This window comes from Myotis yumanensis, unplaced genomic scaffold (genome assembly GCF_028538775.1).
Source record: "Myotis yumanensis isolate MYYU_CA2020_CCGP unplaced genomic scaffold, mMyoYum1.0.hap1 SCAF_5, whole genome shotgun sequence".
Lineage (NCBI taxonomy): Eukaryota > Metazoa > Chordata > Mammalia > Chiroptera > Vespertilionidae > Myotis > Myotis yumanensis.
This window is the reverse complement of record NW_027223756.1, coordinates 91,999,213-92,142,759: the sequence shown is the minus strand read 5'-3', so window position 1 is coordinate 92,142,759 and position 143,547 is coordinate 91,999,213. Positions and strand designations below refer to the sequence as shown.

Below are 143,547 nucleotides of genomic sequence, written 5' to 3'. Positions count from 1 at the left end.
TTTATTCTACATTATTTACTTGGCTGCCATTTTAAGTGATTTATTAATTTTTAATAACCTCTTTTTTAAATTTAATCTAATTATCAAAGTAATGCATACTGACATATTACATACAGAATAATACACACACCAGAGGTTGGCTCAACCACACTTTCTGGACATTCTCCCTGTAATTATGAGGCTGGAAAAGCTAAGATACTCCACTTACCATTATTCCTTGGAGTTGAGGAGGGCAGAGGGCACATATTTGAATTTTGGCCAATAGGACTGAAGTGGTGGCCTGTTGTGTGGCCACTTCTCCCTTATTTGTCCTTTCTGCCTGGGATGCAGGCATGACTGCTAGAACTTCAACAGCCAGCTTGTGGCCAAAGGGACAAATGTGAGGAAGAAGACAAAAGTCTCAAAGATGCTGGTCTTCCCAAGATGCTGAACCAGGACTAGAATCCATCCATTTTGAGATTTCTAGTTAGTGGAGGGGAAATCAATTTAATTGATCCACTAAAGTCGGGTTTTTGTAATTTATAGGCAACCAACAGCTTTCCTAACTAACTCATATACATGTACACTGTCAAAAAACAGAGAAAAGCACAAAGATAAAAAATCATGTCACCTGACCACTATGGCTGCAGATGACTCCATTTTTTCCTAAATATGGATAAACTACATTTTTCAATAAAAATGAGATCTTTTAATTATATGGTTTTCTATAATTATTGAACTACATATTTTGGACATTTTAAAACTTTGCTATTAAGAAGTACTTTATAACATTATTTTAGGTTGTATATACCATAATTTATTTTATTAACTTCTTTCCACTGGTTGGATATCAGATTCTTCAGAATACATCACTTTTTGTAATCATTGTTGTAGAAATATCCTTATTTTTGCATAACTTCATAATGATTTTATTAAGATTTTTTTCTTAGAAATAAAATTTGTAAAAGTTTGCATATCTTTAAGGTATATGATAAACTATGCTAATTTGCTAATTTTTCTTCTACAAATTTTATATTTTTCTCATAAGCACAAATTATAAAACATATATTTTTAACAAAATATTTATGAGTTCAAGAATATTTAGAGGAAAATACATGCCTAAAATAACACCAAGCTAAATAACCAAGCTTCACAAATATGTCATAATTAAAAGTGTTTGTTTGGGGATTCGAAAATTTATCCCACCATCACACCACCACCATAGCCTCCATCTTCATCTCTATTTTAAGAGACAGACATGGACAAAATCCAAACAAATGAATTCCAGAAATAAAAAAACAGTCAAAATGAAGATGAAATATACTCCCTAGGGAATTTTGCATGGGAGGATAGAGGGGTCAAGTATTTGAAGCACATTTTTCTAAAGGACATGGCCAGATTAAGGGAGATAGTGGAGGGAGCAATGTTGTGAAAACAGAAAAACATAAAGAGTAAGATTACTTTCTAGAGTAGATGAGTTAGAGGTTTCGAGGAGTTGCTGAGCCCTAGAGAATAGGTGGGGAGAGGAGATGTTAATAGGAGACTCTGTGAACTATACTTACATCCCCCTGAGGGATGAGGGGAGAGAGCAGTAACAATCTGGCCTCTGCTTAAATCGTTGTTCTTTAGATGTGACATAACTCCATGAGTCTTCTGAGTTAATATTTTTACAAGGGTTACACAAGATATAGTTTACTCATCTTTAGCTTGTTGACCACTACTGCTGCCCATTCTTTCTACTCTCAACCTCCTTCCTCATGATGGCAGAGACCATCTGAAGACTCACTCTACAAAGACCTCTAGTATCTTCAATGTCTTTACCGTAGCCTCAGCCCATGCATCAAACAGGAACATGGGTCAGTTTTGCCAGTGTCTGATATCTCTCTTGCATTCCTGATATTATTAATTTATGACTTCTCTTTTTATTTGTTGAGATCAGCCTAGCTAGAGTTTTATACATTTTATTTATCTTTTTAAAGAATAAGTTTTTGTTCTTTTTTTTTTCATTTTCTCTATTTTTGCCAATTATCTGTTTTATTGATTTCTGCTCTTTATTTTCCCTTCTAGGTACTTTAGGCTTAATTCACTCATTTTTTTCTAGCTCTTCAAAGTGAAAACGCACCTTATTGCGTTTCTATTATTATGTCTTCAAGTTCACTAATCTTTTTTTTTCCAGTCTCCAAACTTTTATTAATCCCATCCAGTGGATTTCATATATATATATATATATATATATATATATATATATATATATTCCTAGAAGTTTCATTTGTTTTTTTAATATATTTTTTTCTTTACTCATATGTTTCTTTGAATTCTTGAGCATATTTATGTTAGTTGTTTTAAAAGTCCTGGTCAACTAATTTCATTATTTCTGTCATTTTTGTGGCTATTTCTATTGGTTGATGCTTTTCTTAATTATGGATCTCATATTTCTGCTTCTTCGTAGTCTAGTAATTTTTCATGAAATGCTAGAAATCATGCTTTACATTTTGTGTGCTGAATATTTTTAATATATTAGAAGTATTACACTTTATTCTGGCAGACAGTTAAGTTTCTTACGGATCTGCCTAATCCTTCCAGAGCTTCTTTTTTTTTTTTTTAAGCTTTATTATAGTGGCTTTAGAGTCCCCTCTGGAGTTTCCATTGTAAGCCCTGTAAGTGCTCAGTGAGGGCCCTAAACTCCTGCTGGTCAGAAGTCAAACATCTTCCAGACTATGTTCAGTTCTGTGTTCCCCTGAATTCTCCTTAGACTGGCCTGGTAGAGTTTCTCCCTAGGCATGTGTAGTTGATTACTGAGAGACAGATTTAAGGGGACTACCTTGTAGATTTCTGGAGCTCTTTTCCCATGCAGCTCCCTCTTCTCTGGCACGCTGTTACAGAAATTCTGACTACCTTGGCCTTCCCAAACTCTCTTCTCTGAAAGGCTGCTGTTCTATTTGGGGTAACTGTGCTGACATCCAGAAAGTGCCTCCAGGCAGAAAGCTGAAGCAATCTTAGAGCTCCCCTTATCCTTTTTCTTTCCCTTGGGACCACCGTCTTAACTACTTATCGCCCAATGTACCAAATAAAACTGGGACACACTAATGCCTGATACATTTTCCCAGCTTTCTAGGTGTTTACAGCAGGAAGGTAAGTGTAGTCACGGTTGTTCCAACATGAACTGATGTGGAAGTCTTGTATCTGTATTGGAAACTAAGCTACAAAACCATCCTAGGTTTGAGCAATCGAGAGCTACAGAACAAACACCCAGAGATGTGGTGTGGCTCTGGCAACAGGGCTAAAGGCAAGAGATCTCCAAGAAGATAAAGTACAAGGAATAAAATTCAGAACTTCTTTTACTGTCACCCTTTTCACCTGGCGAGATTTTCTTGGGTAAAACTCTAGAATTCCTGTTGTAATATTTAGCTATCCTAGATCTGAGAAGCGCTGAATTCCAACTGCCCAGGGGCAATCGAGGACGTTATTTGAGGCCTCACGGGGTAGAACTGAGCTCACAATTTATATTCTTATAAATACAAGTTCTACGTTTATATTTAAATGAGTATTTCTAGTTCTAATAAGATGAGTTCAAAATGTATACTTTTCCTTGTTTGACACAAGTCCTTCTGACTGACTCTTTACTTCAAGTTAATGTAAGTTACCTGTTGGAGACAAGTCGTTTCAATTCCCTTCTCTAAGGACCTCACAGGATAAAGGTGATACGTTCAATCTTCATTTCTAAAGTATCAAAGAGAATTAACTGTTCGTGTGGTCCCCTGGCCTAATTAGACTAGACTAAACCTCAAGAGCATATGTCACTGCTATCACGCTTGTTCCTCTCCATCACCTTGCTCCTAGACTATTACCATCAGTCATCCCCATTCCAATTCAGCCTCCTCGTGCTGGCTACTAATAATTTCTATAATGCAACCCTAATTGCATCATTCCCTGGTGATAAAACCTTTATAATTCCACATTGCTACAAAGCTTTCCATAATTTGGCCACAACTTTCTCTTTTGATGTTTTGTTCCAGGATTTTCCTTCATACTGCATTCTAGCAAGACATTAATTTCTGGTTCCTGTGCATTAAAAGTAATTTTCCAGCTTCCTCTCTCTCTCTCTCTCTCTCTCTCTCTCTCTCTCTCTTCCCACACTTTCTTTCCTCTCTCTGGAATAATTTTCTTATCCAAAATATTTCAATATAAAACATTACTTCTCTTTGAAAGCCCCACTCTAAAACAATCACATTCATGAAAACTAATATTCTTAGAAAAAATCTCTTTCTCATAGAACTTAATCACAACCTCATTTATCATGTGTCACTGTCTACTTTATAACCACTACTGTAACCCCCTTAGCCTCATTCTATTTTGTGGTTCTTTAATGGACTGAGTTGCACATGAGGGTGCTCAGTGAATGGTTATTAAGAGGTTGAACAATTATATGTCTGTATATATTCCTTGTTATTCTTGCCAAGTAATTTAAGATGTATTTGTTTGAAACATATGAATTTGCTATAGGCCAAAAATAGTCAGTCAAATCAGCAATTTAAGATTGAATTTAATTCAGCCTTTGCCCAGCCCCATTATAATATGCACTACCTGTAGCAAACTATATTATATTATTAAAATCATAGGTGAGTGAGTAAAAAAGCTGTGGTATATTTATACAATGGAGTACTATGCAACTGTAAAAAGGAAGGATCTTTTACCCTTTGTGGCAGCATGGATGGCTCTGGAGAGTATTATGCTAAGTGAAGTAAGCCAGTTAGGGAAAGACGAATATCACATGATTTCACTTATAAGTGGAATCTAAAGAACAAAATAAACTGATGAGCAAAATAGGGCCAGAAGTATGGATGCATGGAACAGAGTAACAGACCTCAGTGAGGGGAGGTGCAATGGGAAGGGGACAGGAAGAGATTAACCAAAGAACATATATGCATATATGCATAACCCATGGACACAGATAATAGCATGGGGAAGGCCTGGAGTGGGGGTTGGGTGGAGGGGGCAAGACGGGAGAAAATGGGAGACATCTGTAATACTGTCAACAGTAAAATTAAATTAAATTAATTTTTTTATTATTTTATTAAATCTTTATTGTTCAGATTATTACATTTGTTCCTCTTTTTTCCCCCCCATAACTCCCTTTCTTCCAGTTCCCACACCACCCTCTGCCCTCACTCCCCATCCACTGTCCTCATCCATAGGTGCACGATTTTTGTCCAGTCTCTTCCCACATCTCCCACACCCTTTTCCCCCCCAAGAATAGTCAGTCCATTTCCTTTCTATGTCCCTGATTCTATTATAATCAACAGTTCATTCTGTTCATCAGATTATTTATTCACTTGATTCTTAGGTTCACTTGTTGATAGATGCATATTTGTTGTTCATAATTTGTATCTTTACCTTTTTCTTCTTCTTCCTCTTCTTAAAGGATACCTTTCAGCATTTCATATAATACTGGTTTGGTGGTGATGAACTCCTTTAGCTTTTCCTTATCTGTGAAGCTCTTTATCTGACCTTCAATTCTGAATGATAGCTTTGCTGGATAAAGTAATCTTGGTTGTAGGTTCTTGGCATTCATCACTTTGAATATTTCTTGCCACTCTCTTCTGGCCTGCATGGTTTCTGTTGAGAAATCAGCTGACAGTCGTATGGGTACTCCCTTGTAGGTAACTGACTTTTTTTCTCTTGCTGCTTTTAAGATTCTCTCTTTGTCTTTTGCTCTTGGCATTTTAATGATGATGTGTCTTGGTGTGGTCCTCTTTGGATTCCTTTTGTTTGGGGTTCTCTGTGCTTCCTGGAGTTGTAAGTCCATTTCTTTCACCAGGTGGGGGAAGTTTTCTGTCATTATTTCTTCAAATAGGTTTTCAATATCTTGCTCTCTCTCATCTTCTGGCACCCCTATAATTCTGATGTTGGTACGCTTGAAGCTGTCCCAGAGGCTCCTTACACTATCTTTGTATTTTCGGATTCTTTTTTTATTTTGTTTTTCCGGTTGGGTGATTTTTGCTTCTTCGCATTTCAAATCTTTGACTTGATTCTTGCGATCCTCTGGTCTGCTGTTGGGAGTCTGTATAATATTCTTTATTTCAGTCCGTGTATGCTTAATTTCTAGTTGGTTCTTTATCACAACATCGAGGGTCTCATTAGATTTCTTGTAGATCTCAATAAGTTTATCGGCAGCTTCTAGACAGTTCTTGAGGGACCTTAAAAGTGTGGTTCTGAACTCAATATCCTCCATTGACAATTTTGTCCTGTTTCTTTGTCTCCGCATTTTTTATGCTTTCTTGTTGCACCCCCTTGTGGTCTTTGTGCGCAGTCTTGTTGTAGTTAAGCCTTAATTGTTGTAGTTAATACTAGGGGGATTTGACCTCCAGGCCAACTGGCTATGAGAGTCAGCTGTGTCTGCAGTGGGTGAGCTTCTGTGCTGGATCTCTAGGGCAGTGCTATGCTAGCCTTTGCCTGAGGCTATCTGGTAAATGGTTCAGCGGGGGGGGGGGGGGGGGGGGCTTGGGCGGGGTGGGTCGCACGGGATCAACAGGGTGAGCAGAGTGAGCAGTTATGGCTGCTCTCAGTCCCGTCCCCAGAGGCTCTGCCTCTCAGAGTCCAAGCATCCGCTGCAAACCTTGAAGAGAAAGCTGCCTTCGCGTTCCGACCGATGCCAGACAGTGCCGCTTCTCCCGTTTGAGTCTGGGTCCCTAGAGACTCGCCCAGAACTGGAGCTCAGAGTCTGAGACTCCCTCCCGATTGAAAACGACAACCGCACCCTCAGCCACCAGCCCGTTCCGCGTGTACCTCCGCACTTTTGTATTTTCCACACTGTGCCTCCTCTGAGTCTCGGCACACTGTTCTCCTTCCTTCTAGTTGAAGAATTTCCCCTCAGCCAGCCTTCCTGTGGTTCTGGGTGACGTCTGTTCCGTCTTTTAGTTGTATTTTTGAAGTGGTTGTGCAAGGCAGCAAACTCCGGTGTTTACCTATGCTGCCATCTTGGTTTCTCCTAAATTAAATTTTAAAAAATCATAAGATTCTAATTATTCAGGAGCAATGGTTTTCACTAATTAAATAAAAAATTGTCAAAAATAATTGTTGAACTTTCAGTCAAGATGGCAACATAGATTAATGTGGTATTTGCATCCTCTCACAATCACATCAAAAATACAACAGCCCTGCCCTGACCAGTGTGGCTCAGTTGACTGGGCATGGTCCTGTGCACTGAAGGGTTGCCTGTTCAATTCCCAGTTAGGGCACATGCCAGGGTTTCAGGCTCAATCCCTGGTGGGGGTATGCAGGAGACAGCAATTGATGTTGCTCTTACATCAGTGTTTCTCTCTCTCCTCTCTTCTCTCTTCTCTCTTCTCTTTCTCTCTCTCTCTCTCTCTTTCTTTCTCTCTCTCTCTCCTTTTTCTAAAAATCAATAAAAAACACATACTTAGGTAAGGATTCTAAAGAAATAAATAATAAAAGTATCATCAAATACTTAAAAAAATACAGCTAAACTACAGGACAATCATCATTCAGAACCACCTGAAATATAGCTGAATGGAAGTTATACAACTAGAGATATATAGAAGAAGCCACATCAAGACTGGTAGGAGGAGCAGAGACAAAGAACAGGCTGATCCCACACCCACCTGTGGCAGATAAAAATCAGGAGGGCTATCTCAGTTGCAGAGGTCCCCCCTGAGGAGCTGAAGGGGTCAAAGCCCAACACCAGGTCCCCCAGCCCAGGGTTCCAGTGCCCAGAAGAGAAGTCCCCTGGCCAGTGTGGCTCAGTTGGTTGGAATGTCATCCTGTACACTGAAAGGTTGTGGGTTCGATTCACAGTCGGCACATACCTAGGTTATGGGTTTGATTCCCAGTTGAGGCGTTCATGGGAAGGCAGCCAATGGATGTTTCTCACTTCTCTCTCTCTCTCTCTCTCTCTCTCTCTCTCTTTCTCTCTCTCTCTCTCTTTTCCCCTTTCTCTAAATTCAATAAGCATGTCCTCAGTTGAGGATTTAAAAATAAAATAAAAACAGCTGAGATTGTGGCTGAGTGAAATGGAGAGCTTCTGGAGTCCCAGGCAGTTCCTTTTAAAGGGCCGGTGCTGTTTCTCTTAAAGGGCCAGAGCATGGACTTACTCAGACTCACTCCCTCTGAGTTCCAGGCCTGGGGCAGCAGCTCAAAAGGCACCAGGGCAATATGGGGAGGAACTGAATAGCCTGGTATCAGGTCAAGAGCTGGAGGGGCAGCTTTCTCCCAGACAGAAGTGCTGGCAGAAGCCATTGTTTCTTTTCTGAGTCCTTCCTCCACAGAACTGACAGGCGAGTGTCATATCTGAGTTTCTATCAACCTGGCTATCACTGTTAACACCACCCTGGTGATTCCCTAAGACCCCACCCCACCAACTTTCAGACTCACTCAAGCTGTTTCCAGTGGCATTTTCATATGAATGGCCTGTCTTGGCTCATGCCCTAGACCAGTGGTCGGCAAACTGCGGCTCACGAGCCACGTGCAGCTCTTTGGCCCCTTGAGTGTGGCTCTTCCACAAAATACCAACTTCTGCCCATGGGCCACGAAGTTTCAATCGCACTGTACATGCGCACCCACACATGGTATTTTGTAACTGTCCACAGGGTATATTGGCACTGTGGCCTCCCAGAAGGTGCAGGCCAAGGTCAGCTGCCACTGGTGTTCTGCCTGGGGACACCCAGCATTAGCTACAAAGTGATCTTCAAATGGCTGTTACTTGAGCTGGGCTTGGAAGTGCCCAGGAAAGACCAATCTTGAGCTGGCTGCCATTAGTACTGGGCTTGGGGATAGTTAGTGAGGCACACAATCAAGGGCCAGATTCAGCAAGCACCAGAACCCCACTGAAGTAAGTCCTACTCTGTGAGGTGGGCCTCTACACAGCTGGTCCTCCACAATGGTCACAGCCAGTTCTTGCAGACTACTGGCCTGGGTGTAAATCCCTCCCATTGACAAGCCAACAGCAATCAAGACTCAACTACAACATGAGGGTGTACACAGACCACACGAGAGGGAACATCTGAGGTGCACAGCTTGGGTGAATAGGGAGGCTGTGCCACTGGACTCTGTAGGACACCTACTACATTAGGCCACTCCACCAAGCCTGGGAGACATGGCAGCTCTACCTAATACATAGAAATAAACACATGGAGGCTGTCAAGATGAGGAAACAAAGAAACATGCCCCAAATGGAAGAATAGAATAAAATGCCAGAAAAAGAACTAAACAAAATGGAGACAAGCAATCTACTAGATGCAGAGTTCAAACACTGGTTATAAGGATGCTCAATGAACTTAGAGCAGTGATGGCAAACCTTTCGAGCTCGGCGTATCAGCATTTTGAAAAACCCTAACTTAACTCTGGTGTCGTGTCACATATAAAAATTTTTTGATATTTGCAACCATGGTAAAACAAAGACTTATATTTTTGATATTTATTTTATATATTTAAATGCCATTTAACAAAGAAAAATCAACCAAAAAAATGAGTTCGCGTGTGTCATAGGTTCGCCATCACCAACTTAGAGGAAGAATAGATGAACTTAAAAAGAACTTGAACAGCATAAAAAAGGACACATAAACTATAAAAAAGAACCAGTCAGAAATAGCCCTAGCCAGTTTTCTCACTAATCAGAGCATTGGCCCACAGACTGAAGGGTCACAGGTTTGATTCCAGTCAAGGGCATGTACCTCAGTTCCAGGCTTGACCCCTGGCCCTAGACAGGGAGTATACGGGAGGCAACCAATTGCTGTGTCTCTCACATTGATGTTTCTTTCTCTCTGTCTCTCCCCCTCCCTTCCACTCTCTCTAAAAGTCAATGGGAGAAAATATCCTCAGGTGAGGATTAACCAAAAAACAAACAAAAAAAAGAAATGAAGGATACACTAACTGAAATGAAGAACAATTTACAGGGGATCAATAGTAGAGTAGATAAGCTGAGAATCAAATCAACAATCTGGAATATGAGGAAGTAAAAAACACCCAAGCAGAAGAGCAAAAAGAAAAAAGAATTTAAAAATATGAAAATAGTGTAAGGAACCTCTGGGACAACTTCAAGCATAATAACATTTGCATTATGAGGGTGCGAGAAGGAGAAGAGAAAGAGCAAGTAATTGAAAACCTATTTGAAAAAATGACAGAAAACTTCCCTAACCTAGTGAAGGAAATAGACATACAAGTCCAGGAAGCACAGAGTCTCAAACAAGATGAACCCAAAGAGGCCCACACCCAAATACATCATAATTAAACTGCCAAAGGTTAAAGACAAAGAGAGAATTTTAAAAGCAGTAAGAGAAATGCAGTAGTTTCCTACATGGAGCTCCCATAAAACTGTCAACTGATTTCTCAACAGAAATGTTGTAGGCCAGAAGAGAGTGGCAAGAAATGTTCAATAGAACCAGAGACATAGAAGCATCAAACAGACTGTCCAACCTATGAAGGAAGGTGAGGGGTGAGGGGGTAAGATATCAACCAAAGGACTTGTGTGGATGCATATGAGCATAACCAATGGACACAGACAGTAGGGGAGTGAGGGCATGTGCTGGGGGATGGGAGCGGCCAGGGAGAGGTCAATGGGGGGAAAAGGAGACTCATGTAATATTTTATACAATAAAGAATTTAAATTTAAAATAATAATAATAATAAATTAAATTAAATTTTTAAAAAAAGAAATATTCAAACTGATGAAAAGCAAGGACCTATGACCAAGATTACTCTACCCAGCAAAGCTGTCATTTAGAATTGAAGGTGAGATGAAGAGCTTCACAGATAAGAAAAAGCTAAAGGAGTTCATCACCACCAACCCAGTGTTACATGAAGAGTGAAAGTGTCTTCTTTAAAAAGAGGAAGAAAAATAAATAAAAATATAGCAATAAACAGGCAATAAATACTTATCTATCAGCAATTGAATCTAAAAAACAAAATAAATTAACAAACAGAACATAGATACAGAGAACATTTTGATGATTTCTAGATCGAAGGGAGGTTGGGAAGTTGGGTGAACAAGGTGAAAGGATTAAGAAGTCCAAATTTGTAGTAACAGAATAGTCATGAGATGGAAAGTACAGCATAAGGAATATAGTCAATAATCCTATCTAATAAAAGAGAAACATGGTAATTAACTGTAACTTCACTACCCTTCCCATTGCTAATCAGGGCGATATGCAAATTAACTGCCAACCAAGATGGCAGGCGGCTGCCAGGCAGTTGAAGTGAACAGGGAGGCTTGCTTGCTCCAGTGATGGAGGAAGCCAAGGTTCCCTGCCTGCCTTGCCGGCCTCTGAGCTTGCTCTCTAAGAAACATTGTTGCAAATATAGAAGCTAAACAAAACTCCAGAAACCTGCTTTCAGCCGTCAGAGCTGGAGCGAGCAGGACCGAAACAGTGTTACAATTATAGAACCCAAACAAACCCAGTACCTGCTTTCAGCAGCCGAGGCCTCAAGCTGGAGCTGGCCTCAGAGCTAAACCCGGCTCTCAGCTCCAGTGACAGCTATAGAAGGTAAATAAATCCCAGAATAAAAATAAAAGAAAAAAGGAGAGGTTGGGAGCTTCAGTTGCCCACCAGCCTGAAAACGGCCCTCAGTCCCTCACCCAGGCTGGCCAGGCACCCAAGGGGGACCCCCATCCTGATCCGGGACACCCTTCAGGGCAAACCAGCCGGCCCCCACCCATGCACCAGGCCTCTATCTTATATAGTAAAAGGGTAATATGCCTCCCAGCCCCGGGATCAGCAGAGCCGCGAGGCCTCCCAAACCCGGGATCAGTGGAGCCGTGAGGCCTCCCTAACCCAGGATCAGTGGAGCCTCGAGGCCTCACTGCCCTGGTGTCAAGCGGAGCCGCGAGACCTCCCGGCCTGGGATCAGAGGAGCAGTGAGGCCTCCTGGCCCCTGGAGCAGCGTGACGGGGGCAGCGCCCAAACCCCCTGATTGCCCTGCGGCTCTATGTGTGACAGGGGGCGGGGCCACAACCTCCCTATCTGCCCTGCTCTGTTCCTGACAGGGGAAGGCACCCCAACCCCCTGATCGGCCCTGCTCTGTGCCTGATAGGGGGGAGCTCCCCAACCCCCTGATTGGCCCTGCTCTGTGTGTGACAGGGGAAGGCACCCCAACCCCCCCATGGGCCCTGCTCTGTGTGTGACGGGGTAGAGCCGCAACCTCCCCATTGGCCCTGCCCTGAGTGTGACAGGGGTCGGTGCCCCAAATCCCCTATCGGCCCTACTCTGTGCGTGACAGGGGGGAGCTCCCCAACCCCCTGATCAGCCCTGCTCTGTGCATGACAGGGGGCAGCGCCCCAACCCCCTGATTGGCCCTGCTCTGTGTGTGACAGGGGGTGGCACTGCCACCTCCCCATGGACCCTGCCTTGAGTGTGACGGGGGGCGGTACCCCACCCCCCAATCGGCCCTACCTTGAGCGTGACTGGGGGTGGCATTGCAACCTCCCGATCCGCCCTGCTCTGTGCATGACAGGGGGCGGTGCCCCAACTCCCCAATCTGACCTGCTCTGAGCCCGACCAGGGGCTACACCTAGGGATTGGGCCTGCCCTCTGCCACCTGGGAGCAGGCCTAAGCCAGCAGGTCGTTATCTCCCGAGGGGTCCCAGACTGTGAGAGGGCACAAGTGGGGCTGAGGGACACCCCCACCACCACCAGTGTGCAAATTTTTGTGCACCAGGCCTCTAGTCTATATATATATAAGGCTAATACGCAAAGTGTCCCCTTAGGAGTTTGACTAGGAGACTGGGAGTTCGATCATTCACTATGACATGCACTGACCACCAAGGTGTGGCACAGAATGAAGGGAGGCCCAGGCTGGCAGCCAGAAGGCCCCCATCAGCCCTGATCGCTGGCCAGGCCTAGGGACCCTACCCATGCATGAATTTTGTGCACTGGACCTCTAGTATTCTAATAACAATGTATGGTGTCATATGGATAAAAGATTTATCAAGATGATCATTTAGTAAGTTACATAATGTCTAATAACTGGGGTGTACACCTGAAACTAATATAATATTGTATTTCAGTTGTAATTGAAAAATAAAATAAGATTTTTTTCAATCTATTAAATTAAGAATGTTATAAAAATATTTTCTGTGGCACTTTCCTTCTTTTTCTAAATATAGCCCTAGCTGTTTTGGAATAATATTGAACTCATTATATGTGATTGCAAGCTCCTTATATGCCTTGGAATTCAGAATTTCATGCTTTCATAGTCATGATTGATTTCATTTAACTTTATGACATTTGTGCTAAATATATGAATGCTTGTAGATATGTTCCAGTAATTAAAATGCTAAATTAAAGTGATTTGAACTAGTTTTTTTTTAACATATTTTTATTGATTTTTTACAGAGAGGAAGGGAGAGTGATAGAGAGTTAGAAACATCGATGATAGAGAAACATTGACCAGATGCCACCTGCACACCCTCTACTGGGATGTGCCCACAACCAAGGTACATGCCCTTGACCAGAATCCTGGGACCCTTCAGTCCTCAGGCTGACGCTCTATCCACTGAGCCAAATCGGTTAGAGCTGAACTAGTTTTTTATTTTATCAAATAATAATAATCATCATCTGTATATATATAAAAGGCTAATATGCAAAGTGTCTCCTCAGGAGTTCAACCAGGAGATTGGGAGTTCAATTGCTCACTATGACATGCGCTGACCACCAGGGGGCGGTGGGGAACGAAGGAAGACCCTGGCCGGCAGCTGGTAGCCAGGGAAGGAAGGCCCCAGCTCACAGCCAGAAGGAAGGCCCCAGCTGGCAGTCGGAAGGCCCCAATTGGCCCTGATCACCGGCCAGGCCTAGGGACCCTAGCCGTGCACGAATTTTGTGCACCGAGCCTCTAGTAATAATAATAATTGTTTATGAGAGCAGAAGTGAGTATGAAACAGACACACATCTGTTAAAGAGATTATACATGCAAAAGAAGAGATATCCATTCCTATTGAGCTAGCCTAAGTCCAAAAGGGAATTACTGGCACAATACTGGCGAATCTCAGTTAGAACAAGGTGGCATTGGTGAGGGGAGGAGCCAGGGCAACTCTGAAGGCCTCAGCAGTAGGAGTTCCTGGTCTTTTCCTCCTAGAACTCTAACTTTGAGTCTGTTTTGGTTTAAACTTCAAATTCCCAATAGATAGCATCTAAATGACTTGACCAGTTCTTTAGTTAAGGTGACAAAGTTGCTTAGAGGCTGGCCGTATGGACCAATAGGTGGAGAGGGGCACCAGATATAGACATGATTTTTACAATAAAAAACACAAGTTCAAAAGAAATGCAAATGCCATTCCTGGGGAGATGTTTACTCTGCTTTGCTTTCAGGAGAAAAGTTTGAGAGGCTTCAAGCTAATGATCTCTATGGTGTCTTCAAACTCTTAATACTTTCTCAGTCGATAGGCCTCCATGGGTAGCCTTTGAAGGAAAAGTGAGGCACCGACGCGGGAAGAAACAACCTGATGAGTCGAAAAGAGCCATGAACTGGAAACCAGACAACCTTGGTCCTGGTCTTAGCACTGAGCCTAACAGATCACGTGCTTTGAGCAACTCACTTCACCTTTCTACATTCTATTTCTGGGGCATCTGTAAACAGAGAGGGGTAGGAAAGGGTTTAACTCAACATTTATTATGAGCCCTGAGAAAACGCCCTTAAATGACTCCATCAAATGCCTGTGGACAAAATTGAAAATCTAACTTTGAATCACAGGCCCCAGCCTATCTAATAACGGACAGTTCCTGGTGAAACATCTCCCCTTTTCCGTACCCTGGCCACCTATCTAACTAGACAGACCATGTGCCTTCCTCCTCTGATGCAATGAAAGTCTTTTAAAATGAGCTAATGGAGAAGATCATTTGGAGAACTTCATCATGGCTTTGACTGCCTTTTAACTCACAAAAAACCATCCTTCATAAAGGCATTATGAGGGTTTAACATATTCTGTACACAGACACTCACAACTAGTTGGGCTCTAACGCGTTTCTACCAGAAGTGTATTGCTGAGAGCTGTGGGTTTGACAGAGCATTACCCAGAGACTAGTCCCTCAGTACGGGAACCCTCCCCGCCTTCTGCCTCTGTTTATGCTCTCAGTTCCGAGCCTGGGGAGAAGACAAAGGAGGGTCAGCTCTGACTCACCGGGTGCTGTGAATGTCTTGACCCCGGTGGGCTGCGGGGCCTGAGATGTTTACTTCATTTCCCTTTCATTCCAAACTCAGCTGGACTTCCAGAGAAGGAAAGGAGCCCACGTGACTCATCGGTCCAGAAATACTAACTGGGCGCTATTGAGTACTGTGCACCCGGAGGGAACATGAAGAAACATCTCCAGGGCTTCGGAGCTGCTCAGGGACTCTGAGGACCAGCCTGTTCTGACTGCCTGAAACAACACCAGCCCCGAGAAAGAACACTGTGGCCCTTGGAGTGTGTGGGGTGGGGAGGGGCTGGGATGGGATGGGAGGCGGCTGGAAAGTGCTCACGGCCTAGGGCAGTGATGGCGAACCTATGACACGCGTGTCAGAGGTGACACGCGAACTCATTTTTTTGTTGATTTTTCTTTGTTAAATGGCATTTAAATATATAAAATAAATATCAAAAAATATGTCTTTGTTTTACTATGGTTGCAAATATCAAAAAATTTCTATGTGACATGGCACCAGAGTTAAGTTAGGGTTTTTCAAAATGCTGACACGCCGAGCTCAAAAGGTCTGCCATCACTGGCCTAGGGGCTTCCATGCAGAAATGCATTTAAACTTTGAAGGGAGCGCTGATTTTCTCCGCATTTGAATGGCTGGAAGGGCATAGATGAGTGTCCTGAGGCAGGGCCGCAGAAATATGTGTGGAGGCTGCCATGTAACCCTTCCACTCCTCCAGCCCCAACCCCAGTAACAAACCTAAAAGCCTCAAACTTGGGAGGACTAGAGGCAAGTCACGGTGTTAGACATTTTGGGAACTGGGCTGCTGCCTCCCCCTGTCAGAGTTCGTTGGCAGAGCTAATTCACCAAGAAATGGAGGGTAGGGAACAGCACAGGCCAAGGCTGGGGGCCGTAGCTGGCTAGGGCGCCTCTGCACCCCACTGGAGTGAGCTTCTGGCCCAGCCCAAGGCAGAAATAATAACAGCTGCTACCAATTTCAGACCACGTTCCAGGGGCCAGACACCGCTAAATGCCTTAGTTGCATGATCTCATTTAATCTTCACACCCCCACCACCACCCACCTTCTCAGGGAGCTATAATTATCTCCACCTAATGATGAGAGGGTAAGTAACTTCTCTTAGTTTACACGGGTAACAAGAGGAGGGCAGGTGCTGATGTGGGCTTGCCTGACTTCAGAGTCTGTGTTCCTCTCTTCCCGGTACTGCTTGCCAGAAAAGAAACTGGGAAGTCTAGGAAGAGCATGGAGGTGGAGCAAGGGTGATGACAGAAGCAGGGAGAAAGAGGAGGGCTGATGGTCCAGGGCTCAACATGGCAAGAGCCCAGGTTTGGTTTCCTGGAGGCGGCATCAGGGACAGTGCTAAGCACACAGTGACGGAAGAATGTCTGTGGAAGAAAGTCTTGGACAGAGACTGACCAGGGAGGGATGATTGACAGCAGGCCCCGTGAGAGCCATGCTTCAGAGCTGCATGGAGGGTCTCTGACGGTCTAGGAGAACAGTCGATGGAAGCATTGTACCATGTGAGCGATGGTGACAATAAGGACCATCAGGGACACGGCGAGGTCTGTGGTGCAATTCAGTAGTGATGGACTGGACCATAGCCATGGGCACAGAGGCAGGGCTGGCTTCCAGTGCCTGTTGTTTTTGGTATAACTGGACCCAGTCTTCTCCAGGTGCCTTAACACACCTAACTGCAAAGGAAGAAGATGCATGCACAGGGAGGTGCATGCTACCTTCACCCTGTGCAGTCTTCAGAAATATCATCTATATACATTAAAAGCCAAGTGACTGGAATGCCGGAACAACTGGAATGACCGGAACGACCAGTCGCTACGACACTCACTGTGGCGGCCAACCAGCCTGATCGGGGCCTCTATCCCTCCCCCCCACAATCCAGGGAAGGGCCAGCTGGCCAACCTCCTGCAGCCCCCCCCCACCAGCCCCTCCCCCCTGCTGGCCCAGCCCCAATCTGCCCCCATCAGGGCGGGTCAGCCGGAAACCACCCTTGCATGAATTCATGCACTGGGCCTCTAGTTAAGAAATAAAACCTCTTCATTATTTTCAATGCTATCAAGCCTTATTAGGTGAGATTCAACCAAGGGCAAAGTCAGTGACGCCCACTACTTTCCTCATATTTGCTGCACTAAGAAGCATGAAATGTGGTCCCTGCCTTCAAGGGGCACACAAAGTTGATTGTTTTATTTGTTTTCAACAGCTTTAGTGGGGTACAAGTCACATGCCATATAATTCACCAAATTAAAGTGTACTATTCAGTCCTGGTCAGTGTGCTCAGTGGTTAGAACACCATTCTGTGCACTGAAGGGTGTTGGGTTTGATTCCTGGTCAGGGCACATACCCAGGTTGCAGGTTCAATCCCTAATGGGGCCTGTGCATGAGGCAACAGATAGATGTTTTCTCTCTCTCTTCAATGAGCATATCCTCAGATGAGGATTTTTTAAAAAGTGTACCATTCAGTGGTTTTTAGTATAGTCACAGAGTTGTGAGGCCATCATCACAATCAATTTTAGAACATTTCATCACCCCAAAAAGAAACCCTGTATCCATTAGCAGACACTCCTTATTTCCCTTTACCCTCTCCCCAGCCCCAGCCCTAGGTAACTACTAATCTTTCTGTCTCTATAGATTCACCCATTCAGTACTTTATTCCTTTTTATAGTGAATAATAGCCCATGGCATGGATATACCACATTTTATTTATCCATTCATCAGTTGATAGACAATTGGGTTGTTTCTACTTTTGGGCTATGAATATTCATGTACAAGCTTTTGGTCAGATATAAGTTTTAATTTCTTTTGGGTACATAACTAGAAGTGAAATTGCTGGGTTATAAGGTAACTCTATGGATAACTTTTTGAGGAACTTCCAGACTGGTCAAAGCAGCAGAACCATTTTACATTCCCATCAGCAATGCACAAGATTCCAACTTCTCCAACATGCTCACCAACATGTATTATTATCTCTTTTTTTTATTATAGGCATCCTAATGGGTGTGGTATCTCTTTGTATTTTGATCATATTTTCCTAATGACTAATGATATTGAGCATCTTTTCATGTGTTTATGGGGCATTTCTATGTCTTCTTTGGGAAAATGTCTATTCAGATCTTTTTTTTATTTTTTATTTTTGGCCCACTATAAAATTAGGTTGTCTTTTATTATGTAGTTACTAGAGGCCTGGTGCACAGATTCGTGCACCGGTGGGGTCCCTCAGCCTGGCCTGCACCCTCTCACAATCCGGGACCCCTCAGGGGATAGAGTAGTGCATGAAGTGGCAGGTGGCCAGGGAGGAGCCTGGGCCAGGCGCCATACTGCTCCCACTTATCCTGGCCTCACTGTGCCTACTGCCACCACCACTCGGTAGTGCACAGCTTAGTGGCACTCCCACTGTGGAAGCACACTGACCACCAAGAGGCAACTCCTGCGTTGAGCATCTGCCCCCTGGTGGTCAGTGTGCATCATAGTGACCAGTCAACCAGTCATCCGGTCGTTCAGTTGCTCAGTCGCTTCAGCTTTTATATATATAGATAAGATTCCTTTCTTTCTTTTTTTTTTAATATTTTATTGATTTTCTACAGAGAGGAAGGGAGAAAGATAGAGAGTTAGAAACATCGATGAGAGAGAAACATCGATCGGCTGCCTCCTGCACATCTCCTGATGTGCCCGCAACCCAGGTACATACCCTTGACCGGAATTGAACCTGGGACCTTTCAGTCCGCAGGCCGATGCTCTATCCACTGAGCCAAACCGGTTTCGGCAAGATTTCTTAATATATTCTGGATATTCTGATGTTCTTAATCATATATATGAGTCACAAATACTTTTCCCCATTCTGTGAGTTGTTTTCACTTTCTTGATGGTATCATTTGCAACACACAAACAAAACAAATTTTAAAAATGTGTTTTTATTGATTTTTTAGAGCAAGAGGAAGGGAGTGGGAGAGATAACGATTGATCTGCTGCCTCCTGCACACCCCCTATAGATTTACGCCTATTTATCTTTTAAGAGTTTTATAGTTTTAGCTCATCCATTTAAATCTACTACCTTCTTTGAGTTCCTTTTTTTTTTAGTATAGTGTGAGGTAGGGTCTAAATTCATTCTTTCAAATGTGGATAACCATTTGTCCCAGCAACTTTTGTGGAAACATTACGCTTCCCCTCATTTACTGCCTTGGCACCCATGTGAAAAATCAATTGACAAGTGTTCCATCTTGTTTGAGAAGCAGGTCACATAATTGGAAAGGACAAGGTACTCTATGATGCTTGAGGTTGCATGGGTATCACTTATGTTAGATTTAAAGGAAAACATTCAGATGACTACATTTTTCAGAGACAAATTAATCAGTGCTAAGAATGGCAGAAGGTTTAGCCCTGGATGGTGTGGCTCAGTTGGTTGGAGTGTTGTCCCATACACCGAAAGGTGGCAGGTTCCATTTCTTGTCAGGGCACATACCCAGTTTTCAGATTGGATCCCTAGTTGGGGTGTGTGCAGGAGGCAACCAAATGATGTCTCTCTCTCTCTCTCTCTCTCTCTCTCTCTCTCTCTCTTCAACTTTTTGATTTTTAAAGAATGGTAGAAGGTTTAGAAGCATAAAATGCAACATAATAATGTCAAGGGTCTTATTGTTTTGTTTTGGGTTTGTTTGTTTTTTTAGCAGATCTTTAGAGCAAAATCAATGATGCGAGCTCTGTCACATGGGTGGGGTGAGCACTTCCTTCTCACTCTAGATGTTTCTTCCATACGGAGTGTGACACTCCCGGTCTTGCTCTACTTCTCACTTCTGGGGGGAGGGGAGGGATAATTTAATTGTATTAGTGAATTTAAAAAAGAATAAACTAGGTCTTGTCAACATAACTCACTTCTTCACTTTTTCCTCTTGGGAGTGAGCTACCTACAGGGAATTACAAGGCTCCTCTGCTCCATGATGGATCGTAGGTCATGGGGGAAAGAAGGAGAATGGTGAGAGTCTTCATGCAAACTGGCATTCTCTGTGAATGGATGATTTGTGCATATAATTCAGGGAATTATGCAATGCACTTGCCCACAGATATGAGCCATGTCTTATGACTTTGCCTTTATCTGCATCAGAGCTGAGATGGGAAAAACAGGTGTCATGAACTGAGCCACTCAGAGACCCCATCATTTGTTGTATGGGCCAGGAAATTGAGTTTTCAGACCAAAATAACATGGGGGAAGGCTTTTGGTGGGGCCATGGTGCATGGGCATTGGCCCATGCAAGATGTTTGTAGAGGTTCACACTGAGCCAGTGGGTTCTTACATTGTGGGTTTTTACCAGTTGTCTTTAACACTGTACCCTGAGCAGAAGCTTATGATGGTTTTGTTCACAGGAGAGTGGCTGTACCCACAGAGTCAAGATTGAATGACAGGCAGCTTCAAGCAAACAATGCCCAGGTCATAACTGCCTTAAGCAAAGGTGCTTGGGTCCCATGGTTGACCAGGGCACACGCCAGTCTAGCCAGCCCCATGTGGCCATCTTGGCCTCAGCAGAGAAGCAGTAGTCTCCATGTAGGCTGCTGCAATGCACTAGGAAGAAGCAGTTTGGACTTGTGTCACAGGCCAGGCTGAGGTGGGGTGAGAACTTTGCAGGCCTTGGTAGGCAGAACAATGTCAGTTCCTCTGAAGCTGCTAGGCAGAGCAATTTCCTGTGTGGTGTAGACATTGACTGGGTTCTAGCTTCTTATCCTTAATGTCAGCTCAGATCGGCAGGGCCACCTTTTCCCCAAATTCCATTTGGGGTCAGATTTGTTTAAGAGAAAAGCACAGGCCCAAAATGGTATCACTTGTGCTAAATGCCCATGGCCTGGTTGCAGTTTCAACCTTAACCAGAAATGTAATCTTAATCAGTCTGGAATTTTCTGGTCAACACCTCTGAGGTAACCTATCAGGCGGGCCCTCTTGGTCCCTATAGGAAGACGAGGAAATCTGCATGATAAGATTCTTGCCTTTTTCTTCCCCCAAAGGACTTTCTGGATTAAAAATAATCCTTTCTTTTTCTTTTTTTGCTAATAGCTCCCTTGCCCCACCCTTTTAGTTGCTAGATGGGATGCTTCCCAATTCATTTGAATTGCTTAAAAAAGCAAATTAGATCTTCAAATCTACTGGGTTGAATTTTGTTCTTTAACAGGGTCGTAGAGGTGTGTCTGGAAGAACTGACTTTGTATTCATGAGGCTTATCCATCGGTACAAGAGAAGAAAATAGTGGAAGTATTAACCGGTATGTTTCAAGGTATTATACAGTTATGTCAGTGGGCATTGGGTCCTGTGAGGGAACAGGGCCAAGAAATTTACGGAATTCACAAGTCAAGAAAATACAATGTCTTGAGAAGTCAAAACAAAGGCTTGATGCTTTCTAGGCCATAGGGGCAAAGGTTTAGAAGTCCAGTAGCTCCTGGCCAGAATCAGCAGAGTGTTAATTTCCTACTGAAACTAATGTTCAGAAGGTCCTTGGTCCTAAAAATTCCAAAATAAGGGACAGTAATATCCTCCTGTGTGACCCAGAACTAAAAATGTCTGCTCAGGAGATAGAGCAGAAGCTGTGCTACCAGCTGGGGCTCACCCTCAATGCAACACTGAAAGTCCAGGACTTCAGGGCTGGAGGAACAATGCTATGCAAATTTGCAAGCTCTGCAAGAAGGCAACAGTGTCTCAGTGCCCTTCTCAGAGAGTGCAGGCAGTATGCACAAGTGGACTCTTGCCTCGTTTAGGTAAACACAGTGCCAAAATCAATGCACTTTGCCAAAATTAATCTCTTACTACGAGCTTTCCTTCAGTTGAAGTTAAGTTCATCAGCTGTGGATTCCAAACAACTGATGTCACCGAGAGACAGAATGATGAGGTAGAAGCCAAGATTCTGTTTGTCTTTCCCCCTCCCCTCAGGTAGAATAGTCCTTGGGCAGCACTAAATATTGGAGTTTGAGAACACAACTTTGCTTAGGATAACGGCTGGAGGTTGAATGGTTCTGTGAACTGGAGCTGTTAAAGAAAAAATTATTCCTCCCAGCACTTATTAAAGGAAGGTAAGGCAGACCTTATTCAGGGGAAATATCATGAGAAATATAGAGACCACCGCAATGGGGTTTTGCAGTAGGGGAGAGAGATTGGGTTCAACTCAGAATACAAGGAAAAGCGAGGATATATAGAGCCAAGAAGCCGGTGGGAGTCAGTGTGTAATAGAATAAAATCATCATCTCTCTAACTGCATCTTGTTCGAGCCTGCCCAGTTCCCATAACATGCCTAGTTGTGCACATAGATATGCTAATCATTAAAAGAATCTAACCTGTAGCCTAGGAATTATTGAAACAACCTCCCTGGCTCAAAAGTACCTCCCCAAGGAGATAAGGAAGGTATGTATAAAAATAATGATTGTTTAGCAAAAGATTTACAGGTATCTCATGACTGGGACCATCACAACTAGAATTTGAAGTTTCACCATTCCCCTTGGACCCTTGCTCATGTCCAGATGTCTGCAGTCATCAATCACCTCCTGACCTCAAACCCCTCCCATTCCCCCTTCCCCTGACATAAAAGAAGCCTGAATTCTATACTTTCTCAAGATGGTCAAGCTTTTACTTGATCACAAGTGGATGGAAAATTACCAAGAGGAAACATCAGGAATAAGGGGAAATTTTGGTTAACTTGTCCTAACAGGAGTATTGCTGAAGACTGGCCAGAATAATCAGATATCACCTGGGGATGATGGAGCATGAGGAACCTGATTAGAAATCACAGGTGATCAGATATCAAGAATAGGGAATTCTGGCTGAACTGACCTAGCGGGATTCTTGCTAAAATTGAGCTCTTGCCCTACCTGGTTTGGCTCAGCGGATAGAGCATCAGACTGCGGATTGAAGGGTCCCGGGTTCGATTCCAGTCAAGGGCACATGCCTAGGTTGTGTGCTTAATCCTCAGTAGGGGGCATGCAGGAGGCAGCCGATCAATGATTCTCTCTCATCATTGATGTTTCTCTCTCTCTCTTTCCCTCTCCATTCCTTTCTGAAATCAATAAAAATATATATTTAAAAAATCTTTAAAATTGAGCTCTTGAAAACATGACCAAGAGCTGGGCCTGGTTGAAAAAGTGCTTAGAGGGGCCTGCTTAGAGTTTGGTCCAGGAGAGAATCTTTGTCAGGGGTATGGGGATCTACAAGGTCTGCACTTGATAAGCTATGTGTTCTATTAATTGATCAAGCTCTTTAAAAGTGAGGCAGTTGAGGCTTGGCATTGGATTAATAAAACTCCTGAGGCCCTGAAGGAATTCACCATCCATCGAGAATCCAGAGTACAGCTTCTGAAGGAACCCCAGTTCAACCCAACCATCAGGAAGTTCTCTGGCTGAGTCTCAACACAGTAAGAAATGGAAGAGGATGAATTTCAGACTTTAATTTCCTTAACTTCAACCTATAAAAGCAAGTGAATTTGATTATGAATATTAGCTTCTTTGAACTTAGACTTGCCAAGGAAATTGACTCTTTGAACTTCAAATTCTCCCTGGGAATTTAATATAATGAGGGGCACTTATAGTAAAATCTGGGGCATTCCTAAATTGTTGACAATTCCCATTTTATTATGGAATTGTCTTTATACATTTATAATTGGAAGATCTCAGTGAGTCATTTAATCTCAATGAAGAACCTGCTATGCTATGTTGGAAAATGTGGTTCGACATAATTTGGGATAGGAAAGTGAGTCAGTTTTCAACCATGAGTACAGAGAAGTCTTGGTTTTATTTAACTAGTGGACTGTTCAAACCCATTTCAGAGCCTTCCGGGTCATCAGAGGTCCCAGGCAGATACTCAAAGGTCACAGCTGGTTCTGGGAAGTGGGCACTTGGGGGAAGCACCGCTGTTCTGATTCAGTGCTGATCTCCTGCCTGGGGAGGGTGAGCTGGAGGCCATATTCTTGGTTGACTCTTGGCTTAAGGGCTAAACCCCATGGGTTAAACATCCAGGGTTGTTAGAGAGAAATACTTTGCCCCCATTCTTGATATGAAGTGTGGCATTCCTGACTTTTCTCTGTCTCCCCACAGGAGCATTTCTCGGTATATTAAGAAGCACATTTGCCCACTGACTCCATCCACACTCTCCACACTCTCCAATCTGGGCTTTGTTAGTAATAAAGGTGTTGTGATGAGTTTTTAACTCCATCCACTTTTTTTTGTCTTATTGACAATTGGTTGTGAATGCAAAGTAGAAAAGAATGGTCCTATTTAAACCCCCAAAATAACATCATCTTCAAGTTGTATAGTAGTTGACAAGGCTTACTTTAAATACTTATACACACACCTGTGTGTAATATATAAAATACTAGAGGCCTGGTTCACAAAATTCATGCACTCGGTGGGGAGGGGGTCCTTCAGCCCAGCCTGCACCCTCTCACAGTCCGGGAGCCCTCAGGGGAAGTCCAACTGACAGCTTAGGCCCACTCATTTGGTGGCCTGCCTGCTCCCTGGTGGTCAGTGTGCGTCATAGTGACTGGTCATTCCACAGTTTGGTCAATTTGCATATTAGCCTTTTATTATATAGGATAATTTTATAAACATCATAAATAAAATATTTATATATTTTATAATATTTCCCATATATTATAAAAATAATTTCATAAAATATAAATATATATATTGGTATATATGTGAAATATATAAATGTAAGATGTAGATTAAATATCTATATATATACATGCAATATGCACATACACACAGTTTTATTTACAATTATAAATCTCTATATAATGCACATCTATTTTTTTATAATTCACATCTATTTTGACCTTTACCTTGCTTAGTAATATTTATAAAAATGTCCCTCATTCTCAGACTGAAAGCAGTGATTCTCCAACTTGAGTGTGCATTAAAACCACCCTTTAAAACACAGATTGGTGGTCTCTGGCCCCAAAGTTTCTGATCCAGTAGGTGGGGGTGGTGCCTGAGAATTTGCATTTCTAATCAATTTCCAAACTTTGAAAATTACAAGAAAACAATAGGAGTATATTGATGTCAGGACACAATTATCCTTGAATAATAATTTAATGTCATACTTAAAGGACCTAGCTCTCTTTGTTGATCTTAATTATGCTGTTATGTCTATCCTATATAATAAAAGGCTAATATGCAATCAACCGAATGGCAGAACAACCAGTCACTATGACATTCACTGACCACCAGGGGGCAGACACTCAATGCAGGAGCTGCCCCCTGGTGGTCAGTGTGCTCCCACAGGGGGGGTGCTGCTCAGCCAGAAGCAGGCTCACAGCTGGCGAGCACAGTGGCAGTGGTGGGAGCCTCTCCCACCTCCGCAGCAGAGCTAAGGATGTCTGACTGCCAGGCTAAGCCATCAGTCGAACATCCTCCAAGGGCTCCTGGACTGCAAAAGGGCGCAGGCCGGGCTGAGGGACAGCCCGCCACCACCACCACCACCCCCCTCCCCAAGTGCACAAATTTTGTGTACTGGGCCGCTAGTAGATATACTATAAGCTCAGAAATATTGAAGGCCAGCCACTAGTTGGCCACCTTCATTTTTCGCTCACTAGCAACTGGAGGAGTAATTGCATTTACTCCATGGTTGAAGTAGGCAGTAGCTAATGAACACTTGGTCAGATACTATTTTGAATGGCAGCCTTCAAGTTCTGCAGAAACTATGACACTCTCCCAAACAACAAGTATTGGAATGGCTGACCACAGAGGCGTATGACTCCACCCTCAGAGAACCAGCCCAAGTCTCCTTTCCCTGATGTCCTTCAAAGACTCGATGTAGTAACAAGAAGAGAAATTAAATAACCGGAAGTTTGAGTACTATCTTCTTTGATGCATAAGACATTCCTCTTATCCCGGGCATCATTTGGATTAAATGTGACAAGTATTTGGGATCATGATCTTTGCTTTCCGCACATCCGTGAAGAGGGAAGGTGAAACTGCTCATTTTGAAAGGGCAGGTATCAGGTCTGAAACGGAAACACAAATGGATAAAACCCAGAAAACAAAAACATATCTTAAGAGAGAATGAAATCCCAGAATAGGTAAGGAGATAATGGTGAAGCACTCAGACACTTTTAGAGTTTAAGAGGCTCTGCTCTGGGGCTGCACATCCACGTGTCTCTCTTGAGAGATTCCTGTGTGTAGGGATGCCACACAGCCCTGCCCATCACTGATTAGTTTGGGGACAGAGTTTGACTATGATAGCGAGGGCTGTCAGGGTTCTTGATTCTTGAGAGGGATGGCTGTCTGAAATCGATCAAAAGCAGCTGACAGAACAATGTAGAAATGGAAACACAGAAAGAGCAACAGGAAACCAAGAATTAAAAAAAACAAACAAAAAAAACAGGCAGAAGGAGGGAGGAAAAAATAGACAGAGGAGCAGAAAGGAGAGGTGAAGGAGACTGCTTGAGTGTCATACGGGTCCCCAGGCTGGTTCCCCTTTTGCAGCTGCTGTGGTCACCTTTTCTACATCCTCTGAGAGCCCTCACTGGGGGTCTGCAGAAGTTTTCCTTGTCCTTACAATAAGCGCCCATGAACTGCGATAACATGAGTGTGTTTCCAGTTCCTGCAAACATATCTTTGTAATAGGAAGAGAGACAAGAAGAACTTGTTACAGAATATAATCTTGGGCCCAAACCAAACAGATGAGATGTAATATGAGTAAATTGTGAGTTGCTTCATTTCAATTTAAGAAATTAATCAGGTCTGGTCCGGACAGTAGATTGTAAAGATTTGAGAGGAGCTTAACCTATTAAAAATCCAGCATCTGAGGGCGGGGGGCGGGGGGGAGAAAAAGCAAACTCAGTCTTAGCTTGCCTTACCAGAATTTTAGTGTGGAGAATGAGAGAGGGGGGGGAGAGGAGAGGGACAGGGAGGGAGAATGTCCCTAACTAGACAGATGTGGGCACACAGCAACAAGAGTGGTTAGTGGCAGCCCTGACTGCTGTGGCTCAGTTGGCTGAGCGTCCTCCTGTGCACTGAAAGGTTGCTGGTCAAGGCACATATCCAAGTTGCAGGTTCAAGCCCTGGTCGGGTGCCTATGGGAGACAACCAATGATTGTTTCTTTCTCAGATCCATGTTTCCCTCTCCCTCTCCCTTCCTCTCTCTAAAATCAATAAAAACATTTTTTTTAAAGAGTGGTCAATGGCAGCACAGTTTAGGTGGCCTCCCAACATAGATCCTAGACGTCCTGTCCCTCCCATACAGCACCTCGCCTCCCATAGCATTGCAGTCACCACATCTTACTTAATTTGCTCAGTGACCATATTCCATGCCAGACTATAAGCTTCGTGAACACAAGGACATATCTATCTTGTTCTTGCTCTGTTCCTAGCACCTGGCACAGTGATGAGTATGGTTGGTTCTCTTGAAATATGTATTGAATAAATGAGAAAAATCACATCATATGAATAATGGCAAAGTAAAATGGCAACAATTAAATTTGGAAAGAAAGAAACCCAAGTGGACTGGGTTGTGGTTTTTGAGCATGTGCAAGATTTCCCGGTGGAAGAGGAGAAAGCTTGTCTGGGTTGCTCATGGAGCAGGGAGCGTGGTGTGGTAGGCACAAGAGGCCCTGACTGGTACTCACGGCCCTGAGCTCACTTCCCAACTCACAGCAGTCTCATCACTTAGACCTGAGCCATCATTTTATCCTTTCTAAGTTCTGTTCAGGATACAACATTTAGTGGCCTATTAAATGATGGTCAGACATTAGGGAGAGAGAGGTGGGTTTTATTTTTCTTTCACCAAACTCCCCAACATGTATGGATGTCAAACATAGAATGGTTTGTCTCATAAAATAGTGGGTTCTCTGTTAACATAAATCTCCAAGCAGAGTTGGAGAGCCACCTGCTATGTGTGCTGTTGGGTGAGGTTGGACAAGGATGACATTTAGCTCCATCAGTTCTACGGAATTTGGAATTTTATGGGAATTCTAACTGCAGGCTGAGTATTTCAGCTTGGACATGAAGAAGGTGAATCAAAGAAAGAGGTGGCTTCTGCCTTAATCTGTGGCCTGTGAAGTATGTGACTTAATCTCCCTAAGACTCAGTTTTCTCAGCTGCTAAGTGGGATAATAAGACCTGTCCTTCCTCCATTAAAAGGTTGGCCAAGATCAAATGAGACAATGTTAGGATTTCAAAAGTGTAAAGTGCTCTACAAATATTGCTCTGGAGGGAGAAATGGAAATTCTGAAGAACCACGCCTCCTGAAGTCCAGGCCAAGACGCTGTCAGGCTAAAACAAGTGTTTTTCCTCGGTTCCCTCTGGACATCTTAGAGAAATTTTGTACCTCTCTCTCTCTTTCCTGCCTGGTGATAATAGGGCTGTTAACTTGTTCTTTTTAGTTGTAGTGATTTCACTTGGTACATAAATGTCAAGTTCCACCTGACTCAAAGGTAACATATAATGTCTCTTCCCTTTCCTCATGAGTACAATTCTGTTAAATTATCCCTTATGCTCACATTGATTTTTTTTTTCAGTTTTAAGCCCTAAAATAGCATATTCTGCCCAACTGCTTTCCTGCTTTCAAGGCAATGAGAATGGCGCCTGGCATTGTGGGAGTTTCATGCAAATCATAGTGAGGCTGGCTGTGCTTCAAGACAGGGAGAGCACCGCCAAATAGGCGTTTATCGAGGATAGCCTGACAGTCACCGGGGTCTAAATGACCTTACTTCGAAGCCTTTCATTCCCAACCCCCTGTCACCCTTGAGCAAGCCAGATGGGCTTTATTATCCCCATTTTACTGAGAGGAAAAACTAAGATACAAAACAATTAAGTGCCTTTACATAGGTCACTTGGTCCCACCAGTGCTGGACCTGAGCTTACAAAGTTGGCTTCCTACTAGCACATTACTCTTGCTACTAAATCTTCAGACATCGTCGGATGCTGCTGCCTTTTCCATGGGTTGATTCTCTCTAATCCACTCATGATCATGGTGTGCAGATCTTACTAAGAATGGCTCTGACCTTGATCATGACACCTTCTCAGACAATCCAAAAGAGGCCCAGGCAAGGGAAGGGTCCTCAGGCCCGGGTCCATGTGGCTGAGTTGGTTGGAGCATAGTCCTGTACACCAAAAGGTGGTGGGTTTGATTCCTGGTCAGAGCACATACCCAAGCTGTACAGCAGCCAATTGATCTCTCTCTCTCTCTCAAAATCAATTTAATTTTTTTTTCAAATTAAGGGTCCTCAGAACAAGAGGAAGTAACTAGGAGAGCAAGCTTATCTCTGCTATGAATTCCGGTGGTCAGCCCTGAAAGCTTATCAGAATAACAGGGAACAAGCTTAATGTCTGGCTGAGTAAAAGGGATGCCTCTGCCACAGGTATACATTGACTTGCAATTTAAAAGAACCTTCACATTGTCACCTGACCTGGTCACAAATTTGGTGACAACCCAGGGAGGTATGTATGACAGATGGGGGTGTGGGTGCTGGGGTGGCTCTCTCTCCACTCTAGAAAATCAGCTGAGATTAAATGACACCCATGGCCATGCAGCTAGTAAATGTCAGAGCTCCCCATCAACTCTGGTTTTTGGACAATACTCGCAGATTTTGCCTTGCCCTGGAAGAATCTCAAGCATTGACTCATTTAAAGTGATAGACTCAGGAGGTTTCTTTTCAGTCTCCCAGAAACGATACCAGAGAGGCAAACGCTGCAAAAGGCTGACCCTGCGTTGACATCAACAGCAGGTTCGCTCACACATTTTCTCTTCAAGGTGATAGAGGCTCTTTTCCCTGCATCTGGCTTCTCCAGGAGAACCCCAGTGACAGAAGCTGGGAGTGTTTATCAGCTTTTGCAGCGGTTCTCAATCTGTGGGTCGAGACCCCTTTGGCGGTCAAACGACCCTTTCACAGGGGTCGCCTAAGACCATCCTGCATATTAGATATTTACATTACGATTCATAACAGTAGCAACATTACAGTTATGAAGTAGCAACGAAAATAATTTTATAGTAGGGTCACAACATGAGGAACTGTATTGAAAGGGCCAGAAGGTTGAGAACCACTGAGCTAGAGACTTCCCGTGCCCGGAGGGAGAGGGCCTTTCCCAGAAAACACTCTTGCACAAGAGCCCTCTCTTTTTTTTTGTCCCTGCTTCCCCAGCCTTCACCTCAGTGAAGAGTTCCTCACCTGTCACCAACACCCCTTCCTAACCCCTTCCTAACCCGCACAGCCAGCCTGCAGCCCACACTGGTGCTCTCTGAGCAAGCAGCCTCTCCCTCATCACAGGTCAAGGCCAGGCCAGCGGGGACAGGCAGGGATCGCCCCAGGGAAGTGCAGATCTACAGGGAAGCCTCAGAAGCTCTTCTAAAAGGCTTCCAGGTGGTCCCAGAAAGCCCCCTGCCCCCTCCCAGCGCTGGGCTCAGCCCTGAAGCACAGGGAACTTCACCGCTGCAAGTTGAAACAGGACTCCCCACCTCCCCTCTCAGCAGCCGGGCTTTAAATAGGATTAATGAGAGAACATTCTAAACACTGCTCTGAGAGGTTCCAGAACAGGCAGCCCAGACTTCCTCTCAAGCTGCCATTTTGGACCGGCTCCCCACTGCCTGCCCTTGACTTTGAGCTAGCTCCTCCGCACTCAGCAGTCCCGCTCTCCTGGGAACCTAACCTTGGGATCTCAAGGACAAGATGCAGCCCCACTGACCTCCCCAGTACCTCCTCTGCCCACAGCTTGGGCCAGAAAGCTCGCTCATTTAGCTTATCTTCTCTGATAAAATTCAAACACTTTCCCCCTTAGGGAAGGGGGTGGGGGTGGAGCCGGGAAGGAAGCAGCATGAAGCTATGTGTCATACACACCTTGGTGTGAAGAGCTCTATTTTATGGCAATACCAGTAGCCCCAAGAACTGTAGTAAATGTCATTTAATCTGCTCTATGTGCGTTCCTGTATCCCTGCCTGTGGAATTATACTGTGGATGTCACTAAAGCTGAGGATATGAGGGCAAGAGAACTGGCCAAGGTCATGCAGCTACTAAGTACAGTCGAATTCAAACCCAGATCTCACCTCCAGTCTAGACTCAAAATGCTGTTCACTTCCCCTTGAACCTTGACTTTGAGCTAGCTTCAGGCCAAATCAGGCGGCTAATTCCAATGGGGAGAAATAGGGTAGAAAAGGCCCTGGGTCTGTATTGGGGGCGGCAGTTGGTGAGGAACAACTGCAGGGGGTTCCTGTCTGGCGGGTGCTGTGCTACACACAAGTACCAAACCCTCCCAGCCACACAGGGAGGGATGTGGGCACTGGTACCAGAAACCTCAGGCGAATGGATGCTGGTTCCCACTTTGCCTCGATTGTACTCAAGGCAAAAGGGAAAATTCCTCCAAGTTTGCCCAGAGCCTCTTCTGGATGAAATGCTCTCCCGGCGGTCCTGCAGCAGTCCTGAGCTGTTCCCAGCCACCTGCCAGCTAAAGAGAGTCAGAAAATGCTAGAAGGGACCCTGGAGATAACCTGAGACAGCCGCCGGCACTTGCCTCCCCTCTGTCCCCTTCCCTCCTCCTCTATTTTTGCCAGTGATAAGATTGAGGCCTTCTCATAGGGACCACATTCAGTCTGGAAATAAAGCGAAGTATCTGGCTGACACCTAGAGAATTTGATGTACAAAGTAAAGGGAGAGAGGTTAATCCCAGAAGACATGTGGGGAGAATGGCAGTACTAGCTGAGAGGTGCAGGGAGCTGGAGGATTCAATTAGAAAGCCAGGCGGGCCAGCAGGAGCCTGAGCCCGGGACAATCCTTTGTCCCAGACTCTCCTGTCTCTGATCCCACCAACTCCTAGGGGACAGCATGGGCCTTTCCATTAGGACTTCCTGAGACATGACTGAGTCGATGTGTAAATTAAATTTCAACACACAGGATGTAAAAACCTCTGCTATTTGTTTCTCTCTCCTGGGAGGAGGAAATGAGTGAGCCAACATTCCCCATGGGGTAACTAAATGATTTCCCTGGAGTCCTGGTCTCATGTGTTCTATTTGCTTAAATGAGTTTAGGGCTACAGCAAATGTAAGCTTGACAGGACCCATTTGCCAAAGGCCTCCCTCAGAACTGACAAAGGTCATGCCAACTTCTTTGTCTGCATGCTGTTCCTCAGCCCTGGGGAGAAATTAGCCCAAAGTCAATTAGCCCATTAGTCACCCCCCATGTGCTCAGCAGCAAGCTGTGTCTTATTAGGGATATAGAAAAACAAGAGGTGGTCCGCGCCTTCATTTATCATTAAATATTTGTTGACTGTCCATTGTGTGCCGGGCATTGAGCTGAGCACTTAAAAATCTAGTAGGAAAATGAGAGATTCATTCACCTGAAACAACAGAACACAAGTTACAACGTGCACAGTGAAGGACATGGATGGGCTCTTTAATGGGACTTCAGTGGGGTGGGGATGGGGGACCCAGGAGGGCTGGGTCAGGGCTTGGGAAGGGTCTTCAAAGACACTTTCATTCTGGCTTGAAGGAGGGCAAGAGCTAGGAGGAGGACGTGGCCTTGATGGAGATGGGAAGCAGCATGGAACTGAGGAGACATACACGTTGGGGAAGAGGGAAAAAGGGATGAATAGGTAAGGGTGGGGTCACATTGTAGAGGTGTTAGAGCTAAGCAAAGAAGAGTAAACTTGATAAGAGGAAGGCTCTGGCTCAGTTTGGGGTCTCTAGACTTGGGTAGAGCTGAGAAGAGTCAACTCTAGACAGCCACCTGGACCAGCAGAGAGAACAAAAGCTTTGGTTGGACCCGATTTCAGTCCTTTTTTCTCTATATCCTAGTGATGGAATTTTGGGGCACATCATGTAACAACCCTGAGCTGCAATTTCTTCATTTAGGAAATAGTGATAATGATTTCTGTGAGTATTAAATAAGATGCCATGGATAAAAGTATCCAGCAAAAACGTGGTGCATAATAGGCAGCAATGACTACTAATAAATTAAATTTCAACACACAGTTTTCCCCTTTCTCCTTGAAGACAAAGATGAGATATACAGATATATTCCTATATCTATTCCACCCTAACCAATTGGTCAAAGCCAACCATGGTAATCTCCTTGAGCTTGCCAATGATTGTCAGATGGTGTTGCCAATCAAGTCTGTCCAGAGTCAGCCGAGAGCCTTCCAGGAAAGGTTTCCTTGATCCTAGGAAAGAGATGTAGGAACAAAGGTCTTTTATTCCTCAGCCCATTGCTGGTTCTGGGTGTGACAACCAGACTGATGGTTGCAGTCGTGAAGCAACCATCCTGAAGGAGAGCTGTACTCTGGATTGTCAGCACAGAGAGATGGAAAGACCTGACCTCTGATGACACTGTGAAGCCAAGGTATGAGGTAACCTGGGAGTTGATCTCTGAATTTATCTCTTTCATGAATTTTTTTCTATTGTTTAAGCCAGTTTGATTTGGCTTTGTTGTTAGCTGTAAGTGGGAACATCTTCCTGATTCACAGCTTTAGACAAACTAGTCGAAACCATGGAAGAGATAGATTCCAGAACAGGTGATGGGCCAGGACCTTTCAGAGCTAGGATACTGAATTAGAAATAGCCTATTGCAGCGGTTCTCAACCTGTGTGTCGCGACCCCTTTGGGGGTCGAACTACCCTTTCACAGGGGTCGCCTAAGACCATTGGACAACACATATATAATTATATATTGTTTTTGTGATTAATCACTATGCTTTAATTATGTTCCATTTGTAACAGTGAAATTGGGGGTCACCACACATGAGGAACTGTATTAAAGGGTCGCAGCATTAGGAAGGTTGAGAACCACTGGCCTATTGTATCCTTTTGAAATGGTGTTTGGGGATGGGGGAAGTAAAATTTGAATACTTCCTTCTTATTTCTCTGTCATCTTGTTCAATCCTGCATTTATATTGACAGGTTTGCTAAAGAATTATCATGAGCCTTGTTAACTAGAGGCTAAATAAAGTATATTTGCACTCGAAGCTAGTTAGTGCCATTTGAGTCCTGCTTTTACATTCGCCAAGATGTCTGGTTCACTGTTCTCCGGGGAAGGCTGACTGCCTATGGGCTACACTGCCCAAACCAAACCACATTGAGGCACTGCATCAGTTACATGGTTTCTGCTGCAGGTGGGGGACACATGCCTTAAACCCTTAGGGTCCTAGCTTCAGTGAAACGGGGTCCATTTCTTCTCTTGCTCTTGGACTCAGTTTTCCTTGCAATGAAAGGGTGGGGTGGACATCTTTCTGGAGGTAACTTGAGCACGTTAGCTGGGATGAGTCACCTTTGGACAGGAATTCTGAGGTCAGCGAGTTTCCCCTAGGGCACCTAAGAATTTGTTCCCTCTACAACTTCCCTGGTTGCCTGAGCCTGAACACAAGTTAATACTCAGCATAGCTATAGATAATTATGCTACTGATGATGAGGAGGATAATGGTAGTGATAAACAATTCCTTGAAGTCATGTAGTGCTTCCTAGGAAATGAGAAATCCCTCTTGCATTTTATCTCATTTAGTACTCAGACAAGCCAAGGAGGAGCCTTTCCTCCCAACACAAAGGAGAGTTTGTTGAAGCCCAGAGATAAGAGTCGAGGTGCCCCAGGACTCACAGGTGAGAAAGGTAAATTCTGGTTATAAGAGCTACAATCCAAGGCAACTCCTGGGATCCTTTTTGTACCCTGGAGGGAGACAGGACTCTGTCCTCTAAGGTCAGAAGGCCTGGCCTCGACTGCAGGAAAAGAAGCCTTCTTGTACTTTTTCTGGTTAGTTGGGAGATAGATGGTGTAGTGGAAGCCTGTTCCCTGAACGCTTTTCTCAATGATCTAGCATTATAATATTTTCTCATCTACTTTTAAAGAGTACCCAACCTCAATTAAATATAGTCAGCCTTTCTTTCCATTGATTTTTAGAGAGTGAAAAGGAGGGAGGAAAAAGGAGGGGAAAGAGAGAGAGAGTGAGAGAGAGAAACATTGATGTTATAGAGACACATTAATTGGTTGCCTCGCATACATGCCTCCACCCCATCCCCCCACTGGGGGCTGGGAATTGAACCTGCAACAAGGTATGTGCCCTGGACCAGAACAGAACCTGAGACCCTTTGGTGCGTGGGCCGGCACTCTAATGACTGAGCAACACCAGCCAGGGCTAGTTAGACTTTCTTATCTCCCAATACAAGGCCCTGGATTTTCAGACTTAAAAGAAATTAAACAATTATTTAACATTTTTACTTTTCTTACCACGTTTGACTTTATTCTTTTCACCTTTGTGGTCATTGCCACAAGACAAATTGGGCAAATGTTATTGGGCTTATTCTACCAATGAGCAAACTGAATCTCAAAAAGGTTATGACAAGAGCACAGGTTTGAAAAGTGGGAGTATGTGCGGATCTTCTGTGTGTGAGTCCATGCCTTTCTGAAACATCATCCTGGCCCCTCCATAGAACTCATTCAAGTATTTTTTGAGTGTTTGCCAAATACCAACAATGTGTTGGGGATTTAATGTTGAATAAGAAGCAAGTGGTCTTGAATGAGAAACTTGCAGAAGAGTCGAAGGTGAACAAGAAGGCAGACAGTTATATGAACTGTAATAAGTCCATTGGAAAGGCGGGGAAGTTTCTAATCCAGACAAGCTGCTGGTCCATGGACCTGTCCTGTATGGCCAATCCTAGGTTCCAGAGATGAAGAATAGAATGATAAGCCAGGACAGTAAACTACTTGATCTTAGGTGACAAGTAGATGAAGACTTTTTATAAGAACGTGCTTTATAACCCAGCTTTCTAGACTCAGCTCAGACAACGGGGAGCCTGAGTGATGCAGATGTCCAAAGGGGATACCCAGGGCCCAGGGACAGCAGCACTTCTTCAGGACACAAAGGAAGGAAGAGAAGCCACACTGAGAATCTCACCAGGGGCTTTAGGGGCAGACACACCCAGCCATTGCATTACCATACCAAACAGCTGAATCAGGGAGCTAATTATGGCTTTGTGCTCCTGGAGACCACATTCCTGAGGCTTTTATGAACACACACACACACACACACACACACACACACACACACACAGTATACCATCACAGCTCTCCTCTGTCCATTTCACTTCCTTACTTCCACCTCCATGGTCAACGCACCTTATTTATCTCTGAAACATCCCTTGCACAGGATGTTTCTTCCTTTTTTTAAATCCTCACCTAAATTTAGGGTATTTTTTCCATTGATTTTTAGAGAGAGTAGAAGGGAGAGGAGAGGGGGGAGAAATATGGATAAAGAAGATGGCAAATACAGAGAAGAGGAGAAAGAGAAGGAATGGATAAAGGAAACCTGGAGTCAGAACGGAGCGCAGGTAATAAAAGGAAAGAGGGAGGGGAGAAGAGTAAGATGGGAACACTGGGAGAAAGGGGGAGGGGGGCGCGCGGGGAGAAAAACTGAGGCCTAGCCAGGGACATGCCTTTTCCAACAGCATTTAAGTAGTCATTGGTGGGGTCCAAACCAGGAGCAGCAGGCCTCCAGAAGCCTTTTGCCTCTTCCATAGAATTCCACATCTGAAGACACTAAAATGAGTTTGACTGAAGTCTGGAGCCTCCCTGATCCCTTACTTTGCCTTCCAAGATCCTACCCTTTACTTAAGGATCTGGGGTGTTTGGTCAATACTGACCTATTCCGAAAATATTCCTGAGACACTGCCACCTGGGAGGCACCGCATTTGTCTCTGGAGCTAAGTATAGAGTCCAGTCCCAGACTAAGGACCGCTCACACCCTAGGGAGGCAGACCTACAGTCCCAGCCATCATGCAAGCAAGCATGCATATGCTATGTCCATGAATGGGCTGCAGGAAGCATGGGGCTTTAGATAAAGGGGCCATCGTTCTGCCTGGGATGATCAGAGAAGGTGTGCATGGTAGGTCTCAAATTTTGACAGGTAGAGAACGGCTTTTCAAATGGAGGAACAAGTACAGACAAAGGTAGGAGAGAAGAGGTGAAGTTCAGAGAAGGCTGAGTAGCCCTTGGGGTTGACACAGAGAAGCTGTAGTATTACTTATAATAATTACCATGTGTAAGTACTGACCACATGCCAGGATTCTCACTGAATCCTCCCAACAAACTACAAACTCTGAATTCATTCTTTAACAAATATTTATTGAGTGCCTACTACATGCCAGGCAAGTTCTAGGCGTTGGGAATGCATCCAGGAACAAAACAAGACCAACTCCCTCAGCCATGAACACAAGAGAACAGACTCTGCCCTCAGGAGTTTACATACTGGGAATTGCCACCCCCATGTTACACATGAAAAAACTGAGATCTAAGGAGGTTAAAGCACTGCTCGGGGTCACAGAGATGATAAGGGACAGAACCTGTCTGTGCTCTCAGACCCCGGGCTATGATGCCTCCAGGAAGGGTCTAGATCTAGTGAGGATCTCCTACAGGGTATTGAGCAGAGGGCGGCAGAAACAAAAGGGTGTTGCTTCCCTTAGGGCTGTCTTCCTCTATTCCCTCCATTCTACTTACAATCAGAGGTCAGCTACTAAATCTCTCTCTCTCTCTCACACACACACACACACACACACACACACACACACCTCTTTTGTCTGAGGTTGATGCAGCCTGGGCAGAGCCAGGCCTGGCTTTTAGAGGATCAGCTCCAGTGCACCCTCAGAACCAGAGCTTCATGCAACACCTGGCACCCCGTTTAACTGTCCAACCGAAGCTTGTAAGCTTGGTTTTCCTCCTGGCTCAATTACGAAAAGTTGAAAGTGAGTGTGGTTAAAGAAAATGATAGTGTTAGAAAGGTACTGGGTGAAATTAATAGCTGTAAACTTGAAACAGGCCTCAGCTTTTCCCTGAAACGCAGTCCCTGGGAGGGAACTGAAAAAGTTTGCCTTTGAAATGTCTTGGGAGTAAGAGCCCCAGTGGTCTGGGTTCCGGTCTGTAATCCTGGCATGGGGAAGCAGTGCCCCTCACCAGGCTGCTGGTCAAGTCGCTGAACCTAGAAATACAGCCTTTTGGCGGGACTTGGGGCTTGGAGTGAGGAAACCTTGTAAAGGGATACTAGTGAATACGAAGGGGTGATAACGAAGATGGCAAATACGGAAACGAGGAGAAAGAGAAGGAATGGATAAAGGAAACCTGGAGTCAGAACGGAGTGCAGGTAATGAAAAGAAAGAGGGAAGGGAGAAGAGCAAGATGGGAACATTGGGAGAAAGGGAGGAGAGAAAGACCGGGCAGGCAAGGCCGCTCGGCGGGTGTTGCTGGAAGTGAGAGCGGGGAGATGGGGGTCCGGGACCCCGCTCCCGCACGGACGCCCAGGAGCCTGGAGGTCGCGAGCAGCCCCAGCTGTCAGCCAGAAACAAAGGCCCAGGAGCGGGGAGGGCGGGGCTGCGGGCCACGCCTGTGCCAATGAGCGGCGCCGGCGCTAGTCCCGCCCCGCCCTGCTCCGACCAATGACCGGCCCCGCCCCGTCTGCCCCGACTCTGCCCCGCCCCGGCCAATGAGAGGCGCCTGCTACGGCGCCGGTCCCGCCCAGCTCCACCCGAGGCTCCGCCCATTCCAGGCCTGGCCAATGAGAAGTGCCAGTCTCGACCCGACCCGCCCCTCCTGCGGCCCCTCCCTCCTCCTCGCCCGCGGCTGGGGGACACCGCGCAGAGGCAAGCGCGCTGGGAGCGGGCGGGTGGCGGGCAGCGCGCGGGAGGAGCGGCCGAAGTTTCTCCGCCTGCCTCGTCCCGGGAGCCAGAGCCACCCCGCACCGCTGAGGAAAGAGGGACGAAAACAAACTGCAGAAGCCCTGAAAAATAATTCTCAAGTCAGCCCGAGGCGCGGGGGCAGGTAAGGTGCGGTGAACGCGGGGTCTCGCTCCCTTCCATAAGGGTCTGTTGCCACGGAGGACGCCCAGGTTCCAGGGACCCCGCGCTCCCCGAGGGGTGCTGCGCGTCCGCGCGTCCGTCGGTCTTTGTCTGTCTGTGCCAGGTCTGTCTAGGTGTCTTTGTCTCTGTGCGCAACTGTCAGGGTCTCGCCTCCGCCAGGGTGGGTCTGCTGGCTGGTCCCAGCCCAGAGGAGAGAATGGTACGTCTCTCCTTCTGCCTTCATCTCTGTCTCCCGCAGACGGGGTGTATCTACTCCCAGCCGCGAATCTGATAGACATAAGTGTTGGTTGACACTGGTGTCGAGATGAGGAAGCCAGAGGTGATGGTGAGGATGGAGGGGTCCTGGCCCCCAGACAGAGGGTTTGACAGCTGAAGCCTGGCCCCTGAACTTGGCCTTCTGAACTTTGGTGTTGGGCTGTGTCCGCGTCAGGGGCAGGGACACTGATGCAGTTAGAGGTTTGGAGTATTTCCCTGGAGGAGTATGTCAGAGGCGATGAGGTAGATAGAGAGGGGGGTGATGCAGCCCAGAATTTAAGTGACCCCCTGGTACTGCAAGTCACCGGGATCAGTCCTGAACATGCACACAACACACACACACACACACACACCACATTCACTTCTCTCACCCACCACAGGCAGCCAGCCCCCCATTCTCTGCACACCTACACACACACACACACCCTTCCACATGCTTAAGGCACTGAAACAAGAGCCAGGTAATCTTTCTCTTTCCTGCTCCAAGTGGGAAGGATTGAACTGTGGAGCAAATGAGTGTGCTGCTCGCCCACGAGTGTGTCAGCCTTAGGAGAGTGTCCCAGCCTTGTTAGCTCCAGAGCCCTCCCTTTCCCAGGAACAAGGAGTGCGTAGGGACCTGAGCATCTGAGGCCCCCACATCCTTCCTCTTCACTCCATCCACACTGGCCTTGGGTGCTGGCAAATGCATGAGGAGGCTCTGAGTTCTGGGGAGCTCTTGGCAGGAGCTGCACCAGATAAGGGGCTCCTACTCTGCTGGAAGTGCAGCCTAATTATAATCGTGGGAGCAGAGGAGCCCAGCCACGGATGGAGAGATGAGCTGTCTGCTTGGCAGTTCTTGAGGGACCCTTGAGAACCGTCTGTGGGAGCAAGAGTGTTTGTAACCTGAGCTTCCTCTAAGTTCAAAAACAATTTGCTGTGGGCATGCTGGGGGAAATGCAGGTGCGGGGAGAATGTATGTGTATGCACGTGAAAGTGGGTATTAGAGACCAAGTTCGCAGGGGGAAGGGTGTCTGTGCTCCAGGGTGGAAAAGAGCCAAGTCTGTGGGCAGAGGCATATACGCTAACCAGGCGTGGTGTCTGCACCTTATATTTATCCAGCGCCTTTCTTCTGAGGCGCTTTCTGCATCTCACTGATGTTATCTGCTTTGTCATCTCCATTATCCTCACAGCATAACTACCAGGTGGGCATGAAGCATGGTTAACTCTCTGTGTTTACCAGTGAAGAAACTGAGGCACCAGCAGGGCAGGCTTTCCCTGAGGTCCACAGCTACTGGGAGCAAAGTTAGACTTAGCAACTGGGAGTTCAAGTACCAGGTCTCAGCTGGATGGATGTGATGGGGGACTCACTGGACTCGCTGTGAGAAGAAACTCAGGTGGAGAGAGAAGGGTGTCTCTCGAAGGTGTGGGCGAACGAGAGGGAGGACGTTCGTTATTGAACATGTATGGCAGCCTCTGTGTGCTTCGCGAGGTAAAACCTGTTTCAGCCGTTCAGCGTGTGCATGTGTGTCTGTGCGTGTGCCTCAGTAGACCTGCGGCAGGGTAGCTGCCGTCAAGGTGCGCTGCTATGCAGTGTGGGTGTTGGGAGAGCCTGTGCATTGAAGATTGGCCAGGCAGTTTTGAGAAGCCATGCATCTGCCTGTATAGACCAAGAGGTAGATGGGCTTCAGCCATAAAATATGGCCTTCTAATTCTCCAAATTTATGTATATACTTTTACACGCATTCCACATTCACTTAATAAATATTCATTGGGTGCCAACAAAATGCAAGGCTCTGGGCCAGGCAGTGAGGCTTCAAAGATGAGTAAAGTAATGATGGCAAACCTGTCATTAAGCAGCTTAGAGATGAGCGTAATGGGTAATAGTTCACGACATCTAATAACATCCACTGCGTGCCCTGTGCCCGGTGTTTTTTATCCATTATCTCATCTAATTCTCAGCGCAGCCCTGCAGGGTATGTGTGATGATCAGAGGAGGAGATAGCAAATGGAGGAGGGAGCGAGGATTTGAACTCAGCTCTGCCCCTGGCGCTCCCACTTTGTTCTGCTACCTTTGAACGTAGAAATATGTGTTTCTTCCCTGTAAAATGTTCTTGCCCAGTCCCGCCACCTAGCTAGCTCCCGCTTGCACTTCTGGTTTTGACCATGTGGATCAACTCCTCCAAGAAACCGTCCCCTCTCCTTTCCTTAAGTCTGGGTCACGGGCCTTCCTGAGTTCCTGCCGTCATTCCAGGCTATCCCATCTGTACCCACTGGCTCCTCAAGAGCCAGCAACATTCTTAGAGGCAGAGGTTGTGTGATGAATTCCCAGCTCAAGGTACAGTGTCTGGCAACTCTGCGTAGGCCCTTAGTCAATGCTTGTTTAAGGGAGTGATGGGAGGGAAAAGAGCTGCGAGAGACCCTTGTCAGGGAGCACTTTTCCCAGTAGCAGATTTGTGCAGGGGGCACACTGGCTGGCTGGCCTCTGATACTCCAGCCTCTGCTTTGGGCCAGTTCCTTCAGAGGCTCTGCCTAGTCGGGGCTTCTCCATCCCAGCTCCTGCCTCCAATAGTTCGGGAGCCTAAGGAAAGCCTAGCCCCCACCCACCCACTCTATCTGCCAATCCACTCAATTTCCAGCCCAGTCAACCGACAAGTACAGTGATGAAGGGAGGAGCTCTGTGTGATCTAGACTTGGAACCCCAGGGGGGCAGTGGTTCCAGGGCGATGATGAGGTGTTTCTGGGACTTTGCCAGCAAAGAAGTGTCCAAAGGCCTGGGGAATCTTTAGGCAATTTACACGGCTGGTCTTTGAGTTTCCTTTTGAATAGGTCTTTGTGTTGCTGCGTTTGAAAGCCACTGATCTGAATTGGACACTCTGACTGCTGCTGGAAGTGTGAATTGCTACCATGTTTGGGGAGGTGATCTGGCCATGATTTGCCCAAGGTCACACAGTCACAGTCTGGTGACTCCCTTCCCATGCTCTTTGGACCACCCCATTATTTCTCCTATCAGGGTTGCCCCATGCCTTCTCAGGGATTGTGAGGACTTCAGTTTTCCTTTCAAAGATCACAACTCGAGTTTGAAAAACTCTGCATTTCACTGTTTGTTAAAGGTCTTATCCATGCAAGGTGCCAGGTTGATGGGCGATCTTAAAAAATGCCTAAATGATGGTTTGAGATTAAAATTTGTGATGAGAATTGGGAAGGGGGAGCAGCACACATGAATCAATGACACCTGGATTATACTAACTTTAAACATAGCAGCTGCTCAGCATGAGGAAGGTGAGCTCAAAGATGACAGGAAGGAGGTGGTGGTGGACTGACCCTCAAGACGGTAGGAGAGAGGAGACATAACAGCAGCCAGGTCACACCTCCAGGATGCAAGCTGAGAGCTGAGGGGACAGGTCTTTGTCTTCCAGGGGGAGCCCTGGGGGCACCCTGTTACCTCCTTCCCTGCTCAGCCAGCCACCCTGCCCAGACAGAGCTGGGAATGAAGGGCGGGAGGGCTCACCTCTTATAACTGCCTGCAGCCAAACGAGTGTGCAGACTGGCCTGGGCCTCCTCCTCCAGCGATTTAGAGCAGTGCGTGGGGATGTGTGGCAGTCGAGCACAGTAGAGTTGGGCTTCGGGCGAGCTGCCCTTGGCACGGCTGCCTCTGTGTCTGCGATCTCCATCCTGCTTCTCTCACTCTCTTGCTTCCTGCCAGACATCGACTTCCACCAGACAGTGAACGCCATTCCTGGGCTTCCTGCAGTAATGATTCTAATAGCCCCTTTTATCTGTCCAGGACTTTACACCTTAAAAGGGACGTTGTTATTAAGGACTCTGTAGGAAGATTTCTTCTACAATGTGACAGATGAGAAAACTGAATGAGCTCCTCGGAGGTAAAAGAGTTTACCCAAGATTTTCAGTGGAACGCTGGAACTTGAACCCAGCCATCCTGACTGCCAATCTGGGCTATGGCCACCCATCATCAGGCCTCACTAATTAGACAGATTTAGGCTCCCTGCATTGTTGACAAATGTTTAATCTTCAGGGGGGGGGGGGGGGGCGGAGAATCTTTTTTAAATATATTTTTATTGATTTCAGAGAGGAAGGGAGAGGGAGAGAGAGATAGAAACATCAATGATGAGAGAGAATCATTAACCAGCTGCCTCCTGTGTGCCCCACACTGGGGATCAAGCCCGCAATTCAGGCATGTGCCCTGACTGGGAATCAAACTGTGACCTCTTGGTTCTTAGGTCAATGCTCAACCATGCCAGCTGGGCAAAAAGTATATTTTTAAAATCATGAGAACTCAGTTACTTTCGTAATCATTATAATTACAAGTGTGATGGGAATCAGAGTTTTCTTCACTTTTTCTAAGCCCCCCTTCTCCCTAAGCACTTGTCATGCATGTATGTTGAATCAATAAACAATAAACTAGGAAGTATTTAGCATAATGGAATGTCTACTTGAGATTTACTTTAAGAAATGAACGTTTATCTCATACCAGTTCTTTCTTTATAGCTGGTCAATTCGAAAGGTTTCATTCCCTCCACATTAAAATTACAGCAATTTTGCCTTCACAGAATCTGAATTCATGGCGTTTCATTGGAATACCAAACTTGACTCCATCATCTTTGTCAGTGTTCCCGCCATGGGCATTAACTAAGTTCCAAAGTGAAATGGGTTGGCAGTCTCCCCCTGGCAATGTGAGCAGAGTGTGGAAACCAGGCTTGGGAGGTGATCGCACATGGAGGCTGCCTCCGATAAGGAGAAATTTAGGAGAGATTCATATGGAGCATGGATGGGGAAAAGGGTGCAGTGGGTTTGGAGGGAGATGGAAGAGACCGAGGACAAACTGCGTGTGTGTGTGTGTGTGTGTGTGTGTGCTTGCGCGCGCGCACGTTCATTAATTGTTCTAATCAATCCAGCAGAAAGGTGATTTTTCTTACTAAGTGACAGGCCAAATTGGTATTTGAACAGATGATGTGGGTTATATCCAGGACCTGGAACAAAGGCAGTAAAGAGCTACTGTACCCAGATCACCCATAGATTTGCTTCCATGTCAATGAGTCACTGTGGGAGAAGATGACTGCTTTCAGGATGACAGCCAGCAGACACACACACACTCACACACACACACTCACACACACACACTCATTCATTTATCCAGTCTTGTCATTTCTCCCTCTGAGACACACTCTCCTGTGGTACCCACACTCGCAGTCACATCTGGGTTGGCCTCTCTGTGGCATGATGTGAAGTGTACTCTGGGAGCCCACCTCCCTGACGCCCCAGGACCTCCATTTCTGCCCTGCCCAGAGCAGTCAGTCTGGCTGCCATCAGCCCTTTAGAGCTGCCGATGCCCCCAAGACCAAAGCATCCTTCAGAAGCAGAGGGAAAGGTCTAGGTGAAACTCCCAGCCCAGGGCATGGACAAGGAAACAGCCCCTCAAGGGGGTCAGAAGCGGAGCTAAAATCGGGGTGGGATGGGTATAGCTCTGGAAATCCAATCATGCCTAAGGACAAACCCTGCCCCATGCATGGCTACAACCCTGTGCACAGACTGTGGGTGGCTGAGGCAGTGCCTGCCGGGCCCCAGGGCTGTGCAGGAGGCTGGCTGGCCTGCTGACTCCGGGGCAGCTGCACTCTCCTTGCTGTGGCAAAGCCATTTGCTGCTCAGTCAGCCTCCTCCTGGCACCCTGGACTGCTAAATTGGTCTCAACTTGCTGTACTTCCACCCACCACCTTAGTCATTATTCACTGGCAGCATTCAGAGAGTGGGTGTAAAGCAGCCGAACATTATATTCCTGCTGAAAAGAGAGAGAATTGAGTATAGGCAGGCAAGGAAAGGAGAGAGGGAAGGAGCTAAGAGAAAGTGAAGGAGGCGGGGAAACAAAGCTTGGGTGCCCAGCACCCTTTCCCCTGACCCCAATAATGTTGGAGGGTGGACGGGGCAGTGAGCATGGGTGTGTGGGTCTGGGCTCAGTAGGAGGAGCGGCTGGGGTTCTAGGGTGAGAGGGATACACACACTACGGAGGGGCAGCACCTGCGTGGTCTAGAGGGCGGAAAGGACATCAGCTGTGGGGAGAGAAAGACCTCACCCTCCTTAGCTCCCTGTTCTTTAAGTTCTGCAGTAGGTGCTGTCACGCCCAGTGAGCATCTGTTCCCATGTGTGATTACTTCTCATCTCTCCCCTGCTCCCTGCCTAGACTATAAACCCCTTGAACGAGCAAGTGTGTTGTGCCTCAGGTGCGTAGCACCAGGCCCTTTACACAGTCAGGGCTCAGCCCCAAACGGATGGGACTGATGGCGGAGAGCCTGCCATGGTCCTTCCTGCCCAGCCACTGCAGATCTCCCTGTGCTGCCCAGGGGCCTCCAGATCTGGGGACCGAGGCAGCCAAGAGCAGCAGGAATGACAGAGGAGCTTCTGGGTTGGCCTCCCATCTTGGGGAGGAAGTTGCAGGGAGAGAAAGCGGACCAGCTAGGGAAGCGGACACTCAGAGCACCGTGTCCTGGTGCAGAGGTTCCGGTGCGGTGCGGTTCCTGGATGGCTCATCCAGCATTATACTGGGGCTGGCAGGAGGTGACCAGGAGTGGCTCTCACATCAGACAGCAGAGACATCGTCGGGCAAGGTCAGTGTGACCTTGACAGGAGATTCGCTGAGTCCCTGATAAGATTTGTTTGGTCTCCCAGGGACAGGGTGGAAGGGGAACAACCCACGCCAGCTTGGAACCTGGTGGGCCCCCACCCCTTCCCCTCCCACCCTCTTCTCCAGTAAGATAATGGGGAAACTCTGAGAACAAAAGCCGTACACGGCTAGGGAGGCAGGGACACTGGGAAACCACACTCCGAATGTCAAGGGTCAGAAGTCTGGGGAGTGAGCCCTGCTCTTGACCTTCTGCCAGTCGCTAAGAGGCAGACTGTCTGAGTGTCTCCGGAGGCCTGGAGGCCTGTGCGTCTGCCCCGCCACCTCAGCGGTGAGGTTGGGGGCGGAGGGGCTTCAGAAGGCCCTTGAAGCACTCAGGACCCTCCCTTATTGGTTGCAACCTTCAGACTCTGCTGCTTGGGCTCCCTTCTGCACCTCAGGGAAGGGCATCTCAGCAGTGCATGAGGAGGAGGAGGAGGAGGGGGGAAGGATTAGACTGGGCTCACGTCTTGGGGAGACAGCCTCCCCCTCCGTGCTGATCAAATTCCCCCAGCCCCCACGTCTCGGTGGCGCCAGCAGACAAACCGCACTGCAGGCAGGTGGGGGAAAGCGAGCCCCAGGCAGCCCCCAGCAGGCAGCCCCCAGCCGCCACCTGCCCTGGAAAGGGAGCTGCCGACCAGGAGGGCCTCCAGCTGCCTGCCTCCTCCCTGGCTGGCCTGCAGCCTCCCCTGCCTGAAGGCTCGGCACCAGCTCGGGGCGCCTGGGGGTAGGACGAGGGGCTTTTCCTGACGCGACATTTCCTCATCCACCTGGAAGACTGGAAGCCAGGCTTTCAGCTTCCCCAGACCTCCCTCCTAGCAGCGCCTGGGCCATCTGTTCACTTCGAAACTTTCTATTTTGGATGGAGTGACTTCTATGCTAGAGCTACAGCAGGACCTGCAAGTTCAGGGTCCAAGACTTACCTGGAAACTAAAGAGCCCGCGTTGAAGAAAGGGCCAGTACTCTGCATAGAAACACACTATCTCAGGGTTGAAGGGATCTTTAAGTCCCAGTCTATCTGCCGCCTTCCACCCCCTCCTCCCACCCTCCTAGCAAAATCTCCTCCCCCAAGTTGTCTCTTCCTCCCTACTTACTTCCAAGAATTGTTGTTCTGGACCCAGGAACACAGTTCTTTCTATTTTAGTTCCATTCCTTCAAAGTCATAGAATGCTATGTCCCTGTCAAGCACTCTGCCAGGGCCTGGGAGGAGACCCCTCCACCAGGGATAGCTGGCCTGGAATTGGGGGAGGAGACAGGCACCTTAAAATGTATCACTATACCAAGATGTAGAATTTGAGAAGGACCCTGTGGGCTGGCTGTGATTTTTTTTTTTTAATTTTTAAAATTTGTATTCAATTGTTTATTTATGGTTAATCCTCACCCAAGGATATTTTTTCCATTGATTTTTAGAGAGAGTGGAAAGGAGGGGGAGAGAAAGAGAGAGAGACACATCGATTGGTTGCCTCCCGCACGCGCACCAACCAGGGCCAGGGATTGAGCCTGCAACCGAGGTACGTGCCCTTAACTGGAATCGAACCCGGGACCCTTCAGTTCGCAGGGTGATGCTCTGTCCACTGAGCCAAACCGGGTAGGGCTGGCTGTGATTTTAAGAGATGGAGGGAGAGGGTGGCAGAGATGGGGACAGTAAGTGGCAGGGAAACAAAGGCAAGTCGAGTCAGATTGAGGAGCGCCCTGCCCACCCAGCTGCAGGTCCGCGTGCTGATTGGCAGCAGTGGGGAGCCATGGCAGTCATAGGAGAGGACTGGCGCGTAGCGGAGCTGGGTTTTAGCGGCTCATCTAGCAATGGAGTATAGAATGGAGGTGAGGGGGGAACACTTTCTAGAAATAACATCATTTATTAGAACGCCTCTCTGTCCTCCCTGTCTGCGCCTTGATAGCTCATGTTCCTGGAGAGGTCACGCAGCCTGGAAATGTGGGGGAGCCAGGCCTCCAGGAGAGGGGAGTTCCTAGTCCAAGGTCAAAGGTCAGGGTTAATGTGCCGTGTGGAGGACTTATAACAGGAGACATGGCTAACACCTTGCTTTGGACCCGGGACCAATCACAGCTGGCTTTTCTTCCTTTGCTTGTTTTTTACGGCTGAAGACACAGAGGCCTGACTGGAGGGCCTTGCTCAGGGTCCCAAGGCTGGCTGGTGGCAGAACCAGAGCTGTGCTCTCACTTCAGGGCTCTTTCCTGTCGCCCACTGGTAACTGGGAGCGAGGACTGCAGGGCCGGTAGAGTTAGTTAATCAGATCCTCAACCGTGAGTGTTCGGCTGGTGGGCCGCAGGGACACACGGGAACACGTCCACAGTGGGTGCTCTCCGTCTCTGGATTTCTCCCCAGCAGGCCCAGGGATGCCCGGACGTCAGGAACAGCCGAGACCCATGACCTCCGTTTTCTCTTCTGTCTTCTTTCTTGCTCTCTGGCTGCTTTGACATTTTATTTTCCTCCGTTCCTCTGCCTTTTCCTTGGTTCTGAGAAGTTCCCAGCTGATGTGACAATGAAGCTTACTATCAGTTGCAGTTGCTACCAGTTGGCACCTTTCAGAAATGAGAAACCAGTTAGTTCTCTGCCTCTGTCTCATCCGAGCTCTTTAAACCAAATCCAATCAAAACACAAAGGTTGTGGGTGCCAATCAGCCGTGCTAACCGCCCAGGGTGTTGATGCCACATGGGCAGAGAGTCCCAGACAGGAGGCAGGTCTTGTCAAGCAGGGGACCTCCATTACTCCCAGGGGAACAGGGTGCCAGGGGTCCCCTGCCCACAGCCATGAAGCTCTCAGAACACTATTCCCCACCTTCTTCTGGAAGGCTCCTCAGCCTGGCACCTGCCCAAGAGCTTGCTTCTTTTTTTTTTTTTTAATGTATTTTTATTGATTTCAGAGATGAAGGGAGAGGGAGAGATAGAGATAGAAACATCAATGATGAGAGAGTATCATTGATTGGCTGCCTCCTGCCGCCCGCCCCCTACTGGGGATTGAACCCACAACCCGGCATATGCCCTTGACTGGAATCGAACCTGGGACCCTTCAGTCCACAGGCTGATGCTCTATCCACTGAGCCAAACCAGCTAGTGCTTGCTTCTTGCTTGCTAACTACCTGCATAGTCAAGGGAGGGCAACGCCAGGGCAGTGTCCCGTGAAGCCTCTGGTGAAGACACCTGTACACAGCGCCTTCCTCCAGAAATAACTCAGCCTCTGCCATGTCCGTCTTCACCTGGATGGCAACCACAGCCCTGGCAGACGGAGCAGGCAAGTCCTAAAGGTGAGGCACGGGCTTTTTCATGCTTGAAGATTCCATGAAACAAGTGTGGCAAGTTTGGGAGCGGACAGCAGACGGAATCAGAGACCAGTGTTTGGGTCCCAGCTATGCGCACTGTCTGTTAGCTGTGTGGCTGTGGGCAGGTCACTTAGCCTCTCTGAGCCTCATTTTTCTCATCTGTAAAATGCATTGTGTCCCATAGGGAATTTTTTTGAAAAAAAATTGGATGAGTAAAGATCCATGAAACATAGTAGGAGCTTCATTTGTGTTAACCTCAGCCCCTTCCCATCAGCTCCAAGGGAAGGAAGCCAGGCATAGGAGTAAGTTCTCTATTTGGGAGGCTCCGGAGCCCGTGGTCCAGGCACATGTCCGGGGGTCAGGGAGGGACAACTTTGGAGTCAGGCAGCGCTCTCTGTGACAACTACCTTCTTCTCTGCTTCCTCTGCAAAGGGAGAGCATTGCAGCTGAAAACAATGTGAGGAACCGCTCCACCTTGTCCCTGCGGGTCTCCATCCACTCCGCCACTTTGACTCAATTTTGACTTGTGATAAGAGGCAGACTCAGTGAGGGAGACATTGAATGTCCTCCGTGAGACTCGGTGCTGACAGTGTATCTTGCTCACGTTGGCTTGTGCCACGTGTGTGAAGGAGAGGAGGTGGGAGGCAGGCCCAGAGGCCAGGGCGCAGCTGGGAGTGCCCTCTGCCTCAGGGAGGCCCCCTCAGCTCCACTCCAGCACCTGGAGGACGGTTTCTCCCCAGGGCGAAGGGCTGGGTGGAAGGGGTAAATACTGTGTCTCTTTCTTCCTTCCTCCTGCCTCTTGCTTTAAGGCCAAGGTCTCTCCCATTTGGATTGTTTTCTGGATTATGCACCACGGAAGGTCAGGAAAGGGGGAGAAAGAAAAACAAGTAAACTGAAACTTCTCTGTGCATTCAGTTGAGGGGGATGCACAGATATGAGGGGGCCCAGGGTCCGGCTGCATCCCACAGGAGCGTGCAGACAGCTGAAGTTGAATTCTGCGCTGGAAAATGAGGTCATTTATTGCACCTACCTGGCGGGGCGGGGCGGGGCGGGGCCTGGTGGACCAAGGAGCAGCTGCTCCTGTTTGACACATTCCCCAGCAGGGACACAGACACCGATCCTCCCCGCAAAGCAAGCAGGGGCCATTGAATGCACCTTCCACTGCCTTCTCCTCGTCCTCTGGATGCTTATTATTTTTAAGTAGAAGAAACTTCACTTTAATAGTGAGGCCCAGAGAGTTGAAGGGATTTCCTCCAGGGCACACAGCACACAGCCGTTAGGTTTCTGATCTGACCAGTCCCGCGGTTTCTCTGACCTAGTGTGTTGGTATCTACTGGGGAGAAGGCAGTGCCTCTACCAGCGTGGGGCTCACGTGGCATTTAGGGGGATGGGATGCCAGCCCAGCCGCAGGAGCCTCTATTCTGGGACCAGGAGAGTTTAAAAAGATCTCAAAGCGCTGCCCAGGAACAGAGAAGTCCTGGGACTTGCGTGGGGCCGTCTCTGCCCCCCACCCTAAATCGGGCATCTGCCTGCCCACCTCCCAACAGAGTTTGAAGGACTGACTGCCCTCTCACCGTCCCTGGGACAGTCGATGAACCACCCCTTGCCTGTGCTCTGTGACTGAGAAGCTGACAGAGGCTCGGAACTCGTTAAGGGAACACAGGCCTGCCTCAGATGTCTCTGCCCCGTAGGTCCCTCAGAGATGGCCCAGGACATGGCAGCACAAACCCTCCCGCACACTTTCCACCAGCAGCTGAGGACTGTGCTCCATCACCGGAACCCGAGCAACCAGCGCCAGGACAGGGACAGGGAGGCGCGGGGACTTCTGGGAGCAGTCAGTTGCAGATCTGGTCTCATCAAGGTGCTGCCTCCCTGCCTCCCCCAGACCTGTGCTGGCTGCACAGCGCTTCTGAGGCAGCTGGGATGGCCGTCTGCAGGGGCGCAGTGGCGGGGGACCCCACTTCCCTGAGGACCAGAAGGCCCTATAGGAGCTCAGCCTTTGCAGGCAAATATGTTTCCACATTGAGTCACAGAAGGGCGCCGGCAGAAGGCAGTCTGGCTTCTAAAAGCAGTTGGTGACGATGACGGTTTCTTTTGCAAGGAAACCAGGGGTGTTCAGTATGCACCAGCCCCTGTGCAAGACTAAGCCTCGCTCAGGGCAAACCAGCCCTGGGCTGCCTGCCAGTTACTCTTTCTGCCCAGACCCCTGTCCCCTCCTTGCCCCTCCCTGGACTCGGGTGAAAGGATCCCGACAGGTGAAGTTTCGTTTTCCTCAAGGAGGTGGTGGTGGACGTGTGGGCTGGGAGTGGAGGCCAGAGACAGCGCTGCAGCCCAGGAGGATGGCAGGGCTGAGATGCACAGACATGCCTCTGGGAGGCCTAGGCTGCCTGCCGTGAGCCGCCTGTGGCTGGAGCGCCGAGCACTGCAGAGCAGGAGATGCTACCGCTGAACACACCTCGCCTCTACCCTCTGTTCACCAAGGCCAGAGGCTGGGACTGCTCCCCCTGCACAGCAAGCTCCTGACTGTCTGCTCCTCTCCTTGAGCGTCCGGAGTCCTGCCTGGCCCAGACGACACCAAGGGGCCAGAGGGGTGTTACTATCCACCGGTCAGATCAGTGATTACTTTTAAGAGCAATTCTTATAAACAACTGATAAGTGATGACTCACCTTTTAAAAAATCTAATCTCTAAATGCCCCAAATGGAAATGTCCCCAGTTCTTTAGATGACGAAAGAAAAATGGTGAAGACCAGGGACCTGCAGAATTGGAGAGAAATAGATCAGGAGTTTGAGCCTAGCCTTAGAGCCCAGCGGTGTCTTGAGTCACCAAGTCCCATATGTTTAAAAATAGCAACAAAAACCAGCTGCCATTGGTTAAGCTCTTGCTTATATCCTGGTGCCTTTACAATTAAAATGTCACTCCATACGTACAGAAGCCCTGTGAGGCGGGCACTGCCGTCAGCTCCGGTCTGCAGAAGGAAGCAGAAGTGTGGAGAGGCTGCAGTGGGGCCAAGGACTAGGATGAACCCACAGCACAGGGAGTGATGAAGCAGGGGCTGGGCTACAGGGCAGAGTTAGGGTGAGGTCTGGAGGAGCCCCAGGCCTGCGGGGAGGTGGATGGATAGGGGCCAGGGGGACCACCGCCAGGGGTGAGTCTACTGCTGGAGATAAAGAACCAGAGTAGCGACTCACCACAACTCAGGGTCAAAGCCAGGCACTGCACTTGCCAGTATAAAACCTGAGGCCTCACCTGTGGGTCTGTCAGGTGGGGATCTGTGGGTCTCTTGGGGTGCTTTGGGGTGCAGCTTGCACCAGATCACGTGTGCATGGTGCTTAGTCCAAACCTAAGGAAACGCTCAGCACCGGGAGCTGAAGAGGAAGCTCTTCCCCCTCTTGGCATCACCGGCCTCTGGTCCTGCTTGGACATCCTCCTCTGGCAGAGGAGCTGGGAGGGGAGGGCAGCTCCCATGGCCTTTGCTGGGCAGCAGCGCCCCCATTCCTGAGCCATGGGGGGGCTGGTGATCAGCTTTTCCAGAGGAGGCTCCCGACAGCTTCCAGGTCCTGGTTCTTCAGGGAGACAGAGACTTAAGGATCCCCAGCTGTGCGGGGGAGGGAGGGGGGAGGCAGCGGGAAGGAAGCCCTGCTCAGCGATCTGCCAACATGCTTCTCCCCGCCCCCCCCCCCCCCCCCTTTCTTGGAGAAAAGAGCTGCGAGGCTGAGAGGGAGCTGGAGGAGCCAGGACTAAGCCCTGGGAGCAGGAGGGGTGAGAGCTGAGCAGACACTGCTGTCCAGAGCCCTGTGCCTGGGAGGGTCTCACGAGGAGCAGCCGAGTGAAGGAGACCCCCAGGTCTGGGAGCACTGCTGAAGCCACCTGCCAGCCCCATCCTAAAGGTGACGCCTTTCTGCCAAGTCAGGAGGCGGAGTCAAGAGCCTGGCAAGCTCCGGAACACTTCTTAGAGCCAGGAGAGAAAGGGAGGGAGGGAGTGAGGGAGAGAAAAGGGGCAGGTGGGTGAGTTCATAAATTTAGCTTCCAGCCTTCCTCTCCTGTGTCTCTCAGCTCAGGCTGCTATAACAAAATACCACAGTGGGTGATGGAAACAATAACCATTCATTCCTCACAGTGCTGGGGGCTGGGAGGTCTCAGGGCAAGGTGCTGGCAGATTTGGCATCTGCTGAGAGCCCACTTCCTGGTTTGCAGATGGCCACCTCCTGCTGTGTCCTCCTGGTGGAGAAAGAGCATCCTGGTCTCTTCCTCTTCTTATCTTATAAGGGCACTAATCCTGTCAAGGGGCTCCATCCTTGTGACCCCATCTGACCTCATCATCCCCGCCCCCCCCCCCCCCCAAAAGATTCCACCTCCAAATACCACCTTGGGGTTAGGCCTTCAACGTGTGAATTTGGGGGGATAGAAACATTCAGTCCATAGCTCCGAGCATCTGTTGGGCTGTAGTGTGCAACCCTGTGCTGACAGCAATGGGCGCACAAAGCAGGAAGGTCAGGGTTCCTGACTGAGGGTGCAAAGCCCCTGTGAGGAACTGAGCAACTGAGGGAGAGAGCAGCACTGTCCCCCCGTCAGGAGATGGTGCTTAGGGGCCCACCCCGGTGGGTTTGAATCCTTCTCCACCTCTCATCCCCAGGTGGCCTGGGACCAGTTCCTTGTTCTCTCTGACCCCAGTCTCCTCACTGGTAAATGGGGAGGAAAGAAATAAACCACCTTGTAGGAATTTGTTTAAGTGACATTTTTATTAAAGTATAATATACATACAGAAATATCCACAAATCGTGCATGGACAGTCAGATGACTTTTCACAGTTCTCACGTAAATAAAACCCGAGGCAGAAGATAGAACATAACGGTATCCAGGAGCCCCTCTGCTCCTCTTGGGATTATGTCCACCCTTCCCCCTGGCACCAACGCTTACCTCTCTGTAAACATCTTCTTAAGAGACTCTCGGGTATGCATCCTTGGGGAGGCTGGTCCTGTGGTTGCGTGCAACCGTAGTTCTGGCATTCTCTAGCTCCTGAACGTGCTACTGCACAAATATTCCACTGGGGGTATTTGTCAATTCCACTGGGGATTGAGGTTTCCAGTGTTTCCGGTTGGGGACTCTTACACATAATGCTGCTAGGTCTTTGGGTAAACGTTTTAGTAAACTCGGGAACATGTCTCCTGGGTGCACACCTCGAAGTGGAACCGCTGGGGCATGAGGTGTGCTTCTGCCAGCCCCTCTCAGTGAGGTCGAGGGCGTCTGCCCTGCCCCCAGCGCTGTGAGACAGCCCCATTTGCATCACATCCTCGCCAAAACTTGATGTCGTGGGGCTTTTTCGTTTACCCACTGTAATGGTTGTGCAGTGGTATTTACTAGTAATCGTGGTTTCAATTTGCATTATCCTGATGAATGCCTGTCTATACATTTTTTTGCCTTTTGCATATTCTGTTTTATGAAGTGCCTACTTAAATTCTCTTGTCCATTTTTTATTTGGTTTCTGCCTTTTCATTAGAGTTTTACATGAGTTCTTTTTGGTATTCGGATGGGAGTCCTTTGTCAGATATGTGTTTGAGAAACACTTCCTTCCACTCTGTTTTGCCGTTTAATTTCAGTGGTGCCCTCTGAGGAAGAGAGATTCTTAATTTGTCAATATTTTTTCCTGTGTGGTTAATGTTTTGGATGTCCTGGTTAAGAAATGTTTGTCTATCCAAAGGCCAAGAAGTTGTTCTTCTGTGTTTCCTTCTAGAAGCTTTTGTATGTTACCTTTCATATTTCTATCTACAAGTCATCTGGAACTATTTGTGTGTAGGGTGAAGTAGGAGTCAAAATTCACTTCTTTTATGGGTACCAGCCAACCAGCAGCAATTAATAAACGTAACTTTACTTTCCCACTGCTCTGCACTGTCCCCTTTGTCATAGATCAAGTGGCAGGACTGTTTCTGGACTCTATTCTGTCCTGTGGTCAGTTTCTCCAGCTGTTTGTCAACCCGACATTGTCTTCATTACTCTCACTTCAGAGTCTTGAAATCTGGTAACATGCCCCCTCCAGCTTTGTTCTTTTCAAGATGGTCTTGGTTATTCCTGCCCCTTTGCATGTTATTATACAGGGTGCCCCCCCAAAAATGTGAACATACTTTAACAGCTGATAGCTCAATTTTGAAAATGAAGTGTATTTTAATAAACATTGCCTTTATAATTATTCAAAGTGTGTGAATACATTTTGGGGGGGGACACCCTATATAAGTGCTGGGATTTTGATTGGGGCTGTATTGACCCCGTAGATGGATTAGGAGAGAATGAACATCTTTAGAATATTAAGTCTTCCGAATCCATGAACCTGACATATGTCTGCCTCTGCTCAGATTCCCTTTAATTTATCATAACAGTATTTATAGTTTTCAGTGTAGAGATCATGTACAATGTAGTTATTCCCAGGCATATACATTTTCTAAATGGCAGGTTTTTAAATTTTTTTTTTAATTTGGTGCTAGTATATAGAAGTGCAATTGTTTTTTGTATACAGACCTTGAATCCAGACACTTTGCTACATTTATTGCAAGGATTAAATGAGGTCATGGATAAACCCCAGGCATATTGCGAGGGGCTCACTAACTCCTGTCTGTGTGCAAAAGAACTGAGGCAGGACAGGGACTCAGTACCAAAGGTGCACTTAGTGAAGGGGGTCATCAGGATGAGAAGGTCAGTGAGCCCTGGAGGGCAGGACTTGCCTGGCCAGTTGAAGGAGGGAGAATCCCTATGGAGAGGAATGACAGGAGAAAACCATCTTGCATGGGCTTGAGAAAGGTGGAAGAGACCTGAGTGGATTGTAATGGTGGTGCATCCACTCTGTCATTGATCCTCACTGCACATGAGGTCACATGCAAGGTCATTTTCAGAGATGAGGAAAGGGCTCAGCTTGAAAAGGCCCGGCCAAAGTCTCCCCACGAAGAAGGAAGTGGTAAGGTAGGTCTCACCACTTCATGGAGAGGTTTGTCTAACACGAGCAGATGGTGGCTTTGGTCTTGGTGAGCTCGGCCATGGGAGCAGAAAAGGTTATCAAGGAGATAAGTGATGAGAGTGTTGAAAGCTGTGTTTAGAAGACCTTCGTGCAGAATGGGAGGCAGCAGGCCATCCTGAAGGTTGTGGCCAGAGGGTGGGCCTGGGATGATGCAGACCCTCAGAGAGGGAGGAGGGAGCAGTGCAGAGGAGGAGTCACAGATCAAGCAGCTAATCTCATGATTAAATCTAAACCCAAAACAATAAACAGTGCTGCATCTGCTCCGCTGGACCCCCTCTTCCAGGGCCGTGGGCTGGCTCCCACTCCTGTTACACACTGAACTCATTAACCTTCGGAGGCCCGCTCCCTCCGGCCTCCCAGAGGCCCGCTCCCTCCGGCCTCCCAGAGGTGACCCGCCTTGGCTGGCGCTCCTCCTGTTAGCTCAGTCCTTTCATCCGGTGACTCCCTGTTAAATGGCTCTGCTGTGCCCTGCGCTCCCTCAGCATGAGGTTGAACTTGGCGGTGGCGGGCGGACACCAACAATCCTTTCTCTCTTCTCAAAGTGTGTTTGGTTGTTGATCTCACCAGAGCCTCTCAAAGTGTCTGTATCTGAGAGAGCAGTCCTGACGCGGCCCCAGAGAGATGCTGAAGGGAGTGCAGGAGAAAATGACTCACTCAGGACCACACAGCTAGTCACTGGTCCAGAGGAGAAAGTTCAAGCCCCTAGCCCAGTGGGCGGCAAACTCATTAGTCAACAGAGCCAAATATCAACAGTACAACGGTTGACATTTCTTTTGAGAGCCAAATTTTTTAAACTTAAACTATATAGGTAGGTACATTGTTATTCACTTAATGAGGGTGCTCCTAAGCTGGCCTTTGCTAAAAACATCCTCAGTCTGATTGAGGTACGTTTGCTGAGGTTGACCCCTTCCAACTCTCCCATCCACACTCGTCTTGTATACTTGTTTCGTCTATCTCCTTTTGTTCATCCTCTCTATATGTCCAAACCATCTCAACATTCCTTTCTCAATCCTCGACACTACATCTTCTTTCACTCCACAACGTTCCCTGTACATGCACGCCCACACGTGGTATTTTGTGGAAGAGCCACACTCAAGGGGCCAAAGAGCCGCATGTGGCTCCCGAGCCTCGGTTTGCCGACCACTGCCCTAGTCCATTGTCATTCTACTCCACCGTTTAAAAAAACCAACCAGAGGAGGCGGGGTGGCTATAGCTTGGGCAACACTGAGATTCCTGTATTGGGTTCGTTTTGACTCTCATACAATTCTCTTCTGGACTTGGAAGATGTCCATGGAACAAAGGAAGTACGGCCTCCAGAGACCTCTCCCCTTCCTCTGTCTTCCTGCCCCAGTGGCGAGGCCTGGAGCTGGGCAGGCAAGACGCGGCAGCCTCGAAGGCCAGATGTGCCGAGGGCTGGGCGGGCGGGCAGTCATCCTCTGAGGCCTGCATTTTCAGCCAGTGTCCTGGGCCCTTCCCTCCTGCGCCCCAGCCAAGCCAGCTTCTCAGCAGTGTCTTCCTCACGCTCTCCTTGCTGGTACAAACTGCTACTCTATGTAAGCTGCAGTCCCTCGTCTAGAAAGAGCTGTCTGTCTCCCCAGAGCAGCCAGGTGGGGAGGAGGGAGTGAAGCAGAAACAGGCTGCCTGCTTGGAAAAGGCTTTCTGTGGAAACCTTTCTGGGCCTCCAGCTACGCCCACGAGACACTCCTGAGACACAGCTGAGCCTCCCCGAGCCATCTCCCCCGAGACCAGCGAAGCCACTGGAGAGATGGTTGGGCTCAGACACCTTCCTCTGAACTTTTCCCCAGAGCTGTCCCACTCCATTCGCTTCCCAGGCCCAGGGACACGCCCTGGCAGGTGAGGGTGGAAGGCAAACTGCCAGATTTTACTTAAAATACCAAATGGGACTAGCCTTCATGGAGCACCTACTCTATGCGTCAGACACTTTCCACGTACGATCACATTGTCTAATCTTTAGAACAACCGCAGGGTGTACATATTAGTGCTTTTCAGCTGAGAAAGACTTTGTCTCCAGGGACCATTTGCAGTGTCTTAGACATTTTTGTCACAACTGGGCGGGAGAGGGGTGGAGAGGAGGTATAGTTGGCATCTAGTAGATAGAGGCCAGGGATGCTGCTAAACTTCCTGAATACACAGGACAGCCCCTTACAACAAAGAATGATCTAGCCCAGTGGTTCTCAACCTTGGCTGCACATTAGAATCACCTGGGAATCTTTTTAAAATCCTGATTTCTGGGCTCATCCTCCGGAAATTCTGTTTCTTTGTTATGGGGTGAGGCTACAACATTAGTAACAAAGAAACAGAATTTCCAGAGGATGAGGCCCAAAAATCAGGATTTTAAAAAGATTCCCAGGTGATTCTAATGTGCAGCCAAGGTTGAGAACCACTGATCTGGCCCAATTTGTCAATATGCCAAGGCTGCAAACCCAATTGCAATTTACAAATGCACACAGAGACACTGGAGTTCAGAGCTAAGCAGCTTCCCCGAGACCGTACGGCTGGGCAGCAGCCAAGCTGCGAGCTGTCCACATCTGTCTGACCCAAAAGCTTATACTTCTTTGGTTACAAAATGCCCTGTTCAAGAGCAATTGCCCACGAAGTCCCACCTGTCCGGGGAGAGGACAGGTTTTTCTCACTCTGCAAGCAGACAGGCATCTGCACCGCCGACCAGAAGCCCGTGAGCTTATGGGGCGTGAGCTCCACCGCTTCCCTCCAGAAATTTGGGATCTCACCTAGTGGTTACAATATGTGCACATGGAGGGGCCTGGCAAGTGCCAGTTGAGGGTATTACCCAGAAGCCCACGGGCATCGGAAGGAGTGTGGGTCCCGGTGGGGATCAGGGATGCCTCCCTATGGGAGGGCGGGACTAGAGTAGGTCTTGGGAGACTCTAGTGGGGCCTCAGTGCTCAGGGGAGAATTGGGGTCCTGACATCTGGGAGAATGAGTCTGACTCTGAGGCCAGGCCTGGGCGGGGGAAGCAGGGCTCTGGTTTGGCAGACGAGTGATAGAATAGACCACTCACTCTCGCCTCTGTCTCCTTCTTGGTCTGACATTTGCCCTGCTTCCTCTGATGACTTCTTCGTGGCCCTAACAGCCGTCTTGTTAACCATTACCTTAAAAAATGTTGAGAGAGTGATTCCTCTGAGCTGCTGAGACAGAACAAGCATTCTGCCATTGCGCCCGCCTGGCCCCTCAGCAGTGATTCCAAGAGGACATAAGCAAAGCCCTGGATGGTGGGGGTGGGGCTCTGTGGAGGGAGGAGGCAGCAGATGAGCCTGGAAGGTCCTTGAGAGCAGGCTTGTGGAGACCTTTGGACCACATGCGGCTCTTTGACCCCTTGACTGTGGCTCTTCCACAAAATACCGACTTCTGTGCATGGGCCACGAAGTTTCAATCGCACTGTACGTGCGCACCCGCACATGGTATTTTGTGGAAGAGCCACAGTCAAGGGGCCAAAGAGCCGCATGTGGCTCGCGAGCCGCGGTTTGCCGACCACAGGCTGAGTGGAAGGCAGAGGCTGGACCTCAGAGCTAACGGGCACTGGGGAGGGAGAGCAGCGCGGGTCTGGAGGGATGTAGCTGCCGGTGTTTAGAGAAGGGAGCTGTGGGGACGCCCCTGTCCCTCCCTCCCGGCGGAGGCCCCCAGTTCTCCGGCTGCTTCTTGAAATAACACTGCGCAGTGGCTGCCCCAGCTGTCGGAGGGGGAGGGCGAGCGCATCCAGGCAGCGCTGCCCTTTATTTCAAGTGTCCTCACGGCTAATGGAACACGGGTCTGAACGCATGTGCACGCGCCTCCATGCACGTGGCACAGGAGGAATTATCCCCGTGAATGCCAGTGAATGGACAGGAACAATGCGCTGCAGTGAATGAGCGAGTTGTAAGGGGCCTTTCATGGGGCCTGAATGACAGTTGGACTCCCAAGGAAGGGTGCCAGCCCGGACAGTATCCACGTCCAGAAAATGAGAGGGGACTGTCACGCCAGACACAGCAGGGCTGCGGGAGAGAAAGCCCTCCCATCAGCCTTGTTCCTGGGCAGATTAAAGGGGAAGGAAGGTGCACCCTCAGATCAGGGCTAAGGGAAGACTCGGCTTTTCTCTGGTGGAACTTGGTGGGGGTGGGGGGAATGAGGCTCCCTCATCTCCCCTCTTTCAGTAGCAGTTCTGCTTCTTGGGATGGAAGCTAAATTGGGAAAAGGAAATCTGTGCCAATTACAGCAATTTCTGAGGCAAAGGGTTAGGTGTCTGCCATTCTTTATTTTCCTAATGCCACCCCATTAACATTTCCTCTTCCAACCTCTTTAAGCCTCTCTGGCTCCTCTCCCTCCTTCCGAGTCATTGAGCTGAGTCTGTGGGGACAAATAAAACAGTGTTAGTCTTCAAGAAGCCCAATTATGAGTGCAGGATGAGAGGTGAAGAACCAGCAATTTAAGAGAGAGGCTGGAGTCAGGCCCCCTGGTGTGAAATGACTGATAAAGAGGCAGGGGGAGATACAGGAGGGCTTCCTGGAGGAAGCGGTATTTGAGTGGGACTCTGAAGAGTGGCTTATCACAGGCTGAAAGCTTGGGGTCACGGGAAGTTGTGAAAGAGATTCTAGGTTGACCTGAGCAAGGCTAGGCGGGTTCTATTATATACAGAGTGGTCTTGGGAGAAATGGTGAGGAAAGTGGTCTTGGAGGGTAAAAGGTGGAACAGAACTGGAAAGAGGGGTTGGGGCCCAGGTCACGCAGAGTCATGAATGCCCTGGGCGCACAGGTGCCTGAGGAAGGAAGTTAGGACACTTATTCCAAAGGGTAGAGGCTGAAAAGGGCATCAACCTGACGCCCGGTCTGTGTTTCAGAAAGGCGACTTGTAGTGTTGCCACGTGGAAGCTCGATTTGAGCGAGAAGAGACCTAAGGCGGGAAGTCTGCTCGTTCGTTTGCTCGATGAACATTTCTCAGGTTCCAACTATGTGCCAGGCGCTGTGCTCAACGAGACAGTCCCAGCAACTCGCAGTCAACGGGGCTGTTCCTACACGCCTCTCCCGGACACGCCTGGTTGCATGGGAGGCTCTCACACATATTGTCCTCCTGCCAGCTTCCCTGCAGGCCCAGAATTCCCAAACTGCACCAAGTCAGAGTTGGCAACAGACACTGATAGCCCCTCTGGGAAATTTCCAAAACGCTGACGAATCCTGTTGTTTTGGCTCTTGCAGGACGTTCTTGGCTCTGCAGTGGGTGAAAGAGAGAAGGGGGTGCTTCTAGGACAGTGTGCCTGCCTGGGGTTGCGGGGACTTTCTAGCATTCTCCCTCCTCCCTCCCACTCAGAGTGACCTCCAAAGTGAAAATGTCTGGTTCAAAGCCCAGTTCTGAAACCATTCGTTTCTTGGTTAAAATTAATACCAGCAAAAAATAAAAATAAAAAAAAATTAATACCAACCTTACATACTTTCCTTCACTCCTGGGCATACCTCCAATAATTATCCACTCTTCAAGTCATTGTACCTTAAAATGGATAAAAGAAAACAAGCCTACTTCAGAATTTTATTATTTGTTGATAACCTGCAGGCCTCTCACACTTTTTATTTTACTTCTTGTGCTGATAGTGGTGGTGATGGGGGGAGTGGGTGGCTACTGGTTAGCGATGTCTCTGCCTATTAACATGTGTGTGGGTCCCTGACAGCGGCCTTCATTTCTGCAGGCTGCGAGATTGCTTCAGCCATGCTAAACTGTACTCAGCCACACACCCGCTCGCTCCTGAGCCCTGACTGCTTTTAGTTAATAACAGCTCAGCCAGCATGTGACATCTGCACAAAAGAAATCAGATCTCTGTACCCAGCAGCTATGATATAATCTCTGCCTTTATCTCCACTGATGTTTCTGCAGGACCCTCACCTTCCACACTCAGCCCCCGCCCCCCCCCCCTTCTCAGTCACTGCATTTACATCACAATGAAGGCCCTTTCCAACTGAGCCACCCAGGTGAGCCAACTAGCACTCCCCCCCCCCTCCTCCTCTCCTCCTCCTCTTCCTTCTCCTCCTCCTCCTCCTCCTCCTCCCTCTTTTCTCTATTCTCCTTCTCCCCAGATTTCCCTTCACCCTTTGGGGTCCCACCCTTCCCTAATGCTCTTAGACCTGCTCCTGCTCACCTCTCTCTGGGGTCTTCAGGAAAGCTTTAGTCAGGAAGGAGTGGGGATGGGGGCTAACTGATGTGCTCAGTTCTTGCTTTTCTTTTGACCCCCAACTTAAAGATTCACCTACCCCCTCTATATGGCTTTTAGTTTGCCCTCAACTCATGGCCCTACAGACATTTCCCTTCAGGATCCCAGCATGACACCACTGATAGGTAATCCCGCGCGCGCGCGCGCGCGCGCGCGCACACACACACACACACACACACACACACACAGGCAGTTACTCTACTTTTGTTTTCTATAACATCACCCCAGGGAGCCACTCAGTGAGGGGCTGAGGGTGAGGTCAGGATGTCACTAGGACGAATTCAATCTTCTTTTGTACTAACTCCAATTTTCCGACTAGATAAGGCCACCAACCCATCCCGTTTTTCCTGGGACTTTCCCCGTATCAGTGCTGAATTCTCACACCCCAGGATTCCCACAGTCCCAGGCAAATCTGGACAGCTGGTCACTCTGTGAGTCCCAGATTCTCTGCACAAAACGGAGCTCAGAGCGCAGATGACTTAGAAAAACCCAATACCAATAGGATGCTGAGCCCAGTGCATAACTGTGTACCCCTGCAGGTCCAGTCATGCAGCTGTGCTCTTACAGCATGAGGAAGGTCTCACACAGGCTTGCAAACCCCAACACCCCTCCCCCAACCCTGACTCTCCATCCCAGGCCCTGGACCAAACACTCAGACCTGGGAGCCACTGAGGCACAAGAGAAGGCTTCTCTAGAGCATGGAGGGTTGTCATAGCTCTGCTCCAGGCTACCTAGTGTGGTCCAAGGAGCCCCCTGGGGTGGGGGTTGAGCTGAAAATGTTTATAAACCCACTGTGTCGTGTTTTATGGCGTTGAGCTAGGAAAGGGCGCTGCTCGTGGAACCATAAAATAGAATATGAATTTTAAACTCATGCTTATCCATTCATTTCACAAACATTTATTGGACTCCGGGGCAGGTACTGTGCTTAGAAGCTAGGGATGCAGTGTTGAATAAAACACAGTCTTACAGATGTGAGTCAGGAGGCCCTGCACTATGGTGTGATTAACGCTGCTGTAAGAACAAGCAGAGGGCGTGCTGAAGACAGGAAGGCCTCACAGAAGCCCTTCTCAGCAGATCCCAGGGACGGAGGCCTAGGGAGCAGCACAGGGAAACCCGGGAGGGGGCCAGTGGGAGACCTCTGCACACTGACTCCCACCCGTCAGAATGGGTGGAGGGCAGGAGGGGTGCGGGCGCAGTGGTGCCACACAGCAGGAAGATACAAGGGTGAACAGTTGTAATGAGGACGCCTTCTCTGCCATGTGAGGGAACTTGGACTTTATCCTTCGGGCAAGAGGGAATCCTTGGGAGACCTTGGAAAAGAGCAAATACCAGGCCTATTAATATCCCCAGAGGAATATGGCAGAACCTTAGACGAAGGTAGCAGAAGTGGAGTTAGAGGGGAATGCTGGCTTTGAGGAAACTCAGTCATAAGACAGGACTTAGTGATTATTCAGGTGGGGGTGAGAGAGAGGAAGGAATCAAGGCTTCCTGGCTTGGTCAAGTTTCTCCCCCCCGCCCCCCCCCCCCCCCAATTGCAGTTGACATATAATATTATATTAGCTTCAGGTGACAACATAGTGATTAAACATTTATATAACTTACAAAGTGATGACCCCGATAAGTCTAATACCCGACTGTTGGTCGGATTTCTTGGAATCAGATTTCTGGCTTGGTTGTGCCATTCTCAAAGACTAGGAGCCAGAAGCAGGGACATGTCGGGGGAAGGTGAGTGGTGGCAGGGAAGAGGAACTGCTATATTCCATTTGGGCCGTCCTGAGTGTGAGACGTGGTAGCCCATCCAAGGGAAGATGCCTGGCAGCAGTTAGATGTTCAGGTCAGGAGCTCAGGAGAGAGGTTTGGGCTGCAGACACAGATCCAAAATTCATCACCAGGCGGATGCAGCTGAAACCACGGGAAAGGAAGGGCCCACCAGGAGCAGAGGACAGGCTCAGGATGGAATCCCAAAGAGAACCACCATTTCAGGATGAAAGAGGTAAACGTGACAAAGGAGAGGCCAAGGAAAGATTGTCTCAAAGGATGGAGTTGAAAAAAAAATATGGAGCCACTAAGAGGTCAAGTTTGATAACTATGGAAAAGTGTCCCTTGGATTTAGCCATATCCCTGGAGAACAGTTCTAGAGGGTTGGTAGGAACAGAAGTCAGGCCTTTGTGGACTGAGGACAAGTTGGAAATGATCAAGTGGCAATAATGAGTATAGCTTCTCTCTCAAGAAGCATGGCTGTGAATGGGAGGAACGATGGTTGTTCCTGGAGGGGAAATGAGTTTAGGATTTAGTGGGTTGCTTTTGAGTTGGCAGACTTGTGCACCTTTAAGTGCTCACGGGGCGGGGGCGGGGGAAGGGGGGGGGGGGATAAGAGAAAGCAAGACCTTGAAATAGGAGGAAGAGAACAAATTCTTGGAGCAAGACCCCTGAGAAGGTTGGAGCTGATGGAATCATGGCAAAGCTGGAAGGATGACCTGTCGAATTCTTGGAGCAAGACCCCTGAGAAGGTTGGAGCTGATGGAATCATGGCAAAGCTGGAAGGATGACCTGTCGTGAGGGCATGCCATAGTGAGAGGCACAAAGAGGCAAGAAGCTCTTCAGTTGCGTTGAGGAATTGAGAGATTTTCCTTCAGAGCTTCCAGTGGTCTCTGTATTGTGCGGATGAAGTGACCTGCAGGAGTCAAGTGCAGCGGTGGGTGCAGGCTTGCAGAGTGGAGAAGGTTTAGTAGATTTGACTTGAGAAATACAAAAGGCAGCAGCAAGAGCCAAGGCTTGCTTGGAGGCTCTTGGTTTTTTGGTATGCCCATCAGACTATGGGCTCAAAAAGAGTTGACTCTCTAGGTGACAAAAGCACTAGTCAGCAATGCTGAGTCTTCTGAGCAGGAGAAACCAGGAGGGATGATCTAGGAGAGGCCAGGGACTATGCCTCAGATGGGAGGAGGCGGCATGGCAAAGGCACGTAGAAGGGAAAGGGCTACATGGACCCTTGAGAGAGCTCAGGGATGCTGGCCAGGAGGTCACTCTAGATGTCAGCTGATCCCTGCATGTCATTGACCCTGTGTCCTGGACCAGTTGGGAAGCATTCTTAGTTGGTGTAGCTTGTAATTGTGGCCGGTGAGGTGAGAAGAGAAGTTGGGGTTACATTGTCTTGAATGCAAGCTAGATTGTCACTTTCTGAGACGATTGTATATGTCGAGAAGGACAGGCTCTGTTCTGCTCACTGCTGTGTCTATGGGCCCTGATGGTGACTGCATGTAGTAAATGCTCACCAAATCCTTGTGAATATTGAACAAAGGTGCACGTGCTCCCAGCAGCTCACCCCACAGTGACAGATGTCTCTACCTATCAAAGCAACTACTGACACAGGTCCTGTGAGGCGACACACAGCCATGCCTGCCCAGCCAAATATGTCCATCCTTTCTCCTTGCTTGCCCCAGGGCTGGGCTGGGTGGCAGTGGATGAGCTCTGGCCTATGAGCCAAAAGTCCTGGGTTCTAGAACCAGCTCTTCCAGCTGTGACCCTGGAGCTCTGTTTCAATACCTGTCCCTGGTTGTGGTGAGGACAGATGAGATAAGGACCCACTGTGTAGGTGCTTGAGGTACAAGGTGCCACAGCACCCTAGATATACTGTAGGCAGAGCACCTGGTAAGCGGTCCATTTAGCTGGCGCTCACTGGTTCCTAGTTGCTTCCCATTCCTTGTCCCTTGTAGTCAACTGAGCACTAAGTAGCTGAGAGGAGCGGGCAGGGAACCAATAGATACCAAACCTCCCTCCTCAATATCCTCATTCCTGGCCTGGCCCTCATGGGAAGAAATATGTAAGGTGACTACATGTCCCACTTTATGTCTACTGTCCTAGTGTAATTAATACCAGTGCCCCCCATTTACTCTTAAAAGGGTCCAAATGATATGTTTACAGCTTCTGTGTTTCTGGGAAAGCTTATGTTTGCAAACTAGTGGCTTTAGTTGGACATAGAGAGAATTAAGAGTGGCTGGCAGCTTGGCTAAATCACATGTTTATGCGCACATATGTTTCCTTGGCCATAGTCACCCCCAGCTTTCAGTTATACTGCCCACAGGGCCAGGGGAAGGAGCCCCGCAGCCAGCACAGTGGCAATGGGGAAGGTATTAAAGGGAGTCCTTGTGCCCGTGGCCCTCTTCCACCTGACTATAATGCTATGGGTTACAACAAGCAGGTTGTCAGTATCCTGTAAGGAATCTGTGTGCAAGGGGCTTAGGACCACACTACCTTGCCCTGGTTTTGCATTTTGAGAGGACAGCTCAATATCTTATACCGCCCCCCCACCACCCAGCTGGTATGGCTCAGTGGTTGAGCTGTCAACCAATGAACCAGGAGGTCACAGTTTGATTCCCAGTCAAGGCACTTGCCCCAGTTGCAGGCTCAATCCCCAGTGAGAGCGTGCAGGAGTCAGCTAATCAATGTTTCTCTCTCATCATTGATGTTTCTCTCTCTCTCTCTCTCTCTCTCTCTCTCTCTCTCTCTCTCTCCCTTCCTCTTTGAAATCAATAAAAAATGTTTAAAAAGATATATTTTACACCCCCGACCCAAACATAAATATCTAGAGTTGCCTAACATTCCAGGAGTGCTCTCCACCCTTATTCTACATTGTCATTTTCATGAGCCCTAAGTGGCTGCCTTGGAAGATGGGAGGGAGGGAGAGAGGCTGGGAGACAGGGAGGGAGGAAGGGAGAGAGGGAAGGAGGAGGAAATCTTCTCTTACTGAGTGAGGGAGGGTAAGAATTTCCCCAGGGCCTTGGATGGATGGGAAGGTTGCGGGGGAGGGGGGTGGGGAATGCAAGGTTAGGAATTATTCAGATGAAATCTAATTAAAATGTTCATCTAACTCAAATTCACATGGACTTACCCAACATTTCCTTAGAATATAAGACAAGGTCTACCCTCAAGGAGCTTTTAATCATTCAGGTCAGGCTAAATCACATGATCAATACAATGATAAATTACAAAGAAAATACCAAAGCAGTGGTTCTCAAGCTTTATCCTGCATCAGAATCCTCTGGAGGGCCGTTCAAACACAGATGTTTGGGCCCAGGAGTCTGGGTTGGGGTGGCCTGAGAATGTGCATGTCTAACAAGGTCCCTGAGGACACTGTTGCTGCTGGGCTGGGGGCTGTACTTTAAGAACCATGGCCAAGAGCATCTAGAGAGCCACAGGCCTTGAATTCATGTGGGAAGCTCCACAGAGAGGCAGCATTCGAGGTGGGTCTTGAGGTGAATAGGGTTCAGGATACCCAAGGATGATAGCTAACAATTACTGAGTGTGTAGGGTGTGCTGGCACTGAGTGTCTGTGTTCAGCTTGCATTGTTCATTGAATCCTCATAGAAATCGCATGAAGCCAATGTGGTTAATGTCCACAGAGACACTGAGGGATTAGGTGACTCATTTTGCCTACCAGCTCAAAACAGTGTCAAGGGGACACCTCAGATGTTGCTGAGGGTTCTTTAAGATTCCCCAGCTAGAGGTCCCTCCTCCTGCCCAGATCTCACATCTTCTCTGAAATCTCCAGCCGCTGTCGTGTGCCCTCTCTCCTCCCCCAGAGTTCAGGGAATGGCTATCTGTGGCCTTGGGTTTGATTTCCCAACAGGGCATTGGACTGGCCTTGCCTCCTTCAGACACAGTTGAGAAAGGAGAGGTGATTGTCTACCCTCCCCGGAGAGACAGACAGGTCAGGGAGGTCCTTCCCAGCAGAGGGCAGACCGAGTGGAAAAGCACTGAGAGGCAGTTTGGGGAACCATGAGCCATTCAGCATCGCTGGAGTGTGAAGCCCGAGGAGGGGCAGCAGCGAAGCTGGAGCGACCTTCTAGTCCCAGCATCTCCACGTGGCTCTTCAGAGCCTCTTTCTGCAACTCTGGGATGGCAGATGGTAAGGCCTTCCAGTTACAGTATCACAGAGTGAAGGGGGCAGTAATGAGGGGCTTCAGGAGCAGCTGTTGGCCAACCCTAAGGGATTCCCCAGGCTTTGCAGTAATTACCCCAATATCAGGGCGGTGGGGGCAGTGGGCTCCCACAGGGGAGCAGGGTTACTTGATTGTCATCAGCGGCTGCAAGGCTTCTAGGTCCCCAACAGGAACGCCCTGGAGGAGGACACAGTGAGGGTAAGAAATCAGGACAGAGGTGACACAGAAGTCAGAATTCCCTAGCCACACACATCAGTTGGTACAAAGAGAGGATTAACTCAGGACATGTAGAGACCAGTCAGGGACGGTCACAGGTTGTGCACACAGATCCCCATCAGACAGGCTATGCCTTTGAGCACCGGAGTCACCCTTGTTTAGAAGTTAAAGGAGGAGAAGTGGGCCTTGGTGTCCCATGGTGCCCCAGTCATAGGCATGGGTGAGGCTCACCTTCTGCTGCCTCACGTGGGAGCAGCCGCTGCACGCACTCACAGCAGCAGGAGTGAAATTTGCATGAGCTTTGCATGTAACTGTAGTTTAATTTTGGAAAAGAGAAGGGCAGGTTGGGATTGGTGGGCAATCATGTTCCTAAGAAGAGCCATCAATCAGCGCTGTTAGGATACAAACTGCCCACTGGGGAGGAGGAAGGCTCAGCCAGCAGCTGACCGCTGGGATCTGCACACAAAAGGCTGCCAGGCGGAATGGCTTTTGACTCCTCCCAGCAGTGGGAAGCAGAATTGCTTCCGATTGTTCACCCAATGGGATGACTCAGCCTACCAGCGATTTCCCTTTCACTTGCTCCTTTCCACGGAACCCAAGTGCACTTATTGAGAACTGCGTGGGCCCCTGCTCACAGCCCACCTGCAACCTGCTCCCCTCAGCCTCTCTGCACTGCCCACACTCCCCTACCTCCTCCCTCCTCCATCCTCTCCTCTTTTTCATTCATCCATTCACCCAGAAATATGCATTGAGCTTTGCACATGGAGCCCTCCAGGCACCAGCAAAGCAAGCATGGGGAGGGTTGCAGATTGGGCTGAAATGATTAACCAGCTCCCAGGCTCATCCCTGCCCCAGCCCTGGCCCCAGCCCCACTCTCCCCCATTCCTTATCCAGAGCAGCAAATGGCAGGAGAGGTCAAGGACAGTAATACAAACACTGGAATTCCAGATAAGGAAAGCTGAGTCAGGCAGTGTGCTGGGGTGGGGGACAGAGGGTCAGGGGGAGAGTCATCTTGAAAGGGGAGTCAGGGAATCCCTGGGCATGAGCCCTGTTTAGCCCCAGGGAGACCTCTGCTGCAGAGCTGCTGGGGGCCATCCCAGCATCCCCAGCCCCAGCAGGCAGGTGCTACTGGACTGCTCCCACACTCTGCAAGCCCACTGCCCTCCAGCAGGCTGAGAGGCAGGTCTGGCCAGCCCTACTCCACAAGGAGATGGAGATGGGGATAGGGATGGGGTGGTCATCCTTCCCTAAAGACCTGCTCCTTTAACTTCAAGACATGAGGATCTAGTTCTAGCATCTTTCCACACTGTTTTATAATTTCACAAGCACTTTGGTGTAAATTTATCCAATTATTCTTACTGTGGTCAAGCATTTTCATATATATATATAAAAGCCTAAGTGACCGTCTGACCGTTTGACTTTCTGACCGGTAGCCATGACGTGCAATCACCACCAGGGGGCAGACGCTCAATGCAGGAGCTGCCGAGCGACAGCAACTTTGCAGAGTGCCCTCTCGCACTCCAGGACCCCTCAGGGGATGTCGGACTGCTGGTTTCGGCCCGATCCTCACAGGCCAGGCTGAGGGACCCCACCCGCTGGAGGGACCCGCTCGCTCTGCAGACGCCTTTCAAGCCCCAGCACTGTCCTGGGTGTGGCTGGCTGGGAGGGACCTCAGGGAAGTTGGCTCCAGGGTATGTCTAGCCCAGGGGTGGGCAAACTTTTTGACTCGAGGGCCACAATGGGTTCTTAAACTGGACCGGAGGGCCAGAACAAAAGCATGGATGGAGTGTTCGTGTGAACTAATATAAATTCAAAGTAAACATCATTACATAAAAGGGTACAGTCTTTTTTTTTTTAGTTTTATTCATTTCAAACAGGCCGGATCCGGCCCACGGGCCGTAGTTTGCCCACGGCTGGTCTAGCCCATCTCGCCCAGTCCCACCCCACCAGCCACCTTCTAATTAATTTCCTTTCAATGTGCACAAATCCATGCACTGGGCCTCTAATATCCGCCTATATAACAAAGAGATAATATGCAAATTGACTGTCATGTCCTCACACAAGATGGCCACACCCATGTCATCACAAGATGGCTGCCATAAGATGGCCGGCAAGGGAGGACAGTTGGGGGTGACTGGGCTGGCAGGGGAGGGCAGTTGGGGTCAACCAGGTCGACAGGGAGGGCAGTTGGGGGCAATCGAGCTGGCAGGGGAGGGGAGGGCAGTTAGGGGCAATCGGGCTGGCAGGGGAGCAGTTAGGCGTCGATCAGGCTGGCAGGGGAGTGGTTAGGGGGTGATCAGGCTGGCAGGCAGGAGCAGTTAGGGGCAATCAGGCAGGCAGGCAGGTGAGCGGTTGGGAGCCAGCAGTCCCGGATTGTGAGAGGGATGTCCGACTGCCGGTTTAGGGATCGGGCCTAAACCAGCAGTCAGACATCCCTCGAGGGGTCCCAGATTGGAGAGGGTGCAGGCTGGGCTGAGGGACGCCCCCCGACTCCCCCCAGTGCATGAATTTCATGCACCAGGCCTCTAGTATATATAATCTAATCATATGAATGCCACCTCGGTGAGGTAGGTATCATACCGCTGTGCTTATCTGACACATGTGGAAGTAGAGATGCAGGAAGGTTAAACCTTATGCCAGGTAACAAAACAGATCCTCCAATCTGTGAGCCTTTGTCAAGGACCTAATGCCATCATGCAGGTGGCATATACGTCATGTAGGGACCTGCTGAATGGTGCCTGATGGCTCCCTCCTATGGACTCATAGCTCAGGCTCTGCCCTCAGTCACAGTGGGCAGGGCCAGAAACTGAACCTGCTTGCTGCGTGTCTCAGAGCTGGAGGAGGCAGAACCGGAAGTAGAGCTGAGCTTCCCTGACCTCCATCAAGCATTATTCCGTTATAGAACTATCCCCAAACAATAGCAGGTCTGAGCACTTTGGAGCGATCAGCACCATGTGGACAGAGAAGCAGGAGGGAAGAATATAAGGACAGTGCCAGGAATAGGGTGACCTAGGTGGCATCTTCCGCCAGGGTGTCTGGTGGGGGCAGAGGGGCCAGTGTCTTAGCCGGGCTGCTATAGCAAAATACTACAAATGGGGGCTTAAACGACACACATTGACTTCTCACAGTTCCGGAAGCTAGAAGTCCAGAATCAAGGCAATGGCAGATGCTGTCTCTGGTGTGACCTCTCTTCCTGTCTCGTAGAAAACACCTTCTTGCAGTGTCCTCACATGGTGGGAGGGAAGACAGAGGGAGAGAGAGATCGAGAGCGAAGGGGCTCTAGTCTCTTAAGGACACTAATCCCACCATGAGGACCCCACCCAATGCTCATCTCACCCTAATCACCTCCCAGGCTGATCACCTGACACCATCTATTGGTGGTTAGGGCTTCAATGCATGAATTTTAGAGCCACACAGACATTCAGTCCATAATAGGCAGACAGTAAATTGAGAACTTTTACCTCACTTCTGTATAAAGAAAATGTTAAATACCACTCATGTGCTATAATCCTTAGTTCAACCAGTGCTGCTTTTTCACTTGCCTGTCTTGTCTCTCCACCATCCCCTTGGAAACAGAGACGGCCTCATAGATTTTTTTGTCTTGGCCGAAACCTTTGAACAGGACTGGGATGTGAAGGGGTTCTTGTCCCAGCATCAAGAAGGGTTCAGGACTCTGGAAAGGGCTGTGTGTAGATGAGATAGGAATCCAGAGACTAATAAAAAGTCTGGAGACGAGATATAATCTTGAAAGGCATTGGGGGTCAGAGGACCTTCAGCTAAAGGAACTGAAGACTCCCTCCTTGTCTAGGACCCTTGCTTTTATTAACACAATTTGTCCTAAGGCAAGGTGGAGATAATACACTTCAAAGGGTAAGGTTACAAAGGGTACAGAAGCATTGTCAGTTTGGGGAATAGCCTAAGGCTGTTCAGGTGTTTGGCCAGTAGGAGGCAATAACATGTAGATTAAGATGCCCTTTAACTGTCTGGCAGCCACAATCAGTTTCCTATTCAGGTTTGGGGAAATGCCTTTAGCCATTCCCAACAGGTGACTACGTGTGTGACTCAACCCTGTTGAGTCCCCAAGTTCCATCAACCTTTTGATGAAACTCCTGAAATTATGACCTGCTGGAATTGCAGAGAGGGTAATTCCAAGGTCTCCCCAAGGTGACCGTTGACTCAGTCAGTCTAAGAGCTGGAAGTTTGGGTTGAAGCCAGATTTGGATTCCAGTTCTGTAGACCTGGCTTCCGATCGGCATGTGGGACCCCACCTAGTCCCACATCTCTCTGGGCCTCACCTGCCCTTCCGCAAACTCAGCCAGTGACCCCTGAGAGCTGATTTTATTAAAACATGCACTGAGAGCCCTAGCTGGTTTGGCTCAACGGGTAGAGCGTCGGCCTGCGGACTGAAGGGTCCCAGGTTCGATTCCGGCAAAAGGGCACATGCCCGGGTTGAGGGCTCGATCCCCAGTGAGGGGCGTGCAGGAGGCAGCTGATCAGTGATTCTCTTATCATTGATGTTTCTATCTCTCTCTCCCTCTCCCTTTCTCTCTGAAATCAATAAATACTTTAAAACATGCACTGAGAACGTACTGTGTCCTTAGCACTGTGCTCAGCACTGTGTGGGGCACAGAGAAACTGCTCTCATTGCTGCCTTCAAGGAGGTTTAACGATAATGAAGAGAGAACCCTTCATCCCTGATGCAAAAGCGGTCCCCAGGCCTTGTCACTGAGTGCCCAGTGGTCTGCGTCCTGTGGAGGGACTTCCTCTGGTTTTCAAGATTCCCCGGGGTGGGGAGACCCAAGATTCTTCCTTTGAAAGGAAGCTGAGGGTTCACTGAGAGTTCCAGTTCTTTGTGACAGGCTTGCCTGTCTTCTCGAGGCACCCTAGGTGATATTTGGCACGTGGTCTACCCTGAAGGACAATGGGAATGAATAATAGTGAGTGTGTGTTATCCAGGTTCCACAGATAGGACTGAACTGAGAAAGCAAAGGCGTGGCTTCCCAGGCTAAGATAGGAATTGTCCTGCACTGTGATGCCCCAGAGTGAGGGAGACAGCTGTAGGCAGAGCTCTAGGCCCCACCCAGCAACCGTCAGCCATTGCTGGAGACAGGTCAGCTCCCCCATTCCCCACGGCTGGGCCCAAGCAGAGCCTGCCCGCAGCTGCTTCCTCTGCCTTCCCAGGCACCAACTCCCAGGGGGATCATCTCATTGAAGCCATGCCAAGGGCTGAGAGCTCACAGGATAGAATCCCATCTGTATCAGGCAGCCTTACTCGAGTGCGCGTGCACACACACACTCCCTTACACATTTGGCCCACTCACACAGGGAGCTGCTCACCCCCGGTCTGGAAAATAGAAGTCCTGTCCTGTTGGTAAAATGGAAAGCATGCTGGTCTCAAGTCCAGAACTTTTGATGTGACTGGGTAAGTCCCTTCCCTGCACCTGGCCTCTGTGGGTAGTGAAGGAGTTGGAGAACAGGATCTCTAAGGTCCTGCACAGCTTCAGCGTTATGGAATTTTGATCCGTATCCAGGCTGCCTCAGAGCGGCAGGTCCCTTGTCACCTGCGGCAGGACAGTGTCTCTGGCCAAGACTCCTTCCCTCCCACCTCCGCTCTGCCCATGGCACCCTCTTCTTGATAACAATGACATGCCTCCCCGACCCTGGAGTAAAATGGGGAAGTGGGATTTGGGGCTCTGGTCCCACTCTTATTGCTTTCCTTTGATATATTGGCCAATATGGGTTTCAGATACCACCTCTTCTTGAGAGTTCAATGGAAAGGGGAGGGAGCTTTAAACACTAGGTATCTTCCAAGACTCAAAGAAAGTAAATCTTACAAAAAGTCCACACATGTGGGGAAGTAATCATATATAAGAGGGTTTTAGCAACAAAATGGAAGCACCTGAGTAGGGAATGGTCAACAAAATGTGGTAGGATGATTACACAGCAGATGAAGGAGCAGCATAAGTGGGGCCCAACATGCAAAAGGTTAAATAAGACATTCGAGGTTGCAGAATGATACAACATGATACCATTTATAAAAAGAGGAAAACAAAGCAATACAGAATATTCTTGTATGTTAAAAATATGTGTAATATAAAAAATTTACCCAGGAAATTCATGATAGGGCCTCCCATACCCACCCTAGGAAGAGAGTAACGGGGAGAGAGAAGAAATAGGGAACGGGGATTGCAACTTAAATGTTTTTTTTCTGAAACAAATATGACAACATTTTAACAGTTGCCAATTCTGTATGAGCAACCCAGGTTATTTTTGTAGCATTTTGGTATTTTAATAATCAATTAAAATTAAATGGAAGAAGAAAGCTCAAATAGCGACATGTCCGAACCCGGGAGAGAATTGGTGAGGTGTCCACCCAGAGTCTTGCTCATCATGGTCCAAGTGGCTGCCCCCCTGACTGCCTGGCCCCTCCTTTCATTTTATTACCCTCTTTGAAGTTGGTCTGAAGCCTGTCCCAGTCCTGGGAAGGGGGGCTGCGAAGCCTTGGAGTCTGAGTTTGGGAGGGGCAGGCTGCACTGAGGTGATAAGTTTCTTTAGTTTCACTTCCTCTCCATGCTCCCACCTCCCCAATCCATGAAGGAAAGCCGGGAGTCATTAGTTAAGACAAGAATCTAAGACCAAGTTCTTTGTCCCTCCTCAGAGCCCCAAGCTCACATTTGATCCCCCAGAGCAGGATATATTAATCTGTTTAACATGGGTCAATCAAGGGGCATTCCGGGTCAAGGAACCCTGAGAAGTCATACGCAAATCTCAGAGGGGAGACACTGGTGAGGAGGGGGTCAGTAGCTCCCACTCATTCTCCAGAGGCCTCAGGAGAACTGAGCTGAACCCAGCCGCTCGTGCTGTGGTTGGAAACAGCCCAGAGCCAGGGAAGCTCCGCAGTAAAGGGAGGGTTACACCTGGCCCCTCGTCTGTGTCTCCCTGGTAGAGGAGCATCATGGGAAAGCCACAGTCCTCAGACCACTGAGGCCGGCCAGGTTGATCTGGGAGTGCAAGGCGCTCCTGCAATAAGCCATCTATTGTATAATTGAATATCTCAGCGAACTGGCCTGGAGAGTAATGAGATACAACACTAACAATAACCAGCACTGGTGATTTTTCCAAATACGAGCTAAGCTCTAACTTCCTTTCATGTTCAGACTGTAAACCATGAATTTAAAAAAAAAAAAAAAAAAAAAAAGACACCTGCTAAGAAAAGCTCCTGGTGGCTAAATGAGCTCAAATTTAAACACACAAACACACACACACACACACACACACACACACACACACACACACCAGCCTACCAGCCATTTCTGCACAGGGGCCTCTCAAACAAACTGCACTTGGGGAGAAGCCTCTGCAAAACCGCCCACCTGTCCTGTGTGTCTGCCCTGTGAGCCAGCCCTTAGAGAGGAGCTCTTGGAGCCCTACTTCAACCAATGGGACTGAGGCTTTCCGCATCCAATCGGAGCAGTTCTATTCTGACCAATCAGGGGCCAGGGATGGGAATGTCTGTCTATATAAGCCAGCTCCTCATTGGCTGGGAGAATGCGCTTTCCAAGATTGAAGACCAGGTTTTCCTGCTGGAACTGAAACACTGGAGAAGGTCTCGTGGTGCACCTGTGAGTAGAGCGGAGCTTCCTAGTGGGCGAGGGCCTGGCCCCAGGGCCATACTGTATAGTACCAGCCATGCGGTATCACCCTGGAGGTGCTTGCAGTGATTAAGTTTGCTTCACCCCGAATTGGGGTTCCTGTTGGTGCTGAATTGGTGCCGGTGACCGTCCGTTGTCAGTACAGATGTCCTGTGGCAAAGCAGGCGTGGTTGCCTCCACTTTACACGTGAGGAAACAGGCACGGAGCGCTCGAGGCACTTGCTCTAAGTCACTCTCTGTCAATGGCAGGACTGAGGTTGTAAAATTTTTCTTTCTGTTCCTCTAAAACCAGACTTCTCAACCTCAGTGCTATTGACAGTTTGGGTCAGATAATTCTTTGTCATAGGGGCTGTTTTTGTCACATGTACTAGATAGGGGCTGTGCTGTGTCCATGTACTAGATCCCAGTCATAGCAGTCATGACTGTCTCCAAACCTGCCAAGTCACCCCACTTGAGAACCACTGCTCTCTGCCTCAGGCCTTCCCACTGCTTTGAATGGTTCTCCCCGAAGGACCTTTCTATCAAAAGTGTCACCAGGCTGCCTGTTCCTGAATGCCATCTCAGAGGCCTTTGCTGGGCACTGCCAGTGAAGCAGTAAATGCGCGGGCACACCTGTGCCTCCCTCCCTCTCTCTTTGGCTTTTGTTTTTTATTCTATGTGCTTACTGTTCTCCTTTCCTCCCTCCCCCTGCACTTTGCATACTTGGTCCTTGTCAGATGCTGAATAAATATTTATCAAATAAATGATTAAATGAACCCCACACTTAGCCCCATCATCTAGGCTCAGCCTGCAGGTGACATTGCACAGCAGTTACTGGGACACACCCCGCCGGTGGGCGTGGGAGTGGGCAGCATAGCTCGGCCTGGGTGCTGGAGGAAGCTACACAACGGAGCTGGCACAGCCTCCCCGAGCTCTGTGAGTCCCTGTGGGTGTGCACTGGGCGGTGGCATCTCCTTGGCAGGAGAGCAGAGATGCCCTGCAGTGTGGCTGTGGGTGTCTGGTTGACCATCCCACCAGGACCGTACCCTGGGAGGGTGTGGGGAGGAGAATAGATGAGGAGGGCGAAGGAGGGAGAGAACGGAGCAGGAAGGGAAATATGGGGGGCTGAGGAGTGAGGTAAGTGGAGGCTGAGCATCCTGATCTGGTGGTGACCTCTCCAGGCCTGGGGGAGAGGGGAGGGCAGATATGGAGCCTCACCCTCTGCGGGCCAGAGGTTTGGATTGATGTGGGTAGGCCAGAGCTGCTCTTCCCTGTGGTTTGGGTTGGGAGGGTGTGTAGCGTTATTTCTCACCTGAGTCTAGACAGGCCCCTCTTCACCTTTATGCCTCTATCTTCATGTTTCAGGAAGGGAAGGAGGGTGCAGAATGGAGTCGGGGAAGGCAACTGTGGTGGGAGTAGAAGCAGCCCAAAGCTGAGGGTGCCCCAGGATCCCGGTCATTGTCTGCCCCGATGTAGCAGCCTCAGTCATTTGTGGGGCGGCGGAGGGGTGGGGGGTGGGGGGTGGCTGTAGGGAGGGGAAGGAGGGGCTGGCACTGAGTCTGGGGGAAGTCTCCTGAGTTCTCCGCGGTCCGATTCTGAGTATAGCATGGGGGGAGAGGGGGTTCTTTTCCACTAACTGTTCTCTCTTCCCTTAATACCTGAAGTCTGATTCTTGCTGGATTCCTTCTTTGAAGTCAGTAGGAGGTCATGCAGAACAAAGTTCCTCCAACATGCTCAGTGTGATTTCCATGGTTCCTTCCTTTTCCCTCCCCAGTCCTTCCCTCTTCCTTCTCTCCTGCTTGACCGCCAAGATCTGTGTGCTCATTTCCACCCTGAGTATGTACTCCTGGCCAGTGGGGTCTGTTTCCCAGGAATAAAAATGTGCTCCTTCCCCCTGAGCACAGAGACACAGTCCTGCGGGGCTGGGCGGGTCGGAAAACTAGGGCTGGACCACAGCCAAGCTTTCTCTGAAGTTCTCTCCAAGTTAAAAACAGAACGAGTCCAGGCATTGAAAGGTAATTAGTTTAGCTCCAAGTGGATCTGGGGATAATCTCAAACTTCAAAGCTCCTCTGTGTGTCATGACCTGGGGAGTGGAGGGAGGGCAGGGATCAGGGGCTAAGGATGCACTCAGAGGCCTGAGGCCAGAGGCCACCATCCTTCACCCCCTCCTCTCATTTGCTCCCCGCATCATTGGACTTTTCCTCTCCATCCCCTAGCGCCTAGGGCAGTGCTTGTGCTTCACACGGCATCCAGGCTGCTGCTCAGGGAGCAAAGGGGCTCACCTGTACTCAAAACCTTGATGTCATCCACCCAAAAGGGAAATGAAGTCATGGCCAGAAGTGATGACCTTGAGTTGTCCTCCAGGCTTTCTCTCCCCTACCCTGGAAACTCACTCTGCTGTCCAGGACTGACCTTAGCCTCCCTGAGCCTCACCTAGAGTCCTCAGCAGTGTCTGCAGCATGGATTCATGGAACTTGGGTGGAGGTTCCCCCAGGGTCACTGGTCACCAAAATACAGGGGCCATGTCGACCTCTCTGAGTCTGTGCTCCATGTTCCTCATTTTTGTTTTAAAAAGTCTTCGCTCTCATGGAGCTTATATCCTGTTGGATACATTCACAACACACACATTTAAAAAGAAGATTATTACAGGTTAAAGCTAGTGTTACGAAAGAATGAACAGATTGGAGTAATAGGGAGTAATGGGGCAGATGGGATTTTCCAGGGCAACCAGAGAAAACTGCTTTTCGGAGGTGATATCTGGGTTGAGAACTAATGGATGAGAGGATGTTCTGTGTAAAGAGCTAAGGGAAGAAACTTGTCAGCAAAGCCAACAGCAGGGGTGAAAGTCCTGTGGTGGGAAAAGGCTAGATGTGTTCAACCAACAGAAAAGAGTCGAGGGCTGTAACTGTAGTTATGAGCAGGGAAAGAATGGGGTGAGATGTGATTGGAGCAAAACCGAGGCCTGCCAGGGGCCTGCGGGGTTTGGTGAGGAGTCTGCTTTACTCTGAGAACATTGGGAAGCCTGGCAGGGTTTCACCAGGGTGTGTGACGGTTGTGCCGCTTCAGACTGGGGAAAGACAAATTTGGAGTCTGTCTGAAGGTGCAGGTGAGAGGAGCTGGAGAACACAAATAGATCCATGGAGCCTGACAGTAGTTATAATCTAACTGGTCTACGCTTCTCGAGGGCAACCCTCCTGTCTCATCCTTGCATTGATCACACATCTGCAGCGCGCCTACCATGGGCGAGCGTTGCCCTTGACTGCTGTTGGTTTGCTTCATCCTCATGCTGGTCCTCTGAAGGAGTGATTATTTTTATTTTATAAGCAAAGAAACCTCAGAGGAGTTGATTTTCAAATCCAGATCTGCCGTATCTCCACAACACTGCCCATAAAGATGCTCAAAAATGTGCAACTGGATGGACAAAAGCAAGTCACCAGTTGCCCACGGGGTATACTGTGCAGAGTGCAGGAGAGTCTTTTGGCCAAAACTAGCTTTCCTACATATGGAAAAGAGAAGGATCTTTGCCTCAAAGGACCTGAAGGTCTTAGCTAAGCAAGAGATGGGTGACCTGGGGGATGAGAAGTATATTTAGTCATTGTCACCTGTTAAGCGAACAGAGGAACTCCATACACGTAGGTAGCACTGTGAGGGATTGGGATGCAAGAAAGTCGCATGTGGAAAAGCGAGAACTCCTTCTGGAAAAAGGGATGCATTGAAGATAACAGGGTTGATGAATGCTGGAGGGAACAATGGTAATAATATAATAATTGATACCAATGAAAATGCCCACCGTTTACTGAATGCCTTGTACATACCCATTAGCTTATGGTGGTATCTCACACATCCCTTATAATGAACCTCTGGAGTAGGTATGGCTATGGTTCCATGATTCTAAGAGACCATCAACTTGTTTTGCTGTGTTGTTTTTACTAATGGAACATAGAACACATTTATTCATGCATAACCACTTGATTCTTCAGGATAGCAATGCACAGTTGAATCCAAGCCTCCACGTGCAGAGTTGAGGAGTCTTCTGGCTCCTCCCGCTGTGCACACGCAACTCTCCATAACCTGCCTGGACATCTTCTGTCGCTTCAGGGTTAACAGTATCATTTAGAGCAGGATAAAGAGTGCGGGGTCCTTCTGATTTCCTGTTTTACTGAGCGTGTAGCTTTGTCTTTCTTCATTGGATCATCATGTGTTGTTATTGACGTCCCAATGTATTCATGCCTCTGTCCAATGAGGGGCAAGGTCATCATTATTGTTTTCAGCATTTATTATAAGAAGCATTCCTATTACTTTAAAAAAATGTGTCTTAGCATTAGTATATGAAACCGAATAGCAGGCAGGGCTCATAACTGGGAATCCAAACCTCCTATCACTACTTCTCAACATTCAAGGGAGTAATTTTCCCCTCCTCGTTCTCTCTGGAACCCTCTCCAATCAGGCCTTTCTTCCCGCCACTCCCCCAAAACTGCTCTTGCTGGGGCCACCGATGACCTCCCCACGGCCAAATCCGCTGGCCAGTCCTCAGCCATCATCTTACTTCAGCGGTACTGACCCCATCCTCTTTCCGGGGTGACTTCTTTCCGTGGCTCCCTTAGGCCTCCTGCATCAGCTGGAGCTTCTCAGCTTCTCTTGTGCATACTCCTCACCTCCTACCACCCGAGCGGATCCTCAGACTTCTCTCTCTTCCTGCCTTCGCTTCCTCCGTGGCCTCTTCTGCTCTCATAGCTGGCTTCTCTCTGCAACAACATTCACACAGAAATCTGCAGCCGACACAGCTCCCGCCCGTCCTGCTGCCTGTTATGCCCAGATTCCAAGATCCCCAAAGACCAGACTAGGAGCCAGCCAGTTCGATGCAAAAGCAGAAGGTCCTTTTATTGGGGGCTAGCCAACCCGACTCCACCTCAGGCCAGCCCAGCGACCAGGAGCAGAGTGCCCCCGCGTGGGAAAAACCGGCTTTAATAGGGGGGTGGAGCGAGGGGATTGTGGGCCCTGCCGATTGGCCAGGCGTAAGCCGGGTCTTGTTACACAGGATGTGGTCATATCTATGGCGCGCACTTCCCTTGATTGTCATTGGTTAGTTTAAAATCCTGGGCGTGGCCAGCAGAGGCCTGGGCTTCCAGGAAGAAGGCCGCACGTGGCCCCAACATGGAGGATACAGGCAAGATGGAGGGGAGGGCATAGCCCTCGCCCTTTCACTGCCCACTCTCCAGCACCCCTCTCCCTCTTCCCGACGTTTCTACTCCCACTTCATCCTAAACTGGGCTCCTTTTGTGGTCTTTGCATCTCAATAAACATACGTATTCTACTTACTTGACTAAACTCCTTCCTCTCTTTCTCTTGCTCCCTGCATTTGAACCTGTAGCAAATCCTATCAGCTAAAACTTAAAATTAAATCTAACGTGAAATCCAAAGCTACCGCCTGGCCCAGCCATGGTATCACTCGCCTGGCATAATCGGCCCACCACGTCTACCCAGGCCCTCCAACGCCTCAGTCAGATCATGGTGTCGCTGCTGAAAGCCACCAGAGTAACAGCCAAAGCCCTGGGGCCCCAGGCTCTGTGTGGCCCGGGCCTGCTAGCCCCTGGCTTCTCCTCCCCTCCCTGCTGCTAACTGGCTTCTAGCCAACTGGCCTCCTTGCTGGTCTCACGTGTGCCAGGCACGCCACACCGCAGGGACTCGGGACTGCACGCGGGCTGCTTCGGAGCTGCTTCTCTCTCCCCCACATTCCCATGCAGCTTGCTCCCCCATTTTGGGGGGGTCTTTTTAAATGATACCCCCAACAGAGAGGCCGACCCGGTGCTCCCTATATAAACAGCCCCCCAAATTCCATCCCAGGCGCTCTGCTTTATCCCATAGCACCTCTGTCACTTGAGATGGTGCACGCTGTCCATGGCCCGTCCATACTACCCTGAACACAAGCCCCCAGGCACAGGGGCAGTAAGTGTCTTAGTCTCTGCCCTGTTTCCCCGCTCAGAACAGCGCCCTGGGAAGCAGACCCTCAAGGGAACGCTGCTGAATCTGGGGACAAGGAAGAAAAGAGAGCCTAGGGACAGGGCTGGGCTTCTGTTCAGACGCATGCATGTCTGCATGTCTCCACTGCCAGGGCCAGCAGTGAGGACTCCTCTTCCGGTCCCAGCAGGACCACACGGCCAGCCCTGCTGACTCCTGCCCTGTGTCTCTTCCAGATCCGCGCTCTCCCAGGCTCTGGAGGCCTTTGCTATGACCGCAGTCCTTTCCCGGAGCCAGGACTGCCCCTCGCTGCCACAGCCACTCCAGGTGCCCGCGCTGCCCCGCCTGGCCCCCGCCCCGCGTCACCATGGGCAGCGTCAGTAGCCTCATCTCCGGCCACGGCTTCCACAGCAAGCACTGCCGCGCTTCGCAGTACAAGCTGCGCAAGTCCTCCCACCTCAAGAAACTCAACCGCTACTCGGACGGGCTGCTCAGATTCGGCTTCTCCCAGGACTCGGGGCATGGCAAGTCCAGCTCCAAAATGGGCAAGAGTGAAGACTTCTTCTACATTAAAGTCAGCCAGAAGGCCCGGGGCGCCCACCACCCCGATTACACTGCACTGTCCAGTGGGGACCTAGGGGGCCAGGCTGGGGTGGACTTCGGCCCGTCTACCCCACCCAAGCTCATGCCCTTCTCCAATCAGCTAGAAATGGTAAGTGGGGGTGTCTGGTAAGGGCGGGTGCATTGGAATGGCAGGGAGAGCAACACAGATGGAGAACACAGGGCAGGGAGGGGTGGCGGTGACCTAAACATTTAGATCTCCGAAATGCTCAGCCGCGCTGCAGAGACCAAAGGTTGGTCCATCTTAGGTGAGCCATTCAGCAAAGAGCAAGGGGAAATGAAAGGCTTGCTGAGCTCCCGGATGTAACTGATGGTCAAGGCAAGACCACCAGCAGCATTTTCAAGTGCATGGGAAGGAGAGGGAGCTCTGGTATCGCCCGGAAGAGCAGATGGAGAGTCCGCTGGGAGAGCTGGCAGCTTCTCTCGCTAGCAGATCCTCATGTGCTGCTGAGTGGTGCGGCAGCTCGTCTCAAGCTGGGCCAGGAGCCGGCTGGCTGGCTGGATGAGGGCTGTGGGTTTCTTGCCATCATCTTTAGCAGAAATGAGGGCAAAAGAGTCCTACACACTCCAGAAAGCCAGTCCTCATTCCAGATTAAGCTCTCATGGGGCCCACCGGCGGATGCCAAGAACCATGTTCCTACTTCAGCCCCAGCGCCACGCGGGCTTTGATACACTAGGAAGTGGCCCCGTGTGTCTGCATAGAGCAGGGGTGGGCAAACTTTTTGACTCGAGGGCCACAATGGGTTCTTAAACTGGACCGGAGGGCTGGAACAAAAGCATGGATGGAGTGTTTGTGTGAACTAATATAAATTCAAAGTAAACATCATTACATAAAAGGGTACGGTCTTTTTTTTTTTTAGTTTTATTCATTCCAAACGGGCCGGATCCGGCCCGCGGGCCGTAGTTTGCCCACGGCTGGCATAGAGCCTTAAGCTTTTCAGATGAAAGGGATTCTAGACTGCAAGTGCTCTACCAGTGAAAATGACCAGGAGAGGGTTATGTCAAGTGCTTCTCCCAACCCTTTGAGGAGGCCACGCTGGTGTCTGTTGGAAGGGCAGTAGAGGTGAGCAGGGACTTCTACAGGGAAACCATGTCCACCCAGCCCCACACCCCTGCTGGCATCACTCAGGACAGCCGGAGCTGTTCATCTCAGGAGGCTGGGAGGAGCTGGTGGCGGGTGGCAGTTCATGGCACAGAGCGGCTTCTCCTTCTTGAGAGATTCAACACATTCAGCAGCTTCAGAGCACCAGGTGAGGCCGCCTAGGGCTGTGACTAAGAAGGGTGCCGAGTGGCTGGGTGGACAGGGAGGCCCAAGGTCATGTGGTTCTTTTTCTCCCCAGGCCTCAGAGAAGGGTGCGGTGCGGCCCACAGCCTTCAAGCCGGTGCTGCCGCGATCAGGAGCCGTCCTGCACGCCTCCCCCGAGAGCACCGGCCACCAGCTGCACCCCACCCCTTCGGACAAGCCCAAGGAGCAGGAGCTGAGGCCCGGCCAGTGCTCCGGGGCTCTGTCCGACTCCGGCCGCAACTCCATGTCCAGCCTGCCCACACACAGCACCAGCAGCAGCTACCAGCTGGACCCACTGGTCACAGCCGTGGGGCCCGCCAGCCGTTTCGGGGGCTCAGCCCACAACATCACCCAGGGCATCCTCCTCCAGGACAGCAACATGATGAGCCTGAAGGCGCTGTCCTTCTCCGACGGCGGCAGCAAGCTGGCCCACCCGAGCAAGGCGGACAGGGGCTCCTCCTGCGTGCGCTCGCCCATCTCCACGGACGAGTGCGCCATCCAGGAGCTCGAGCAGAAGCTGCTGGAGAGGGAGGGCGAGCTACAGAAGCTGCGGCGCAGCTTTGACGAGAAGGAGCTGGCCTCCAGCCAGGCCTACGAGGAGCGGCCGTGGCGCTACCCCGAGGAGCTGGAGGGCCCCGAGCCCAAGAGCAGCAGCAGGCTGAAGGCCTCGCAGAAGGGCCAGCGCACACAGCAGGTGCTGCACCTGCAGGTGCTGCAGCTCCAGCAGGAGAAGCGGCAGCTCCGGCAGGAGCTGGAGAGCCTCATGAAGGAGCAGGACCTGCTGGAGAGCAAGCTGCGGTCCTACGAGAAGGAGAAGACCAGCTTCGGCCCCGCGCTGGAGGAGACCCAGTGGGAGGTAAGACTGGGGAGGGCTCGCCCTGTTTGGTGCCCGGCCCCTCCCCTCCTCCAGGTCCTGGCTAGTGGTGTGTGGACACAGACTCCCCAGCACGCCGCGCTAAAGGGCCAGTTTCATGACCCAAACGAGGGACTCCCGTATTAGGGATGCAGTCAGTCTGCGCTTCTCCCTCTCTCCCTGTCTCGGGGCCTCATGGTCCCCAGAATTGAATTTATTGACCAAGTCACTGACCAAGAGGCTGGAGCCATAAGAAGCAAGGCCCAGCGGGTATCTGAGGGCCGGCTCGCTTCATCTGCTCACAGGAGGCTCAGTGGAAGCACGGCCGTACCTGAGTTCATGCTGGTCCGAGCGCCACGAGAGCGCCTAGGATGTGTTACCTTGACGGGAGGGTCCCCACCCACTGGTGAGAGTGCCGCCATGTGTGGCAGGTCTCAGGGACAAAATGGACCGCTCCCCCCAGAAGTGTCAGTGGGGGTTCTGTCCAGTGCCTGAGATGGAAACAGGACAGGAAGACAAGGGTTCACGCACACACATGCACGCACTCAGACACCCTGGCAGTGAGGCCTCCGCATCTGGCTGCCGGAGAACCAGCTCACCCCCCCATCCTGCTGCCTGAGGGCAGCTTTTCTCCCCGGGAGGCTCCTGGTGGCGCGCTGGGACAGGCGGGAGTGTGTGCATAGCAGCTCTGTGGCTCACCCAGGCAAACACCGTATGGAAAGGGACTGAAGGGCCACTGGGTCTGGTCGGACCAGCACCACTACCCTAGCAGCACACACATCTGTTTGCACTAGATCTCTCTGCACTGATCCTGGCAGCCAGAATGAAGTGTTACCAGTAGTAGAGGGAAAGATCCCTGCTGTGGGAGAGATGGATGGGAGACTGGGCACGGGAGGAGGGTGTCACTTCCTGTTTGCAGGTTTTCTGGGGCAGAAAGAAGGTGAGCCGTGAGAGCAGTGCCTTCCTCCATGTCCGTGTGGGCACAGCAGACCCTCCCGCAGTTACTGTTTCTCAGCCAGCACTGGGGACCCCTGGGGGCGTCTCGGGGATCTAAGCTAGTGCTGGCATTGGGCATCCCTCCTGTCCGTCCAGCCTGGAGCTGAGCTGGACATGGCTGTGGCCCTCGCTCCCAGGTTGTCCAGTCAGGCTAGATAGTAAAACGGTCAGTGAAATAAGTTAAAGTAAACATTTATAATAACATAGGTGTGTTCAAACATTTATAATAGTAATGTGTAGAGTGTTTATTAAGTGTCAGGCCCTCGGTTCTCTCATCTACTCCTTACCCTATGGAGGAGGTACTGTTCCTCATCCTCACTTTTCAGTTATGGAGACTGAGGCACAGAGAGGTGATGATCGAGAGCAGCTGGTTAAATGACTTGCCCACGGCCACCGCATAGTAAGTATCAGAGCCAGGACTTGATCCTGACAGCTTGGCCCCGGAGTTCAAATATTTCATCACTATACCATATAGCCACGATGCTAGTGGTCACTCAGGTCCTCAGGTCAAGTCAGGATCCCAAGCCAGGCCCGTGCCTCAACCCTCACTCCTGCCGCTCCCTCCATAAACAGACTCAGGCTTGGCCCTGGAAAGGCATTCTTGGTCCCAGTCGATGCTTCCAGGGTAGTTCATGACAACAGGGGGGTTTCTGAGGAAAAGGGAGAAATGTCAAGGTGGCTTCCAGTCTTGCTCCCAGAATCCCTCCTTTTAGAGGCCCGGGCCCCAGGCTCATTCCACCAGCCTTCTGGGGCAGCGGGACGCACTCTGTGACACACACCCAGATGGGCCTCGGCCTTCTTCTGAGCCACTCACGGCCCTGAATGGCCCAGACCAGAAACGCACCGGTCTGCTTCAGTGCCGTGGGTGGTGTTTGTGGATCTTGGCCGAATTTTCTGGGAACAGGAATAGAAATGGTGGAGGCATGGGGGCAGGCAGAACACAGTCGCCCATCATCTGGTAGATCGGAAGATCGGAATCGGGCCCTGTCTCGGAGCCAGGCACGGTGCTCATCAGGGGCGAGTGCATGAACGTGTCCAGTAGGGAGGACAGGGGAGCTGGGTGTGTGCAGCGGTGAGGTCAGAGAGTATGTGCATAAACATGGTGATGGAGATGTGGCAGACATGGAAGTCGATACCACTGTTGTTAAATGTGGATGGTGGAGATGCCAGCAGTGGGCAGGTTAAACCTCTGGTCATCGATTGCACGTGACTATAGGCTTGGGTATAGATTGGGATTTTGACTCTGAATTGGGGGTGAGGGAGGAATGTGGACAGAGCGAGCCAGGCTACAGAATGAAATGAGCTTCGAGGAGGGGCTTGGCCTTCATGGTCACTCAGACCAGCACGCCTGGGAGCTGTCAGGACAGCTTCCTTCTGTGAGGCAGCGGAGCTGTGGCCCGCCCTGAGCGACGGCCTCTCACCTCCCACTCTCCTCTCTCCCACCCCGACCGGACCCCCGGCAGGTGTGCCAGAAGTCAGGCGAGATCTCCCTCCTGAAGCAGCAGCTGAAGGAGTCCCAGATGGAGGTCAACGCCAAGGCCAGTGAGATCCTCAGTCTGAAGGCGCAGCTGAAGGACACGCGGGGCAAGCTGGAGGGCGTGGAGCTGAAGACGCGGGATTTGGAGAGCGCGCTGCGCACCAAGGGCCTGGAGCTGGAGGTCTGCGAGAACGAGCTGCAGCGCAAGAAGAACGAGTCGGAGCTCCTGCGGGAGAAGGTGAACCTGCTGGAGCAGGAGCTGCAGGACCTGCGGGCGCAGGCCGCCCTGCAGCGGGACTGCACGCCCCGGGGGCCGGTGCTGGGGGCCGGGCCAGGGCCCACCTTCTCTGAGGACATCCCGGCCCTGCAGCGGGAGCTGGAGCGGCTGCGGGCTGAGCTGAAGGAGGAGCGGCAAGGCCACGACCAGATGTCCTCAGGCTTCCAGCATGAGCGGCTGGTTTGGAAGGAGGAGAAAGAGAAGGTGATCCAGTACCAGAAGCAGCTACAGCAGAGCTACCTGGCCATGTACCAGCGGAACCAGCGCCTGGAGAAGGCCCTGCAGCAGCTGGCCCACAGAGACGGGGCGGGGGAGGCTCTGGAGATTGACCTTGAAGGGGCCGACATCCCCTACGAGGACATCATAGCCACCGAGATCTGAGGGGCCTCCTGGGAGGGGAGAGCCGGGACCGGCATCGGGAGGCAGGGTGCAGGGCTGTCCAGGAGGGCTCCCTCCCCTCCTCCCTGCTCAATTTTCTGAGCCTCTGAGAGAAGCCTGCCCGGGCACAGACCTGGGATCCTCAGGGGAGGGAAGCAGAGGGGAGAGAAGGGACTGCCCCTGGCCTCTCCTCCCCTTTCCCGTGGCGCAGTGCTCACCACTCTGCCGCCCACCAGACCTCTAGCCTTCCCGAGAGATGGGCCAGGCGTCTCCATCATTTGGTCAAGGTCTCCCTACACCTTGGCCTGTATTCAAATACTTAGAGATACCCTTCTCCAGGGATGGTGGTGGCTGCCACGAAGGTCAGCGACCCCCTCTCTTCCCACCGTCTTTCTCCCCCGACACACTGGGATGCCTTGGGAATAGAACGAAGCCATCTGTGACCAGAATCCTTGTAATCTGACCCAGTCATCACCTGAGCTCTTCCTCTGGCTGAGGAGGCGCAGGGGTTGGGGCGGGGTGCCGAGAAGCTGGCTTGGCCAAATCAGCGTTGCCCCGGTGCCTGCCGGCCACAGAAAGGAGGGGAGAGCTGGGTAGCCCCGGTCAGCAAGGACCCCAGGGGGCAGAGGGAGAAGCTCAGTAGTCTGACCCGACCCTGCTGGGCCTGCTGACAAGGTGAGCCGCCTCTGGGCAGCCGGTGGCCTTTGATCTCCGTGACCACTTTTCTTAAAGCCATAGATACCTGGGTAGGTGCTGGGAAGGGAAGGTTGCAGGCTCGGGGACACGGGTGGGTGTGGCTTTCCAGCTGTGCCAAGGAGAGCCTGGGATAGTTCCTGGTGGGGTCTGGAGGCGAGGCTTCCCCCACCTGGCTAAGTTGGCCAGCGGCTACTTTGAACTTGTTTTCTTCCCAAGAACCCAGCCTTTGCTGGATCCAGAATAACCTGTATCCACTAAGATGGTCAGGACGACCTGGGCAGCGGCACGCCTGCTCCCTTCACGGCTCCAGGGCCAAGTTCAGACAAGAGTCCTTTCTGGTCAGGAGGGGTCCCCAGAGTGCCGGTGGCCCGAGCCCCAGGCAGGGAGAGCGAGAGGCGCAGACACAGCCTTGTGAACGCCCCAGGGCCACCAGGGGCCTCCCTCCACCCTGAGCCCAAGAGCCAGACTGTCAGGAAGCCAGAGGCTGCAGCTGCTGGGAGCTGGGCCAGCGCCGGGGGAGGCGGGGTCTCCGTTCTCAGGATGTACAGCGCTGGGGAGCACAGAAAAGGTAGAGTTTCTCAGTTGCTTGTTTCAAAATTTTTTTTTTCTTCTTTTTCTTTCTTTCTTGTCTTTTTAGAAGCAAGCCAGATCTAGCAGGCAGCCAGGCTGTTCCATGTTCTATTTTTGACTTTAGCCGCAGCTGCTGTTCCTAGGACAGCCAGCCCTTGCTGGGTGCCCGCGCCTCATGCCTGCCTGTCGGGGGAGGGGGGCTCCCCGGGGCACTCGGCAGTTCCACACAGTCCCCCTCTGTCTCCCGACCTCTGACCTTCGGCTACAGACTCCTGGTGGGAATGAAGCTGCTCCTCTTCCTGCCCCGGTCCCTCCAGGACCCACCACATTCCTTCCCCGAGTCCGAGTCCGGTTACGCTGTGCCTGTCCTGCTGCCTTCACACGACGGAGGAGCGTTTCTGGAATTGGGAGCCATGGCTCTTAGTCATGAGCCAGATTTAAACCTGGAATCCACAGGCCAAGAGCCCCCTCCTTTCCTGCAGGGCCCTACCGGCCGCCGGGCCTTGTGCAGAACCCAAGTCAAAGGTGCCCCCTGCCCTGTGTTGTGCCGTCATCCCTCCATTTCCACCAGCCGGGCCCTGAGTCCTTCCTCCCAGTGAGACTGCCCCACAGGCCAGAGAAAGAGGCTGCTGGCCCCTCCCCAGGCCGGAGACACCCCGACACCCCTCCCAAAGAGCAGTCCCTCACCTGAGAAGAGGTGGGTGCTAACCAGGGTATGACCGTGCCCTGCACCCCACAGCCCTGCCCTCAGCCAACCCTTGGATCCCTCCCTGGGCTGCCCCCAGCCCCCGGCCCCAGGATGGCCCACAGGGGCACCAGGGTGCATCAGTGACTTGTAACATAGCAACCTCGCCACCGCGCGGCTTTCTTCCCCTCCCTGTGGAAACTGTGCTTCCTCCTCCTGGACCGTGCCCGCCAGACCCAGCCTCTCCAGACGGGGCTCTGGACAGCAGAGGCTGGCAGGGACTGGGGAGGGCGGACGACTGGGCCTCAGAGCAGGCACCCTGGCCCAGGGCCCTTGCCTCTGAGCACTCCTGCTGGCTGGCTGGCTCGCGCCCCCAAGATTGCCTGGCCTGAAAAAGCTCCAGCTGTCTGCAGAGAGCGCAGCAGCCCACACCCCCTCTGCAAGGAGGGGGTTCTGCCTCCGGGACTTGGGATGACCAGACTCAGGGGCGGGCGCCCACTGCAGGTGTCTCCTGCTGGGCACACTCCGCCCATGTGGACACTGAGCTCTGTGGGGACTGGGGGCCATCTCTCCCTGAGAGGCACCTGCTGAGCCTCTGCCCCTGCCCTGAGGCAGGCTGGGCTGGTGGAGCAGCAGCTTCAGGAGGGGCGTTCCCTGCGCCCCGAGTTCTCCTGAGCTGGAGCCATCTCCCCCACCCACCCCCGTGCAGGTGGTGCTCCCCGCCCTCCAGTGTGGAGCGTCTGTGCTGCGTCTGCAGGCAGAGCCGGCACCCCCAGCCGGGCGGCCTTTGGACGGGCTAGCGTTTGGAAGAATATGTACAGTTCTTTTTCTCTTGGTTGCTTCTTGTTTTGTTTGCTTTGCTTTTGACAGCTTCGTTTTATTTTATTTTTGATGCCCCTTTTGGCCATGTAAACTATTTCTGGTGGTTTTATGTTTTTATTTATGAATAAAGAATGCCATTTCTCATGTCTTCCATGGCCGCTTTTGTCTACTCAAGCCACCCTCCTTCCCCTGGCTGTGGCCCGGCAGCTTCTTGGGGCCCCTCCATTTGAAACAAGAAAGGTGCCGCCCTTCCCACTGGGGACGGTGGGAGGCCTTGATGAGGTCGGTGTTGGCTGGTGGGAACGCTGGACTTCCAGCTGGACCCAGCCACTCACCAACCCTGTGCCTTACCTATGAATGGGCCCTGGGCTGACCCCGAGGAGGGAAAAGGAGACAAAGGGGCATGGTCCTCTGCAAAGGCGGAGGGTCCCCTCCAAAAGAGAGCCCCCCCCACCCCAGCCCCACCTAAGGCCTCCCTGCCTCTCGCCCCCGGACGCTCACCTCACCAGCCAGCCCCTTGGTCTGTTGCACGTGGCCACTTCGGCAGGAGTCCAGAGCGGCTACTGTTGCCACTGCCCAGGGCCTCCCAGCTGGGAAGGTGCAGGCACCCCAGGGGCCACCCGGCCAGCCTCCTGCTGTCAGCCTGCCTCATTTACCTGGACAAGTGCCACCTACTTCCCTGGGCTCGGGTCCTAGGCTCACAGGGGTCTGCTCAGGGGGCAGGTGCCGGGGAAAGGGAATTAGGCACACGAGGCAGCCTGTGGGACAGGCGACGGTAGACAGAAGACCGTGCAGGGGACTGATCAGAATGTCCAGGGAAGGTGGCAGGCAGCAGGGGTTGGGGGCAAGGGTGGGACATGAGTGGAGTGGGAGGAGGGAGAGATACGAAACTCATCCCAGGACAGGCATTCACACCACCCAGGGTCCCTCCCGCCCACACAGGCGCCAGGAGCACCTTGGCAAGGGAGGAAGGCCAGGCTGCCGGCAGCCTCCAGCCCAGTGGTTCTCAACCTGTGGGTCACGACCCCTTTGGCGGTCAAAGGACCCTTTCACAGGGGTCGCCTAAGACCATCCTGCATATCAGATATTTACATTATGATTCATAACAGTAGCAACATTACAGTTATGAAGTAGCAACGAAAATAATTTTATGGTTGGGTCGCAACATGAGGAACTGTATTTAAAGGGCCAGAGGTTGAGAACCACTGCTCCAGCACGAGGAAGGTCGGTGACCAAGCTGGAACTAGATCCCGCATCGGTCAGATTCCAAGGCAAAGGGGTCATGTCGGGCCCGGGGTGACGCTGTCCGGTCTTCCTCCTCGGTGTGGCCCAAGGCTGCTAGGCTGTTGCACGGGTGACACCCCCTGGCCTGTCTCCCACCGTTCCCACCCGGGTAGCCCCCTCCCTGGAGCTCAGCCACACCCTGGGACTCACTTTCACCTTCCACTTTTATACTCTTGGGGGCCCTGAGCTGCCTTGTACGAAGCCCCCCAAGTCTACTAGTGAGACCCCAGGGGGCAGGAGGGGGTCCTGTTGTCCCAGCTCGGCCCCAGCTAAGTGCAGCCGAGCCAGTGGCCAGGACGCAGCCAATCCTGAGGAACAGACCTGCTCCTGCTTCTGCCCTTCCAGAGCCTGGCCTCAGCACCCAGCACACATCAAATGGCCCTCAATTCGGGGGGATTGATTATGTGGCTTAGCAGGAAATAACCAAAACAGCCTCTGGCAGCCAGGCCCCTGACAGGCCACCCCAGCAAGCCCCTCTCCGTCCGAAGGGCGAGGAAGAAGAGGGCTCAGAAGGGGACAGGCCGGGGAGTGACCGTTCCAGCCGCAGGAGTTGGCAGCAACGTGGGGAGCAACGGCTGTCCCCACCCCCACTTCCCCTGGAGCGCTGTCCGGGACACAGGCCTTCCTTGAGCCTCCAAACCTGCTTATTATTTTAGGGGGAGGGTGGGGACAAAAGGCAAATATGAGACGGAAAGAGAGAGAGAGAGAGAGACTCTAGAGCAGGGGTCCTCAAACTACGGCCCGTGGGCCACATGCAAATACAAATATTGTATTTGTTTCCGTTTTGTTTTTTTACTTCAAAATAAGATATGTACAGTGTGCATAGGAATTTGTTCATAGTTTTTTTTTAAACTATAGTCCGGCCCTCCAACGGTCTGAGGGACAGTGAACTGGCCCCCTGTTTAAAAAATTTGAGGACCCCTGCTCTAGAGAGTGGTTCTCAACCTATGGGTCGCAACCTCTTTGGGGGTCGAACGATCCTTTCACAGGGGTCGCCTAAAAACCATCGGAAAACACATATATAATTACATATTGTTTACAGTAGCAAAATTACGGTTATGAAGTAGCAACGAAAATAATTTTATGGTTGGGGGTCACCACCACATGAGGTACGGTATTAAAGGGTCGCTGGGGGCATTAGGAAGGCTGAGAACCACTGCCCTAGAGAAGCAGAGGGAGCCTCGGCAGGGCCGCCCAGCACGGTCACAGGCGTCCTCACAGGGCCAGGGACAGAGCGCACCTGCCACTGCTCTGTGAGGCGGGAGGCAGTGGCCACGGTCCCCACGCAGCCTGCGCAGCAGGTGCCTCCCGCGTGACGGGAGGAAAGCCATGCTGCTCCCAGATCTCTGCGCAGCCCGTGCGTCACAGGTGAAGCATCAGACATCCCCGCCCATCCCCGCGGGTGCTGCCTGCGTTCATTCAACAAATATTTACCGGGTCCGACTGGGTGCCAAGCTCGGATCCAGATACTAGAGATACAGGTGAACGAAAGCAGCTGCGGCCCTTTCCCCTCACAGGCCTCACACGGTGGGAGTGACAAATAAAGCGGGGCGCCTCCATCCCGAGGAGCCGTGAGCGCTGTGAGGGAGACACAGGGGCGGTGCTGGGCCTGGAAGGCAGAGGGAGGGGGGTGGCTACAGGGAGAGGGGAGCTGGAGAACCAAAATGGCCCCTCCTTCCACATGTGGGGAGACTGCTAGTCACTGTCCTTTCCTAACTCGGGCCTCCCCCCCGGACCCCCGCGGGCCCCCCCCCCCCCCCCCCCCCCCCCCGCCAAGTTCTCTCTCTGGGAAATCTTACCTTCCCTGGGGCCTCAGCAGACAGCTTCCTGGCAGGCTCCCCGCTGTCCTCTGGCGCAGCATCTCTCATTGCTACACCTGGATGTCTCCTGCAGCCCCAGCAGCCTGAAGCCTCCCCTTCCTCTCCCACAAGACAACTCCGCCCCACACGTCCAGTGAAGGCCTCGGGCAAGCCTGGCACACTAAGCATCGCTCTTCCGCGTGTGCAAGTGAAAAACAACTTTGTGAAATGGCATAATCCTTGTGTGGGTGCTAACGTTTCCATGTAACTTGCTTAGAAATGTTCAGTTAATTTATCCATCTACACATATTTTTAAACGTCTGTTTGTTGGGGCGGGAGGGTCTGCTTTGCTGGGGCCTCCACAGATATTTATCAGCTAATGGTCTGATTGGAACCGTCCCAGGACTGCTGTATTCCTCCAACCTCAATCCCGTCTTGCAGGGGGAGCCGACCTGGGCCCCTGCTTTTCCTTGATCCTCTCTTTCCACTCAGATCCTAGATCCTGTAGAGCAGTGGTTCTCAACCTTCCTAATGCCGCGACCCTTTAATACAGTTCCTCATGTTGTGGTGACCCCCAACCATAAAATTATTTTTGTTGCTACTTCATAACTGTCATTTTGCTACTGTTATGAATCATCATGTAAATATCTGATATGCAGGATGTATTTTCATGGTTACAAACTGAACATAATTAAAGCATAGTGATTAATCACAAAAACAATATGTAATTATATATGTGTTTTCCAATGGTCTTAGGCGACCCCTGTGAAAGGGTCGTTCGACCCCCAAAGGGGTCGCGACCCACAGGTTGAGAACCGCTGCTGTAGAGTCTACTTCTTAAAGCCCTCGGCTCCCTCCTCTTTCCTTCCTACACCCACTGGCCCAGCTGAGGTCGTTACAGAAGCACAGAATGCCCAAGACATCCTAGACATCTAATTCCACCCGCCTCACTTGGACAGATGTGCTAAAGAGAGACCAGGAAGGACTTCCTCAAGGTCACACAGCTAGTGAATGACAGACCCAGGCACCGCGATGACCCTGCTGACCCTGCTGGTTCCTTGGCTCCGCTCCATCCATCAGACACACCGGCACACAGAGGCGGGTTTATCCCCCAGGCTGCTCCCACCACGCCCTCCTCTGCTCAGACCCTTCAGGGGCTCCCCACTGACCCCCGAATCAGGTTCAATGCCCTCAGCAGGCTTCAAGCCTCTCCAGTTTATGGTTCCAACACCTACCATGGCAAACCTGAACTAACTGCTGATCAAAGTCTCTTCACTGAAACGTCACATCTACCATCAATATAGGCTCAATGAACACCGAGACGGTCCTCTTGTCAGTCATGATCTTTGTGAGAACGCCCCCCCCACCCCACCCCCCGCCCTGCTGCCCCGTCCTGTCCCACCTGAGGCCCAGGGGCCTGGTGGGAAGCAGCACGGCCGGGAGTCACGTGCTCAATCTGCGGATTCTGAGCTGGCTGCACCGCGCCTGCCCCGTGGCCTTGGATAAGTTACTTAACCCTGTGCTTCAGAAGGTTGTTCGGAAGATTAAATGAGATAATGCCCAATAAAAGTAAGCAAGTGTTGCTACTATTATTACTATCACAATGTGTTAACCATGCTTATTATTGTTTGTGAATACAATGCCTGCCACGGCTTCCATCTGTGATGAACTACAGTGGCACCCAGGCTCCAGCCGCCCCAGCAAAGCTGCAGCCCTGGGGGTACAGCTGACTGATTCTGGTCAGCTGTCTCCCCCACCCTTCTGCCCCGCCTCAACTCCAGAAGGCTGGCTTGTGGGGAAAGCCCTGGGGGAGAGGACGCAGCTGGGGAAGAAAGGAACAAAGAGGAATTTGCGAGGGGGGGGGAGGGTGCGGAACCGGCCTGGGCCTGAGCCAGCCTGTGACCGACCAAAACCCCTGCCAAAGGGAGCAGTTAGCATCCTGCCCCCCAACCTAGTGCAGCCTCTCCTCGCGCAGGGCCCCTCCCCCACTCAGCCCTGCCTCTCAGCGCCAGCCTGGGCGCGCACACTCACACCCGCACAGGCACACACACATGCTCGCGTGTGCACACACAGGCAAAGTTTCCCCTCCCCCCCCACGCCCCCCCCCCCTGTTCTCCCTCCTGCTCCCCGCCCCCACTGCCTCAATTAGGGCTCATTGAACAGTTAGGAGCTCAAGACAGCGTGTATGGTCAGTGACAGGCGAGGCAGATGAAAGTCCTTACACTACAGGTAACAGGATGATTAGCCTGCGAGATCCACCACCAGTGGCGCCTTCTGGGGCTGCAGCCCGCGGGGCCCTGTGCTCACAGCCTGTGGGTGCAAAGCCAAGGCTCCCTTTGCTCAACTGGTTTTTCCAGGCAGGAAGCTGGGGCACAGCAGAGCAGGTGGGTGGGCGAGGGGGGGGGGGGGGGCGGGCGGGGGTGCTGGCCAGGCCCAGGGAGGGAAATGGGGGGCACTGGCTGGGCTGCATGACTTCCCAAACCTGCACTTGCACCTGCCCCCATAGGACCCTGCATTTCACACAGAAAGACGCTGTGACTCAGGGAGCCAAGGTCGCTAGCCGCGAGGCCTGGTTGAGGCCATCACCAGGACGCCAGGCTGCCTCTCCTCCCACCCTGGCTACAGCCCAGGCCCCCTGTCCCTCACAGGCCACAGAGGTTGTGTCTGAGCTCCTCTTGCCCACCTGCCCACAGACAAAGGGAGCCCCGACCCCTCTGCCCCTCAGCACAGCCCTTCCCACCCCAGAATCCTGAAATTTCATGTCAGAAAGGCGTGTCTTTGGGCCGAGCGTTCAGAAGTATGAATATCCCAGGAGAGATGACCCCCCAGTAAGTGAATGGGGTTCTGAAGCATTTCCCAATCTAGAGGAGAAGGGGGCCGGGTGAGGTTGCTGGGCTCCGGGCGGGGGAGCTGGGCTCAGGCACAGCAAGGGAGCAGTGGTGAGTAGCCAGGTGTCAGCTGGTCCAGGTCACCTCGCTTTTCCCCTCCACTGCCCATCAGAGTGGCCAAGCTCTCCAGGGCCACCCATCCTCCAGCCCCTGAAAACGCCAGCCTGAGCTTGGTCTGCTCTGGCTCCAGCTTTGGCCACGATCAGACTGGACGGAGAGGACCACCCTCTCAGGCCTCAGGACCACCTGTACAGACAGGGACCCCAGCGAACCAGGCCCTCCAGGCGGCCGAGCACCTTCGCCCACCCTCCCGCCCCACCAGCCTCCTGCCCAGCTTCCCGCCAGGCCCCTGTGAAAGCAAATGCTTTCCAGGGAACTTCTGGCTCCGGCTCCCATCTGGCTGGGCCTCAAAGGCTATACTTAGAAAGCAGGAGGGGCCCCGACGAGGCCCATTGGCAGCTCCAAGCCAGAGCTGGCATCACAGAAAGGCACAGCCACGGGCAAACCCAAGGACCACAGCCCAAAGCCGGGCTTTCCCAGTTGGTTACCAGCTCCCTCCTGCTCCCAGCGCCGGAGAAAAGCAGACCGTCTCAGGCTCACTGTCACTGTCACTGCCCTCTTGCAATATCTTCCTCCAGTAGGTATTTTCCTACTTACAATTCCCAGGGGCACACTGTACAGAAAAGATAACAGCCTTTCAAGCTACTTTATTTTTCTTATATACACACGTGCACGCACACACATGCACACAGGGTAAACCAGCAAAACAGACAATGCTGCTTTCCTTTAGACCAGATATTTTTAAGGTGATGTTGAAAATTAGGGCTTGCAAGGCGTATGTGAGTGTGAATGTGTGTCTGTGTGAGTGTGTGTATGTGTGGGTGTGAGTGTAGTGGGTGTATGTGTGTCTGTGTGTGTGGTGTGTGTGGTATATGTGTGTGTGTGTGTTTCTGTGAGTGTGTGGTGTGTGTGTGTGTAGTGGGTGTGAGTGTATGTGTCTGTGTGAGTGTGTGATGTATGTGTGGTTTGTGTGAGTGTGTGTGTGTGTAGTAGGTGTGAGTGTATGTGTCGGTGAGTGTGTGGTGGGTATGAGTGTGTGTGGTGGGTGTGAGCATGTGTGCCTGTGTGTGTGTGTGTGTGTGTGTGTGGTGTGTGTGTGAGAGTGGGTGTGAGTGTATGTGTCTGTGAGTGTGTGTGGTGTGTGTGAGAGTGGGTGTGAATGTGTAGTGGGTGTGAGTGTATGTCTGTGAGTGTGTGTGGTGTGTGTGAGAGTGGGTGTGAGTGTGTAGTGGGTGTGAGTGTGTGTGTCTGTGAGTGTGTGGTGGGTGTGAGCATGTGTATACGTGGGTGTGGGTGGGAAAGGGCTGGAAGCTCCCATGTGGGGAAGGGCACTACCTTCCGTTGGTTTCATCCCTGCCCCCAGCCAGGGAACAGGTCAACCTCAGGAAGTGCCGCTGACATTGGGAGGCTCCCCAGGAGGCTGGTCTAGGACAGATGCAGCAGAGCCTCCTGGGAATCTGTCCTGGCATCCCCTCAGGGACAGGAAGAGGGGAACTGCTTAGAGGGGAGACACACCATGAGTGCCCAGCTGATCTTCACACAGGTGGGTGAGAGCGAGGACCTCTCCACCCCTCCCTGTCCCCACACCCTGCCTGTGGCCCCCTGGGGAGAGGTGTGGCTGTGGGCTCAGGGGCTCAGGGTGAGTCTCAGGGAACCTCAGCTGAGAGCAGCAGCCACTGCTCTCCCTCAGCTAGGGAATGAGTCTCCTCAGGAGGGGCCTGCCCCTCCACCCCTCTCTCCTCCCCGCTCCTCTCTGCACCCTCATTGTTGCCTGCCCCCACCTCTGAACCCTGCACTGCAAACCAAAGCCGAATGCATGGGGTCTCCAAGCCCTCACAGGATGGCACCCAGGCCAACCAAGAGTCCTGGGCAAAGCTGAAGTCCTGGCCCCCGCCCCACGCTAGTCTCTTCCCAGCCTCCACCCGGGAGCCTGAAGCAGCTAATGATCGCCTCTGGCCTCCTTGGGCGGCTGAATGGCGAGCCCTCTGCCCTCCCAGGCCACCTTCCCATCCTGCAGCCTGCTCTCTCTCCTCTTTGGAGAGCACAATAGCCTGGAAATGCCACTTCCCCTGTCACTTACCGTATTTTTCTGTGTATAAGATGCTATTTTTCCCTAAAATCGTTAGACTGAAAATCAGGGGGCATCTTATACACGGAAGTCAGCAGAGGAGGGAGCTGTGTGGGTGCGTAGCTGCCCATACCTTGTCAAACAGGCTTCCTCCAATCACGAGCCTTATTGTTACTGACGTCAGCTGATGCTGTAATTGGAGGTGGAGGTGGAGAGTGTGCAGATACAACAGGGACCGAGCATTCTGAGCCCATAAAGATGACGAAAAATAAAAAGATAAATACTGGTAAGCGATTGTCTTACTCTTCAAAATTCAAGCTGAATGTAATCAGCTTTGCAAAAGAGCATGGAAATAGGGCTGCAGAGAGACAATTTGGACCTCCTCCCACTGAGTGTATGACTGGACAGCGGAGAAAACAGGAAGAACAACTCTTTAAGATGCCAAAAAAGAAGAAGGCCTTAAGAGGAAAACCAGCAAAATGGGCAAACTTGGAGCAGAGGCTCAAGACTTGGATTATGGAGCAGAGCCAGAGTGGCTTATGTGTGTCAACCAAGCTTATTCAATGTCAGGCAAGAATGTTTGCAAGCGAAATGAACATTGTTGATTTTACGGGAAAGGCAAAATGGTGCTTCAATTTCATGAGGAGAGAAGGGTTGGCCATGAGAACACAAAGTTAGCTCAGAAAATGCCACCAGTTTATGAGGATGATCTCACATATATAGACAGTGACTCAGAAGACAGCAATGATACAATAAAAGTTAAAGAAATTGATATGTCTGGAACTAATAGTGATGAAGAGAGCAGTGATGCAACAGAGGCTGAATAAAGTGATCTGCTGCATAATATCATAGTACTGGTATGTAAACATTATCTGTGGTAATCCTATATAATAAAAGGCTAATATGCAAATCAACCGAATGGCAGAACCACTGGTTACTATGATGTGCACTGACCACCAGGGGGCAGACGCTCAATGCAGGAGCTGCCCCCAGCCTGCAGGCCTTGATCGCCTGATTGGGGCCTGCCAGCCAACCTCTTGGTCCCTTCCCCCAACAGGCAGGTGCCAATCACCCAATGGGAAATGGGGAACCAGGGGTGGGTGGCTGCAGATGTGGGCAGTGCCAGGCCAAGGCCCCTGCCCACTAGTCGCCCCACACACAGAGGGTGACCAGCACCGGGGGCAGGCAGGGTTGGCGAGTGGGCGGGAACAGCCAACCTCTTGGTCCCTCCCCACCGGCCAGCAGGCTCCGATTGCCTGATGGCAAACAGGGAAACCGGGGGTGGGTGATGGTGGAGGGTGGGGCCGGCTGCCAGCAGCCAGGGAAGATGGCCTGATTGCAGGCCAGGCCTAGGGACTGTACCCGTGCACAAATTTCGTGCACTGGGCCTCTAGTTACTAAATAAAAATGTGTTTAAAATATCGATTTCTTAATTTTGGGTTGGAAAAGTGGGGGGCATCTTATACATGGGGGTGTCTTACACACAGGAAAAATACGGTACAGCCTGAGATGGCCTCGCCAGCACCCAGAGGGGTGGCGCCTTCACCAAGGACCCTCAGACGTGGATTAGAGAAGCTGGAACTGAGGTTTGGGGTTTGCTTGAGGTCACTTGGGGAACTGGTCATGAGCCTGTGGGAAGTCTCACTCACTCAGAACCCTCTCCAAGGACCGAGCACCCACTGTGGCCAAGGATGAGCTGGGCTGGCTTCTGGCCGCTGCTCGGGGGTTACGACAGCTGAACCGGTGAGCTGGCTCTTGGGCGACTCGCAGATCTGCACCACACAGCACAGCAGCCCAGGCCCCTCTCCGTACCAGCCCAGGTCTGGTGGAGCCAGCTGCCCTGCACATGCCTGGAGTCTCACCATGGAGATTTGCTGGGGTATCGGAGAAGTCCTTAACAGCCTGTCACCTCGCACGTAGAAGAGGTTCAACGTAGAGAGAATATTCCTTCTCTCTCTGTAGCGTGTTTGGTTCCTGGCAGTGAGCAGTGCTGAGCACCTGCAGAGTTGTCTTGGGGACAGGAAGAGCGTCTGTGCTCGGGGCCAGGCCGGGCCTCAGTACCTGCTGCCCCCCAGGAGGGCTGCCAGCTGCCCCACAGCACAGGCCTGGAAGGAGTTGAAACACTTTCCTTCCGATGAGCTCCGTGAGGGTGCTCATTTCTTTCAAATCCCCACCCAGTATGCAGCACGGGAGGCACCCAGTTCCATCCATCCGTGCTGAGTAGAGTGGGGGAGGGGGAAGAGGGCTGGACCCCAGTAGTGCTCAGGACTGGCTTTCTGGTCCTGGAGACACAAACATGAGTAATAACAGGGTGCACTGTGCAAACAGCGGGGGAGCCTGGGTCTGGGTGGAGGAGGGTGCTCCATCTTCTGTCCATTTCATTAGGAGCTTTAGGGCCCTGGTCACACCTGATTACATGGGGTGGCCTCCCCAACCCTAGGCACCACAGGCCACCTGGTGTCAGAGCCAGTCCATGTGAAGCTGCCCAGAAGGGTGGCTGAGGGCAGAGGCCCCCCACCTTTAGCCTCCTGCCCTGGGAGTGGGGAGCTCTCAGCCTGCTCCCCATCCTCCTCTTTGGGTAACTTGAGATACCACCTCCTATCCTCCAGGGCTCTGTTAGTGCCCTAGGGCTGCCTAGCACGTGCCACAGATGGGGTAGCTTGAAACACCCGAAATTTATCGCCTCCCATTCTGGGGACCAGGAGCCAGACAGCACGGTGTGGGCAGGGCCTCCCCTGAAGGCTCCGGGAGGTCCTTCGTTTCTCCCAGCTCCTGGTCCCTGGGTCCCTGGGTCCCTGGGTCCCTGGGTCCCTGGCTTAACCGCAGCAGCATCCTCCCAACCTCCGCCCCAGCTCCCCGCTGCCTGCGCTGTCTGCACGTTGCCTCGCTCTCGCTGTCTCTCCCCTTTGTGTAAGGACACCAGTCATATTGGATTAGGGGCCACCTCATCTGAACTAATGTCTGCAAGGATCTCATTTCCAAATAAGGATCTGGGGGTTCGGACGTCAGCACAGCTGGGCTCATCGCCAGCGTTGAGAGGCCTGAGCCTGAAAGGCCACCGCTCAGTCCCGGGCCGCGCAGACCGGGCAGGCCCCGCGGGGAGCAGAGCTGTAGACCGGGCAGGGGCCCTGGCGGGTCTGCAGGCGGCTTTAACTCCCGGGTTGTTTAAAGCCGCCCCCTGTTAAGAAGGGGTGGGCCCGGTGGATAACTCACTCAAGGCAACTTGATTTTCCCCAGAATAGACCCAGGTCCCCAGAGTGGAGAACTGGGGCCCGACCCCTTTGAAGTGCAAATGCGGGCCCTGGGCGCAGCCCTCCCTGAATAATCTGGCCTGGCATCTGCCGCCGCCGCCGGGAAGTGCGGCCGCCAGCTGCTCCCGCTCTCCGCCACCGGCTACGGTCAGGGGGGGGACCAGGCCCCAGGGGTCCCCAGGCCCCGCAATCAGCACTTAGTGGAGGAGGATTAAGGGAATGAGTGTGCACCGTGCGGCGCAGCTGTGCCTGCCCGCCCCCCCCCTCCCCGATTCGCTGGGGTACCTGCTGTCCTGCAGGCTGGGCGATGACGGAGGGGGCGGGCACAGAGGCCCTTTGTTTAGCCGGCAGCCCTGGGGGCATGGGACTCGGTCACACCGGGTGATAAGATGGTATTCGTGGTTTAATAAGAATCAGTGATGAACTTGGTGAGGAGGAGGAAGAGAGCCTTCTGTGGCAGAGGGTCCCAGCTGGCTGCTCCATGACCCCTGCTTCCCTCAAACCCAGGGCCAGGCCAGCACCCAGCACCGGGTGTTCTGCTCCAAAAGCCAGAGGGGCTGGCCACTCAGGATGTGGGACGGCTGCGGGTTCTCAGCCTCTGGGGTGGAGCTGGCTAACGGGAGCCTCCCTTTTCTTGTCTGCAAAGTGGGAACCAGGATGCCTACTCCTCAGTCACCGGGAGCAGCAGGAGAAAGCGAAGGTTAAGCGCCATCCACCCCGCCCCCAGGTGGGCCAGGTGAGGACCAGGAACACAGCAGTGTCCTCTCAGGTGAGCCTTGATGCTGACCTGAGCCCCTGCGGAGAAACCATTGTTCCTTCTCCCTCCCTCCAGCCCATGTACCTGCTCCTTCTCGGCCCTGGTCACTTCACCCCTTGCACAGGGTCACTTGCCTGCTTCAGGGCCCCATGAGGACCTGTCTGGGCTGAGGTTAACAGACCCCGGTCCTCACACAGCTCCCACCTGAGGGTCGACAGGCATCAGCTGGAACGCAGGGCCCACCCAACACGATTGTCAGTGGCGGAGCCAGGGGCAGTGGCGGCTGAGCTGGGGCTCTAAGGACCCTCTTGGGCAGGCACTGCTGCTGCCTGGAAGTGGGGCCAAGGCTCCTCCCCCACCCCAGAGCCTCTCTTTGGGGAAAGGCACCCTCTCTTAGAGGGGACAGGGCAGTGCCACCGAGACTCTGAGCCTGTGGGGTAAAGGAGCTGACGCCTGCCTGTGCCTTCCTGGGCCCCACAGCGGCCGTAGTCCTGACCCACAGCAGACGGAAGTGAAGGTATTGGAATTGGGTCTGCATCTTGTTCTGTGGCTGCCGTAACAACGTTCCACTGGCCGAGTGTCTTAAACAACAGAAATGTGTTGCCTCATAATTGTGGGGGTCCAAAAACTGAGCTGTCAAATCCAGCCCCAAATCAAGGTATGGGCAGGGTTGGTTCCCTCTGAGGGGTCGGGGAGAACCAGGTCTCTCCAAGCCTCCCGTGCTCGGCTGCTCAGCTGGGCCCTCCTTGGCCTGTCGCTGCCCCACTCATCTCCCATGGCACTCTACGGGGTCGCCACCTTCACGCAGTCCCTTTAAGGGACACCAGTCCTATTGGATGGGACACCAGTAGTATAGAGCCCCACTCCAGTATGACCTCATCTTAATCTCACTAATTATATCTGTAACAACCCTCTTTCCAAACACGGTCACATTCTGAGGTCCTGGGGGCCAGGACTTCAGTATGGGAGTTTGGGGGTACACCGTCCGTCCCGTAACAGGACTTGAAGGTAGAAGAAGATTTTGAGCAGAGAAGGAGCACCCCCTGGTAGGTGAGAGCTGGAGGGGTGACACATGTAGGACACGGCCGAAAAACCAGTGGGCGTGGGCGCCAGGACCTCGAGGCGGGAGGAGGCCTCTGTTGCAGAATGACCACTGCGGCGCACCTGCCTGCCTGTCACCCGGGACACAGGCCAGGCCAGCCGACCCGGCTCTTCCACCTGGTGACGGGGCGTCTGCCGTGAGTGGCTCAGCACGCGGCTTGGCTCTGGCTCGGGGGAACCACCAGGTAAAGCCCTGGCTGGGGTTTTGATCCAGGTGGCCGTTACCCTCCATTCCTCCACTTCCGCGTCTGCCAAACGGGCACCCCGTTGTGCCCGCATCTAGTGTTGTTTCCGTAATTAAATCAGGGGGTTCTGTGTTTCCGTCTCAGCCTGGCACGTAGTGAATCCTGGCCATCGGTGCACAGCGGGGAGCGATGTCCTGAAGAGGACACAGGCCTCTTTGGGTGTAGATGCACTGGGACCACGGGGGGGGGGGCGGGGGGGGCGGGGAGGGGGAGGGCCAATGGGGAAAGGAGGCGCTCGGCCGACTCCCACTCGGGCTTCTGACAGGACTTCAGAAGGCGGGCCCCTCGTCCTGGGCTGACACTCGGGGACTCAAGTGCCATCTGCTCATAGGTACACCCTCTTCTCCCATGCAGTCCACTGACACCTTGTGGTGAATAGTGGAAACGCAGCGAGAATCCTAGGACTTAACATTTGATTTTGTTTGTGACAGGGTTCAAAGAACTGCCACCTGCAGACAGACACACAGAGGGCCCTGCTAAGGCATATGGCCAGTCGCTGAATGACCAACAGGGATCCCCGACTGATGAGGTGCTCAGGCCATGGTTTGTGATGGCCTTGCCGCTGGGGGTGCCTCTCCTCCTTACTGAGGGCCAGGCTGACCCTGACCGCAGAGCAGGCCACAGAACAGTCAGTCCTCTCTGTGCCCTTAACAATTCCCTCGGGTGGAATTCCCTCGTGCTGAGGCCTGCCTGGCGGGACCCTCCCCACCCACAGCCTCCAGCTGGTAAAAGAAGCCCTGGGTGAACCTGCGTCCCCAGGGCTGCGGGTGGGTAACCAGGCCAGCTTGACTGAGAAAGTGAGTCTGTGAACTGAGGAGGAGCAGAGGGGATAGAAAATAGCTTGAGAAGGCCACACCTGACCCTTTCCAGAAATCCATGAACCAATTAGTCTTCCCTGGAGATGCATGATGTCAGTCACCCATCTAGGAATTAAGATCCAGGCCCTTGCCTGGCCGAGCTGGCGCATGACCTATGAACCAAGAGATCACTGGTTTGATTCCTGGTCAGGGCTTGATCCCCAGTAGGGGGCATACGGGAGGCAGCTGATCAATGATTCTCTCTCACCAGTTTCTATTCTTCTTTCCCTCTCCCTTCCTCTCTCAAATCAATAAAAAAATATATATATATTTTTAAAAAGATACAGGAAAAATATCCTTGGGTGAGGATTAAAAACCAAAGATCCTCTTCAACAGCATAGATGGTCCATGAAATCAGTTATACAGAGAAAGACAAATTCTGTGTGGTCTGACTGATATGAATCTAAAAATACTGAACTCACAGAAACAGATCAGATTAATGGCTGCCAGAGGCAGGGGTGGGGGTGAGAGAACTGGGTGAAGGGGGTCAAAAGGTACAAACTTCCACTCCAGCTGACTTGGATCAGTGGATGGAGCATGGGCTCATAGACTAACGGGTCCTGGGTTTGATTCCAGTCAAGGGCATGTACCTTGGTTGCGGGCTCAATCCCCGGCACTGGTTGGGACACATGTGTGAGGCAACCAATTGACGTGTCTCTCTCACATCAATGTTGCTCTCTCTCTGTCTCTCCCTCTCCCTTCCATTCTCTCTAAAAATCAATGGAAAAATATCCTCGGGTCAGGATTAACAAAAAATTTTTAAAAGGTACAAACTTCCAATTAAGTCCTGGGGATGTCATGTTCAACATGGTGACTATAATTAACAATACCATGTTGCATATTTGAAAGTTACTTAGAGAGTAGATCTCAAAAGCTCTCCTCACAAGAAAAAAAATCATAACTGTGAGGTGATGAATGCTAATTAATCCTATTATGGCAATCATTTTGTAATATATGCATATATCAAATCGTTATGCTGTACACCTTAAACTTATACAATGTTATATGCCAACTAGAGGCCCGGTGCACAAATTCATGCACAGGTGGGGCCCCTCAGCCTGGCCGGCGATTGGGGCAAATCGGGCCCCTCTCGCCCAGTCCTGATCAGGCCAATGGGGGCCAGCCGGCCGGGGAGAGACAGCAGGAGGTTGGCCAGCCAGCCAGGGAGGAACTATGGGAGGGCTCCAGGGTGTGTCCGGCCCTCTTGCCCAGTCCCGATTGGCCAGACCCCGGCAGCAAGCTAACCTACTGGTCGGAGCGTCTGCCCCCTGGTGGTCAGTGTGCATCATAGCAGTTGAACAATTGGTCGGACACTTAGCATATTACGCTTTTATTATATAGTTATATACATCAATTATATCTCAAAAAACTGGGGAAGGAAAAAAGCCCTTGGTTGCCTAAGCAAGATAGTAAGAAAGAAGTCCCTCCATACTCCCAAGAGGGAGACTGAGCACAAGCATGCACACTACCCAGGGCGAACCTGGGATCCTGGAATTTAGAAATCACATGGTCTCCCTCTTTTCCCACCCAACTGGGACCCTGAAATAAAGAAACCTATCTTTGCAAAATATAGGCTCAGGATTTCCAAAACAAACACAAATGGCTAAAGGGTTAGAAATGTGGATACATTTTAATGCACTAAGTGAGCAAGGCCTTTCCCGCTCTGGTATTACCCGGGGAGGGCGTGGGAGCAGTTGGTCCCTGGAAGAGGGCGTGATGGTAACTTCTGAGGGGCTGAAGATGTTCTAATAAGTTGGGTCTGGTCCCACAGACGTGTTCACTTTATGAAAATCCATCAAGCTAAGCATGAATGATTTGTGCAATTTTCTATATGTTACTATAATAGAAAGGTTTTCTTGAAATTAAGGTTTTGCTTTTTATTTTATTTTTTATTTTTTAACAAGAAAGAACACCCAGTGCTAATGAGGACACAGTGAAATGAACACTCATACACTGATGGTGGGACCGTAAGTGTCATGAGTATTTTTTAAAAGCAGTTTGCCATGTGGCTCAGTGGCTGAACATTGACCTATGAACCAGGAGGTCATGGTTCAATTCCTGGTCAGGGCACTGCCCGGGTTGAGGCTCACTCCTGCAGAAAGCAGCCAATCAATGATTCTCTCTCATCATTGATGTTTCTCTCTCTTTCTCCCTTCCTCTCTGAAATCAACAAAAACATATTTTAAACAGTAAGTAAATAAAAGCAGCTTGCCAATATAAGTCAAGAGTATTGGGAGTGAGTGTTCATGTTCTCCGTCTATACTTTTGGGAATCTCTTAAGTATCTTAAAATACAGAAAAATATATGTCAACAATACATATCTTCACAGCAGAAGTGAAAAGTTGAACATACCCTAAATGTTAAACAATAGAGAAATTACGGTATATTTATAAAGTACTGTATAGTCACTAAATTGTTTGAATGCTTAAGTGCAGCTTCCCATTCAATTAAGTAAAAAGCCAGGGTGCAAAATTTATGTATCTTTAGTTTCAACTGTATCAAAGCACTTAGTCTCATAATAAATAAATGTCTAGTGTTTTTTTAAAAAGGCATTAAGTACTAGTATATCTTTAAAAGCACAGCTAATAAGAGTTCTATAAGTCAGTCATTGCCCAAGCAAACCAAATTCTTCGGCATTAAGAAACCTACCCTCACACACCGCTGGTGGGAATGAAAAAGGATGCAGTTGCTTTGGTCGCTTGGTGGTTCCTCAAAAGGTTAACCATAGAGTTACCATATGTCCCAGCAATCCCACTAGTAGGTATATACTCAGGAGAAGTGAAACATAACAACTTGTACATAAATGCTCATAGATGTATTATTCACAACAGCCTCAAAGCGAAAACAACCCGAATGTCCATCAACCAAATTAAAGGATAAACTAAATGTAGTGTAGCCATACACTGGAATGTTACTCAGTGGTAAGAAGATATGAAACACGACACATGCTTTGACATAGACGAGCTTTGAAAACACTAGGCTAAATAAAAGCAGCAGTCATGCCCTGGCTGGTTTGGTTAAGTGGTTAGAATGCCGGCCCTGGGACCAAAATGTTGTGGGTTCGATTCCCGGTCAAGGGCATGTACCTGGGTTGCAGCTTCAATCCCCAGCCCCGGTCAGGAGGCAACCAATCACAACCAATTGATGTCTCTCACATCAATGTTTCTCTCTCTCTCTCTCTCTCTCTCTCTCTCTCTCTCTCTCTCCTTGCTCCCTCCCTTCCACTCTCTCTTAAAAAAAATCAATGGAAAAAATATCCTCAGGTGCGGGTTAACAAAACAACAACAACAAAAAAGCAGTCACAAAGACAGAGGACCGTCCTATATAAAGCCTAATATGCTAAATGTCTGGTAGACTGCTCAGCCATTCACCAATCAAAGCGTAATATGCTAATGATATGCTAAGGCCACTCAACCACTCGCTATGATGTGCACTGACCACCAGGGGGCAGACAGTCAACTGGTTGACCAGTTGCTATGACATGCACTGACCACCAGGGGTCAGATGCTCCGACTGGTAGGTTAGCTTTCTGCTGGAGTCTGGCCAATTGGGACTGAACTAGATGGGCCAGACATGCCCTGGAGCCCTCCTGCGGTCCCTCCCCGGCTGGCCAACCTCCCATGTCTCTTCCCAGCCCCAATCATGCACCTGTGGGGTCCCTCAGCCTGGCCTGCACCCTCTCGCAATCCGGGACCTCCCGGGGGATGTCAGAGAGCCGGTTTTGGCCCAATCCTGCAGGCCAGGCCGAGGGACCCCACTGGTGCACCAGGGCTCTGGTATATTATAATTCCATTTATATGAAATGTTCAGAATTGGCAAATCCATAGGGATAGGCTAGTGATTTCCTAGGACTGATAGGGTTGGAGGAAATTGGGGTACAGGATTTTGGCAGGGGGAAGGGAATATCAAAATGTTATAAAACTGATTGTGGTGATGGTTGCACAACTGTGACTATACAAAAACGTTAAATAGCACATTTTAAATGGATGACTTGTATGGTAGGTGAGTTATCCTATATAATAAAGAGGTGATATGCAAATTGACCATCACACCCTCACACAAAGATGGCTGCCACAAGATGGCCGGCAGGGGAGGGCAGTTGGGGGCAACCAGGCCTGAGGGGAGGGCAGTTAGTGGCGACCGGTCCTGCAGAGGAGGGTAGTTCGGGGTGACCAGGTCAGCAGGGGAGGGCAGTGGGGGCGACCAGGCAGCAGGGGAGAGCAGTTGGGGCAACCAGGCAGGCAGGGGAGGGCAGTTAGGGACAACCAGGCAGGCAGGGGAGGGCAGTTAGGGGTACCAGGTCAGCAGGGGAGAGCAGTTGGGGAAACCAGGCAGCAGGGGAGAGCAGTTGGGGGCGACCAGGCAGCAGGGGAGGTCACTTGGGGGGGACCAGGCCAGCAGGGGAGGGCAGTTGGGGGCAATCGGGCCAGCAGGGGAAGGAGTTGAGGGCAATCCGGCTGGCAGGGGTGGGCAGTTGGGAGCGATGGGGCTGTCAGGGGAGCAGTTAGGTGTCGATCAGGCTGGCAGGCAGAAGTGGTTAGGGGCAATCAGGCAGGCAGGCAGGCAGGCAGGCAAGCAGTTGGGAGTCAGCAGTCCCAGACTGTGAGAAATGTCCGGCTGCCGGTTGTGGGATCGGGCCTAAACTGGCAGTCAGACATCCCCCCGAGGGGTCGCAGATTGGAGAGGGTGCAGGCTGCGCTGAGGGACATCTCACCGCCCCCACCCCCGGTGCATGAATTTTGTGCACCGGGCCTCTAGTATCTCAATAAAGCTGATAGTGAGAACAAAATCCACACGGTAGTAGCCATGCTTCTGCATGATCTGCACTGGCCCAGGGCACCTTGGGACTTCAGGTCCTGACCTGTCAAAGCAGACTTTCCTATAAACTGTGGCATGCAGCCTGAGCCTGCGATGCAATTTCTTCAGGCCAGCCTTTGTTGGCTTAAAACATCTTTACACTCATGACTGTAGCTTTCAGAATCCTTGGCAAACACACAAGTAACTGCCTGGTATTTTCACAAGTTGTCAAAGCATTTAGGACTCTATTTCCTGAGCTAGCCCAGAAATAAGCACACGTGTTTCAGCCTTTACCCTGCCCCTCCCTTCCAGTGAGGGTGAGGGGTAGGCCTCTAGCTTGGCTCACACATCAGCCTGGTCTCCTTCTCACACTTCCTCAGGGCTCAGCCTCCCCACGCCAGTCTCATGATGGGAAGGGGAGGAAGAGCAGAAAAAAGCATGATGGAAAATGGGATTCCTCCACCCTCGAGAAGGCTTTGAGCCAAGCAGCTGAGATGAGAGTAGTGGACTGATGAGAAGATAGGGTCTTTTAAGTTCTTCCAGGGGACCATGGCGCCCTTCATTGCAGTCTAAGAAATCCAAACAAAAGAACTTTATTTTGAAATTACTTTTATTACACGAGCTGTGTTAACTCTGACACCACTCAGATTGAACCACATAGTTCACGGTTTTCTAGTGTATGTACTAAGAGTTTATAGCTTACACATCTCTCTTCTTGACATGACTCCCGTTAACGTCTATACATGGTCTATGGGAGAAAGAAGCCATAATTGCTTTGGGCTTTGGCTTAATAAGATAGGTGGGCAAAGCCATGACTGTTAAGGGATTCTATACAACAAAATGTTAAGTTTCCTCTGAATGGTAGGGTTATGGAATCCTTATTTTTGTGTGCTTATCTGTACTTTCTGAGTCTTATCAGAACAATGAGTATCTACTAAGTAAACCATTAGTGAAACTTCCCTGGTGCTAGGTTACACATGAGTGCTACTGAACAGTAGGTCCCGGGGAAAGTACAACAGAACCAGAGAACAGGATGTCTCAGCACAGAGCAGACTGAGGTTCCCAGTACCCAAGCTGGACTCAGAGGCTTGGCCTCCATGAAAGTCAGTCCTGAAGACCATGTTCAAGGTTTTCATGACCTCAGTTCCAGAGAACTTGATTCTAAGAACAAAAATATAAAGACGCCTGTTCTACAAGGATGGATCTGGGTCCTAATCCTATTCACTTATTGAAGGGGTGAATCATTTCATCAATTAGGGATGGTTGAGGGAACTGAAAATAATTAGACTGAAGTCTTAGAAAAGCTGGCAACTATCATCAAAGCAGTGGAGGGTTATTGCATGGAAGAGCCCCGGGAAACAGGCCAAGGACAGCACTGTGTCAAGTCAGAGGCAAGATTTACCTCTGGTGAACATTCCGAGCACCAGAGGCCCATCCCTGGAGTGGATACCTCCTGAGGCAGCTCCACATGCACAGGAAGCTGGGTATCACCATTTCAAATCTTAAAAGGGCTTTTAGTTATCAGGAGAGTTTGACCAAAGGATCTGCTTGATCCTTCTAACCCATATCTCCTGATTCCACAGGGCTCTTCGCACCAGTTTTGGCTTGCTTTGGTGTATTTTTATTAGAGCATGTTCCCTTATAGACCCCAAGCTAATGTAGCTCAAAAAGACAGAACAACAACAAAACCCCGCTACTGTTTGATTCCATGAACTGTTGACCTCCTTGCTGCTGCTGCCAGTAAAAATTGCCTATCACCATTACTGAGCTGTGTACAGCCTATGCAAGGCTGCCCAGGAGCTGCTGCCCCCTCGTGGAAATGAATACAACTGCTTAGAAAGCAATCAAGATGCATTCTGAGGCTATTGTCTATACACAACCCTATCTTTCCTTCCCCCCACATCTTCACTTTTTGGTGAGATCCCTGCAATTCTTGACCTTAACCCACCAGGGTCTTTTGTTTACATTCACAACATCATTATGTCCCATAGAAGACTGGACTTTGCCACAACATAAAATTCTGGTTTCCATAGTGGTTGGAATTTGCGCCTGCCTGTTTCGAGTTACGGAGTAAACTTGGATATTAACACAATGCTATACAAAGACCACTAAACCAGGTTTAAAGGCCTAGGTTCCAGCTCATGTTCTGCCATTCCTTATGTCACTTTGAACAAGTCACAAATTTCTTACTTTTATGCAAAGCTCTGGAGTTTGGAGATGAGATCCTTCAGGCAAAGTGGTCCGTCCTATGTGTAGTACTTGCAGCGGCCATTCACAGCCAAAGGCTGTGTTCTATTCCTTGCCTAGGGACCCTCACTCACCCCCAGAGGAGACTGGCCAGGCCCATATCTTACTTATCTGTGCCTTCCACCTCAGGGACTGCCACAGGCAGAGGTTTTTCTTTTCTCTTAAAAAGGAACTGTGCTGGGCTGATCAGGGAGGGAACAACAATTCCTAGGTTGCTCAGGTGCCTGAAAACATTTTCCAGACAGGTCTTGCCATTCTTGCTGGCAATATAAAGCCCTGTGACTTAGATGAGTCACTGGCAGAGACTCATTGTTTCTCAACATCGGTCACCAGCTCACTGTTGCCACAGCAGGGCTTCATATGAGGGGGCAGCTGAGGACACCATATGGTTTGAGTGCTAGGTAGGTAGGTGTGCATCACCAAACTGGAAAATGGTTTGGAATAAGGCCACGGTAGCTGAGTGAGGAACATGACTTTCATTTTGTGTGTTATGAATTTTCAAGACACTTCAGTCAAGGAAACAGAGGATACAGATTAACTTCTTTCTCAAGGTTGCTGTCTCTCTTCAGAATCATTTATGGTTCCAAAATATTACAGGATTATTTGTTCTAGTTCTGTGAAAAATGCCATTGGTATTTTGATAGGGATTGCATTGAATCTACACGTTACTTTGGGTAGTACAGACATTTTAACGTTAATTCTTCCTATCCATGAGCACGGTAATATGCTTCCATTTACTTTTATCTTCAATTTCTCCCTTGAATGTCTTATAATTTTCCGAGTACGGGTCTTTTACCTCCTTGGTTAAATGTATTCCTAGGTATTTTATTGTTTTTGATACAGTTATAAATGGAATTTTTTTTTTAAAATATATTTTATTGATTTTTTACAGAGAGGAAGGGAGAGAGATAGAGAGTTAGAAACATCGATGAGAGAGAAACATCGATCAGCTGCCTCCTGCACATCTCCTACTGGGGATGTGCCCGCAACCTAGGTACATGCCCTTGACCGGAATCGAACCTGGGACCCTTCAGTCCGCAGGCCGACGCTCTATACACTGAGCCAAACCGGTTTTGGCTATAAATGGAATTTTTAATTTATCTGATAGATCGTTATTGGCATATAAAAATGCGCTGATTTCTGAATATTTATTTTGTATTCTGCTACTTTACTGAATTCATCTATCGGTTCTAGTAGTTTTTTTGGTGGAATCTTTAGAGTTCTCTATATATAGCATCATATAACTTTCATATTTAACACCCATTTCTTTGTACTTAGGTTTCCCACAAAACATAATTTTCCTTCAGGAACTGGCTTGCTAAGTTTTTGTTGTCTCTAAATGGTATTTTTAGTTTAGTGTGGGGGAACTATTCTCTGTTGGCCCCTAATACTGGATTAAGCTCACTTTCCCTTATCAGTATAATGGAAAATTCCAAAAGCAGACAATGTTTTGTTGACCTCAGACACCTTGTACTATCCACACTTGCTAAAAATGAAACATCCTAGTGAGGCATTTACTACATTAGTCTTAAAACATTTTTTTATTTACAGGGAATCTCACAAACTGAAGTGACAGTCAACTGCCAACAATACATGGTTCATGAGTCATGCTGTTAGCCTGAACTTTGAAGATACTTTTTCTCCTCCCAAATACTTTAAGCCAATTGAAAATTTTTTTAAAATATTTGATCACAGTGAGGATTCATATCTATATACATATAAAAGCCTAAGAGACCAAACGACTGGTCCACCGGTTGCTATGACACGCACTGACCACCAGGGGGCAGATGCTCAACACAGGAGCTGCCGTCTGGTGGTCAGTGTGTTCCCACAGCCAACCTCCCACAGCTGGCCAACCTCCCGCGGTCCCTCTCCTGGGCCAGCCACCAGCCTGCCCCCCCACCCTCCGGCCCAATTGGCCCCGATCACCGGCCAGGCTGAGGGACCCCACCGGGCCTCTAGTTAAAGCATAATTTAATGGGTCCTTTAATTAGCTTTAATCACTGGTTATAAAAAGGTACACTAAGAAAATGTTTTCACTAAAACATAACAAATTATTTAGTACACTACTTAACCAACTAATCCTACATACTATGTAAGAGTAATAAGTCAATCTGCCTAATAAAGGTTTGTTAATAGTAGCAGCCTATTCTGAGCACCTACCATGGACCAGATGCTGTTCTGGTGTTTCACAGACAAAAGCTCTAGTCCTTGGAAAAACCCTATAAGAAACATAAGCAGACAGACTCAAACTTGTCAAATTACTAAGCAAGGCCATACAGTTAGTGGCAGCCCCAGGATTAGAACACGGGCCTGGCCAATTTTTGCCATGACTGAGCCCTTTCCTCTCCATCTCCTACAACTGCCTTGCTGAAGATGAGAAAAGGATGCCCCCATGATGCCACACACTGGTGCTTCAACCAGTGTGTTTTCTTGATATACTGGACATCTACTTAAAATTTTATTTGAAGCATGCTCTGACTTGTTTCAATATGTATTTCATTTTCTATTTATCACCCACTTTCATTTATGGCAGATGGGTTCTAGAGGTCCTGAAAATGTCTGAAACAACTCCAAAGAACACCTGTAGCAACTCTCAGCACTGGATCAAACTACAGCACGTTGGAAGAGATATTACTGAAAAGAGCTTGAACAGGGCAGCCTGAAAAACAGAGAGTACAAAACCTGGGCCATGCTCCTTATAACTCAAAGGGTTGGGTATGATGTTCTAAACTGTGAATCAAAGAGGTGTATTATTATATATATTTGCTTACTGACACCATTTTTCTGATTTGAAGACACAAAGTCACTTTCAGTCACTTCCATTTAATTTAATATTTATTTTCATTTTATATCCAGATGTCACATTTTCTACATTAAAATATAATCATGCTGCCTCTCCCACATACATCCTCTGAGAAAAAAGTGAACTTTACACAACTTGAAAGATGGAATGCACAGAGAAGTTGCTATTGCATCCAACTAACAAAGAACACAGAGACCACACAGTGGACAAGGCGGAGTGCATAGAAGACAGCTCAGGCTCACAGCAGAGGAAGGAGCAGGAGTTAAAAAGCTAATGCTTTTAAATGCTATCACTTGTGCCACAAGATTACCCTGAAGAGGCAGAGATAGGTCAGAAAGCAGGACCAAATAGGGGTTTTCCAAAGGCTGCTCTCTAACAGTTTAACATGTCCCTAGACAGGAGAGCTTTCTCCCACACCATGTCCTCAGCATCTGGCAAACACTTTAGAAAATTACACCACTTGTTAGCATGTCTGAATGTAGCATGGGTGTAGGTTTTTCTTTTCTTTATTTTTGCTGTACCTCCAACTCTTTCCAAGCAACAATTATACTGGTTATTTTAATTGTGATTCCTCTGCATGACAACCCAGTAAGGATCATCAAGACAAGGCATCTCACTGCTATCCGATCAATGCCAGCTGTGCAAATGCTGCAAGATTGTGTGCTACTCAGAGGGAGAGAGCACATGAACACACAGGAGTCCCAACTCCTTTTCTAATCTATTCATTAAATAGGAAAGAGCAGGTGGACAGTAAAAACCATCTGCTTAGAACAGCAGCACAGACCTAGTGGTACACCACAATCCAAACACAATGCTCAGGAGAGAGCTCTGGGCTCTTCTAAGCAGAGGCTTCTTTTAGTCCTGATCCTGCCCAATTTGGAGATCAAAGCATTATAGCTTCAGATAGTGATACTCTCAAGAGGTGGAGAAGGAAGGTCTGAGAGACTCAAATAATGAGGACATTATTAGGCAACTATCCCACTATTTACAAATACACATGAGTAAGAAAACTTCGCCTCCATCCCTGCAGCTACTTTAAACAAAGCATTGAAGATCCAAGTTTTCTGAGCAGGGAATATTTTAAAGTCTGTTAGCAGTTTAAGACATTGCAACACTGGCACAATATGTCACCTATTCTTTGTTTTTAATTACAGGGTAACACGGTAAACTCCAACACAAAAGTGGGGATGGGCAAGTGCGAAAGGAATCAAACGGAACCAGTATTACACAAGGGTATTGAGCCAACGATGAGACGGCAGCTAGTGCTTTGCGGAGTCCCGAGGGTAGAACTCGCTCAGGGTGCTCTGAGGGATTCTCTTCAGCATTTCTTTGGGGAAAATTCGGAGCAGCTGCCAGCCAATGTCCAAAGTCTCATAGACAGTGCGGTTTTCATAAGGACCTTATAAAAAATTGAGATTGGATGAATAAAGGCAAACTACTTCCAACTTACCAGGTTATTCAGGATGTATTCTGTTATATGACCAGCACTGGAAGCAAGAAGTATAAAAAAGAAGAGACGCAGAGCAGTTAGGTCTCCCCAGACTGGATGCGACTGAATGTGGAAATGAGGCCACAGACAATAAGCACCATCTTGAATCAGAGGAAGGAGAGGCCCAAGGGCTAGAGACAGCAGGCAGGCAGTCTAGTGTGTGTGTGTGGAGGGGAGTGGGGGAAGAGGGAGAAGGGGAGTTTTCTTGACAATTGGGTGGGGACCTAAATACTTTGGGCAATGGAAACCAAACTCATGTTGTGTCCAGAGGAGTGAGAAAAAGTTTCCCAGGAACAGCGGCTGAATTTGACAGATACTTAGAAAGGCCAATTGAGTACTTGAATAGGTCAATGGTTTTCAAAGTTGTTGTTATTATTCTTTTTAATAGCAGAAATCAACCTTATGCAAATAAATCTCATTTCTTAACTAAGAAACCAGAGTGGCTGAAGTTCTGGATTCTTTACTCTAGCAGAAGAACTTCATCTCTAACTTTTAAGGTATTAAGGTATCCATTAAAAAACTCATATATTTTGGAGATTTTAATGTCAATAAAAAACTTAACACATAAATAAAAAAGTGTACAAATCCTAGTGTGTAGCTTTATGCATTATTCCAAAATGAACACACCTGTTCTAAGTACCACTGAGGTCAGGAAGAGTATTAGCAGTGTTAGGAGGACTAGCAGGAGAAACCAAGCCAAGCAGCTTGAAAACCTTCCACTACATAGGCTATGAAATGAAAACCATTCTGGACTTTTTAATAGAGGGACAATCAATAAAATTTACTCTGGCAATAGTATATAAGGGATCAGGGAAACTGAAAAAGCTGGCATTTTGCGACCAGGAACGATGAAACCAAAGGTGTGGACTAGGTCTTAAGACTCAAAGTGTGGTCCCACTCAAAGAGTGGTCAGAGATGAGTAGTTTCGACATCACCCAGGACAATGCCCAATTGCTGAGTTTGAGTAACCAGGACAATAGTCATGCCGAGGCAGACAGAAACTGAAGAGGGAATTGCTAGGCAGGTGGTCAGTTGGGTAAAAACTTTGGTTCTGACCAGGCTGAGCCTCAGGGATGGTGGCATAAATAAGGTGTCCCAGTTGAAGATGTGGGATTAGGGCTTCAGAAAGAGGGTAAGGATCATACATAGCAATTCAGTCAATGCACAGGGAACAAGCCAAAGCTTGGCAGGGTAGGAGGAAGAAGGGAGGGAAGCACAGGCAACTACGCCTCTGGGAATATAAACAATTAAGAAGCAGAAAGATGTATCAAAAAAAGGAGATGAAAATAGATGGGTCAGAAAAGTCCCAAACCCACAAAGCTGGCGAAGATGGCTGCAGAGAGGGTAGGAGGAAGGAGGTGTGCAACAGAAGCCGGTTGTAAGGAAGGAAGAAAATAAAGGGGGAGCTCAGTAACTGGATAATAGAGTTGAAGGCAGAGGGGAAGGACCCAAAGCACAAAGTACAAAGACACAACAGAGTTGAAAGACCCTCTTCTCTAATCAGAAGAAAACTTATGTAGATACCAATGTAAAATCTCTCAGATTGGGAAAGAGGTCTTCAAAACTATATATGAGGCTGTTTATATCTGTAAGAAAAGAGTCATCTTACCCTGAGCAATGAAGTTCCTCTCAAACTTCTGCAGAAATTCCAAGTAAAGAAGATCATCTGAGGTAAGGGCTTCTTCTCCCACCACGGCTTTCATGGCTTGTACATCCTTACCAATAGCATAGCACGCATACTAAAGAGAGAAAAGGTTCACACGCACAGACATAAGATTGTATAAATGTTAATAATAATCCGGACTGTGTAAGTGTACTGCTTTAGCTGTCTTCATAAGAGAACACAGAAGGAATTTCACGTTACTTACAAACACAATTCACATAAATAAAACTCATGAAAGTATCAGAGGACTTTATTAGAAAGCGGTCTCACCCGGACAGGAATTTTCAGGCATGCAATAGACACTGCTACAAAAATACACTTCCTCGATGTCTCAATGAGCTTACACTTTATAGAATATTTGAAAATCAGAACTCATACCATGGAGTAATCCATCTTGAAGTTCTACTCAAGAAAAACATCTGTGCTATTAGGTGTACCATTTCTACTTTAAGGAAAGTTAAAGAATCCTTTCAGGAATACTCCATAATTATTATTATGATTACGAATAAAAATTTAAAACTGCCTTATGGCTTGGTTTTTTATTTAGAAGCTACTTTATATAGCATAAAAAAGTGTTTCAAGCATATGATTTTTAATCTTCGTTACCAGAATCCATCCTTATGAAAAAGAGGCTGCTTGGTTCTAATGAATGTTTTTATACTACATATGAAGCCTATACTAAAATTCTATATGGATGGAGAAAAGAAAAGTGATATGGGATAAAGACAGGAGGTATAAGACAGCAGAAAGAATAGATTAAGAAAGGCATTTACTTCTTTAAGCGCCATCATTAAGAAGATATACGTACCAGCTGGTTAGACACATCAGCATGATCCTTTCTGGTCATACCTTCCCCAATAGCAGACTTCATTAACCGTGATAATGAGGGCAGCACATTAATAGGCGGGTAAATCTTGGGTAGAATGGGAGGGGAAAAATTAGTACAAAATTCAAGCTGTACTTGTAGTAAGTAGCATTTGGAAACTCGTTATTATCCCTTAAATTACATAAAACCGCTGCAGTTGTTGCCTAGGTGAATTTTAACATGTTTTCCTGGTATGAAACTCTTTATGGCATAGTATTTCTTTTGAGAATCAAATCCAAAAACCTATATAACAGTACAAGATTATATTGAAAAACTGAATTTTCAATATCTGCCTAAGTGGTCTGCTGAACTCTGACTCAAAATCACATACAAAATAATAAGACTAACAATAATTCCACCTAAAAGCTGATCTAGTACAGAACCATCAAAAATTTGTTTTTGGTTATTCAGCCATAAAAATAGAATGAAATCTTGTTTTTTTTGACATGGATTGATCTTGAGGGATGATGCTAAGTGAAATAAGTCAAACAGAAAAAGGTAAATACAATATGATCTGACTTATATGTGGAATCTAAAAACAAACCCCACCCCCCCCACCCCAAGCTCATGAAGACACTGAGTGGCCAGATTATTATGATCACCCCACCAGTACTTCATTGACACTTCCAAAAATACTGAATATTGAAAACATCCTAAGCAAATACTCTCAAAGTTTTATTATTATTATTATTTGCACAACTAATTCACTTCAATAGAGAACAGACTGGTGGTTGCCTGAGGCGAGGAGTGGGGGTGGGCGGACAAAATAGATGAAGGGGGTCAAAAGGTACAAATCTCCAGTTATAAAATGAACAAGTCACAGGGATGTAATGTACAGCATAGTGAATATAGTTAATAAAACTGCACTGTAGTCCTAGCCAGTTTGGTTCAGTGGCTTGAGCATCAGCCTGAGGACCAAAGGGTCCTGGGTTTGATTCCGGTCAAGGGCACATACCTCAGTTGCAGGCTCCTCCCTGGCCTGGGCCCTGGTTGGTGCACATGCAGGAGGCAACCAATTGATGTGTTTCTCTCACATTAATATTTCTGTCTTTCCCTCTCTCTTTCACTCTCTCTAAAAATCAATGGAAAAATATCCTCGGGTGAGGATTTAAAAAAACATACTAAAAAACCCAAACAAAGAGCCTGCACTGTATTATATTTGAAAGTAGCTAGGAGAGTGGATCTTCAAAATTCTCATCAGAAGAAAAATAATGTTTAACTATGATGATGGATGGTAACTGGACTTATTTTGGTGATCATTTTGCAATATGTATATATACTGAATCATTATGTGGTACACTTGAAACTAATAAATTATAACTCAATAAAAAAAACAGGAAAAAAATCTGTTTTTGTATTATTAATATGATTGGTAGATTATACCATTATGGAATAGAATACCCAAAGACATTCTTTAAGACAATTGACTCCATTATAAGACACAATAAAGAAAAAGTGGAAATTAGCCACACCAGGATATTGTAGTCAATCCTCTTAATGTCATTGATGGGTTCTTTGATTTGAAGTAAAATGACATATAATGAAACTAGTTTTCCCATAGGCTGATTGATACAAACAAGAGTTAAGTTCCTACGGCATCTCATCAACTTTAGAACAAAATGACATTAAACAAATGCTATTCGAGAATCTGTTGTACATAGAAATGACAAGTTTACAGCCATGTCAAAATCAATTTAAGGTGTTATTTTCTAAAAAAAAAAATTCCTAAGAGCAAAGTCCAAGTCACTAAAGAGTAACTGAAGAGTAGATTTGTAAGCTTTACTGCGCCACTCAAATGTCAAATACCTGTCTGTTGTGTAGCTGTCGGTCCACATAGATCTGCCCCTCTGTGATATATCCAGTCAAATCAGGGATGGGGTGAGTGATATCTACAAGAAGACATCTGATGTTAAAGTGTCATCTCATATAAACAAACCCACAGCATGTCAATCTGCAGTACCTACAGCACTACCTAAAACTGTGCTATCCATCTATCTATCTATCTATCTATCTAAAAGCAATATGCAAATCAACCGGACAGCAAAACAACCGGTTGGCTATGATGCACACTGACCACCAGGGGGCAGACGCTCAACGCAGGAGCTGCCCCTAGCCCGCAGGCCCTGATTGCCCAATGGGGGACTGCTGGACAACCTTTTGGTGCCCCCCCCCCCCCACCCCCGGCTGGTAGGCTCCGATTGCTGGATGGGGAACCAGGAACTGGAGGTGGGTGGTGGGGGACACAGGAGGCGCCGGGTCCCCAATTACCCCGCCAGTCACCCCACACACAGCTGGGGAAGATCAGCCCTGATCGCAGGCCAGGCCTAGGGACCCCACCCGTGCACGAATTTCATGCGCCAGACCTCTAGTATAAATTAATTTTCTGTGATGATTGGAAAGTTCTGTATGTATGCTGTACCATATGATAGCCTCTAGCCAAATGTAGCTATTAAACACCAAAAATATTGTGGCTAATATAACTGAAAAACTTTATGGTTTTTCAAATTTATCTAATATCAAACTTTAGAATTTAAACAGCCAAATGTGGCTGGAGGTTACTATAATGGACAGTTTCATTTATTTGGTTGCAGCATAGTTAATTATGTGTTGGCACATGAGGTAAATTAGCTGCATTCATCAAAAGTACTATTTCTCTGTCTGGCCGGCATGGCTCAGTGGTTGAGTGTTGACCCATGAACCAGGAGGTCACGGTTCAATTCCCAGTCAGGGCATATGCCCAGGTTATGGGCTCAATCCCCAGTGTGGGATGTGCAGGAGGCAGCCAATCAATGATTCTCTCTCATCACTGATGTTTCTATCTCTCTATTCCTCTCCCTTCCTCTCTGAAATCAATAAAAATATATTTTTTTAAAAAAGTATTATTTCTCCTAGTTATTTGATCTCTCCCCAAAATATTTAAAAAAAAAAAATTCCATTTGAACACAAAGTTCCCTTGCAGAGATTGCCAATGGGATGTATACTGAGAGACTATTCCTAGCTCATAAGCTATTTCAACATGGGAAATATAGAGACACTAGACAAGCAAAGTGACACGATGCAGGCAGCACCAAAAAGGTCACACAAGTCAAGACATTTCTAAGTCTGCTAAATTACATGAAGTAATTTGTAGCTACTTTCTTGGAACAAATAATTTTCATGGCAGAAGCAAACTGTGAATTCAGACTGCCTGGGTCCTAAGGCTATCACTTCCCAACTCTGACAGATCACTTTACCTCCCTGTGCCTCAGATTAGAGAATCTACCTCAAAGTTGCTATGACAATCAAATTAGTCAACATTTATAAAGCACTTAGCACAGTCTTCAATATAGTGAGTTTCACTGTTTCTGAAAATATCTTCCAAAAGTGCCTTTTAAAAACAGAGAAAAGGACTAAAGGCAGAAAGTCTTTGCCCCAGGAACCACCCTGAGCACACACTAGACAGGCATTGCACTGTGTGCTTTCACACATAGTAAAGGAAACTAAGTTTTAATCAGCCTTTGGTGGTGATCACCTGTCTCTAAAGTCTCATGGCATTTACTATTTGTGCTTTTGACACTTAAGCCACCTTAAATTATTTGTGCACACACATAAGAAAATACCTAATTAGACTAAACAACTTACATTAGGTTAAGACCATAGTGGTTTTTTAATTACTTATATCCAGACCAATGTCCTACAAATAGCAGGCACTCAATAGTACCCAGTAAATGAAAATTTAAAATTCTAATTATAAAGAAAATTATTACTTTTTCTTCCACAAAAGGATAATGATAATTATGAGCAGTCTTCAAATGAAAAATTTTATTTAGGTACAAATTACTAGTTAATGTAAACCCTTGGAGGATAAACACTCTCAAAAAGGTAGATAGCCCTGGCAGGTTTGGCTCACTGGATAGAGCGTTGGCCTGCAGACTGAAGGGTCCCAGGTTCGATTCCAGTCAAGGGCATGTACCTTGGTTGCGGGCACATCCCCAGTGGGGGGTGTGCAGGAGGCAGCTGATCGATGCTTCTCTCTCATCGATGTTTCTAGCTCTCTATCCCTCTCCCTTCCTCTCTGTAAAAAATCAATAAAAAGGTAGATTGTCTTCTCTCTTAGAATCGAAGCCCTTACAAGCATTAGGCCTGCTATAATCCAAAAACCAAACACTTACCATCATTAGGCATGGTGAGAATAGGGATTTGAGTAATCGAGCCATTTCTACCTTCCACTCGACCAGCACGTTCATATATTGTGGCTAAATCCGTATACATGTAACCTGGGAAACCTCGTCGACCAGGAACCTCTTCCCTGGCCGCTGAAACCTGACATAAACCAAGGAGGAGAATATCACACAACATGGAATATGGAAAGCAAAGCTTTGTTTGTTTGAACACACTTAGAAAGTTGCAATATTATCTTTTCCATTTTAAATAGTCTCTAAGAGATCATTTAGAAAAATCTAGTAACACATTTCAAGTATTCTGCTATGAAAATGCTGACAATTGGGACCAGACGTTTTTTCACTAAAATCATGTTGCCAAATCTCCAAATAGCTTGTTAGAAGGAAATAGCTTGCAATTTTATAAACCAAAGGAAGTTAATTTTAAAACTAAGAGAACCGATTAGTTCACAAGATTTATTTTATGCCAAGGGTCTTGCCATGTATATGTAGGCTAAACCTGAAAAGGTCAAAAGAGAAGGAAATCTACACCAGGAGTCATCTGATGTACTTTATACTTTACATTCATTACTTAATCCTCACAACAACCCTATGAGGAAGGTAATGTTGTTATTGTTAATGTCAATTTGTAGTTAGAACCAAAGGTCAGATAAATAATCTCCCAAAATCACAAAGCCAGGAGTCCATTCACTGCACAAAATAAGATTAATAACAAATGGTCTTTCTCTTAGAGACATGCATACTAGAATATAGGTGTACCTATTAATCTACAACCACTAAAAACCCAAAACATTAAGGCCAAGTTTAAGTGCTTCCTTCAAAAGAGTGTGCTATAGCAGCATCACTCAAAGTATGGTCTGCAGACCAGCTCTTATCAATGTGCAATGAGAAAATAAGATAAGCATTTAGAAAACTTCAATGGCAATTTAACAGAATAATTTTATGTCTGTTGAATCTAATAAAATAAATCTGGGCTTATAAATTATGTATTTTTAAATTTCACCTTCTAATAGCTCATTTTAGAAAAGGTATTGGTTTACGATGGGTATCGGGGGCGAGGAGTCCTCCACTTAAAAACCTTGGTAGCAGAGTGAGATTTGGTGATGGATCTCAGGGAATTTTAAAAAACTTTTTACATGCTTAAAAGAGTACCTCACTCAACATTTGAGTAACTTGCATTAGAACAAACACCCTAAGTTTCTGGTGATAACGCAAAAATCTTAATATTGTCCTAATTAAACACTGAGTTTTCTGAAGGAAAAGGTCCTGAGAAGGGTGCTGCCAGAATATGGACTTTATCTATTCAAATAGTAACATCATTAAGAACAAAATTCTGGAAAACGTTAAAAACTGACAGTCTGGACAGAGACAGAACTTCCTGGGAGAGTAACTGAATAAAGAGCTTGCATCATTTACCATTTACTCTCTCTTAGAATCAAGTCTTAATTCATGGAGACAGTGACAGAATGATAAATAGGCTAATAATTTAAATCTTATCATCTAATCTTTTCAACTAAAGTGACAGATATATGTTTTAAAAACATCATGAAAGCCCTAGCTGGTTTGGCTCAGTGGACAGAGCATCGGCCTGTGGACTGAGGGGTCCTGGGTTCGATTCCGGTCAAGGGCACATGCCTGGGTTGCGGGCTCCATCCCTAGTGGCGGGTGTGCGGGAGGCAGCCGATCACTGATTCTCTCTCATCACTGATGTTTCTATCTCTCTCTCCCTCTCCCTTCCTCTCTGAAATAAATAAAAATATATTTTAAAAAAATAAAAACATGATGAAAGAAAAATGAAAACTTGCAAAGGGACAAGATACCCCTAGAAATGAAGCCATTTTAATTTAGAAAAAAGTTACCTCTCGAAGTGCTTCAGCATAAGAGCTCATGTCTGTTAGGATAACCAATACATGTTTCTCACACTGATAGGCCAGAAATTCAGCTGTGGTTAGAGCCAAGCGAGGAGTGATAATTCGTTCAATACTGAAATGGAACATTAAGTCCTATGTCACTCAAACAAAAAGGCCAAAAACAAAAGAAATGAGATTCTGGAAATAACAGTACAATCTCCCCCTAAAAGTTTTAAATACATTGAGGAGGGTAAAGCTATTATTACTGTAAAAGTTAAGTAAAGCAGTTACTTTATGTATTTACATAATAATAATTACTTCTACAAAGTTAAATCGGTTATTTTATAATTTCTCAGAACTATATAGTTCTCAAAACAGAAAGAGAAAGAAGAGAGAGTGGGGAGAGGGAGAGAGAGGGAGGGAAGAAAGGAGAAACAGGGTCCAGATTTCTCAGTTAAGAGGAAAAGATCATTGAGTACAAATTGTGTACTAGGTAATTTATACAGATTATCTCATTTAATAAACACAACAACCCAGTGAAACAAGTATTATTTGTCACTTTTTCTGGAAGAGGAAACTGACCTTCAGAGCCTTCATGATTTGCCCAAAGCCAAATAACTACCAAGAAGTACAACTGGAATTTAGATAGAGTTATCTCCTTCTTAAGTCCATGCTGCTTCATAACACTTTTCCTCCCTAGTCTTAGGTAGCATTTGGACCTGAAGCCTGGGTGAACAGAAAGAAACAGCTCTATTTACTTACGTAGGGTCATTAGCCAAGTTCAAAAAGAGGCAGACGTTGTCCATGGAGCCATTTTCTTCAAAGTCAGATTTGAAGAACCGGGCAGTTTCCATGTTTACCTAAATAGCAATGACTTCATCAGTGCTGGGAGAAGAAAATTCTCAATACTATGTATTTCTGATGAAGGCTAAGCTATAGATCTGCATTGTTCCTTCTTTTAAAGTTGTCAAGTACTCATACATATTTTTCACAAAAGCCAACAGAGTAAACAGCCTACTTTGGGCACAAAGAAAATTATTCTTACATTTCATAGTCAAATGCCAAATTTTAATCCTTAGTTTGCAACTTCTTTCCCTAGAGATAAATTCAATGATACATGTGTAATTTCTACACTATTCTAATAACATAAGCAATTAATTTTATATTTCATACTAAACCAGCAAATATTTATACTTACACCCATAGCAGCAAATACAATTGCAAAATTTTCCTCACTGTAGTCCACTACATCTTTGGATTTCTTTACCAAACCAGCCTGGCGACAGATCTGAGCTGCAATCTGATGAGGAGTACAAAAGCACTGAGTTGAAATCTAAAACCACATTGCTAAAACAGAGTAACTTTTATCCTAAACTTTTTGAAATTTTAATTATAAATAAAATTGGAATGTTTTAAAGCAGCGGTCGCCAACCTTTTGGACCTCATGGAACACCAGTGGTCTGCAGACTACCAGTTGGTGACCGCTGTTTTAAAGGACTTTATCCAATAAAACTATTTTGCACTTTGCATGCAAAAATTCCTAAGAGTAAGTAAAAAGAGAGCTATCATCCTATATAATAAAAGGCTAATATGCAAATAGTCCCTTCCACTGGGAGGTTCAACCAGCCTGCCAACCATCCACGACCCTTCCCCCTGGCCAGCCCCATCCCCAGGCCAGCCCTATCCCCATCTCGTGCACAAATTCGTGCACCGGACCTCTAGTGTATGGATAAAGATCCAATGTAACTGGATTATATAAACAGTAACACTGGAGATTAATGTTGAAACCCCTTTGGTTTCTCATTAATGTCAAGCATTTAGGAATTCTTCCTTGTTAAATTTCATATCAAATAGACCCTAGTTCTCACCTCATTGTGTGGTAAGCCAGCAGCAGAGAAGATAGGAATTTTCTGCCCCCTAGCAATACTGTTCATGCCATCTATGGCCGAGATGCCGGTCTGAATCATCTCCTCTGGGTAGATTCGACATTGAGGATTGATTGGCTGGCCTAGTGAATTTCCAAAAGGGAACATTTTAATATGTCTGTGCAAGAAGACTAAAACATATAAAGCATTTCTTTCTACTCTTAAAATATCAGTTATTTTCTGAAATCTAACACTGTTTAGATAATTTTTTCCATTAGTCTTGCTTAGACTCATGAAATATTGATAGTGGAACTCAAGTTCTTAAAGTGAAATAGAGGTATAGCAAATAAGAGAGCAAGCCTCAAAGCCATGACTTTATTATTCACATTCCTAATATACCCTAGTGATATATTAAGATACTTATATAAAATATTAAGATTATCTCTAGGAAAAAATAAATTTATTAAATAATAAGTAATTAATTATGGAGCAAGTTGGTTATCAACTTAAAGTACCACAAAAGATCACTATCTGGCGAAGATATAAGCTAGACAGATATAGGCTATTTTCCACAAAACACAGAATCCCATTTACTGTCCTTACCCATGATGTCAAGGAAGTCTTCAGCCAGTACAACCGGACCTCTGTCGATTGGTTTTCCTGATCCATTGAATACCCGACCTGTAAAACAATAGGACAGTACAAGTGGACAATTAACGCCGGTGGTCTTAATCCAGCATCTAGAAGGGTTCAGGAACCTGGAGAAGCCGCTGTGCGTAAATTAAATAAGAGTCCAGAGACGAAACTTAATTTTGAAAGGCATTTGAGGGGCCAGAGGAGCTTAGCTAAAGGAACTAAGTTCTCCTTGTCTCAGGACACCTTGCTATTTATTAACACAATTTGTCCTAAGGCGAGGTAGACATACATCAAAGGCCAGGGTTTGTATACAAAAGCATTGTCAGATGTGGGGGGGGGGGGGGGGCGGTAATTTGCCCACGGCTGTTAAGGTGTTTGGACAGTAGGAGGCAATAACATGTAGATAGAGATGCCCTTAGCTGTCTGGCAGCAAGAAATCATCCCATGCATCCTTTACAGGTTTGGGGAAATGCCCTCAGCCATCTCCAGATGATTCAGCCCTGCTGACATGCTGGAATTGGCTTCCGGCAGACAATGTTACAAATATTCATCGTTTCTTTTAAAAGATTTTATGGAAACATGTGGAAAAGGATATCAACTTACCAAGCATATCCTCAGACACTGGTGTTCGGAGAATATCCCCAGTAAACTCACAGGATGTTTTCCTAGCATCTATACCTGAAGTCCCTTCAAATACCTACCAAGAAAGAGAAGTAATCAGGAGGGTAAAAGAAATTTAAATTTTTTCAGCCCTTATAAACTCAAATACATAAAGGTACACTATTATTAGTACCACAAACACAACCTCTTAACAAGGGTCGTGCATGAAGGACATCCAATCCTACAAGCAAACTAAGAATTTTTTTTTACATTTTAAAATAACTGTTTACTTTAAGAAAGAAGAGTAAAAATATGCATCAAAGACCTTAGGTGGCTCCACAAACCCTAAAAACTTTACTATCTGGCCCTTTACAAAAATTCTGCTGATCCTTGCTCTAGATTACTTTTTAGGGGAACATGTTTGGGAAAAATGCATTTACCGTAAGCAGTAACATTAAAAACTAGGAATTATAGGAGACAATTTAAAGAAACAGACTCAGATTCTGTTTTGGTTTCATTCCATAAGCTGTGAATTCTGCTTTTCTTCTCTCTCCTTCTATGTGATCATCTGCTTCATTTTATCCATTAAAAAAAAACAAAAAACCATTTTACCAGTAAAGCTATTGGGCTAGAATCTAGGACATAAGTGGCTGAAATCTGACAAGAAAACATGCAAAAATGGTTTTTTCCTCCACAGACATACATATTCAATGACTAGAAAAAACATGCAGTGTTCCTTACATTTTTGTGATTAGGAAAAAGTTCATTTAGCCAGTTATTAAAATTATGCTTACCTGAACCACTGCTTTGGAACCACTAACTTCTAGAACTTGCCCACTTCTCTTCGTGCCATCTGGTAATGTCAAGTGAACAATCTCAGCATACCTGGGAAACTAAATAGAAAAAAATAAAAGATCGATAACTAACTATAGGGTTAGAAGTTAAAGGTAGATTTAGGGGTAGGGTTAAAAACTCCAAAATACACCATGTGCTCTATCTCCATCATACATGTATCCATATGCAATCCCACCACCTCCTGACACACAAAGGTACACCCAAGAGTTGAAGACATCCTCAAGCAGTTTAAGTCCTTAAAACGCCAATCACTGGTATACACATTTGCAAACCAGCATAAGATACAGAGAGAAGAGTCTTAAATTTGTGAAAACACAGCAATTAAGTTATTTTCTTCTGTGTATATTTTAAAGTTTTGAGACTATAGAAAGGTACAGAACTTACAAATAACCATGTTCCCCCTACTCAGAAGTGATGTTTGTTGTGTGTACAATCTGGGATGTGTGTGTAATCCCCTGCATGCATTGGAGGCAGGGGGATAAAATGCAATTAAGTAATAATCCTATATAATAAAAAGGTAATATGCAAATTGACCCTAAGGGCGGAACAACAGGGAATGACCAGTCACTATAACACGCACTGACCACCAGGGGGCATCTAGTGGCTATTATAATATGGTAACATTAATGGTACCGCCTCAATCTAATCCTCCTAACTAGATATGTATTCCTTCTATCTGTTCTTAATATTTTAAATGCATGTTTCTAAAAATAGAGTGTAGTTTCATTTATATAAATGGCAACATACTAAATATATCACCTTCTACCTCTTTTTCATTTGACATTGTGTTTTGGGTCTGTCATGGTAATACTGACCTTATTTTGTCAACATAATCTATTGAAAGATGTACCACTCTTTTGTGTGAAGTGAAGAAAAACACCTGCCAAGTAAACTATGACAGACCATTGATAGCAACTTGATTTTGGATATATGGTTAGCTTAAAATTAATGTTAAAACAGATACAGTGAAAATAAAATCAAATGACACAAAAAGGAGGACCTATGTAACTTTCAACAATAAAGATTTTTTTAAAAATCAAATGACACCATATTTTATTCAGTTGTTCTACCAATGGAGTTCAAGGATGAACATTCTCCCATGTGCTCTTCATGGAAGTGTGCCTGAGTTCCCCTAAGGCAGCGGTTCTCAACCTGTGGGTCGCGACCCCTTTGGGGGTTGAACGACCCTTTCACAGGGGTCGCCTAAGACCATCGGAAAACACATATAGAATTACATATTGTTTTTGCAATTAATCACTATGCTTTAATTATGTTCAATTTGTAACAATGAAAATACATCCTGCATATCAGATATTTACATGACGATTCGTAACAGTAGCAAAATTACAGTTATGAAGTAGCAATGAAAATAATTTTATGGTTGGGGGTTACCACAACATGAGGAACTGTATTAAAGGGTCATGGCATTAGGAAGGTTGAGAACCACTGCCCTAAGGTATTTGATTACTCAGTGGTAATCAAATCATAGTGATTACAGGCTGTGCCCATTTTCTGCCAAATTACTGCAAAGAACTATATTAATTTACAATCTTCCTAGCAGTATACAAAAGTATATTTTCCCTACAACTCTGCTAGCTTATATAATTACTATTAAACATTAATTTTTGCCATTTAATAAAGTAAAAAATAGCATCTTTACAAATTGCATTTTTCTGATTCTACTAATATTGAGCATCTTTTCATGTTTACTTACAATTCAGACTTTATTTCCTATGACTGGCTTATTACTATCTTTTCCTCACTTTTTAACTGGATCTGCTTTTTCTTTTTTATTTTTAGGAGTTTTATAGATTCTGGATACTAACCTTTTTGCAAATATCTGTTCCAAGTCAGTCTCTTACCTTTTAATTTTGTTTATGGTATCTTATCACATGAAGTTTTAAAACTTTTTATGGAATAAAATAATTTGTGTTCCTTTATAATTTGTACCTTTTGTGTACTGTTGAGAAGTCATTAAAATGGTCTTCTGTACTGTCTTCTAAAATAGGTTTTTCATGTTCAGGCCTTTAATCCACCTGGATTTATTTTTGCTATGTAATTTTACCTTTCTCATTTTTATTCTTTTGCATATAAGAAGCCAAATGCTCTAATAATATTTACTGAGTAGCACAAAATGTCTCCCACTGGCTTGTATTGTAGCCTTTACTATTTACCAAGTCCAATTCTCTTGTGTGAGGCAACTTCTTAATTTTGCTCCACTGATATACTTGCTTACTCCTGCACCAAATTTCTATTCCTAATTATTCTATCTCTAACTGATTTTGTTACCTGGGGAAAATCAACATCTTTGCTATTCTGTCATTCATGAACATGGAATCTACACTTAAGGTTTTCTTTTATGTCTTTCAACAGTTTTATAATTTTCTATAAAACCTATCTGTGAGGTAGGAGTGACAAAAAAAATTGTTCCTTTTTAAAATTCTGCAGACAAAAGACCCTCGGTCACAAACAGAATGCACAGTATACCCAGTACTAGAATCCAGTCTTCTTATTTTTATCTAAAACTCTTGGCTCCTATATAGCACTGACATTCAGACCAAGGAATGGCTTAAAAATCATAACATAAAACTTAAAGCATTCTTAAACAGGACTTAATGCCATGTTTTAAACTTCATAAATGGTAAACAATGATGGTGGTATCTTACCTTAACATGATCCAAGATTACTAGTGGACCATTGACTCCTGATACTGTCTTGTATGCTGGAAAGAAAAACAGAAGAGCCCACTTTAGTCAAATAGAACAATAGCCTAAATTATCTCTCTGGGATTACACTAAAACCTCTCTCCACTTTATCACACCTATTACAATATGGAGCAAACAGTTACAAAAATTTTTATTGAATTTAAAATTAAATATGCCTGTGCCTGTACAACTTTTCATAATCTACCCACATCCAACCAAAAACATTTTGAATCCTTACTATAAATCACAGTATTTTAAGAACCCAGGACATAAAAACAAAAAGGGCACAGAGGAACAGATTTCCCTCAAGAGTTCAGTTTTATAAGGAGAAGGGGGGAGTTAAGAACTCTAACAGATGTGCAGAGGGCTTGTGGAAGCACAGGAAAAACCTAGCTGTCATTCTCACCTTGAAAAGGAAAACTTTGTATAGGAGGTGGCACTTACCAAAGTAGACAAGGAAGGGGAAGGGAATACTAACAATCGACAAAACTCACAAAGGAAATCTGAGAAAATGTAGTATTAAGATAAAAAGCTATCATTAAATGGTATCTTAGAAACTATGGGAAAATTGCTTTATTAAGGAATGAGTGGGCAATGGAATGAAAGGCCAGAGGGTCAAATAAGGTAAATATCCTTAAAAAAAAAAAAAAGTTAAATGTTACTGTCAGTTTAGAGGCTTATATTTTCCACTGGAAATTATGCCCTTGGAATAAAGTGCCAGTCTGTCTGTAAGGTAGCTAATCCCAGGGTAGCTATTCCTCAACCATATCACAACTCACACAACTTGCCAAGTGTAATTGGAATTAGGTGTAAAACAGAACACTCCAGAGAGAGTAAGTCTTGTATCAGAATTAACTAAATGTATAGTCAGAACGGCTGGAAAAAAACACAAATAAAATCAATGTATGAAGAAGACTTAGTACACGGCATAAAATAATTTCTAAGAAGCTGTCAACCAACTGGGAACTTTTCACTTGCTTGATTTCTTATCGAGTCTCGCAGAGATTTCTGGCACAGATGTAGACTCCCAAGAACGAGGAAACCATTTAATAACCAGTCTGTTCACCCAAGGGGCTCCAGAACTCAAAAACACAATGTCTTCCGCCAGGAAGCAGTGCCCAGGTAGAAACATGGCAAGCACTATCACGCCCCTCGGCTTTCATACTCACAGGACATTTAAATCCCGACACCAAATATTTGCTTGAATACATCTGTAATTGTAATTATCTCACCAGGGCTCCAAAATGACTTTTTTTTTTAACTGTAGAAAAAGGCAAGTCACAAATTTAAAAAATTAAGTTACTTGAGTGGATGGTAATGTGAAAGAGTAAGTCATTCCTCAAATATTATTAGAAAGAGCCCAAATGTCCTATTTTCTGCTTCTTTTATAAAAATCCACTCCATCGTTTTAAAATAATCTAATACCCTTAAAAATAATTCCTAACCCTGAAAAATTATTCATTGTTCTCATTTTAAGAGTCCAAACATTCTATCAATGACTTCTAAAATTGCTTTGTGGAAATGCAAAGTGAGCTACCTTAGAACCCAGTTTTAAAAAATACAGAAACAGAAACCTTTTCAAAACTTTTACCTAAACAGTTGGGGATGAAAGGAGTGGGCTGGTTAGGAGGCATGATCTAGTTTGAGATTTATAGGCAAATGTAACATCAATAAAACCCTTCAGATTCTGAAAGTTTCTTTACCTTTTGAACAAGATTTGCATCTCCTTTAAATTTCTAACCTCTACAACAACGTTTCAGAATCTCATGTTTAAATTCAAGCTCATTCAAAATTATGAAGTTTTGCCAGTCACGAGCAAAAGCATGACCAAAAAAAAAAACCCACTAGTCATTGCTTTTCCTGGAAACAGTGAACAAAGCTGACTTCTACATAAGACAAGGTTCTACTTCATCAAGATTCTCTAAATTTGCAACAAATTTTTAATTTTTCAATTATAGTTTACATCAATATTTTTATTAGTTTCAGGTGCACAGTACAGAATCATGTATTTCCAGTATCCACCATACAATAGTTATTACAACATTATTGATTATATCCCCTATGCTGTACTTTACATACTATGTAGTCTTTTACAAACGCCAATAACAATTCGAATTCATTAACACCAACACTAAAAACTACTTATAAGAAATTCTTATTTAATCTCCATAACAGGTCTATGAGTTAACTATTATTCCAAGTTTTAGAAGAGAAAAATGACTCTCAGAAGTTAAGTAACTTGCCCAAGGATCTGAACTTATATGGTCTGGTTCCAGAGTCATTTGTTCTTTAACTCTGACCTGCAGCTCAAACTATAAAGCTGAATTGTTTTTGTGTTTTTGTGGTCTGGTACACCATAATTATTTGCAAGACTTATGTAGCTATATCACTCAAAATAATTTCATGAGTCTGCATCTTTAGCTATTAAAAAAATAAGTTATTTTTACTATTTAACGCACTGGCCAATGATTCCCTTTGTATTCACATTTTGTCATTACTGGACAACAATCTGTCTTCAATGGAGTGTAGCCACTGGAGAGTTTAAGCAGAGGAAAGAACCTAATGGAGACGCTTCAGCAGTTTTCCCTCACTGGAAAACATGAAAAACAAGAGGAGACTACTTCAGATACAAATCAGAGGTTAAGCAACATGCTTGGTTTAAATTAAACTGACATACCAAAGTAAACTAGTAAGTGTTATAACCCAAACTAAATAAAAAACATTACCAAACAAAAACGTGGAAAATACATTAAACTTTTACAGAGCCTCTTTAGGAAAGTTACCTTATTTCAGCTCCCCAAAATGCTGGGAGGTAGGCAAGGTTGAAACACCCACTCTACACTTAAACTAAGGCTCTGAGAAATTTGTTAGTAAATTGGAAAGCCGGGATTAAAAGTGGTTTTGTTTTGTATATTGTTGTTTTCCTAATTGTAAAGTTGGTACCCTATGACCCTATAAGATTTCTGAACTCAGTCTCTAGTATAATTAAAAAATATGGAGATGACACAGTTCCAATCACTTGGACTACAAATAAATACTAGAAAACAGTTTATATACAAACTATAGTTCTTTCCCATAATATTAAAACTATTTCCAAAAAAAGAAGGAAAAAAAAAACAAGCAGAGAAAATGCTATCAAGCACTACCTTTTATCTCTCAAAATATTTCTAGCTTTTCTCACCATTATCATTAACAGTCCAAAGCAGAGATAACAGTTTAAAGTAGGGCTGACAAAGATATTACCTGCTCTTCAAAAAAGTAAAAACCCATTCACAGACTACATGGATATTTCTATTTACCAAAATAATGGCCATTCTTCTCTTGAAAATGTCCAAATGAACAAGAATTTGGGTCTGCAGGGATGATCACAACTCCTGACAACACAGCAGATATATGTTAACATTATACTAGAGGTCTGGTGCATGAATTCATGCACGGGTGGGGTCCGGCCAGCCCACCCCGATCCAGGCCCATTGGACCAGGTGGGGGGGGGGGGGGGTGGCTGGAAGGGGGCTGCGGGTGGTTGGCCTGCCAGCCCTGCCCCCTGGTTGAACTCCCAGTTGAACTCCTGGTTGAGGGGACAATTTGCATATTAGCCTTTTATTATATAGGATACCAAACACATTTTACAACCAACAAGTCACATTTCTGATTTGGAACTATCAAGCAGGCAATATATATTTATGGGTAACATTTAAAACCAAAGTCTACAAAGGTTTTTAAGAAGCAGGTTTTGCCAAATGACATCCTCTTTCTCCTGCAGGATATGAGATTATTCAACACTACTAACACCACTTAATGATTGTGAAATTTGTAAAGAGAAAATCCACAGCCATTGCACAATTCACAGCCTAGTCCTTCAGCCTCCACCTTATTACCAAATCAAAAATCCAGAGCAATCATCTTCCATTGTGCAAGGGTCTATACCCACACCCTGAGCAGTGGGCATTGAGGGAGAGGTTCTAGAAAAAAGCAGGCCAATGATTCCTTTATTTGACCTGCCTGGGGCTAGCTCTGCTTTATGATGTAAGAAACATAAGGTAAGTTAACCTAGCTAGGGTCTCAAGAACAGTAGAGATTATCTAAAAATGTTTCACTTCCAAAAGCTCTATGTTATTGAACCTTGCTCAAAGTTTAAAAGAAAATCAGGTTTCCTTTCCGACTTTAGAAATTCAACTGAAGTGCTCAAGATTATATCAATCCTGCACGTCGTTTTCCATTTCTTGTTAACAACCCCACAATCCTGAAATTGTTTTAAAACAGGACCCAATTTGCACAGTGTAATTGCTAATATTACTCCATTCCTTCCTTTAAAAAGCACATTAAATTACTATACCATGTCACTGAATATGGTATCATCATTAATTAGAAAAAATTAATCAGTATTCACAAGCAATTAAAATTGTTAACTAGAATCAAGAATGTGGTAATACAGAAAAAAAGATATTTTGCAAATGTTATCCTAAGTATGATATCATTTATGCTTTTTAGAATAAACCAGACACAGAGGGAAATTCAACTCAACCAAGTATCCCAACTCCCTACTCTACCTAATTCCATCCAGGTTAAGAATCTATCCACTAAACTATTAGAACAAGGGGTTTAAATGCAAGTTAAACAACAAAGTACTAGACAGGGTAAGTACTTCTATGTATCAAGCACTGTGCTAGGCACTGAGGATACAAAAGGGATTCCTGACCTCTAAATCTAAAGGTTCAGTTTTAAGAATTACGTTGCCACACTTTTGTCAGGAGAACTCTCCTCTGCAGAAGTTCTTCAGTCACTGGCTGGGCATACAGAACACAGAGATAACTACTCATCTCCCCTTAAGGGGCTTACAACCTTAATCATGAATTCTCTAAACAACATTATTTCAGTTGATACTCTCTGAATTGATATTAAATGAATAATTATATGTAAACTGACTATTGCTCCCTAACAATTTTTTCCTAGAAGCATCATGAATGCCTCTCTCTTCAACCCAAAGCAAAACACACAAATGCAATTCATAAGGGAATTCGTGGTTGTTAGGTATAAACTGATCGTTAAGTCCACTGAGAACGCAACATCTGTCAATTTCCTGAAACATCTATATCAGCTCATATAAACCCTCAATAAGCATTCAGGTCATTCCCAGTGTAAAAAGCACATCTCGGCAAACCATAGAATCAAGTGCTTTCCTTTCCTCACACTGCAGCGCTGTCACATGACCCAGCGACAGATCAGGATGGGATTAGTCAGGCAGCAGAAAAACCCTCCATCTGCAATTCTTTTCCACCAAGGAGCCACCCACAAACAGGAACTCTGGCAATTCACCAGTGCAAATATGGCACTGCCACCTGGGGGAACATCAGGTGCTTCCCCAAGTTTCTGAGTCTATTTCCAGGGCTCATCCCCAGATCCTAAGAAAGCTGCGAAGAGGTCTGATGCTACACAAGTGCACTGCTTCGTAATCAAGAGCCATTTCTTGTGCAGTTTCACTTAAGCCTGGTAGATCAAGGCCTTTTCATACTCAACAACGCTTAAGCGTGCCTGTGCACACGTGTTATATAATATGAGCAAAGATGTGTGGTTTCCCCAAGGCAGCCTTACACTAAACCAGGTTAGCTTAGCTGGTCAGGAGAGACAAAGGTATGAAAAGGCCTTGCGAGAATGAAGAAACCGGGGATTTTATTTTAGTTCCTGCTCTGCCCATCATTAGGTGTCTAAAGCCCGGCGAGTCCGGTCCCTCCAGGAACCTTCGGCTTCTCGCTGTAAAATGAGAGCGTTCGGCGAGATAAGCTGCAGGGTCCTTTTCAGCTCTCGCGTTCCGCGAGACGGAGTGTCCGGCGGCCGCACAGCCCCTCCGCCGAGCATCTCCCTCTGGCAAACGGACCGACCTCCATCCACCAAAGGCCTGACCACGTCAGCGAGGGCTCGGCATCCCCGCCCGCCGCAGGCGCTGCCCTGAGGTCCCCGCCGCGGAGCGCAGAGGGGAGGGGGCGTTCCCTCGACCCCCGAAATGTCCAAAGGGAGGGGCCAGCGAAGATTAAGACTGAGCGACAAGAAGCGGCCTTCCCACGGAGATAGGAAGCAAGTGTCTAGAATGCCCCGGCCCCGGGGAGCCGGGGAGGGCGGAGCGGCCGCCGGAGCCCACCAGCCCCGGGAGGAAGTTCCCGCAGCAGCGCTTTCCCGCACGGAAAGGTAAAATACACTCGCGTTTTCTTCTACAGAGAGACGTGCGGGGGAGAGTAGGGGGGACGCGAGAAGGAAATATAAACCCTCCCCCCACCCCCCCCCCACCCCCAGGCGCTGGCTAAGCAGGTGAGTAGGAGCAAGGGGCTGGGCTGAGGAGCGAAGGCAGGATCCATCTTGCTCTCTGATACTCACTGAGGCGAGGCTGGGACAGGTAGTTCCGACTCGCTGCCATCGCCTGCTCCCAAGATCCCGCCCCCGCCCCGCTGGTGGGCACGGGCAGCTCGGGCGCGGCCCCGTTCACGATCCCCCGCATCACTCGCAGCGCCATCTTGTCTCCTCCGTCCCGACTGGCCCCGCAGCTGTGCCGCGCAGGCGCAGATATAGCCGCGGCAGCCCGCGCCCCCGGCCCCGCCCATGCGCGCTGCGGCGCCGCGGCCTCGCCCCGCCCCCTTCGCCGGCGCGCGGCCTGCGGCCTCGTGACTCGGGATCGGCGTGGGCGGGACTGCGCCTGCGCGCCGGCTGGAGGAGCTGACCAGCGTGCTGGGAGGAGGGCGCCCGGCCGGGGCGAGGGAAGCAGAAGTGAAAGAGGGACCCATGAGAAAGGCAAGCTTTCAGGGAGAAAAGAGGAAAAGGGGCGCATAGAAGGGAGGGAGGGGGAAGAAAGGCAAGCATGTACAAGCAAAGGTCACGTAACGTCCACTTTGTAATGGCATTTCATGATGTGGAGTGAAGAGACCTCAAGTTCTAAAAACACTTTGAAATATTAAACACTATTAAAATAGGGTGCTATGTGCCGTCATCTCTGTTACTTTACTATCTTCCTGTTCAATTCATTCACTCATCCATCATTCAAAAACCATATATTGGACTGTTCTAGGGTGATGGTAGCAATATGAAAAAACAAAGTGGGGTGAATTTGAAAACTAAGAGAACTAACACAAGAATAACCAGTTGGCTGTGGAAGGGGACAGCCCAGGACTGGAGCCTGAGTGATGGAGTGGATTGTGGGGGAGAAGGAAGTGAGAAACTTTGCTGGTGGTGAAGCGGGAAAAGGGGAAAGCTAATTATTTGGGGATCTGTTTAGTTGTTTCCTGTGGAATATTCAGCATGTGATTTCCATTGGACTATATAGGTAAATATTCCAGGAGAAGATATCTGGGCTGAGCTGAGATCAAAATCTGTGACTTACCATCATGCTAGTGACATAAATAAAAGAGATAAAACAGTGTACCGTGGGAAGATGCTCATGATCAACTTTTAAGGAACCACTAAGACTAGGGGATGTACAAAAAAGGATACTGCAATCAAATTTGGACTGATATTAGAGTTATAGAGAACCCAGAGCACAGGTCCTATAAGAAAAAAAAAATCTCGAGGGATTATTGTATAATGCCAAAAACCAAACAGAAGGCAAGTAACAGGAGCACTACAAGTATTCACTGTATTTGGCCATTAAAACACCTTTATGTTGTAGTGGGAAGATAGATGCTTACTGAAGAACAACAAACTATTTTTCATAGGTGAAAATTTTAGTGTTTGAACTGTATACAATGTTGATATGTTACAAATGAAATAAAGAATTAGTTATAGAAAGTTTATTTTAGGTGCATCTCATTTCTATGCTTTTTGGTATGCCCACAACCCTTTTGGACCACACCACTGAAGCATGTTAAGAAACTTATTCCTTAATTTTGAGTGAGATTGAACATCATTTTAGTATCTATAATAATAACAGGGTAATATGCTAATTAGACCAAGTGTCATTCCAGACGTCCTTCCTGACAAAGCTGGGGCCAGAGGGAAGCCAGCCTGGGTCCCGGGTGCCTGCCAGCAGCCAGAGGAGGGAAGCAGCCCAGGTCCCGGAGGGAAGCTGGTGCCGGCAGCCAGGAGAAGGAAGGCCTACTCTTGCACAAATGTAATGCTTCTGGCCTCTAGTATCTTATAATTAAAAGGCAAAACAATACAAAATACCGCTTTGTTCTATTTCATGAAACTGACTCAAGAGATTAAGGAAACAAGAATTTCCCATTTTATTGCTAAAAGTATAATTGGTATATCTAGAAGAGCAATTTAGTGGTATCAGACTAAATATCAGACTAAATATTTCATTGTTGGAAACTTAACCTATCCTTAGGGAAATAATATGTATTATATGAGTGTATATGACAAATATTTCTACTTTTAATTTAATAACCTATTGTTTCAATCCTTTAATATGTGTTTTATTCATATTTTTCAAGTACAATGTATGATATTTTTTTAATAAAAGTTATAAATCTGCTGTTCTCATGCTAATATTTCACAACAATAGGTAACTTTCAGATATGACTATTGGACTGCTAACTATCATTACAAACCTTTCATCCTTTTCTTTTAGGAGTAGTTCAAGATTTTTAAAAAATTTTTTCTTTAACTTTTCACTCTGTGAGCAGGAATCAGTTATGGCCTATATTACATAAGCAAAGTATTAACCCTAACATTTATTGAACAAATATTTGGACAATTTATTATGTGTACTGGATACTGTTCTAAGTCCTAGAGATAGACAAAGGCCCCGTCCTCGTGGCACTCACAAGAGGGGGAAAGTCAGAAGACTAACAACATATGGATAAAATGTCTGGTAGAGACAAGTGTGATGAAAAATAATGAAACATGGGTGGGTGAAGGGTAAGAGTGATCAGGATAGATTTTAGATGGTATGGTCAGGGAAGGCCCCTATCAGCTGTCTGAGATCTAAAATGAAGAGAGAAAGAACGCCATGAGAAGCTCCAGGAGATGTGTGATCCACGTAGAGGGAAATGTAAGTGGAAAAGTCGTGAGTCAGAAGGAAAGTGGGGCTGGAAAGGATTACACTAAACAGAGAGCAGTAGAAGAGGGGCCCGGGCCAGGTCAATAGGATCTTGGAAGCAATGGATAGAGGTTGAGTTTTATTCTGAGTGTGATTAGAGAGTTTTCCAAAGGGATAATGTGGCCTGATTAGGCTTTTAAAAGAAAACTGAAACACCAATCAGAAAGAACATATGTACCCCTGTGTTCATAGCAGCACAATTTCCAATAGCTAAGATCTGGAAACAGCCCAAATGCCCATCAGTAGATGAGTGGATAAAAAAGCTGTGGTACATTTATACCATGGAATACTATGCAGCAGTAAAAAAGAAGAATCTCTTACCCTCTGAGACAGCTTGGAGGAACCTGGAGAGTATCATGCTAGGTGAAATAAGTCAGAGAAAGACAAGTATCACATGATCTCACTCATATGTAGAATCTAATGAACAAAATAAACTGATGAACAGAGTGGATCCAGAGACATGGAAGCATGGAACAGAGTGTAGAATCTCGGAGGGAAGACGGGGGAGGGTGGGTGGGTGGGAAATAATCAACCAAGAACCTTGTATGAATATATGCATGGCCCATGGCCACAGACAATGGGGCTGTGAGGACCTGGGGCAGGAGGTGGGGGGGCGGGGCGGGCTGGAGGGGGTCATTGAGGGGGAAAGGGAGTCATATTCAATATTTTCAACAACAAAGAATTATTTTTAAGTATTAATAGATAAGAAAGACAGGAGAAAACAAATGTTTTGCACATTAAAATATAGGCAGGACATTAGGGAAAATGTTAGTTTTCCTAATAAAAAGAAATTGAAACTGAAACAACCATGAAGTTCTACTGTATCTGTTAAATTAGCAAAACCAACCAAATGATTCTTTTTTTTTTTTTTTTTTAAAGTGCTGGCAGAGTTAGGGACTAAGAGGTGAGCCAAGACATTTCTCCTGGTTTTGTAAATTGGCCAGTTCTTCTGGAGAGCCATCTGGTATGGGCCAGGGATCATAAAATTGTTCATCATGTTTGACCCAATAATTTGATTTGAGAATCTCAAAATGGGATTATTAACCAAAGGAATATGTTTATAGCTTGTATGGCAATACTATCACTCATCATTGTAAAAATGAAGTAGAAATCTGAATATCTAACAATAGTGAACTGGACAAAGATTCTATATTTATGGATACTGGAATGCATATGATATATAGCTAGTAGAATTTAAGTATATGGAATTATTTATACAAAATAATATTGAGTGAAAAGAGATAAACTTAGATAGACCAATTACAATAGTGCAAAAACACTTTTATGCACTGATAAAAGTCAGAAGACACTGTGCAGTATATAAATAATTGAGAATGCAGTAGGGAGAGTGTCTTTTTTCCTTCTAAAATGGACATTAACTATCCAAAGTCACAGTTAATGTCCTTCTAAAATGGACATTAACTATCCAGAGTGCTGCCTGGGGAAGAGGGGTGGAATACAGTACTATGGTTATGGGACGCTGGAGCCCAACAGTCAGTTTAAGTCCTGCTTTTATTAGTTATTCTTGAACAAAATTTGTTTGTTTGCTTATTCTCTCTAGGTCTCATTTGCAAGCTGAGGATCATAATAGTACCTTCTTCATAAATGTGTTATAAGCATTAAAAGAGATTAATGCAAAGTGTTTGGCATGGCAAAGGCTAATTATGTTTTAACTAGCATTATTATTATATAGTTTGACTGATGGGTTGCTTGATCAAATATTTATAGATTATTACTAAGTGTCAGGCTCTTTTCTAAGAGCTTTTATAAATGACACATCTTCCTGACTATTAAGCAGATACTATATCTTATCATTTTCTTGTGTCTTCTCTCTATAATACTCAGCAAGGTAACCTGCACACAGCACGTAATAAATACCGATTAGATGAATGAAAATGTGTTACTCCTTTCTTAAGGATGAACATTTCTCCACCAATCTTATTGATACAAAGGTTGTTTTGTTTTTTTGGTGTTTTTTTTTGAAATCCTATTCTTACTTTACCCCGAAGGAATGCAAGACTGACTGGCCCCAGCAGTAGGAAACGTGGTCAGAACACGAGACTCCGAGTCACCAGCCCCAGTGACCTTGGGCCAATCCTCAATTCCTTCTGTCTCTGAGTCTTCATTTGACAGTGGGAAGATTTTATGTCATAGTTCTCAAGGATTTAAAAGAAGGCTTCCATAAATCAACATCTCAGACAGAAATGCAAACACTTATTCTTTTATTACAAATGATTGATGTGGAAGAAAATTAGTGAAGGGAATGGGAAGGAAAGCTCATGCCAGTGACCTAATTTTCCCCACATAATGTGCATCTCTCTTCATTTGCTGGAAAATCCTGATCAAGGAAAATGCAGTGAAGCCAAACCATAGCAGATTAAATAAATAGGCCCGTACATTTCCGTGTAACAAGTACGATACATCAATATAAAATTTCAGCGTCAGATGGGAGAGGAAGCTAATTAATTCATTTATATTTCTCTCTTTGTTGTTGTGTTAGCTATTTTCTAATCCAGGGTGAACTTTATAGGCTGGAAACTGAACTTTGACCCCCTGAAAGCTGAGATCTCTGGCTCTATTCCATATTGCTTTCTTTATGACGAGGGTCACTGATGTGTTGTGGGAAGAAAGGGAACAGCAGAGGGCCCCCTAAGATCAGAACAACGGTTACGTAAGAGCAAGCCTTGCAAATATTTAAACCGGTGAACCCAAGAAGAAGCCAATGGCTGCAAGTTCCCATTCCAGGTGCTGGCTGTATCATTGTCTCATAGTGGAAAGTGGGGAAAGTGCCCTTGAAACTCCAGCTGCGCTTTGTCAAAGACATTCTTTTGTTGCCAGGTTGACAGCCCTTCCTCATTTCAAATGTTCCAAACAAAATGGAATCATTTATATAAATGCTGGTGCAGCTATTTGATGGAATATTATTCAGACACTGAGACAGGAAAATATTTCAAACATAGGAA

The 143,547-nt window shown here is 48.0% G+C and overlaps 2 protein-coding genes across 2 annotated transcripts; one reads left to right on the top strand and one right to left on the bottom strand.

Annotated features, from left to right (window-relative positions):
- The first annotated feature begins 38,715 nt into the window (after positions 1-38,715).
- On the top strand, positions 38,716-90,859 carry LZTS1 (leucine zipper tumor suppressor 1). Its single transcript, XM_070416540.1, has 4 exons — positions 38,716-38,870; positions 82,288-82,763; positions 84,013-84,813; positions 87,270-90,859. The coding sequence occupies exons 2-4, from the start codon at positions 82,419-82,421 to the stop codon at positions 87,939-87,941; spliced, it is 1,818 nt and encodes a 605-aa protein (XP_070272641.1). The 5' UTR covers positions 38,716-38,870; positions 82,288-82,418; the 3' UTR covers positions 87,942-90,859.
- Positions 90,860-114,885: 24,026 nt separating this feature from the next.
- On the bottom strand, positions 114,886-138,083 carry ATP6V1B2 (ATPase H+ transporting V1 subunit B2). Its single transcript, XM_070416539.1, has 14 exons — positions 137,929-138,083; positions 131,521-131,576; positions 128,794-128,892; positions 128,003-128,096; positions 127,367-127,444; positions 126,767-126,906; positions 126,097-126,198; positions 125,661-125,758; positions 124,908-125,031; positions 123,040-123,190; positions 120,695-120,777; positions 118,832-118,936; positions 117,970-118,099; positions 114,886-116,270 (listed from the first exon to the last, which is right to left on the bottom strand). The coding sequence occupies exons 1-14, from the start codon at positions 138,062-138,064 to the stop codon at positions 116,131-116,133; spliced, it is 1,536 nt and encodes a 511-aa protein (XP_070272640.1). The 5' UTR covers positions 138,065-138,083; the 3' UTR covers positions 114,886-116,130.
- Positions 138,084-143,547: the final 5,464 nt, after the last annotated feature.

Excerpts from the sequence above, each read along its gene's own strand:
- LZTS1 (XM_070416540.1), top strand. The coding sequence starts at position 82,419 with ATGGGCAGCGTCAGTAGCCTCATCTCCGGCCACGGCTTCCACAGCAAG. Across the intron at positions 82,764-84,012 it reads TCTCCAATCAGCTAGAAATG|GCCTCAGAGAAGGGTGCGGT; the intron begins GTAAGTGGGGGT and ends TTTTCTCCCCAG. Across the intron at positions 84,814-87,269 it reads TGGAGGAGACCCAGTGGGAG|GTGTGCCAGAAGTCAGGCGA; the intron begins GTAAGACTGGGG and ends GACCCCCGGCAG.
- ATP6V1B2 (XM_070416539.1), bottom strand. The coding sequence starts at position 138,064 with ATGGCGCTGCGAGTGATGCGGGGGATCGTGAACGGGGCCGCGCCCGAG. Across the intron at positions 128,097-128,793 it reads GTTCCAAAGCAGTGGTTCAG|GTATTTGAAGGGACTTCAGG; the intron begins GTAAGCATAATT and ends CTTTCTTGGTAG. Across the intron at positions 127,445-128,002 it reads AGTGTCTGAGGATATGCTTG|GTCGGGTATTCAATGGATCA; the intron begins GTAAGTTGATAT and ends ATTGTTTTACAG.